The sequence below is a fragment of the Equus quagga genome, chromosome 13 (assembly GCF_021613505.1).
Source record: "Equus quagga isolate Etosha38 chromosome 13, UCLA_HA_Equagga_1.0, whole genome shotgun sequence".
Lineage (NCBI taxonomy): Eukaryota > Metazoa > Chordata > Mammalia > Perissodactyla > Equidae > Equus > Equus quagga.
In genome coordinates, this window is record NC_060279.1 from 99,859,934 (window position 1) to 100,004,112 (window position 144,179).

Below are 144,179 nucleotides of genomic sequence, written 5' to 3' on the forward strand. Positions count from 1 at the left end.
GAAAGGCTTTGTTCATGACTCCTTAATTGATGTCAGTTAATTCCTTCTTTTGAAAAACCCCAGAAGTGTAGGTAATATTAGGAAACCCTTTGACATAGCACACAACACACTGAACAGCAGAGAATTCATAATGCAATCTCTGTTAATACAGGAAGGTATTTATGGATTGGTCGTCAGTTATATATGGAATATCAGGGTAAAACCCTACAAATGAGATGATAGCGTGAATTCCTTTTGAATCTTTCTCAAAACATTTTGACATCATTGATATTATGCTGCATAGAATTTAAATCTAACTCAAATAGGAATCTTCCATCACTACTTAAACCTTGTTGCAACCATAAAATCACACCAAAGGTGAATTTGTGTTATGTAAATTAATCTGGAAAAGACTTCAGTTTTGTCATACAACTTATTTAGCGTGTCTTAGTTTCAACACATCTTATCGCTGTATTTTTTGAAAGGTAACTTAAATCTGTATGTGTTTGCTTACTAGTTAGATTATAAGGGTTAAATGAGTTTGAGGATTCAGATGACTTTATGACTGTCATTCATATTAGTATTAGACCATATCTATGAGAGGAAGACCTTAAGAGTATAATGATTATAAACAAATAGGCCATTTGTATGTGTGACTTACTGAACAGCAGAATGTTAATTCTGAAGAAAACCCAGTAAAATAGAATTAAGGGAAAGAAACTGTGAATCAGTATCGATTTCATTGGCTGCATCAAAAAATTTATACTGTAGGGGCTGGCCCCGTGGTGTAGTGGTTAAGTTCGCATGCTCCACTTCAGCAGCCTGGGGTTCACCAGTTCACATCCCAGGTGCGGACATGGCACCGCTCATCAAGCCATGCTGTGGCAGACGTCTCACATATAAAATAGAGGAAGGTGGACACAGATGTTAGCTCAGGGCCAACCTTCCTCAGAAAAAAGAGGACGATTGGCTACGGATGTTAGCTCAGGGCTAATCTTCCTCAAAAAAAAAAAAAAAACTTTATACTGTAAAAGAAAGCCTTATGGTTTTAGTAAAATTAGGGTTGAGTGTTCAGCATTTTTTTAAGAAAGGCATTTGGAAGTGATTTGTCTCTAACAGATTTCAAAAGCCAAATGTCATATCTATTTTATCAACACAATTAAAATTTAGCAATCAGAAAATAGACAAACGAATTCTAACTTCTTGGAAATTTACCACTACATATATAAACAATTCTTGGATTAATGAGCAAATCAAAAATGAAATTACAGGCTATTTAGATGTGAATGATAATGAGACTCCTGTATATCAAATCCTGTGAATGTGACCATCGCAGTTCAATGGAAATTGCTCTGTATAAAACCAAGAAGATAGAGGGCCATTTATTTCTTGTCACCACTGTATCTCCAACTCTTAGGACAGTGCCTGTCATATTGTGGGTTCCAAATATTTGTCAGATTAAATAATGATTTCTCAAACAAGCTAGAATAAGAGCAAATTGATGGAAAGATTTAATTAAAATAAAGCAAAAATCATGGAATAAAGAACAATACAGAAAGGCTTTTTTTTTTTTTAAATTGAGGTAACTGGTTTGTGTGAAGCTTTTTTATTTTAAATCAAAATGTTTCTTTGAAGAAAACTGTTATTTACTAGACTTTGGCAATGCCTCCACATTATGATAAGAAAGGAGAAATGTGATATAACTATATCTTTAGAGGATTTTTTAATGGTCATGTAAATATATGTAAACTTTATTAGACATAATTTTTAAATATAGAGAGTATGGTCTATTTTCTGGGAAAGTATTATTTTAAATGATTAAATTTGGAGAATCATTAAAAAGGGCCAAAAAATTTTAACAATTGGAAAAAAATATTTAAAAATCATGTAGGACCAGATAATTGTACAGACTACCCCATGAAGGAGCAGAAAATCCTATGGAAAAATTGCCGGCTCATGCTAAAAGACTAATTCTGATAACAAAGTCAGATATGGAGTAGCCCTGGAACAACAAATTCCAGAATAATTTCACTCATGAGTGAGCATGAAAAAAAAAACTAATACAATGGTCAAATGACATTTACCCAGAATGTTTAAGCTCTGATCTAGTTGGGTGGTAATTCTGTAGTTTAGACATAACAGCAAGATTTCAATGATGAAAATGTACCTTATCAGTTCCGTATTTAATCAGTTTATTCTACGTGCATTTTCTTAGTACCTTTTAGTATTATGTGAATTAAGGAATGGTGAGTATATGTACATATACCCAGCACATTTACAAGCCAGTTTTTTAACGGTAAACAGTAATAGGAAACAGTAGTTCCCTCCCAAATTACTGTCTTCTATGGAATTTCACAACTCTTGTGGGGAAAATGAATTTTTTTTGTTACATCTCTTTATTATAATAAATAAACCATTTTACTTCATGCTGATTAGATTTTATTTAAGGTGACAAGTACACTGAGAAAAATAACATTTAGAGCTTTCCGGACATCCATATACAGACATATATGGGACATTCATTTTTCCTTGGCCCAGACGCCTTGTTGAGTTTAGTGTTAGTAGGCATATCTGCTGTTTCTGTCTCCTTAATGGTGAATGTCTGGATCTCCTTGAATGCCTGAGGTGCATGCTCCTTGAACTCTTACTCCATTGATACATTTGTCGTTGTTGATAATGTCTTCTCTGGTCTACAGTGTAGATGACAGAATGGCCCTTAGTTTTCCCTAACCACCTTTCTTTGCAGAAGCCATTCTGCTAGAACTATTTTGGGAAAGAACTTTTTAATAATTAGTGTTAGTACAGCTGGATAAAATTTAGGGGGCAAAATTAGATTCACTCCTGGCAGTGTAAAGCAGGATAAATTCTCAACAAATGAAGAGATGTAAATATTTAAAAAGAGAGAGAGAAAAAACTTTACAGGTACTACAAGAAAACATGGGTGAATTCCTTTATAACCTTAGAATAGAGACATCAATGACTATGACTGAAAAATCCAGTAGAAATAAGGAGAAAGAAATCAGTAAGTTGTTTTAGGACTAAAGCAGTATTAACATAGATAAAGGAAAATGACAAAATTAGAGATATTTACAACTATATCACAGACTAATATCCTTAAAGAGTCTAAAAATTGAAATGAGAACACAAGTTACCCTACACTCAGATGACACTTCATACCAATGAGATGGGCAAAAATCTAAAACTGTATTAAAATACTCTATTGGCAAGACTGGACAAATAGAGACTCTCATATTGCTGATGAAAATACGAAATAGTACAACTCATATAGGAGGGGATTAAGTAGTGTCCCTGTGTAATTTCGTATGCATATACCATAAGACCCAGCACCCTTGCTTCTATCCCGAAGATGCACTGGTAAAATTACAAAATATGATATGCACAAAGGAGTTTTTTAAGACACGACTTGTAAATGCAGCAGACTGAAAACAACCCAGAAAGACAGCAATAGACCGGCTGAATTAACTATCATCTGTATGTACCGTTGAGTATTGTGCAGCTGTATACTTCTATGGAGCAACCTTCAGAGTATGTGAAATGAAAAATAGGTAAGTCCATAATAATATGTATATTATGATAATATTTGTAAAAGAAAGGGAAGACTACTATATATGCCTGTACTTTCAAAAAGAAAGATCAAAATGAAGAAACAACAATTGGGAGAGGGCAAGGATGGAAGTTGGTTGTCTTTGGTTATACCTTGTTTTATATTTTGACTTTGGATCCATGTAGATATTTTACATATTAGCTTTTATAAAGAAAATTAAAGGGAAAAATAGCAACCCTGAATATCAAAACCAGTGATTTGATTCTATATCAGCTTATAGCATAACAACATAAGTCGTAATAACTTCAAATGATGTTAAAATACTTTGACTTAGGAGACCTATATCTCAAGCCCAGAGAAATACAAAGAAATCTAAGCTGTCTTTACTACTCATTTGTTAATGGTAATATTTGTTTTATTTTAGGTGAGTCCAAAATTAAATACATAACTTCATGAGGAATTCAATTTTTGCAAGAGAAAACATACAAAAATAAGCAAAATGCCCCATAATCTTTTATTTGAATTGAAAATTTGTATTTCCTAGCTCTGTCCACAGAAGGGGTTTAAAAGCGTTAATCATGATACAGAAGCAGTGAGCACCCCATGTATCCAAAATGTGGCCCCCAAATTCCATTTTCTATTAAAAGAAGTAAGGGCTCCTTGGAGAAATGGCGTATGACAGGTCAAGGGTAGTAGATGTGTATGTGATTATCCTGAAACATCTTATTGTGCCTAAAAGCAAGAAAGCTATCAAAGACTATAAGATTATGTCAACCTGGAGGAACTGACCAAAGAGGATAATTTGAGCATCAAAAAAATATTGAAATGCACTGAAACAGTGATTGTAGGTAAAACTTACTAAATTCAAAATGAAAAAAAACAATGATAGAACACTTTATGGAGCTTGCCAGAGTACTAGCTCATTCTGAAAATTTGATAAGGGATAGAAGCAAGCATTTAACGTGATTTTTCTTTACAAGCTATAATCAAATAGTTGGTGAGAGGAAATTTGTTATAAGAGAATTAGCTAATATATTCAGAAAGAATGACAGACTTAGAAAATTACATTTGGCAACCTTTAATAAAATTATGGAATTGGCAGTAATCCCTAGTAAATGGTGATTGGGAATTTGAAAAGGGAGTGATCAGGTTGATAACACCTGAACTTGCTGGCCAATCTTAGCAAAGCTAAATTGGAGCAATCTGGTATTCACATGCCTCCTAATGTGATGCCATAGGAAGTACAAACTACTGCCTACGATATTTTTCCCAACATATTGAACCTTCATCCAATTTAGCTTCCAGATTTAACTAGCAGTTTATAGGAAATAAGGTGAATTTAAAAACCTTTAGGTGGTATGGTAAAGATAGAATTGGCCAAATCAGGATATGGAAAATCTTACAGGACAAATAACCAAGTTTCTTCAATAAATAAATGGCATGGCGGGGAGGGAGGAGAAAGGGAAACTGCTGGAGTTCAAAAGAGACTAGGAAACATATCAACCAAATTCAAAGTGTGGAATGTTTTAGGGTCCAGATTTGAACAAATAAGAAAAGTCATGAAAAATTGAACATGGTTTTGGTATTAGATATTAAATAATTTTGTTAATTTGGTTGGATGGGATAAAGAAAGTGCAGTTATTTCAAATGAAAATATTTGCCAGATATATTAGAGTGTTTGTGGTGAAATGATATGATTTGCATTTAGGCACCCCAGAAAAAATTAGGGGATGAAGGAAAGGTGAAAAATAATGGCAAAGTGTAATGAGTTGTTTATACTGTTTTCTCAGTGCATGTTTTAAGTTGTCTATAATTTAAAAAAATATTTTAAATAGCCATCGTCTCCCAAAAGCGAAATGCAAAGTCACTACTGGTAGTCATTCCTCTTCTTAGTCACATTTCCACTCTAGTTTGCTCTGACCTACAGCATACATTTTATCTTTAATCTCCATCAAGAGACCTTATATAAATCAGGATCAAGAAAGACTGAGAGGGAGGAAGATTATGTACACACACACACACACACACACGCGCGTACATACATTAGGAAAGAAAGAATGTAGAGCAACTATAGTTCTCCTTTTTGCAAGTCTTGAGACTAATTGGTATTTAATACTTCCTTCAGATACTTATTTTATGTTCCCTTTGCCAACAGCATCTCTGATTGTATTCCCTACCTCCCTTTTTTTGTCCAACATTTTTTTATGAAACTTTCAAACATACAGAAAAGCTGAAAGAATATTACAGTAAACCCCGTATGTCCACTACCTAGACTCTACCATTAACATTTGACTACACTTTCAGCTGGGAGTTCTAGTTGGGTTGACACAAAGCTTCATTCCTGAAGGGTCTGAGCTATTATTCATCCTGTCTCTTTGGAGTTGCTGTTGTAATCCATTAATTCTTACCAGTGGGGATGGAAACACTAAAGACACCTCAGAGGATTCCTCTGGGTTCCAAACATCTTCCTGCCTGCATTTTGATAATCAGGATGATTTTCTGTGGATGTCACTTTGATACTTTTCCTTTGCCTGTTTGTCAGTGGCATAAAAAGCCACAAATGGCAGATATGGTCGTTGGAGTCAGTCTGTCCCCTCATGGAAGCTTTCTTCCCTTGGAACTAAGAATTTAAAAATAGCAAAGCCTAAACTTATAGGAATGGAAAGCAAAATATTAGTGGTTGGGTGTGAAAGCTTGCTACTGGGCCCAGTGAAATGTAATAATGGGAGGACACACTCCATTCTTTGTTTTCCAGACCTATCTATTCTGAGTTTGGGTTTTTTTTATTTTTTATTTTCATGTTTTGAGAAACAGCAACGTACTAAACAGTACTCCAACCTAAACAAGGCGTTTTCTCCTCTGGCTCCATAAAGCCTACAATTGCTTATTCTACCATTCTACTGAGACAGACTACTTTTGGTCGATGGGATCCACAGTAAAACAAGTAAATCTCATTGGTGTGTGGCCATTACCTTATTTTGCTTTAAAATTACTCATTTGGAAGCACCATTATATAGGATTATAATGACGGTGACTAAGACATTCAGTAAGTCCCTCAATGGTGGTTAGTAATGGCAAATCCTTAGTTAATTGTCTGTTTCTCCTCTACCCCCATATGGCCAACATACCCCCCTCCATTAAGAGAGTTCCATTGTAGTCAATGTATTAATCAGAAGGGTGACTGGTTTTTCCAGAAAAAGATGACATCAGGTTTCTATTTAGCTTTTGCAGGTTTGGCATTCAGCAGTGGCAGTCTCCAGGTTAGCTTTGCTGAAAGAAAGATAATGTTGGTCCTCTGTATAACCTGCATCCCTGCCACTCATTAAAACTGAGTGGTAGTGGAGCTGAGAAAAAAGGTTGGCATCCTCTCTACTTGTTTATTTACAGTCTTCTCCAAAATGGATGCGTTTTGGTGAGCATTCGCATAGGACACAAATAGCTTCATACTCTGTGCTTATGAAGAGATAAAATGTTGTAGGAGTCTATTTAAGGCTAGGCTAGTATAACATGCTCAGTTTTGTTTATCGTTAGTCAACCGATCATATTGCCCATGGGGTTTGTGGGAGAGGTAGCAATGGAATAGATGCCATGAGAGTCTGAGCCTATTACTTGTGAAACTATTTGTGTCTTCAAGAATTGATGTGGGTTTCTACCACCCATCTACCAGATGTCTTGAAAGATCAAATAACACCCAGTTCATGATGAATAATTCAACATGTATGGTCATGTATTGTTCCATGGTCAGCCAGGCGGTCTCTCCTAGTGTCCAGAAGCAAGGCAGAAGCTGTTTAATAAGGTAAGAGTAAGCTTGTGGAAGAGGTCTTGTGTTTGCTTTAAAATTGTAGGGTTATTCTCTTGATTCTCCTATTAAGTAAAGAAAATTAAAGTTTAAAAATACCAATTTACAATAGCATTAAAAATAACAGATAAGAATAAATATATCAAAAGATGTCTAAGACCTCTATACAGGTCTAAACCTATAAAAGCATTTTGAGGGAAAATTAAAAACACTTGGATAAAGTGACCTGTATACCTCAGTAATATGTTGGAAGAATCAATACTGTAAAGTTACCAGTTCTCAAAATTGATCAGTGAACCAAGGAAACCTAATAAAAAACCATAACAGGAATTTTTTGAAACTTAACTGCTGATTTTTAAATTTATATGGAAATGCAAAGGGTAATGAATAATCAAGACACTACTGAAAATTAACAATGTGGTAGAACATTCTATCATATATTAAGACATAAATGTATAGATAGTAATACAATATGGATACATAAGGATTAATAGACCAATGTAACCAAACAGGGATCTCAGAAATAGATCCACTAATCAAGAGACACTTGATTAGTTATAAAGGTGGCAATGCAGAGCTCTGGAGAATGAACACCTCTTCAATAAATTTTCTAGAACAATTGAGTATCCATATAAGAATGCAATTGAGCACCCATAAATAATATATGAAAATGATTTCCAGATGGGTTGATGACTTAAAACAAAAGGGAAAATAATAAAACTTTTAGAACACAACATATGAGAATATTTCATAACTTCAGGGTACAGTATATTTCCTAAACAAAACATTTTAAATTTAACCAAAAAGGAAAAGTGTGATGTATTTGCATTAATTTTATTAATTCTGTTAATCAACAGTCACTATTAAAGAGTAGACAGTCAACTGCTTACCTGTACAATTGAAATAACCAAAACATTGAACAAAATAGGTGAAACAATGGTTTTCAAGACGTTGACTATCTTCAAGTGTTTACTTTTAGTGAAAGACAGTGATCCCTGAGATGAGAAATGAGATGAGCCCTATAATTGCCCAGCTTATGGCTGGGAGGGATACCCTAGGCAGAGCCCAGTGGTCTCCTAGTCTTGAGATGGGGTGAGGAGTCCAATGAGGCCAATGTGGTCAGAGTTTACAGGGCAGAACACCAAAGAAGAGAGAACTGCACAAAGATTTCCAGAGATCTGCAGACGATTTCTCGTAAGTTCAGCTAAACACTCATTAATACATTTATGTGAAGAAACTACCTGAAGCCAGGGAAAAATCACCACCTGAAAGAATTAGAGGGAACAATCCTCAGAGCTCAGAGAGATCCAGGAATAATTCTTGCTCCCAGCAGCCAAAGTGGAAAACCTGAGATGTCACATAGTGTCAGGTAGAGTATTCAGAGGGTTTCACCTCAGTTGTGGGGAAAATTTCCCATGAACTAAGCACAGCTCTGATCCCACCTAACAAAGCTTAAAAGCAAATCTCAAAAACATCCAACTTTTCAAATCACAGTATCCAAAACAAAGGTCAAGAATATTTATAGGAATACAAAAATATGCAGCACCTAATGGCAAAATGTATATCTGACATCCAACAAAACAGTATTAGGCATCCAACATCCATTAACAAGAAGAACTCAGCTAAGAGGAAAAGAAGGGAATTTCCTTAACCAATAAAGAGTATCTGTGAAAAAGCTAGACCTAACATCATACTTAATGATGGATGACCTAAGATCAGGAACAAGAGAAAGATGTCTTAACACTTTTACTAAGCCTTGTACTGGAGGCTCTAGCCAGAACAATAAAGAAAAAGAAAAAAGGAATCCCTGTTGGAAAGGAAGGAGGGAAACTTTATTAACAAATGTGAATGTCTAGATTTTAAAAATCTGATGGCATTGATAAAAAAAGCTACTAGGACTAATAAGTGAGTTTACTGAGGTTGCAGGGTAAAGATCAATATGCATAAATTGTTATTTTCTATGTTCTAGCAATGAACAATCTGAAACTTGAATTTAAAAAAAAAAGCCATTTACAACACCATAAGAAGCATGAAATACTTAGTGACAATCTAGAAAAAGAAGTGCAAGATAGGGGCCGGCCCAATGGCCCAGCAGTTAAGTTCGCACATTCCACTTTGGCGGCCCAGGGTTTGCCAGTTCGGATCCCAGGTGTGGACCTATGCACCACTTGTCAAGCCATGCTGTGGCTGGCCTCTGACATATAAAGGAAGATGCGCATGGATGTTAGCTCAGGGCCAGTCTTCCTCAGCAAAAAGAGGAGGATTAGCAGCAGATGTTAGCTCAGGGCTAATCTTCCTTAAAAAAAAGTGCAAGATATATACCATGAAAAGCAAAACAGCACTGCTGAGAGAACTTAAAGAAGATTTAAATAAGTGAAGATATATACTGTATTCAGAGATTGGAACACTCAATACTGTAAAAATGTCAGCTCTGTACAAATTGACCTATAGATTCAATGAATCCCAATCAGAATATCAGGAAGCTTTTTTTGTGTGTGTGTGGCAACTGATTCTGAAATACATGTGGACATGCAAAGGACCTAGAATAGGCAAAACAACTTTGAAAAAGAATAACAAAATTGAAGGACATGGACTACTTGAGTTTAAGACTAATTATAAAGCTAAAGTAATCAAGACTGTGTTGTCAAGATAGACGAATAGGTCAATGGAACAGAATAAAGTTCAGAAATAGACTCATACATATATGGACAACTGATTTGTGATAAAGGTGCAAGGGCAGTTTAATGGATTAAAGATAGTCTTTTCAACAAATAGTGCTAGAAGAAATGAATATGCATACACAAAAAAAACTTTGATTTATACTTCACACTATACAAAAAATAACTAAAAATATATCACAGACCTAAATGTAAAACATAAAGCCATAAAAATTCCAGAACTTTGGGTTAGCCAAAAATTTCTTGGCTATTATATTGAAAGTGTGATCCTTAAAGAACAAATTGATAATCATTCATGAAAATTGAAAACTTCTTGTCTTCAACAGACACTTAAGAAAATGAAAAGATTAGCCGCCAACTGGGAGAAATACTTTCCAATCGTATCTGATAAAGGATTTAAATATAAAAAGAGTTTTTGAAACTTAATGATAAAACAAATACTTCAACTTAAAAATGAGTAAAAGATTTGAAGAGTTATATAACCAAAGAACATATACAGATGTCAAATATACACACGAAAAGATATTCAACATCATTAGTCATTAGAGAAATGCAAATTAAAACACAATAATTAGTCTTCTGATATTCCCTAACATGCTTAATGGCATCAGAGAGGGTGTCAAGATGGCGGCATAGGAGGACTTGGAACTCACCTCCTCCCACAAACATAACCAAGTTACAACTATTTTTGGAACAACTACCCATGAGAGAGAACTGAAAACTGGATAAGGAGAACCCTCACAACAAGAGACAGTCCTGACTGAGGTAGAAGAGGCAGAAATTCCTGTCTGGAGACAAAGAAGCCACCTTCACAAGCCATGGAGCTTCACTGCTGGCTGGCTGGCCAGGAGCAATACTGAGGTAAACAGCCTTCCCTGGAGGAGTGGGGGACCTGAGCTACAGCTAACAGGGAAGTGTTGTTGCTATAAGCATGCTTCAGACCCAGCATAACTGACACGAGTCTTACAATAGCTGGCTTTGCTGGCCATTAACTACAATGGGGAATACCCCTAGAAAAGCTATCAGACATAAGCAGAAAAAAGCCAGCTATTAAAGGGCCAATGCACAAATTCACCTATTTCAGAAAGCAACCTAAAATCACCAGAAAAAAAGTGCAAAAGTGCACAGTCCTTTGGTAAGACTCACTTGATAGACTCTGGGTGTATCTCAGTGAGAGGTGAAACCTCTCCAGGGACTGAGACATTGGCAGCAGCCATTACTGTGACCTAGTTCAGGCATGCTGACACAAATGCTGGCAGATGCCATTGGAGTTCTTCCCCCTGCCCTGTTAGCCAGCGGTCTGCACTGCCCACTAGAGAACTGATTTAATCCAGCTCAAGCAGAGCAGGAGCCTACCCTACGGACTTGCCCCACCCAACAGCAAGCCCTTGGACAACTTTTCAGCCTTCATAGACTGGGTACCTAGGTCCTCAGCAAGCAGATGAGTGAGTCCACCTGTGTGGGGCAGGGCATGCATGAGCAGCAGGTGGAGAGTGTGTGGGCCTCTCCAGTGGGGCAACTGTATCCACTCCAGGGGGTTTGGAAGTGTGCATGGGCCAGGACTGTGTTGACAGTGGGTGTGGACCTGTGGGCCATGGGGCATATCAGTGGCAGAAGACCTATCCTTCTCAAACAGCCACAGAGGGGATCAGACTCACCTTCCAAAGCCTGAAACACTCAGCTGCAATCCTGAGACAGCTGACAACAGCCTTGCAGGCCAGAGGCCTTCAGCAATTGTAAGCCCCTGAGCCTTGCAACTAGCCATGCCGGGGGCCTACTCACTTAACAGAAAAACTGCAACAGGAATGTGCTATTAGACCTTGCAGCCAACTGTGCTGGGGCTCCCCAAACCCGAAAAACTGACTGAAGGGTCCATAGCAGCCACATGCAGCTGAGCACTACAACCAGCCAGTCAGTAGGACAGCCTAGACTCCCTGGGCACCTGCAGCAAGAGCAACCCTGCCTCAACAGAAGGGCACACATAGCCTACACAAGGGTCACTTCTGGAACATTTGGAAATGGTGATGAGAGGGAAGCACACTGCTAGGCCTTAAAAGGTGTCTCCTACATAAGACCACCTCTCCAAGATCAGGAGACATAGCTGACCCACCTAATACATACATATAAACACAGAGAAAGAGGCAAAATGAGGAAGCAAAGGAATATGTTCCTAGCAAGGGAACATGACAAAACCCCAGAAAAAGAACTAAGTGAAACAGAAATAAATAATCTACCTGACAAAGAGTTCAAGCAAAAAGTCATAAGGATGCTCACCAATCTTGGGAGAAGAACAGATGAACTCAGTGAAAACTTCAGCAAAGAACTGGAAAATATAAAAAAGAACCAATCAGAAATGAAGAATACAATACTGGAAATGAAAAATTCACTAGAGAGACTCAGTGGCAGACTAGATGATACAGAAGAATGGATCAGCGAGCTGCATGAAAGACAAAGGAAGTCACCCAAGCGAACAGATAAAAGAAAAAAGAATTAGAAAGAACGAGGATAGTCTAAGGGAACTCTGGGACAACATCAAGCGCACTAACATTCACATTGCAGGTATCCCAGAAGAGGAGAGAGACAATGGGGCAGAGAATCTATTTGAAGAAATAATAGCTGAAAACTTTCCTAACCTAAGGAAGGAAACAGACATCCAAGTACAGGAAACACAGAGAGCAGCAAATGAGATAGACCCAAAGAGGCCCACACCAAGACACATTATAATTAAAATGTCCAAAGTTAAAGATAAAGAGAGAATCCTAAAAGCTGCAGAAGAAGGGAAACAATTTCCATGTCCCTTCTCCTTTCTGCCTCTCCCTTCTCAAAATATTGCATAAAAGGCTGTATCTTTGACAAAGCCTTTAAATAAAAATATTGTGAAACAACAACAACAAAAAAAACAAAAAAACTAAAAAGTAAATTTTATTTTAAAGCTGAATAGTTTGTGTGGTTATACATGACATTTGGGTGAATTTGTATAACTATCAGCTGCCTGAAGTACACGGACTGATAGATAATACTTGTATCATATGTAAAAGAATGTATATCCTTCATGTATAAAGGAATCTTACAGGTTAGTAAGGAAAAAAAGGCAAATTTAATTGTATGGAAAAATTTAAAGCTACAGAATATGATTGGGGAGATTCTCCAAATTGATAACAGAAAAATAATCTTATAGAAAAATGGGTAAGGACATAAATAGAAAGTCACAGGAAAAGAAATGAAAATATAAGATTTTAAAATAATGTTCAATTTCACTCAAGGTTAGTAAAATGGAAGTTAAAATAACCATGATGTTTTGTATGTATCTCAAAATTTTTTTTGAGGAAGATTAGCCCTGAGCTAACATCTGCTGCCAATCCTCCTCTTTTTGCCAAGGAAGACTGGCCCTGAGCTAACATCCGTGCCCATCTTCCTCTACTTTACATGTGGGACGCCTACCACAGCATGGCTTGTCAAGTGGTGCCATGTCTGCACCCGGGATACAAACCAGCGGACTCTGGGCCTCCGAAGCAGAATGTGTGCACTTAACCACTGCGTCACTGGGCTGGCCCCTCAAATTTTTTTTTAATATGCAAGTTCTCAGGACATCTTTTTTCCATGAATTGTTAAGACAATTTTAAGTTTCTAGCCTAGAATATAGTTTATCCTGGAGAAAATTTCATATACATTTGACAAAAATGTGTATTTTGCTGTTGTTGGTTGGAGTTTTCTATATCTGCTAGGTCTGGTTGGTATTGTTTAAATCCTTTATTTCCTTGATGATCTTCTGTCTAGTGGTTCTATCCATTATTGAAAGTGGACTACTGATATCTCCAAGTATTATTGTTGAACTATTTATTTCTCTCTTCAATTCCATCAGTTTTTGCTTCATATATTTTGATATTTTATCTTCAAGGTTCATCCATGTTTAGCAGGTGTCAGAATTTCCTTCCTTTTTAAGTCTGAATAATATTCCATTGTATGTATATACCATATTTGGTTTATTCATTTATCTGGTGATGGACACTTGGGTTGCTGGTATTAGGTGCATATACACTTATAATTATGTATTCTTGATGGATTGACCCTTTTTGAATATAAAATGTACCTCTTTGTCTCTGCTAATTTTGTCTTAAGGTCCCTTTTATCTGATAACAGTATAGCCACTCCAGTTCTGTCATGGTTGCTGTTTGCATGGTATATCTTTATCTGTCCTTTTCTTTTGAAATTATATCTTTGAATCTAAAACATGTCTCGTATCCAGCATATTGTTGAATCATATTTTTTAATTCTCTGCCAATCTCTGCCTTTAATTGAAGTGTTTAATCTATTTACTTTTAATATAATTACTGCTGAGGAAGGACATCTTTCATCTTGCTATTTGGTTTCTATATGTCTTACATCTTTTTTGTTCCTCTATTCCTACACTACAGCCTTCCTTTGTGTTTGACATTTTTCTATTGTGCCATTATCATTCTCTTGTCATTTATTTTAGTGCTTTTTATTCAGCTATTTTCTTAGTGGTTGTCCTGGGGATTGCAGTAAATATCTTTATTTATAACCATCTGTTTCAAATTAATTATAATTTAATCACAGTTGTATACAAAAATATGCTTCTATACAGTTCCATTCTCTGCTCTCTTTTGTGCTTATTGTCATACATATTATATCTTTATACATTGTATGCTCATCAAAAACATATTTATAGCCCTTCTTTATGCAGTTTCTTCTATGTGAAATAGGAGACAAAAAGAGTTACAAATAAAATGTATATTATATTGTTTTTTATATTTAATTATGTAGTTACCTGCACTGGTGCTCTTTATTATTTATTGTGGATTAAAGTTACTCTTTAGTGTCCTTTCATCCTGAAAAAAAATCCCATTAGCATTTTATTCAGGGTAAGTCTACCAGTGATGAACTCTCTCAATTTTTGTTTTTCTGGGAATTTTTAATTTATCCTTAATTATTGAAAGATAATTTTACTGGATATAGAGTTCTTGGTTGGCACTTCTTTCAGCACTTTGAATATATCACCACACTTCCTTCTGGCATCCATGATGTCTGATAAGAAATTAGCTGTTAGTCTTATTGAGGATCCCTTGTACATAGTGAATTCCTTCTCCCTTGCTGCTTTCAAGATTCTCTTTTGGTCTGAATTTTGGTAGTTTGTGGTGTGTCTAGATGTGGATCATTCTTGGAGTGATGTCAGCATCATGGCGGAGTGAACTTGCCCAGGACTCTCTCCCCTCAAACATACAACAAGGGGCATCCATACTCCAACAGAGAACATCCTAACAACACAAAAACCTCGGAGAGACATGAAGACACACAACCTAGGGTGGGGAGGCTGGAGCCCCCCTCAGAGGAGCTGGAACGGGATAAGAAAGAACTTTGCTTCCTCCTGTAAAGACTGCAATCATGACCCTGGGAGGATCCATGAAGGAAGGAGTTGGGGAGGGGTCACTCGTTAGTGGGATCACCAAGGACTCCCTAGGGCCCTTGCAGCCTAGAGGGAAACCCTTTACCAGGGCAAAAGCTTTCACGGGGAGTGACCTCATCAAGCCAACACCCCAGAAGACCAGATAGTGAGAGCTGACGAAGAAAGCCTGGAGTGCACACAGGAGAAAGCACCCCTCCCCCAACCCGCTCTGCACCGCACTGCTCCAGTGCCTGGGATCTTGGCTGAAGGCAGAGGTCTCAGAATATATGGCTCTCGACCCCCACCCAGTGGTGATAGGTGGTAACTGCAACAAAATAATATCAGAATGCATAAGGCCCAACCTTCCAACATCAGACACCATATCAAATCTCCAGAGCAGAGAGAAAATGACAAGCACCCAGAAATCAGTCCTGAGGACACAGAAATGTGTAACCTAAATAACAATGAATTCAAAATAGCTATCATCAAAAAACTCAACAAGGTAAAAGAGAACATAGAGAAACAATTCAATGAGTTCAGGAGCGCCTTCACAAAAGGGATTGAAACTATAAAGAAGAATCAATCAGAAATATTAGAGATGAAAGACACAATGGAAGAGGTAAAACAACATATGGATTCCCTGAATGCTCAAGTGGACATCATAGAGGAGCATATCAGCATAATCGAAGATAAACATGTTGAAATGCTCCAGACAGAGGAAGAGAGAGAACTAAGACAAAAAAGAAGGGAAGAAAGTCTCCAAGAAATATCCAACTCAATGAGGAAATGCAACATAAGAATTATAGATATTCAAGAGGGAGAAGAGAAGGAGAATGGAGCAGAAAGCTTGTTCAAAGAAATAATAGCAGAGAACTTCCCAAACCTAGGGAAAGAGAGGTAAATCTGTGTGGAAGAGGCTTCCAGATCCTAGATTTGTCAATATAAAAAGACCTACTGCAAGGCATATAGTAGTAAAACTGGCAAAAATGAATGACAAAGAAAGAATACTAAGGGCAGCAAGAGAGAAGAGAATAACCTACAAAGGAACCCCTATCAGGCTTTCAGCAGATTTCTCTGCAGAAATCTTACAAGCTAGGAGACAATGGAATGACATATTCAAATCTTTAAAAGACAAAAATCTTCAGCCAAGAATACTCTATCCAGCAAAAATATCCTTCAGATATGAGGGAGAAATTTAGAACTTTCCCAGACAAATAAAAGCTAAGGGACTTCCTAGCCATGAGACCCTTCCTACAAGAAATCCTCAAGAAGGCCCTCACACCTGAAAAAAAAAGGGGGAGGGGAGAAAGGAGACACAAAACACAGAGTAAGGAGATAAATAGGTAGACATAACCAGAATAAGATAGCAAATATTCAACTATAACATTAAGCTAGAGGGAAAGACACCACCAAAAAGAAAGGTAATCTTGTCATTTTAACCACAAACTCACAACACAAAATGGAATAAGATATGAGAAGAACTTAGGAGGAAATGAGGAAAGGGATTGAATCGGGTTAGACTAAGGAAATAAGAGGCCATCAGAAAATGGACTATCTTATACATGAGATTCTGAATACAAACCTCAGGGTAACCACTAAACAAACAAGCAGAACAGAGACATAAGAATAAATAAGGAGAAAACAAAGAAACACATCATTGAAAACTGCATAATTCAATGGGTAGACGAAAACACACAGGACGAGAAATAAAGGAAATGCAGGAAAACTGGAAAACGAGTGATAGAATGACAGCGTTTAGCCCTCACACCTCAATAATCACCCTAAACGTAAATGGATTGAATTCTTCAATAAAAAGACACAGAGTGGCAAGATGGATTAAAGAACAAGATCCAACAATATGCTGCCTCCAGGAAACACATCGCAGCTCCAATAAAAAAACACAGGCTCAGAGTGAAGGGGTGGAAGACAATACTCCAAGCTAATGGCAAACAAAAGAAAGCAGATGTCACAATACCTATCTCAGACAAAGTAGACTTCAAGATAAGACAAGTAAAGAGAGAAAAAGAGGGTCAGTATATAATGATGAAAGGGATGCTCCATCAAGAAGAAATAATGTTTATAAATATGTACCCAACACAGGAGCACCAAAGTTCACAATAATAGCTGTGGATCATTCTTGGATGTGTGGATTTGTTTTCATTGAATTTGGGAATTTTCAAACATTATTTCTTGAAATATTCTTTATACCCTTTCTCTCTCTCTTCACCATCTGTGACTCTATTATGCATGTGTTGAGAAGCTCAATGGTGTTCCACAGGTCTCTGAGGTTGTGTTAATTTTCCTTCATTCTTTTTTCTTTCTGTTACTCAAATAGATTATCAATTGACCTATCTTCAATTCACTCATTCTTTCTTCTGGCTGCTCAAATCTGCTGTTAATTCCCTCTAGTGAAGTTTTTATTTCTGTTATTGTATTTTTTAAGTGCAGAATTTTCATTTGTTTCTATTTTATAATTTCTTTCTTTGAATTGATATTTCTCTTGGGTGAGACATTATTCTATAACTCTATTTATTTAGGCTTGATGCTCTTTAGTTGTTTGAACATATTTAAAATTGCTGATTTAAAGTCTCTCTAGAAAGCCCAAAGTCTGGGATTTCTCCAAAACAATTTCTATTTACTTCTTTTTTGTTTTTATTTTTACTTTGTATGGGCCATTCTTTCTTTGTTTCTTTGCATGTCTCAACCTTTTGTTGAAAACTGGACATTTAAAATAATAAAATATTATAAGTCTGGAAATCAGATTTTCCCCCTCCCCAGGATTGGTTGTTATTTAATTAGTGACTTTTCTGAGCTAATTCTGTAAAGTTTGTATTCTTCATATGTGGCCATGAAGTTTCTGCTCAAGTAGCTTAGTAGGCAGCTAATGACTGGACAGAGACTTCCTTAAATGTGTATCACCAATAAATCTCTCAGTCTTTGCCAAGAGTCTCTGCATCCATGTTGGGGCATATCATTCATACTAAGCCTGGTAGTTTACAGTTCTGTTTAACTTTCACTTCCTGCTTGTGTAGAAGTTCAGCCAGAATTTGAAGCTCGTGTCTCTCAGGTCTCATCATGCCCACAGCCCTCTGTTCATGCACAAGCCCCATGATACATGTGTGTGGCCTTGTAGTTTTCCAGTAATATGTCAAAATTTTTCAAAGCCCCTTTGGACATCCTAGTCCCCCAAATTTTCTTGTAAGGTTTAATTTAGCTTATTGTTTACTCCAACTGTTAACTAATTACCTCTGATTGTTTTCAACAATTGCCCTGGGAAAAGGCTGTTCTTACTGAGAAAACACCAAGTAAGGTCAAACAAAAAGTCTTGCAAGTGGGTCTTCCTTGGAACCACCAGATAAGTCAAACAATTACAATTTCTCTAGGAATGGAGCATTGATGGAGCCACAACCTTGTTCTGTTCTTGCCAGTTGCTGCCAGGAGTGATTTGCAATATGATTGCAAGCTGTTTATTTCCAAGACTAAAATTGAGCTGGGGAGAGGTGGGATGGGAATAGAGCAAGTTAAAACACCACAAATAACACTGTTCTCATTGGTGTTTAGCCTCTTTTTGGAAGTCCTTATTCCATCATTCCATCATTTTCACTGATGCCCTATTTATGCTCTTACCTGTGTTCTTTCCTTTATTCTATTGAGTTTCAGTTTGATTCTTTTTTTTTTTTTTTTCTAAGGAAGATTAGCCCTGAGCTAACTACTGACAATTCTCCTCCTTTTGCTGAGGAAGACCGGCCCTGAGCTAAAGTCCATGCCCATCTTCCTCTACTTTATACGTGGGATGCCTACCACAGCATGGCATGCCAAGTGGTGCCATGTCTGCACCCAGGATCTGAACTGGCAAACCCCGGGCCGCTGAGAAGCAGAACGTGCGAACTTAACCGCTGTGCCACTGGGCCAGCCCCCTTCAGTTTGATTCTGTTTCTACCTTCTTTAAATGGAAGCTTAATTCATTGATAAGTATTTAAAGCTATATATTTCTCTCCAAGTGCTGTTTAAATTACATCCCACAAAATTTTATATGTGTGATTTTCATTTTCATTTGATTCCAAATATATTCTAATTTCTCAGTGATTTCTTATTTGACCCATGGTTATTTAGAAGTGTCTTCCTTAATTTCCAAATATTTTGGATTTTTAAATTTATTTCCAGTTTAACTCCACTGTGGTTAAAGAACATATTCGATGTGATTTCAGTCCCTTTCAGTATTGATACTTGTTTTATGGCTCAACATGTAATCAATCTTGGTGAATGTTCCTTGAAGAATTGAAAATGATCTGTTTTCTGCTGCTCTTAAGTATACTGTTCTGTAAATATCAATTAGGATGAGTTGGATAATAGTGTTGTTCCAGTGTCATAGATCTTTAGTGATTTCCTATATACTTAAAAAAGATCAATTACTGAGAGGAGAATGTTGAAAATTCCAAATATAATAATGAGTTTGCCCATTTTCCTTTTAAGTTCTATCAGTTTTTACTTAATGTATTGTTAAGTCCTGCTATTGGGTGTAACTACTTGTATGATTGTTATGTCTTCCTAGTGAACCCATCCCTTTAGTATTGTAAAATATTCCTTTTTATTTCTGGTAGTATTTTGTGTTTCAAATCCATTTGTTTTATATTCATATAGTCATTCCAGTATGATTAGTGTTTGCATGGTATATCTTTTTTACTTTTGATCTCTTTGAGTTGGTGTATACTTTTTACTTTTAATCTGTCTTTATATTTAAATAGTCTCTTGTCTTTTATCCAGTCTTACATCCTCTTTCAATGGAGTATTTAGACCATTAATATTTTATACAGCATTTATATATTTGAGTTTATATCTACCACCTTGTTCTTTATTTTCTATTCATCCAATCTACCCTTTGTTCCTCTTTTCCTCATTTCCTGCCTTCTTTTGGATTTTTTATTTTAGTATTCCCTTTTGCTTCTACTGTTGGCTTACTGAATATATGTCTTTTAAACTTTTAGTCGTTTGATTTCCTAGGGGTTTTCAATATTCATCTTTAACTTTCATTGTCAATCTTCATGTTCTATACCATATCATGTATACTGTGGAAAACTTGCCACAGTACACTTCTATTCTCCCTCATCTTTTGTGCTACTGTTTTCATATTTTTAACTTCCACAGATATTATAATCCCCACAATACATGCTTATTAATTTTGCTCTAAATATTTTTTGAAGATAATAAAATATGATTTGATTATATTTACTCAGATATTTAACTTTTCTGCTGCTTTTCGTTTCTTTGTGTGGATACAAGTTTCTGATGATATGCTTTTCCTTCAGCCTCAAATTTTTTCTTCAATATTTTTGTAGATTTGATGGTGATGAATTCTCTTAGCTCTTGTTTACAAAAGTTTTCACCTTACTTCAAAAAAGGTATTATCACTATGTTTAGAATTATAGATTGACCGAGATTTCTTTCATCAGTATAAAATGCCTTTTTCCCCTGTTTTCTAGATTGTATAGTTTCTGACAGGTAGTCTATGGACCTTATTATCGTTGTTCCTATATACATAATGTCTTTTTTCTCAGGCAGTTTTCAAGATTTTCCTTTACCACTGTTTTTCAGGAATTTGTTTATGATATGCCTTGGTTTTCTTTGTGTTCTTGGACTCCTTGAGCTTCTTGATCTGTAGGTTTAAAGATTTCATCAATTTTGGAATATTTTCAGCCATTATTTCTTCATAGATTTTTCTTCCCTCCTTCCTCCCATATCTTCTGAGACTCACGTTTACACATTTACACATTTTTTTATATTTTATTTAATTTTCATAAGAACACAACATGAAATCTATCTTAACAAACTTTTAAGTGTACGTTATTGTTGACTATAGATACAACGTTGTAGAGTTCTTTAGAGCTTATTCATCTTCTTTCATTGAAACTTTATCCTCATTGATTGGTGATTCCCAATTTTCCCCTCTCTCAGCCCACGACAAGCATTCCACTCTTTGTTTCCATGATTTGACTATTTTAGATACCTCATATAAGTGGAATCATTCAGCTTTTGTCTTTCTGTGACTGGCTTATTTCACTTAGCATAATGTCCTCAAGAGGCATCCACGTTGTTGCATATTGTAGAATTTCCTTCTTTTTAAAGGCTGAATAGTGTTTCATTGTGTGCATATACTACATTTTCTTCGTCCATTCATCTGTTGATGGACATTTAGCTTATTTCCACATTTTGGTTATTGTGAATAGTGCTGCAATGAACATAGGGGTGCTAATATCTCTTCAATATCCTGATTTCAATTATTTTGGATAAATATCCAGAGGTGTGATTCCTGGATCATATGGTAGTTCTGTTTTTAATGTTTTGAGCAACTTCTATACTACTTTCCATAGTGGCTGCACCATTTTTGCATTCCTATCAACAGGGGGCAAGGATTCCAAATTTTCCACATCCTTGCCAACATATGTTGCCTTTTGTTTTTTGATAAAATCTATCCTGATAGGTGGTAGATGATAACCCAAACCTGGGCTGCAGTGGTGAGAACACTGAATTTTGACGACTAGACCATCAATTTCTGCTCTAAATTTTATTTCATTTCATCTTTTTCTAGCTCCTTAAGGTGTAAAGTTAGTCTATTTGAGATATTTCTTCATTTTAAATGCAGGCATTTATCACTATGAACTTCCCTCTTACTACTACATTTGCTGCATCCCATAAGTTTTAGTATGTTATGTTTTCATTTTCATTTGTCTCTATGTATTCTCTAATTTCTTTTTTCTTTCTTTCTTTCTTTTTTTTTTTTTTTGCTGAGGACAATTCACCCTGAGCTAGCATCCATGCAAGTCTTCCTCTATTTTTTAGTATGTGGGCCACCAGCACAGCATGGCCACTAATAGAGCAGTGTAGGTCCACATCCAGGAACTGAACCTGGGCCACCAAAGTGGAGCACATTGAACTTAACTGCTTGGCCAGTGAGGCTGGCCCTCTAATTTTCTTTTTGATTTTGTCTTTGATCTAATGTTTTTTAAGAGAGTTGCCAAATTTCCACACATTTGTGAATTTTCTAGTTTTCCTTGCTATTGATTTCTAGTTTCACTCTATTATGATTAGAAAAGATACTTGGTATGATTTCAGTCTTCTCAAATTTGTTAGAATTTATTTTGTAACCTAATGTGATGTATCCTGGAGAAAGATCCATGTGTGCTTGAGAAGAATGGCATTGTGTTGATGTTTGCTGGCATGCTATCTATATATCTGTTAAATCCACTGGGGCTATAGTGTTATTCAAGTCCGCTATTCAATTATTGACCTTCTGTCTGGATGTTCTATCCATTATTGAAAGTGGGGTATTGAAGACTTCTACTGTTATTGTACTGCTGTCTATTTCTCCCTTCAGTTCTGTCAATGTTTGCCTTATATATTTAGGTGCTCTGATGTTGGATGCATAAATATTTTAATTGTAATATCTTCCTGGTGGATTGACTCTTTTATCATTATATAATGTGGTGGGGTTTTTTTGGTTTCTTGTGACAGCTTTGACTTAAAAACTATTTTGTCTGAAATAAGTATAGCTACCCCTGCTCTCTTTTGGTTACCATTTACATGGATTATCTATTTCCATTCCTTCACTTTCAGCCTATGTAGCATATAGCTAGATCTTGTTTTTTTAATATCTGCTCAGCCACTCTATGTCTTTTGAATATCATCTATCTATCTATCTATCTATCTGTCTGTCTGTCTATCTATCTAGTCTAGAGAGAGAGAGTATGAGGAATTGGCTCATGTGATTATGGAGACCGAGAATTCCCATGATCTGCCATTTGCAAGCTGGAGACCTAGGAATATTAGTTCAGCCCAAGCCTGAAGGCCTTAAAACCCGGGGGGCCAGTGCTGTAAATCTCGGTATAAAGGCAGGAAAAATGAGAGGTCCCAGCTCAACAGTGAGGCAGAAAAAAAAGTGGGGGCTGAATTCCTCTTTCCTCTGTGTCATGTTCCACTTAGGCCCTCAATGGATAAGATGATGTCCATCCACATTGGGGAGAGCAATCTACTTTGTTGAGTTCACCAATTCAAATGCTAATCTCATTTGGAAACACCCTTACAGACACACCCAGAAAAATGTTTAAACTGGGAGCCCCTGGCCCAGTGAAGTTGACACATAAAATTAGCCATCACACATTTTGTTAGTTGATTTCTATTAATCTTGTGGTTCTTTTGTATGTCTTTTCTTCTCTTGTTTTCTTCCTTTGTGTTTTGTTGATTTTTGAAATTGATAATGCTTTGTTTCCTTTCTGTCTTTCTTTTGTGTAACTTCTATAGGTATTTGTGTGTGTGTGGTTACATTGGGGCTTACATAAAATATAGTTATAACATTTTATTTTTAGCTAATAACAACTTAGGTTCAGTTACTTACAAAAACTCTGCATTTTAACTTCTCTTCTACCTCCAACACTTTATGTTGTTGTTTTCACTATTTATATCTATTCATATTATCTTTAAACATATTTTTAGTTATAGTTATTTTTAATGCTACCTTTTAATTTTTATATTAGAATTAAAAGTAATTCACCAAACAGTATTTCAGTAATACAGTATTCTGTATTTGTGTGTATATTTACAGTTACCAATGTTTCATACTTTCTTATGCTGTTATATTGCTTTTTAGTGTCCTTTCATTTCAACTTGAACAACTCCTTTTAACATTTCTTGTAAGGCAGGTCTAATGGCAATGAACTCCCTCAGTTTTTGTTTATCTGGGAAAGTCTTTATCTGTCCATTTTTGTGAGTATTTTTGCTTGGCAGTTTTTTCCTTTCAGCACCTTGAATACATCATCGCACTCCCTTCTAGCCTGCAAGGTTTCTGCTGAAAATCTTCTCATAGTTTTATGGGAGTTCCCTTTAATGTGACAAGTCACTTTTCTTTTGCTCCTTTTGAAATTTTCTCTTTGATTGTTGATAATTTTATTATAAAGTGTCTCTATAGGGCCTTCTTTTGTTCTATCTTATTTGTTTTCCTTTCAGCTTCTTGGATCTGGATGTCCATCTCTCAAGATTTAGGAAGTTTTCAGTTGTTATTTCTTTGAATAAACTTTCTGGTCCTTTCTCTTCTCCTCTGGGGCTCCCATGACACATATATTGGCCCACTTGGTGGTATCCCATTAAGTCCTTTAAGCTTTCATCACTCCTTTTCATTCTTTTTTCTTTTTACTCCTCTGAATTATTTCCAATGACCTGTCCTCCAGTTCGCTGATCATTTATTCCGCTTCATCTAGTCTGATGTTGAAGCTCTCTGTTGATTTTTTTAGTACACGTATTGTATTCTTCAGATTTATGATTTCTATTTGTACATTTTTATATTTTCTATCTCTTTGTGGACATTTTCACATTGTTCACACACTGTTTTCCTAACCTTGGTAAGCATCTTCATGATGGTTATTTTTATTTCTCTGTCAGGTAAATCATATAACTCCATTTCATTAGGGTTGGTTTCTGAAGATTTATCTTGTTCCTTTTGTTTGGAACATCTTTGCCTGATTCTTCATTATCCTTGACTGTTTGTGTTGGTGTCTGCACATTAGACAAAGCAAGCATCTTTCTCAGTCTTCATGGACTGGGCTTGTACAGGAGAAGACTCCCATGAATCAGCCCACTCAGAGATTCTGGGGGTCCCTACATACTCTTTCCCTTCCCAGGAAGAAATAATCAGTGATTTTTGCCCACTCATTCTGTGCTGAGCTGGGGTTGGGGGGGTTATGCTGTCTACCAGTCCAAACCATTGTCTCTCTTCTCCCCTTGGTGTATAGACTGTGCTGGATCTGTCACTGCTCTAAAACTATTAAGTCAGCTGCCAGTTCTCTGGGCAGTTCCAGCGAGGTATGGGTATTGCACACACTGATCAACTCTTCCTTTCCCATGGGGAAGTGGAGGGCTGGGATTTTTCATCTTCTCTGTGCTGAACAGAGGCAAGGATCTATGGTGTCTACCAGCCCAAGCTACCATCTCCATTTTCCATCGGGTGGCTAGAGTCTGCTGGGCCTCTCAGAGCTCCATGACAGGCAAGATAGAAGCCAGCCTTCTGGGGAGCCCCCGCAGGAAATTTTGGGTATAGTATGTGTGAACCAACGCCTTATCTCCCCTGGGTGAAGCTGGTAGCTAAGAGGTCTCTCACTGATCAAAGGATGTTGCACCAAGAACCAGGACTCTGGTGAGAGGGTGTCCCATATCTCTTTACAGGTTTTGGTGAGTCTGGCTTTGCATTCTTCTGGGGTGCAGAAGGCTTTTAATTAGTTTCTGGATTTCTCACAAAGGGAGTTTTTCTAAGAATTGTTCAATCAGTGTATTTATGGGGAGAAAGAGGGTCTAGGACATCCTACTCCACCATCTTACTGACATTCCATTTACACCTATCTTAAACCGCTTTATATTTGTCCGTGGGTCACCGAGGATCTCTTCTTTTCTTTGAGTTTTTTTCTCTCTGTGCTTTATTTTTCTTGGTATGTTTTTAAGTTCACATAATTTTTTATTTCATTGTGTTTAATCTCCATTAAAATTTTCTTCTTGGGTATTTTTCTTTTTGAGAAGTGTCATTTTGTCCTTTTATATAGCCTCCATTTCTGTCCTCATTCTATTCATATTTTGTTTTGGTGAGGAAGATTGGCCCTGAACTAACGTCTGTGCCAATCTTCCCCTTTTTGCTTGAGAAAGATTGGCCCTGAGCTAACATCTGTGCCAATCCTCCTCTATTTTGTATGTGGATTGCCACCATAGCATGGCTTGATGAGGGGTGTAGGTTTGTACCCAAGATCTGAACCTGCAAACCCAGGCCGCCAAAGCAGAGCTTGCCAAACTTAACCACTATGCCACTGGGCTGGCCTCCTGCTTATGTTTTTTTTTTAATTCTTCAGTATATTGAGCAAAATCGATTCCTTAAAAATGTTATGCTAATACAATTTTCCCTGCAATTTCAGTCTGGATCAACAGATTGATTTTTCCTGGTTTTGTGTCACATTTTTCTGTTTCTTTATATAGATACTAGACATTGTGAAATTAACAGTATTGAATGGTGGATATTGTTACATTTCTTTCTTTTTATTGCTTTTTCTCCCCAAATCCCCCCCGTACATAGTTGTATATTTTAGTTGTGGGTCCTTCTAGTTGTGGCATGTGGGACACCACCTCAACATGGCCTGATGAGCAGTGCCATGTCCACGCCCAGGATCCGAACTGGTGAAACCCTGGGCCGCTGCAGCGGAGCACGTAAACTTAACCACTTGGCCACTGGGCAGCCCCTACATTTCTTTTAGAGTATTGAGCTTTGTTCTGAAGACAGTTATGCTACTTGTAAATTGGCTTGATTCATTTGAAGTTTAAAAAAGCAGTTTGGATAGGTCTGAAGTGTTTGCTTTAGAGATGGTTTAGCTCTTCTCCTAATGTGTGACTTTTCTGGGCTATCTACCTAATGGTACAGGTGATCATCAGGGTCAGTAGACTACCTCTTTGCCCTCTGTCAGCTCTGGGCATTTCCCAATTTGCAGCTCCCTGTTATGTTTTGCCCAGTCTTGTAGGATCACACCCTACACATGCACTACTTAATATTAGGAAAGACTAAAGATGACACTTTGCACACTCCTGAAACTCTTCTCTGCATAGCTCCCTTCTCTCTGGAACTGTCCTACAACTTCCAGGCGTGTCAGTCTCTTTGATCTCCATCTTCTCAACACAGTAAAGCCAGCATGCTCTCTTTCAGACCACCTTTCTCATTATCCAGAATGTGTCTCCAGGTAGAAAGTTGGTGTGACTGTAGTGCTCACCTCATTTTATTATCTTCTGTCAGCGATCACTGTCCTTATTTAAACTTGTTATTCCATCCTGGCTCCAAACAAAGTCCATATTTTTTGCCCCTGGTGATGTTATGGAGAATGAGCTCTCACATTTATTAAGGAGAATATAAATTGAATTTTTCAAAATTTGGCATAATGTATTAAAATAAAAAATGTACACATAATTTGACTTAGCAATCTAATCTGTAGGAATATATTCTATAGAAATAAAAAGACCAACATGCAATAATAAGCATATAAGGATATTTTTTGCAATGGTTTACAGCAACAAATAAATAACCTGAATACTCAGCTTGGGGGGAGTGAGTAGGATATTTCATGGCATTGCTGTTACTATGTTCCTATTTTATTCTGCAGTATTTTTACAATCATAAAAGCAAGGTGCACAAGAGACACACCAACCAAAGGCAATGTGCAGACCTCATTTAAATCCTGACTCAGATAAACCAAGTATAATCTTTAAAAATGGAAAAATTTGCGGATATTAAATAAGTTCTTAACTGTTCAAGATACATACTGAAATACATAGATATAATATACTGGTTTGGCTTTAAAACATCCCACCCAAAAACGATTGGAAGATGAAACAAGAAAGGTGAAAAAAAAAAGATTGATTATTAAAAATATGTGATGGGTACAGCACTGTGCATTATTCTATTTTTGTATATTTTTGAAATTTTATACAATAAAAAGTTTTAAAAAATACAGCAAGTGACAGATAAATGGATGGTTATCCCATTAAAACATACTCTTATTAGACTCAAATGTGGACCATATTTGAGAACAGAAGAAAATATCAAAAGATAATACAGAGTGATGTCAGCATCATGGTGGAACGAGCTTCCCCAGTAGTCTCTCCTCTCCAACGTACAACAAAAAGGACATTCATACTCCAACAGAGGACATCCAAACACAACACAAAAAAACATCAGAGAGACCAACGCAGCCAAATGACAGAGGGCAGAGAGGCTGGAGGCCCCCTTGGAGGAGGTGGAATGAGGTGAGAGAAAACTTTGCTCCCTCCCCTAAAGACTGTGATCCAGGACCACAGAAGGCCTCTGAGAGGGAAGGAATGGGGGAGGGGACATTTGTGGGAAGATCAAGGATCCCTGGAGGGTCCTTGTAGCATAGAGGGAAGTCCTCTACTGGGGCAAAAGCTTTCACAGGGGGTGACCATATCAAGCCAACACCCCAGAAGAGCAGATAGCAAGAGCAGAGCGAGAAAACCCTGAGAGCACACAGGAGAAAGCACCCCTCCCCAATCCGCTGAGCACATGGCTCCAGCACCTGGGATCACAGCTGAAGGCAGAGGGCTCAGAATACATGGCTCTTGACCCACACCCAGTGGTGATAGTCGGCAGCTGTGACCAAATAACACCAGAATGCAAAAAAACAGAGCCATGCCCTCTAGCAATATCAAACATTATATTAGATCTCCAGACCAGAGAGAAAATGACAAGTACCCAGAATTCAGTCCTGAGGACACAGAAATATGTAATCTAAATAACAAAGAATTCAAAACAGCTACCATCAAAAAACTCAACAAGGTAAAAGAGAATGTAGAGAAAAAATTCGACAAGTTTAGCAGCTACTTCACAAAAGAGATTGGAACTATGTAGAAGAATCAATTAGAAATATTAGAGATGAAACACACAATGGGAGAAATAAAACAAAATATGGATTGCCTGAATGGTTGAGTAGACGTCATAGAGGAATGTATCAGCATAACTGAAGATAGACATGTTGAAATGCTCCAGATAGAGGAAGAGAGAGAACTAAGACTAAAAAGAAATGAAGAATGTCTCTGAGGAATATCCGACTCAATTAGGAAATGCAACATAAGAATTATAGGTATTCCAGAAGAAGAGAAGGAGAATGGAGCAGAAAGCGTGTTCAAAGAAATAATAGCAGAGACCTTCCCAAACCTAGGGAAGATGATGGAAATCCATGTGGAAGAAGCTATCACATCTCCTAAATACGTCAAAGGAAAAAGACTTACTGCAAGACATATAGTAGTGAAACTGGAAAAAGTGAATGACAAAGAAAGAATATTAAGTGGAGCAAGGCAGAAGAAAATTGCCTACAAAGGAACCCCTCTCAGGATTTCAGCAGATTTCTATGCAGAAACCTTACAGGCTAGGAGAAAGTGGAATGACATTCAAATCTTTGAACAACAAAATTTCTGAGCCAACAATACCCTATCCAGCAAAAATATCCTTCAGATATGATGGAGAAATAAAAACTTTCCCAGACAAACATAAGCTAAAGGAGTTCGTAGCCACAAGACCCCACGCCCCACAAGAAATCCTCAAGAAGTCCCTCACATCTGAAAAAAAAGAGAGAGAGAGCGAAAGGGGCTACAAGGCACGGAGTAAGGAGTTAAATATGTAGACAGAATCAGAGCAGGATAGCAAATACTCAGGTATAGCATTAAAGACAAAGGGAAGGAAAACACCAAAAACAAAGATAATCTTGTCATTTTAACCACAAACTCATAACACAAGATGGAATAAGATGTGAGAAAAACAACTTAGGAGGGGAAGAGGAACAGGACTGAATCAGTTTAGTCTAAGGAAATTAGAGGCCATCAGAAAAGGGATTATCTTATCCACGAGACCTTGAATACAAATCTCAGGATAATCACTAAATAAAAAAGCAGAACAGACACAAATAACAAATAAGGAGAAAAAAAAGAAATACAACATAAAAAACTACATAACTCAACTGGTAGACCAAAATACACAGGATGAGAAACAAAGGAAATGCAGGAGAACTGGAAAATGAGTGATAAAATGGCAGCATTAAGCCCTCATATATTGATAATCACCCTAAACGTAAATGGATTGAATGCCCCAATAAAAAGACACAAAGTAGTGACATGGATTAAAGAACAAGGGCCAACAATATGCTGCCTCCAGGAAACACATCTCAGCTTCAATGAAAAACACAGGCTCAGAGTGAAGGGATGGAAGACGATCATTCAAGTTAATGGCAAACACAAGAAAGCAGGTGTTGCAATACTTACATCAGACAAAGCAGACTTCAAGATAAGACAGGTAAAGAGAGACAAAGAAGGGCAGTATATAATGATCAAAGGGATTCCATCAAGAATAAATAACACTTATAAATATCTATGCACCCAACACAGGAGCACCAAAGTTCATAAAGCAACTAGTAACAAAACTAAGAGAAGATATCATTAATAGCACAATAATAGTAGGGGACCTCAAAACTCCACTCACGTCAATGGAGAGCATCCAGACAGAAAATCAATAAGGAAACAGTGGAATTAAATAAAAAGCTAGACCAGTTGGACTTAAAAGACATATACAGAACACTCCATCCAAAAACAACAAAATATGCATTCTTCTCAAGCACACATGGAACATTCTCAAGGATAGACCATCAGTTGGGAAATAAGGCAAGTCTCAATAAATTTAAGAAGTTTGAAATAATAACAAGCATCTTTTCTGATCACAATGCTATAAAGCTAGAAATTAATTACAACAGAAGAGCTGAGAAAGGGACAAAGATGTGGAGACTAAACAACAGGCTATTGAACAACCAATGGATCACTGTAGAAATTAAAGGACAAATCAAGAAACATCTGGAGACAAATGAAAACGAAAACATACCATACCAACCCGTATGAGATGCAAAAAAGACATATTAAGAGGGAAATTCATCGCAATACAGGCTCACTGTAACAAAGAAGAAAAATCCCAAATAAGCAATCTCAAACTACACCTAATAGAATTAGAAAAAGAAGAACAAAGAAAGCCCAAAGTCATTAGGGAGAAATAATAAAAATCAGAGCAGAAATAAATGCTATTGAAATAAAAAAGGCAGTAGAAAGGATCAATGAAACCAAGAGCTGGTTCTTTGAGAAGATAAAAAAAATTGAAAAGCCCCTAGCCAGACTTACAAAGAAAAAAAGAGAGAAAGCTCAAATAAACAAAATCAGAAATGAAAGAGGAGAAATAACAACAGACACCACAGAAATATGACGGATTATAAGAGAACACTATGAAAAACTATATGCCAACAAAATGGACATTCTAGAGGAAATGGATAAATTCTTAGACTCTTACAAGCTCCCAAAGCTGAATCAAGAAGAAATACAGATTCTGAATAGACGATTCACAAGTAAAGAGATTGAAACAGTAATCAAAAGCATCCCAAAGAATAAAAGTCCAGGACCAGATGGCTTCGCTGGGGAATTCAACCAAAATTTCAGAGAGGATTTAATACCTATCTTTCTCAAGCTATTCCAAAAAATTGAGGAAGATGAAATGCATCATAACACATTCTATAAGGCCAAGATCACTCTGATACCAAAGCCTGACAAGGACACCACAAAAAAGGAACACTACAGGCCAATATCGCTGATGAACATGGATGCAAAAATTCTCAACAAAACATTGGCAAGCAGAATACAGCAACACATCAAAAGGATCATACATCATGATCAAGTGGGATTTATACCAGGGACACAGGGATAGTTCAACATCAGCAAATCAATCAATGTGATACACATTAACAAAATGAAGAATAAAAACCACATGATCAGCTCCATAGATGCAGAGAAAGCATTTGACAAGATCTAACAGCCATATATGAGAAAAACTCTTAACAAAATGGGGATAGAATGAAATTACCTCAACAGAATAAAGGCCATATCTGACAAACCCACAGCCAACATCATACTCACTTGGCAAAAACTGAACGCCATCTTTCTGAGAACAGGAATAAGACAAGGATGCCCACTCTCACCACTCTTCCTCAACATAGTACTGGAGATTTTGGCCACAGCAATCAGGCAAGAGAAAGGAATAAAAGGAACCCAAATAGGGAGTGAAGAAGCAAAATTCTCACTGTTTGCAGACGACATGATCTTATATATAGAAAACCCTAAAGAATCCATCGGAAAACTATTAGACATAATTAACAACTACAGTAAAGTTGCAGGGTACAAAATCGACTTACAAAAATCAGTTTCATTTCCGTACTCTTATAACGAACTTACAGAAAGAGAACTCAAGAATATAATTCCATTTGCAATTGCAACTAAAAATATGAAGTACCTAGGAATAAATTTAACCAAGGAGGTGAAGGACTTATACAATGAAAACTATAAGACATTACTGAGAGAAATTGATAATCACTTAAAGAGATGGAAAGAGATTCCTTGCTCATGGATTGGAAGAATAAACATAGTTAAAATGTTCATACTACCCAAAGAAATCTACAGATTCAATGCAATCCCAATCAGAATCCCAATGACATTCTTCACAGAAATAGAGCAAAGAATCCTAAAATTCATTTGAGGCAATCAAAGACCCTGAATTGCTAAGGCAATCCTGAGAAAAAAGAACAAAGCTGGAAGTATCACAATCCCTGACTTCAAAATGTACTACAAAGCCATAGTGACCAAAATGGCATGGTACTGGTACAAAAACAGCCACCCAGATCAATGGACAGAACTGAAAGCCCAGAAATAAAACCACACATCTACAGACAGTTAATCTTCCACAAAGGTGCCAAGAACATACAATGGAGAACAGATAGTCTCTTCAATAAATGGTGTTGGGAAAACTGGACAGCCACATGCAAAAGAATGAAGGTAGACCACTATCTCACACCACACACAAAAATAAACTCAAAATGGATCAAAGACTTGAAGAACCGTCTTGAAACTATAAAACTCCTGGAAGATAATATAGGTCGTACACTCTTTGACACTGAACTAAAAAGGATCTTTTCAAATACTATGTCCTCTCAGACAAGGGAAACAAAAGAAAAAATAAACAAGTGGGAATTCATCAGACTAAAGAGCTTCTGCAAGGCAAAAGAAACTAGGATCAAAACAAAGAGACAACCCACCGATTGGGAGAAAATATTTGCAAATCATATGTCTGACAAGGGTTTAATCTCCATAATATATAACAAACTCACACAAATGAACAGTAAGAAAGGAAACAACCCGATCAAAAAGTGGACAGAGGAGATGAACAGACATTTTTTCAAAGAAGACATACAGATGGCCAATAGACTCATGAAAAGATGTTCAACATCACTAATCATCAGGGAAATGCAAATCAAAACTACACTAAGATACCACCTTATGCCTGTTAAAATGGCTATAATCACTAAGACTAAGAATAACAAATGTTGGAGAGGGTGTGGAGAGAAGGGAATTGTCATACACTGCTGGTGGGAATGCAAACTGGTGCAACCACTATGGAAAACAGCATGGAGATTCCTCAAAAAAACTAAAAATAAGAACTACCATATGACCCAGCTATCCCACTACTGGGTATGTACCCAAGCAATTTGAAATCAACAATCCAAAGTAACATACTCACCCCTATGTTCATTACAGCATTATTCACAATAGCCAAGACATGGAAGCAACCCAAGTGCCCATCGACTGATGACTGGATAAAGATGTGGTGTATATATACAATGGAATACTACTCAGCCAGAAAAAAAGACAAATTCATCCCATTTGCAATAACATGGAAGGACCTAGAAGGAATTATGCTAAGTGAAATAAGCCAGTCTGAGAAAGACAAACACCAGATGATTTCACTTATGTGGAATATAAACAAGTATGTACAAAGAAAACAGTTCAGTGGTTACCAGGGGAAGGAGGGTGGAGTGGGCACAGGAGATGAAGGGGAGCACTTATGTGGTGACAGTCAAGAAATAATGTACAACTGAAATCTCACATTGATGTAAACTATTATGAACCCAAGAAAAAAAATTTTTTTTGCACTATTTCTTTGGTATGGGGTAAACTTTATTATGTAATTTTCTAAGAGGAATGTAGTGGTTTTTGTTTTTGTTTTTGTTTTGTTTTTGCTGAGGGAGATTCACCTTGAGTTAACATCTGTTGCCAATCTTTCCCTTTTTGTATGTCAGCCACTACCACAGCATGGCCACTGTGAAGTGGTGTAGGTGCACATCTGGGGACCAAACCCAGGCCGCTGAGGCAGAGTGCACTGAACTTAACCACTAGGTCACCAGAGGTGGCCCAGGAGGAATGTAGTGACTTTTGAAAAGAATTATATGCATGTAAGGAAAGTAAAACTTAATTTTGACCAGTTATGGTGTTATCAATATATCTTAAAGTAGCAACTAAGCAACATTTCCGGCACAACTTCTGTTTGTCCTTAGTAATCCTGTCCTTAGGGTACATTCCTATCTCCTCCCAACTACCTGAAAAAGGAAACTCTTTCAAAATTTGGTTTATGAAATAAGCATAACAATTCTGATAACTAATACTCATTCAAGTTTCTCCTGTTAAACAATCTTGTAACAGCATCAAGAATAAAAACCTTATTAAATTCAACTGGGTGATGAGGGAGCAGGGAAAAGGTTGTAAAAACTTGAGCTAGAGGGTTGTCCCTGAATTGTGTGGTGACTGACTGTAGAACGGACAGCACTACACCCCCCACCAAGTTTAATTAACTGCCATATGCCTAAATTTCCTCTTGTATTATTCCTTTTGGTCAAGGATGGATTTCTCAAAGTGTGTTTATGGAAGAGAAAGGACTCATGCTCAGGACTGGGAAACGAGTTGAATAAAGGTAATATTTTTCTTTATTGCAGGTCTTCTAACCCTTTAATTTGGCTTGTTCAACATGGAATTCGTTGTGGCAATAAGGGAATTTAGTTATGCGCTGCCTTATACGCAATGAGGCAGAACCCTCTTCTCCAATGGCATTTTGGAGATTATTATTTCTCGAATGTATTTTGGGAGTCTGTCTTAGGGTATTTTCTGCAAAAGGCTGTTAACATGCAAATATGTTACTTGGCAGAGGTATTATCGATAGAGCATATAACATTCTCCTTAACATTTTATTACTTACATTTTCTTTAAATTTAGTTTGGCAATAATGGTAATCCCTGAATTCTAAACGACTGAGCAATGATGCATAGTTTGTCCAAGCTGAGCAGAGAATGTAGGACTCCACTGGCATCACAGGAGTCACACGAATGATTCAGGGACTTCTAATGGTTTTCAATCGTCCTTATCTTTTTTTTTTTTTTTTGCAGTTTTAAAAATCGTGAATTAACATTTGGAATATATATGTAAAACCACTCTTTCAGAGTGGGGATAATGAACAGTATTAAGTCATGAAGACAACTGAGTGGGTGTAGTGTTTACTAGAATGTGATAGAAAACAGCAGAGTGTATCACATATAGAAAAGGTAAGTGTTGTCTTGGGAACTTTTGTTTCAACTCTTCTATCAATGGCTTTTATTTTACTCTCATTATTACTTACTGTCATTTTCTTTTATTTTACTGTTATTTGTGTCCATTATGTACTGATACATTTCATTATTTATCATCATAGTATTTGTTCGAGTGGAAGGAAAACATAATTCATACTTTATAATATTCAAAATCATTGCATGCACAAACATTATCTGCTTATTAATTACTTGTTAACTGAGTTTTTATTTTTCCTTTTTCTCCCCAAAGCCCCCTGATACATAGCTGTGTATTTTTAGTTGTGGGTCCTTCTAGTTGTGGCATGTGGGATGCCACCTCAGCATGGCTTGATGAGCGGTGCCATATCCTCACCCAGGATTCAAACTGGCGAAACCCTGGGCTGCCGAAGCAGAGCACGCAAACTTAACCACACGGCCACGGGGCCTGCCCCTACAGTTTTCTTCATTATCTGAATCTAATGTATTCCTGATAATATGTTGAATAGTAAATTTTCAGATGCCCAAATTTCAGAGCTTACATTCCATAATTTTATAAATAGGAAAAATGATAATGTTTCTAGCTCATTCAAATACCCTAACTTATTTTCCCAAGTACAACTTAAATTCAACTTAAACTACCTAATGATTTCTCTTGGGGATTTTTGAATAATATAAAACATTTAAAACTCCAGTTAGGTGCCGGCCCTGTGGCCAGGTGGTTAAGTTAATGGGACTTAACTCATCAAGCCATGCTGAGGCAGCATCCCACATAGCACAACTAGAAGGACCTACAACTGAAAAAAAAATACACAAGTACGTACTAGGGGGCTTTGTGGAGAAAAAGGAAAAATAAAATCTTTAGAAAAAAAAGAAAGAAAACTGTAGTGGCTAAATTTTGTTTAGATTTCTCATTTAAGACAATAATACTTTATATCTTTTTTAAAAAATGGAGCTACCTTGGCTATCATTTTGTTGATAAATTCTTTTTTCCTTAAAGTAGTAATTAGAAAATGTGGAAGAATGACTTCTGCTTTTGGAATTTGTTGTAGAAAAATCACCTCTCCTTGATATTACAAAAAAGCTCTATGACCTTAAAGAAATTTCTCCCATAAAATTACTTTCCAGTATGAATTTTCTGGTGCAGCAAAATTTATGAGCTCTGAGATGGAGGCCTTCAAACCCTTATATTCTAAAGCTTTTGTCACATTCCTGTACTCATAAAATAGTCCTACCATTTGACTTCTCGAATAGCATATAATAATGTCAACAATAGCAATGATAATCACACTGAGTATCAGATACTGTCCAAAGGGAGTTACATGTATTTAATCATTTATAATTTAATCATTATATACATTTAATACATATTATATAGTACACATATAATACAGTATTTAACACATAAAGAAACTGAGGCACAGAGAGCTTAAGTAAGTTATCTAATTTCACAGTTAAGAAATGGTGAAATAGAGATGGTGCTCAATAAAGCAAATAATTCAGCATTACATTCCAGGATTATAAAGATTTTTTAAAAAATGTTTACCAGGTTCCAGAGGTCATTTCTACCTTCATTAATACAGGCTTTCTAAAAATGAGTTGATTTTGAGCACAAGCAAGAGGATGTTCTACCTTCATTACAAACACAATATAACATGTTCTCTAATATTCCAGAGCTGTTGAAGACGGGTGAAAGTTTCCTATCTTAAATCATATTCAAGGCTTTCTCAATTATGAAGCCTCATGTGTTGAGTGAGTTGTGAATGACGTCTAAAGTCTTTACCACAGTGGACACATGCATAGGGTTTCTCACCAGTATGGATCCTTTGATGTAGAGTAAGTTCTGAGCCACGACTAAAGGCCTTCCCACACTCCTTACACTCATAGGGTTTCTCACCAGTATGAGTTCTTAGATGTTCAGTAAGGTGTGAGCCACGAATAAAGGCCTTCCCACATTGTTTACATTCATAGGGCTTTTCACCTTTATGAATTCTCTGGTGTTCACTAAGTTGTGAGCCATAAATAAAAGCCTTGTCACATTCCTTACATTTGTAGGGTTTTTCACCTGTATGAATTCTCTGATGATACGTAAGTTGTGTGGCACGAAAAAAGGTCTTCCCACATTCCTTACATTCATAATGCTTCTCACCATGAATTTTCTCGTGTTGAGTAAGATAGGCACCACGAATAAAGGTCTTTCCACATTCCTTACATTCAAAAGGTTTCTCACCTGTATGAATTCTCTGATGTTCACTAAGTTGTTTGCCACAGACAAAGGCCTTCTCACATTCTTTACATTTGTAGGGTTTCTCACCTGTATGAATTCTCTGATGTTGAGTAAGATTAGAATTAGAAATAAAGGCTTTCCCACATGCTTTGCATTTATAGGGTCTCTCACCTGTATGAACTCTCAGATGGTAAGTAAGTTGTGAGCCACGGAAAAAGGCCTTCCCACATTCTTTACATTCATAGGGTTTCTCACCTGTATGAATTCTCTGATGTTCATTAAGTTGGGAGGCACATAAAAAGGCCTTCCCACATTCTTTACATCTGTAAGGCTTTTCACCAGTGTGAACTCTTTGATGATAGGTAAGGTGTGAACCAAGAATAAAGGCCTTTCCACATTCCTTACACTCATAAGGTTTCTCGCCACTATGAATTCTCTCATGGTAAGTAAGTTGGGAGCCAAGAATAAAGGCCTTCCCACATTCCTTGCATTCATAGGGTTTTTCACCACTATGAATTCTCTGATGGAGAGTGTATTGTGAACAATAACTAAAGGCTTTTCCACATTTCTCACATTCATATGGTTTCTCTCCTGTATGAACTCTCTGATGTTCAGTGAGCTGTGAACCACGAATAAAGGCCTTCCCACAAGCTTTGCACTGATAAGGTTTTTCATCAGTGTGAATTTTCTGATGTTGAATCAGATCAGAACTCCGACCAAAGGCTTTCCCACATTCCACACACTCATAAGGTTTCTCATCATTCTGAATCCTCTCATGTTGACTATAGGTTAGTTTTTTGCTGAAGGTCTTCCTACGCTTCTTAACTTCAGAGTGTTTCTCTTTATTATGACTTTTCTCATGTTGAATAAGGCATGGCAGGTAGCTGAAAGCTTCTTTACCTTCCTTACGTTTGTACAACTTTTCCTTGGTAGGATTTATCTGATGAAGAGTAAGGGATGTGGAATGGCTTTGAGTGGGCTTTTCTTCACAGGTAATTTTCATGTGCATGTGAAGTCCTTCCTGACTTCTCTGTTGACCCTCAAACTTGTCTTTGCACTCCATATTATCCCCAAGATCATGGTGCTTAAGGTTATGGCTGACAGGTTTCCTCATATAATTCCACTGCAGTGATTCCGTTTCATAAGTTCCTTTTTCTGGAGATGACTTTTTGGTCCCACAACTGGATTCCAAGTCTGTAAGATAACAAGAAAGAAAATTCCTGCTGTTTTTGTTTACAAGGAGAAATGAAACTTCTAAGATAAAAATGGTAGCTAAAATGAAAATTCACATTAGAATAGAGTGGCTTACATAGTGCTCTAATATTTTGTGCAATTAAAAAAAGGACACAAGGAGAGAACACAGAATGAAAGGAGTTTATAGGAAGGAAAGTAACTAGGAGAACAGATTAAGTCAGTGGTTCTCCAACTTTGGAGTGGAGTAGAATCACCAAGGAAGCTTATAAAATAACAAAACATCTCTCTCCCTGCTGAAACAAATAAACAAACAAACGTCTGGGTGGATATCCAATCTATGAAGAAATCCTATTAGCTCTCCTGTCAAATTTATCAAGTATCTGATCACATCCACTGCTACCACCCTAGGCCAAGCAACCAGTCTCTCACTGGTCTCTCTGCTCTCAACCTTGCCCCTACAATTTTTCTTCACACAGCAGCCAGAGGAATCCTTTTAAAATGGACATCATATTGTATTACTCCCCTACTAAAAATCTAAGAGTTTACCATCTCAGAATAAAACCCAAAGTCCTACTTACTATGGCCCACAAGACCCTACATGAGTTTGCCTTGGCAACTTCTCTAATGTCATCTCTTACCACTCTCCTAGTTATTCATTTTGCTCTCACCACAATCGCCTTGTTGCTGTTCAAAATTGCCAAGCACATGCCTCCATGTTTACTTTTTGGAAAATTCCCCCAGATATCTGCATGGCTCGCTCTCTCATTTCAGTTTTCTGCTGAAATGTCACATTATCAAAAACATGCAATATATAATAGCACCTAGAATGCATTTATCACTAATGGATATCCTATTTTTTTTTTAAGTTTGTGCCTTGTTTGCCTCCCCCATGCTTAATCAAAGCAAGGAGTTTGTTTCATCCTCTGCTTTATTTCTAGTGCCTAAAACCATTTCTCACACATTGTTGACACTCAATATTTGTCAACAATTTAAAAAATGCAAATGCTCCTTTGTTCATCAGAACAATCTCCCCAGATGCTTCTGATATAAAAACAAGTTTGAGAATGAAACTTAAAACGTTTCAATGGTTTACTTTTGTACTTAGAATAAAATCCAAACTCCTATTTGTGGCCTACAAGCCCTGGCATGATCCATTCCTTGATTACCTTTTTGACCTCATTTTGAACCATTACTATCTTCAGGAACAATGCTCTAAACTTAGTGGCTTTATTTAAGCTCCTGGAACATATCAAATTCTTTCCCATTTAAGACTCTTTCAGGAGACGATGTCAAGATGGCAGCGTAGGAGGACTCCGAACTCACCTCCTCCCAAGGACACAACAAATTTACAACTTATTCTTGGAAGACCTACCCCTGAGAGAGAACTGAAAATGGGAAAAAAGAACCCCCATAACAAGGGACAGTGCTGACTGAGATGGAAGAGGCAGAAATTCCTTCCTGGAGAGAAAAAAGACAGCTTCTAGCCAAGGCACTTCATGGCTGGCTGGGAGCAATCTTAAGGTACAAAGCCTTCCCCGGAGGAGTGGGGGATCTGAGAGGGGGAGCATTACCACAATAAGCAGCTTTTGGACTCAGTACAACCAAGACAAATGTCATATCTGGCTTTGCTGGCTGTTAACTAAAATGGAGAATACCCCCAGAAAAGCTAACAGACATAAGGGGAAAAAAAGCCTGCTCTTAAAGGGCCCATGCACAAATTCACCCATTTTGGAAAGCAACTTAAAATAACCAGAAGGAAAGGTGCATAGTCCTTTGATGAAAAGAGACTCAATTCATAGGTTATGGGTGCATCTCAGTGAGAGGTAAGATCTCCCCAGCGACTGAGACATTGGTGGCAGCCATTATTGTGACCTAGTACAGGCGCACTGACACAAGACACTGCCAGAAGCTATTGGAGTTCTTCCCCTGGCATGTTAGTGCAGGGGTCTGCCCCACCTACTAGAGCACCAATCTAATCCAGCTCAGCCAGGGAAGGCAGCCCACTCTAGGAACTGGCCCCACTGAAGAGCAAGCCCTTGGGAAACTTGTGGGCCTGCATAGGTGGGGTGCATAGAACCTCTGCAGCTGGGTGAGTGAGTCCACCTCTGTGGGGCAGGGTGTGCATGAGGGGTGGGCCTGCATTGGTGGAGTGTGTGGGGCCTCTGCAATGGGGCAACTGTATCTGCTTCAGTGGGTTGGGGTGTGTGCACAGGGCAGGACTGTGTTGATGGGGTGTGTGGCCCTGCAGGTGGTGGAGCGTGTCAGCCACAGCAGACTTGTGCTTCTCAAACAGCCACATAGGGGATAAGCCCCACCTTCCGAAGCCTGCAACAACTGGGTATTTCCATACCTGGGGCTTGCCCCACTCAGCGGCACTCCTGAGAGAGCTGACAACAGCTTTGCAGGCTGGAGGCCTATAGCAATTATAAGCCCCTGAGCCTAGCAACCAGCCACGCTGGGGCCTACTCAACAGAAAAACTGCAACAGGAATTTGCTATTAGACCTTGCAGCCAACCGTGCTGGGGTTCCCCATGCCCCAAAGTGACTGAAGGGACCACAGAAGCCACATGCACCTGAGGATTACAACCAGCCAGCCAGGGAGACAGCCTAGCCTCCCTGGGCATCTGCAGCAAGAGCAACCCTGGCACAACAGAAGGACACATGGAGCCCACACAGGGAATACTCCTGGATCATTTGGACTGGTGACAAGAGGGAAGCACACTGCTGGGCTTCATAAGGCATCTCTGACATAAGGCCACCTCTCCAAGATTGGGAGATTAGCTGACCCACCTAATACATAGATGTAAGCACAAAGGAAGAGGCAAAATGAGGAGACAAAGTAATACGTTCCAAGTAAGGGAACAGGACAAAACCCCAGAAAAAGAACCAAATGAAACAGAGATAAACAATCTACCCGAGAAAGAGTACAAACTAATAGTCATAAGGATGCTCACTGATCTTGGGAGAAGAATGGACGAAGTCAGCGAGAACTTCAACAAAGAACTGGAAAATATAAGAAGACCCAATCAGAAATGAAGAATACAATACTGGAAATGAAAAATTCACTAGAGGGACTAAATAGCAGACTAGATGATACAGAAGAACGGATCAGTGGGCTGGACGAAAGACTAAAGGAAATCACCCAAGCTGAACAGATAAAAGAAAAAGAATTAAAAAGAATGAGAACAGTCTAAGGGAACTCTGGGACAACATCGTGCACACTAATATCCATATTATAGGTGTCTCAGAAGGAGAACAGAGAGACAAAGGGGCAGAGAATCTATCTGAAGAAACAATAGCTGAAAACTTTCCTAACCTAAGGAAGGAAACAGACATCCAGGTACAGGAAGCACAGAGAGCACCAAACAAGATAAATCCAAAGAGGCCCACCCAAAGACACATTGTAATTAAAACATTAAGAATTAAAGATAAAGAGAGAATCCTAAAAGCTGTAAGAGAAAGGCAACAAGTGACATACAAAGGAAACGCTATAAGGCTATCAGCTGACTTCTCAGCAGAAACCTTACAGGCTAGAAGGGAGTGGCATGATATATTTAAAGTGCTGAAAGGAAGAAACCTATAGCCAAGAATACTCTACTAGGCAAGGTTATCATTCAGAATGGAAGGAGAGATAAAGAATTTCCTAGACAAGGAAAACTTAAGGGAGTTTGTCACCAAGAAACCAGCCTTACCAGAAATGCTAAAGGGACTTACTTAAGTGGGAAAGAGAAGATCACAAATAGGAATAAGAAAATTATCAAAAGAAACCCCACATTAAAATCACTAGTAAAGGCAAATATACAGTAAAGGTAGCAGATCAATCACCTGTGAAGCCAATATGAAGGTCAAAAGACAAAAGTACTAAAATTATCTATTTCCATAATAATAGGGTAACAGATATACACACACACACAAAAAGAGGTTAGATATGGTATCAAAAACATATAATGTAGGAGGAGGGGAGTAAAAGAGTAGAGCTATTAGCAAGAGATCAAACAAAAGAGACCAAGAACTTAATATAGAGCTATATACATAGGTTATTATATATGAACCTCATGGTAATCACAAACCAGAAACCTATAATAAATATAAAAAATTAAGAGAAAGGAACCCAAACATAATACTAAAGAAAGCCATCAAACCACAAGGGAAGAAAGCAAGAGTAGAAGAATGGAATAAAGAACTACTAAAACACCCAGGAAAAAAGTAACAAAATGACAATAAATACATTCTTATCAATAGCTATTTTAAATGTCAATGGACTAAACGGTCCAATCAAAAGGCAGAGGATGGCAAATTGGATAAAAAAATAAGATCCATATGTATGCTGCATTCACAAGAGCCACACTTCAGACCTACAGACACTCACAAACTGAAAACAAAAGGATGGAAAAAGATACTCCATGCAAACAGCAATGAAGAGAAAGCTGGGGTAGTAATATTTCTATCAGATAAAATAGACTTTAAAACAAACACTATAACAAGAGACAAAGAAGGACACTACATAATGATAAAGGGAATAATCCAACAGGAGGATATAATACTTGTAAATATCTATGCACCGACATAGAAGCACCTAAATATATAAAGCAATTATTAATAGACATGAAAGGTGAATACATAGCAACACAATAGTAGTGGGGGACTTAGACCAATGGATGGATCACCCAAACAGAAGATCAATAAGTAAACATTGGCTTTAAATGGCACACTAGACCAGATGAACTTAGATTTTACAGAACATTCCATCCAAAAACCACAGAATACACATTCCTTTCAAATGCACATGGAACATTCTCCAGGATAGATCACATATTAGACCACAAAACAAGTCTCAATAAATTTAAGAAGACTGAAATAATACTAAGACTCTTTCACATGATCTTCTATCTGCCAGGAATGCTCTCAGCATGGCCAGGTCCTCTTTGTCCAAAATGTTCTAACTTAAATGCAGCTGCTCAGATAGGCTACGCCTGAAAACTCTAATTGGGTCCATGCCATATCTTTCTCTTTATTCTCTATATTCCTCATTCTTGTTTCAATTTTTGTAACTCTAGAATTATATTTCATTTATTTATGTTGATCTTCCTACTCCTCAAGCTTCACAAGTGTAGAAAAAATATGACTTTATGGGTATTCCTCAGAACACAAAAGCATACACAGAGTTTTCTTTTTCCCCTCATGCATTTTTTCAGGTCTTCCTTTCCAGTACCTTCTATTCAAGGCCAAATGTTCTCATATTTCCCAGAAAACTATCTCTATAATGTTCTAGAAATAGTGACAAGTTGACACCATAAAGAAAATTTTATGTTATTCTGAATAAAGTTGGGAGACAGGTATAATTTTCAAACCTAGAGGAATGCTATCTGATATGACTGGAGCACCAGGACCACCCTCCAACAACACTGCATATAGGCTGTAACAGGGGGCGTTGGTGGGAGAGAAAATAAACATAGATCAGTAAATTCAAGTTTAAACATCTTTTGGTAATAAGAGTCAGAAAACATGCTTTTGCTGAAAAGCAGAAAGAAACTGTAAACAAAAAAGCAGAAAACCCCATATACCTCAAAAGTTTAACACCAACTCATATCAGCAAAATGTACTGGGACAAGAATATCTGGCTTTTACTTTCTTTCTGTCAGAGAAGTACAATATGGTTTACAAAACACTAGGAGAGAAACCAACTGGAATATAGTGATTAAGGGACCAAATAAATCCAATTTAGACCCAAAACTATTCTCCATGTTATAGTAACATGATAATAAAAAAGGGAAGAAATATGTATCTAATGATTCTGGGGTAGGAGGCACTGTGGGACTACACAGGGTAAAGTGCTAAATGGCAACCCAGTGGGATAAGAATGCCCAAGTCTTAGAACTGTGCTGAGGGTGAGGGATATGTACAAAAATGTACTCAGTTAAATAGTAGTACTTTTTATTGTCATTACATTAATGGAAGAGTAAGTGGGAAAATTGCTAATGGGGTGATGACTGAAGACAATAAGATGAAGTCTTAAAAGCAGAAGTCATTTTGGGAGACCCCTTTTATTCTTACCCCCCTCAAGTCTGCTGAGTCTATCTCCTAAGTAGCTCTTGAATCTGCTTCCTTATCCCCAACGCCACTGCCAACACTCTGAGGAAGCCGGAAGCCCTTCTCATTTGAACCAGTGTCACCCACTCAGCAATGTCAGGAGCCCCTTTCTTCTAATCTGCCTCCGGCAGTCAGAGCAATATTTTAAATATGTACATATTATGTCGCTGTCCTACTTAAGATTCTTCATTAGCTCACAAATGCTTTGGGGATAAAATGCAAACTCGTTAGTTATATTTTTCAAATTGCATTTGACTGCAACCTCATAATAAGAGATACATGTTATATTATGACCGAGTATACACACACAGACATAAACAAAACAAATAAGTTATGAAATAATCTTTGCTACATATGATGCATTCTGACATTTTATTTCTTCTTCTGTGTTATTTTATTTAAGGAACAAAACAAAACCAAAAAATAAAAACAAATGCTATCACAACCTACCAGGTTGTTTTCATAACCCCTAGAAGATTCTGCCTGGCCTGGCCCCTGCCAGCCTCTCCAAATTCACCCGTCACATCTCCCTCTCTAGGCTCCAGCTACAAGGGCCATCTTTAAATATCTCATATACACCAATGGCCTTCACTGCACTGTTCCCTCTGCCATGAATGCTCTTCCCTGCACCCTCAGCCTCCCTACCTGCTTTCCATCCTTTTGGACTCACCTGAAACTTCACAGACCTTTGCGATTCCTGAGAAGCCTTCCCCAAGGCCAGACTCCTAGCAATGCTGCACCTGTAATTCTCTCTTCGATTAAGACAGCCCCTCTACCCACTGCAGCCTACAAGGGAGGCCCCCATAGCTTTGGGTGCTGGTGAGACCTCCACAACCTGCTATTAAGGCTGGCTTCTCCTGGCGGGTCTCAACTTCTATAAACTCTTAGTGTGACAGTCCCACTACCCTTAGGTTAATAGGACTAAGTACCCACCTTACCCAAAGAGACCACTCAGGACCGATCCTGTGATGTCTGATAGCCCTGGCTTCCTGGGTGCTTGGTCATCACTAGGAGTCTCACCTCACTCCAGATGTGGACCTCCTTTATTGTGACCCAATGTTCCACTGCACTGTAACCAGTTGGCCTTCTGGAACTCACAGTATACTTTCTGCAAATACTCCATAACCTCAGCCTCCCTTCTGATTACTCTCTTGGCCTTCTTGCTCTGATTGAAACCTTGAGCACACTGCTTCCTCTGAAGTACTGTCTTCCCTCACCTCACTCCACCTACCCTCTCCCACAGTAGACATAATAGACCTTGTTATTACCAATAATGACAACACCTCTAAAAGCTCAATTTCAAGCAACCATCCTTTCTGACCACTACCACCCACATTTCTAGCTCATTTACTCTTGTACCATTTGTCTAATATCAAAGACTCTCCTTTCAAACCAAAACAAAACAAGCTTTCCTTTGATTCGATGGTTCACCCTGTAGCTCCTACCCATCCCATTTACTGTACTCCTTCCTGGCAAAAATTCTCAAAAGAAGTATCTGTACTTTTTTCTTTCTCTCTTTCTCTCTCACCCTCATAATTAACATTTTGCTGTATTTCCTTCCAGGCTTTTTTCCTTGCACTTTCATGTAGTTGAAATAATACTGCAAATACAAACTTGAATCATACTTCTTTGTCCTAATTATTATAGTACTATTATTAAAAACTTCTAAAACACGTTCAAACTCTATTTGTACCTCTGAGGGCTCCTCAAATGGACCTTCAACACTGCCTGGTGAGTTAACTCAATGTCCCACTCTAGTTTTTATTGTTGGCTATTTCTTCCCCATTCTCTTTTTAATCCTCTACAGTCAGGTTTTTGTTCCTCTCATTTCCAAACCTACTTGTCAGGGTCACCAATAGCTTTCGTCTTGCCAAATCCAATAGCCAGTTCTCAGTCTTCATCTTACTGGACCTCTTACCAGTGTCTTTCACAGTTAACCACACCATCCTCGTGTCTGTCCCTTGGCTTCTCACACACTGCTTTCCCGATTACTTCCTAGATCTGGTGTACTCAGGCTTCTCGTCGATTTCCTTTGCTGGATCCTCTTCCTCTTCCCACCTAACTGCTGGGATGCCCCATGGTTTAGCGTGGACTTTACCTTGGCCTCCATCTAAACAATTCTCTCCATAATCTCATCTATTCCCATAATACAGAGATTAGTCCCACATTTATCTCTTTAGTCCTGACTACCCTCCTGCAGGCTTTCAAAAGCTTATTTGACTTCTCTATCAGGATATCTAATGGGCATCTCAAATGCGTAACTCTTGACTTCCTTCTGTGGGCTTCCAAACTCTGATGCCTCTTTCTATTTCCAATCTTTTGGCAGATCTTATTAATTCTACCATTAAAATATAACCCATTCTCTCCACCTCCACATATTAAACCCCATTCTGAGCCGCTGTTCTCTCCAGTGTGGACTCCTGAACTAGTCCACTAACTGGTCCTCTTGCTTCTATTCTTACCCTGACTCTACACACAGCAGCCAGAATGATCTTTAAACAAAGATCTCTTACTTATCTGCACAAAACCCTCCAAGGGCTCGCTAGCATACTTAGGATAAAATCTCACTCCTTGCGATGGCGTACAAGGTCTTACATGATCTGATCCCTGCCTGTTTCTCTGACCTCATCTCTAATTCCCACTTTCACTCACTCTGTTAGCCTCACTGACCCTGCTGCTGATCCTGAAATAAGTGAAGTGCAGCCTCCCTGCAGGGCCTTCACACTTCTGTTCCCACTGTCTGAACACATAATTCCCCTATTTGGCTCAGCTAATTTTATTCAGGTCTCAGTTCAAATGTCGCCTCCTCTGAGAAATCATCCCAGACCATCCTAATGTAAGCTCACAGAAAGCTCTCAATAAACATTTGCCAGCTAGAGATACCTATGCACATTTAAATAAAAAACAGAAATTGGGATAAAACTCAATTCAAAAAATAGATAAAAGGATTGTCTCTGGAAGAAACCAAAGGTAGCTTCCTCATTAAAACAACAGGGGAACGTAAGAGAGAGGAAGAGTAGTAAATGAGCATTGGAAGGAAAGTTCCTTTGGGAACTCATATTGATGTCACCTTCCTGCTCTCCCTGCGTCTCAGGTCTTCTTTCTGCAGGCCTTCGGAGAGAGCTTCGCACAGGCATCTCCAAGTGCTGCCATCTCACAGACCAGCTGTAGCACTATGAACACTAGCTGCTCCTCTGTGACCAGCCCTTATTCACCTGAGCTCCGTCTTCTTGCCATGGCTCTCACCACCATCCAGGGCTCCTTCCCTTGCTCCAATAAGGAAAACACATCTGGCTTAGGGACCGAACATCCAGCTTAAAAGAAAAGAAATGGGACATGGTCATGGTGTGGGAGTCCCACATCCACATCCAGTCCACATCCAGTGTCACCAAAGAGAGACACTGACAGAGGAAGATGTGAAGGTCTGAAGAATGAGAAGTCAGAAGGTACACAGTGGAGCTGTCCACTTCTACCTCTACAAAACTCCAACCTTTCCTTAGGAATAGAAATCAGAAATTCACCATGAAGGAGGCAGAAAGTATGGGAGACGAATTCCGAAAATTGGGTAAGATGACCTTACCCAGGGAGATCAGGTTGCTGTAGTTCTCCAGCATCACGTCCCTGTACAAGGCCCTCTGCGCGGGGTCCAGGCACGCCCACTCCTCCTGAGAGAAGTCGATGGCCACATCCCTGAAAGTCACCAACCACTGAAACAACAAATCCATTTATTATTTGTGAAAATACGGCAATGATTTTGAGGTGAAGTGAGAAAAGGAGGAGGGTGTTGAAGGAAGGGGGTGACACAACAAACAGCAGGCCATGGCTGAACACCTGTAACACTGAAGGAAAGTGGGTGCCCGAACTGTGGTGTCAGCGTGCCCTTGATCACTCCTACTGCCACAGACAAAACTTCCTAAGTATAATAAGACAATTCCATTATCCAGAAAGGTCCAGGAATGAAAAAGGCCAGATGAACACAGTTTCCCAATTAAATTAAATATTGTATGCAATCACACAGCACATTAAGCTTTCACATTCTCAATAAATAAATAAATTCTCAATAAATATGAGTCCTTTCCTTCTCTTCTCCCTTTAAAGAAAAAGCTAAAGAAAACTGATAAAATATTTCCAAATAATTTTTAACAAATCTCTAGGCTAGAACATAGAATTTGGGTATAACTTAAGAATTTTTTGAAGATTCAAATTCATCAAGTCACAATATTATGTCACTGAATATAATGGACATGACAGTTCCATTTTATGGATAAAATGATCTGCTTATTTGGGAGGATTTAAATTAAATTCTATAATGTCTCTGAGCTCTAAGAATCTACAATTCTCAAGAGAGCATGCATCTGGCAGGTTCTATTTGCTCCAACTTTCCGTGTTCCTAGGCTACAGCAAACTGATGGATGACAGCCTAGATGCACATGGGCATTGCTCAGGACTGACACATTCCGGCCAGCTCCAGAGTGAACTTGACTGCTGATCATCCTCTTATTGGTTCCTGGGCAGGAGGAGTGTGGTGGGTACAATAACGGCCCCCAAAGACGTCCAGATCCTGATCCCTGGAACCTGTGAACATGTTACCTTATGTGGCAAATGGGACTCTGCAGATGTGCTAAGTTAAGGATCTTGAGATGGAGAGATTATCCTGGATTATCTGGTCGGGCCCAGTGTAATTCCAGGGTGTTTTAAGTGATAGAGGGTGGCAGAAGAGTCAGCAAAGCAGCTGTGATAGTGAAAGCAGACGTCAGAGTGATGCGATTGCTGGCTCTGCAGATGGACGGAGCCATGAGCTGAGGAATGTGGGCAGCCTCTCACAGCTGGATAAGGTAAGGAAACAGATTCTCCTCTAGAACCTCCAGAAGGAACATAGACCTGTCAACACCTTGACTTCAGCCCTGTAAGACTGATTTCAGACTCTAATCTCCAGAAGTATAAAAAAATACACTTGTGTTGTTGTAAGCCATTAAGTTTGTAGCACTTTGGTACAGCAGCAAGAAGAAATGATACAACGGGCAAGATCTCTTCCCTCTCAGTTCCCCGCCCAATCTTAAAAGTTTCACAGAAAAATCTTGCCACACTGAGACTGAGAACATCCAGCAGAAATGCTGTCACTTCCAAGTGGAAAACCTAGGTTTGCAGAGGAGATCAAGGTTTGCCATGTGTCCCATTTAACCGCCTCATCAAACCATTGTACTAACATTGCTCCTAAGGGGAGCTATTCTGCTTCCTTAGGGCTCCTGGCAGAAGACTTTGCATGTAAAAAATGTAGAATGATCTAAATAAACATCTAAACACTGTTTGGTCAGGGAAAACATTTAGAGAAGAATGGAGCTCTTTGCTATGATCACTCACTGGAACGTGGGAAAATTGGGAGCAGTTCCCTTAGGGGACTATGCAAGGCAGAAACTTTGGGGATAAATAAATCTGGTGTTCACACCACACGACAAAACAACTACACTTCAGGAAGGAAAGAAGAAAGAGCAACTCACGTGGGGCATGGTTTTTAGAACTGTCAGAACTGATCAATTCTCTGGGCTCCTCTCCTGGAGATGTACAGAGTCCAGAGACGGCAGGGCTGGAGAAGGAAAAAGAAGCCATGAGATCAGGCTTGCCTCAGGGCCCACGAAATGAGCATCTTGAAACCACTTTTACTTCCCCTCTGTGAAGAGCTTTGGAAAAATTTCAGCCCTCCTACAAATCCAATGGAATTCAGCTACAGCAATGGATTCAGCCCGAAGAAATTCAGGCCAGCCTTTTCCTTAATCCCCATGCTGCTGAGCAGGATCCTAGAGGGTGCTAGTTTTCCAGGGCATATTTCATCTCTAGGATAGGGGCCTGCCCAGGGAAGCCTGGGGAGCACACAGCTCCCCCAGGCCCCACACACTAAGCGAGATGCTTTGATCCCACAGCTTAGGGTTCAGTCCCACAAGACTACGCCTGACTTCAGAAGCCAATCGCAAATTCCAGGGCATGCGTGCTCCTAACCTACCAGCTAGAAAGTGGGGGCTCCAACAATCTCCTCCTAAGGAGTTCGATAGTTTGCTAGGATGGCTCACAGAACTCAGGAAGACACTTTACTCACATTTACCAATTTATTATAAAGGATACAACTCAGGAACAGCCAAATGGAAAAGATGCATAGGGCAAGGTATGGGGGAGGGAGGGTGCCCGGAGCTTCCAATGCCTTCTCTGCATGTGCTGCCGCAAAGCACCTCAATGTGTTCACCAACCCAGAAGCTCATGGTATCTCCTAGTTCAAAAGTTTTTATAGAGCTTAACCTCCAGTCCCACCCACCCCTTTCCTGGAGGTCAGTGGGTGGGTTGGAAAGTTCCAACCTTCTAATCACTTGGTCTTTCTGGTGACCAGCCCAGAAAGTGAGGCAATCTAAGGGCCCCAACCCAAGCACCTCATTAACACAAATTCGGGCATGATCATTATGAGTGACAAAAGACACTCCTATCACTCAGAAAATTCCAAGGGTGTTAGGAGCTCTGTGCCAGGAACCAGGGACAAAAAACAAATATATTTCGTATTTTATCAGAAATATTAATGCAAAATCTGAAATAAAATACCAGCAAATATAAATCCAACAGCACATTAAAAAAATAGCTATGATTAAGTGGGATTTTCTCAGCATTAAAAAGCTGGTTTGATATGATAGAAAAAAGACAAGAATACCCACTACTTTCACTATCATTTCTCATCGTATTAGATGTATTAGCCAATGAGAAAGACAAGAGAACTCAAGAGCAACAAGAACAGGAAAAGAACAGGCAGAACGCCCTCTGTCTGAGATATGACAGCATGCCTGAAAACCCATGAGATTCAACGAAAGAAAAAAGCTACAACAAAAAATAAGAGAACTTGGTAAAGCAGCAGGATAGAAGATTAGCATTAAAAGAAATGACCTTTATATATAAAACAATAACTACATAGAAAATAAAACAAAAGAAAAGCTACAAGCCACAAAAAAGATAAAACACCTAGGCATAAGCTTAACAAGAAATGCATAAAACCTGTAAGAGGAAACATTTGAAATACTCCTGAAAGACATAAAAATAGATTTGAACAAATGGCTAGAACAATGCTTATCAACAGCTTTTTCATTATTGCCCCTCTGAGGCGCCTTTTTAAACTTGTTTTTTTCTTAATCACCCCCCCCCGAATAGGAAATTTCAATAGGACAGATATACTGTATACATTTTTTATGTACTGTATGTATATCAGAGCTTTATAAATAAAAAGAATAAGAATAGTGCTCACTCATTTTATTCAATACAGGTTAAGAATGAGTAATAAAAATTTTAAGTAAAAAGCTAAATTAAAATAAGAAAGCTATTAGGCCCACCCCATGGCCTAGTGGTTAAGATCAGTGCGGTCCACTTTGGCAGCCAGGGTTCAGTTCCCCGGCACAGACCTACACCTCTTGTCAGTGGTCATGCTCTGATGGCGACCCACATACAAAACACAGGAAGACTGGCACAGATGTTAGCTCAAGGCAAATCTTCCTCAGCAAAAAAATAATAAATTAATTAAATTGACAAGTAAAAATGGCAAGCAATAGGATATATTGGAGAATATGAGGAAGCCATGTGGTATAAACCTAATTCGGCCTGACCTTGTCTTTCCAAAAGGGCCTGACCAAGGCCATTGAGCATGCATTGTATATCTGCTTTAGAGACTCCCTCTGGCAAGAGCAAAGACCCTTGAGATAAAGGTGCAACCTCCCTCCCCCTCCCAACGTTGGCGTCTCCTTAAGGATTAATCATCTTTCCTTAGGCTAGAAACTGAGTGCTGCCCTCACCTGTGACCGCCCAGCTCGAGACAATAGACTTGCCTCCTGCTACGCCCACCAAGATAGCAGACCCACTACCTGCTGTGTCCATCAAGTGCTGTGCGGACAGGGCAATCTTGTGACTATTGTGGGAGGGACATTTCAATCATATGTAAAGCACCCTCTTTGGGGGTATATAACCACTCTGTACATCTCATTTCTTTGGTGCCCTTTCTTCCTTCGGGAAGAAAGGCCCAGGGCCATGGTCCTCAGATTTCAGCTCAGAATAAACTCAGCCAAATTTTCATTTATAGATTGGTTATGGATTATTTTCATTGACAAAATTAAAAAGCTATTAACATTTACCCTAACTTTATAACTATTTGCTAAGTAACTTTTAATGTAATTTACTTAAATAAATTGTAACATTATAATACATACGGAAATTAGCACTTTATATAAGTACATAATATACACAATGTAATCAAATTTTTTAAATATCATTCAGAACTGTTCTTTTCCAGCAAAAAGTAAAATGATTGAAAAATTAATTTCTTAAAAATTATTTTTAGTGAACTTAACTTTTGCTAGATAGAAGAAACTTTGAACTAGTTGCTTGATCTTCATTTAGATATTGTGGACATCTTTACTTTTCAGCACCTGACATAATTGATGGGTTTGACAATGGTTAACTTTACCCAAGCCCTATAATCCTAAGAACTAGCCAGGATGAGAGGGATCCCCTCGCCCTTTGTGTACTGGAGAACAGCTGAATGCAAAGAACCTCCCTTCCCCATGTAACTTATTTTCTAAGACTGGAGGACGACCCCCTTTTTTTTAACCTATGACAAGGACAGACAGACCCTCCAAGTTGCCATTCCTTGTCTCATCAATGATTAGCTGAGCTGTTTGACCCCATTGACCAATCTGGAGAAAATGTCTGATAACCTCACTTGACCATACTTTAGTCAGGCTTCCCTCCTTCTCCCAGGCCCTTGAACTTTGGCCTACCCTTGATCCTGGGCCAGCAGAGGAATGTAGAACATTCTTAACAATGACTCCAGCCCCTCCCCAGCTGACCACAGAGAACATCTACACAACAGTTCACCCACTCATGCCACTCCCACATCCACTTCTTTCTGTCCTGTTTACCTTCCCTATAAAAGAAAATTCTTTGCTATCTGACCTTTGAGATGCTTGCAGATCTCATGGTCATCAGTGTTCTCCCAACTAGTCTCTCTTCCTTCACTGCAGTGATCCTTTGAATAAAGTCTCTCCTTACATAAGTCCAAATTTGTTTTTTATCAACACGTTGAATAACTTTTGCAGAATAATAAAACAATTTTTATTTAATTCTCAAAGTCCAAGTCAGACACAAAAGCACAATCACATATAAACAGCATCCATAAGGCAGCCAATGGGCACATGGCAGGCTACCTCTTGTGATAGGACCTCAAGTTGAGCAATCGACTGAAAGTCCTCCCTTCACAGCCACCTATTTGCCATAGTTTTATGGCACTGATCTTTTCTGGTAGCACTAATCTTGCAAACATATATCTTCCACGCCCTCAGTGTCAATGCTGCTCGTGGATACCCAAGAAATGCCAATGAGAGAGTAAATAATGAAGAATAAGATTGTGTTGGGTAAAATTGAGCTTTGGAGAGCCACAAACCATTGTAGTATCTAAGATTTTGCACCCTCCCTGAGACCAATTTCACCCCCTTGGAAGCAGTATCACCCTCATTGAGAATACATGGGCTAAAATGATATATTATAAGGAGGTTAATTCTCTGCAAGTGGATAGGATATTTGATATATAAATTAAATACGATACCAATAAAAATGCTAGCAAGTATGGAAGCAGACACATTAAATTTAAATTCAACAAGCAAGAAAATAAAAAAAGAACAGCCAGAAAAATTCCTGAAAAAAAAAGAAAGCAGAGATTTAAAAGATACTATAAAGTCCCTATCATTAAAATAGTAGACACTGGTACATGAAGAGACATACAGATTAATGGAACAATAGAATTTCTGATCCCTGGGGAAAGATGGGTTGTTTAACAAAAGGTATTAGAAAAAGGTAAATTGGATTTATGTTTTATACTACATACCAGGATTAACTCCAAATGGATAAGAGATCTAAATATTATAAAATGCAATCGTAAAAATGCTTGTCTTAGTTTGTTCGGGCTCCTAGAACAAAATCTCATAGACGAGGCAGCTTGTTAACAAGAGAAATTTATTTCTCACAGCTCTGGAGGCTGGACGTCTGAGATAAGTGTGCCAGCGTGGCTGAGGGAGGAGGGACCTCTCCTGGGTCACAGACTTCTCATTGTCTCCTCACAGAGTGGAGGGGCAAGGGAACTCTCTTGGGCTTCTTTTATAATAAGTGCATTAATCTCCTTCATGAGAGATCTGCCCTCATGATCTAATTACCTCCCAAAGGCCCCCAGCTCCTAATATCATCACTTGGGGCATTAGGGTTTCAATATATGATTTTTTTGTGAGGGGACAGACATTCAGACCACAGCAATTACAGAAAAAAAGTGGCCGAGTTCCTTTTAACTTGAGAGGGGAAAGGCCTTTCTAACTATGTCTTACAGTCAAATGGATACATTTAAAAATTGCATGGAGAAAAGAATACAAACACAGACAACAAATTGGGAGAAAATATTTGCAACTTAAATAAAACAGGGTAACTCTTCCTAAGATCAAAGGGGCTTTATTTTAAAAATCAAGAGAAAGATAAAAAAAATCATTATTAAAAATGGACAAGACAAAAAAAAGATAATCCATAAAAAGAGAAAAGCCAATGGGCCATTAAACATTTGAAAGATGTTCAACCTCATTTAAATAAGAGAAATCCAAATTGAAACTAAACTGAGAAGACTTCCAATTCCAACGATGCTTAAGATCCTACTGGACTAAGCTCCCTACAGGAAGTGCTATTGAATCTGGACAGAATACAAAAAGCAGCTCACTGAAGGTAGTGGGCAAGCAACTGAAGCAATACTCCTGCCAAAGTGCAGAATTTGAATCAAATCAGGAGGCAACATCAAACACACACAGATTGAGGGACAGTCTGCAAAATAACTGGCCTGTACTCGTCAAAAATGTCGAGATCACGAAGGATCAAAGGCCCAGGAATTGTTTCAGGTTAAAGGAGACTAAAGAGATGTGATAACTAAATGAAATGTTTTATCCTACACTTGATTCTGGAATGGATCCCAGATCAGGGGAAAGAAGGCTATAAAGGACAGTACTGGGACAGCTGGTGAAATTCTTCTAAGAACTCTGAATTAGGTCATTATTATATCCATGTGACATTTCCTGATTTTAATAAATAAACTCCAGTGATAACCCTTGTACTTAGAAACTACACTCATGTGTTTATGGATAAAGGAACATGATGTCTGAAAATTACTACTAAATAGTTCAGAAAAAAGTACGTATGTAAAGAGAAAGAGCAAACAAAAAAGTAAAATGTTAATAATTGGTAAATCTATAAGAGCATATGAGAGCTCTTTCTACTATTGTGGGGGCAACTTTTCTGTAAGTGTGATATTATACCAAAACAAAATTTAAAAAAAATCAGTTGTATGAGAACATGTATTCTTGATTAAGAGACTAAAGAGACATGACCAAATGCAACATATGAACCTTCAATCTAGAAAATATGATAACCAAAGAAATGTAAAATACATTCCCTGTCCTGATAGTTAGTAGTAGTGTTGTTACTGTTGTTTTGAAACCATTGTAACTATTTTAGGGTAAAGCAAATGAATTATATGAATGTTGTTAGCAACTGAGATTGTTAGTATAAAAGGAGAGAGATGGGGCTGGCCCCGTGGCCGAGTGGTTAAGTTCGCACGCTCCGCTGCAGGCAGCCCCGTGTTTCGTTGGTTCAAATCCTGGGTGCGGACATGGCACTGCTCATCAAACCACACTGAGGCAGCGTCCCACATGCCACAACTAGAAAGACCCACAACAAAGAATGTACAACTATGTACTGGCGGGCTTTGGGGAGAAAAAGGAAAAAAATAAAATCTTTAAAAAAAAAAAAGGAGAGAGATACAAGTATAAAATCAACTAAAAACCCTGTTATCTTTGGTCTTAATGGAAATATGATTATGAATTCATGATTTATGGTTTATACTTTCAAAACAAGTTTTTATTAGCTTTGTACACTGAAAAGGCCTAAAAGAAATGAGAGCCCTATGGCAATAAATACCCCTAATATCCAGACTGTGGTCTGTATACACCGTGCCCCATAAGAGGAACCAGAACTCCTTAGAGAAATGGCTCATTTCCAGTCTTGCACAGGAAATGTACAAGGTGAAGTTGGGACAGCTTGTTGTTCTAGAAAGCAAATAACTATCAATTCTAATAAAATCATCTCAGAAAGACCTAGGAGCCAACTGGAAAGGGCTCCCAATGACTAGAGAGAGGGCAGTTTTAAATTAAAAAAGAATAATGAAGGGTCGGCCCCATGGCTGAGTGGTTGGGATTATGCGCTCCGCTTCAGCAGCCCAGGGTTTCGCTGGTTCAGATCCTGGGCACAGACATGGCACCGCTCATCAAGCCATGCTGAGGTGGCGTCCCACATAGCACAACCAGAAGGACCCACAACTAAAAACTATATACAACTATGTACTTGGGGGCTTTGAGGAGAAGAAGGAAAAATAAGATCTTAAAAAAAAAACGAATAATGATTACAATTGTTTGAAACATATCAAATGTATTTTTAAAAACCCATGAGTCACGTGTTACTCAAATAAACTCGTTCACTCACTTTCAGGACTGTTTAAGATGCTGTAGGGCACCAATTCATTTCTCTGAAAACTAATGTGTAAAGGGAAAGAATCAAATTTATTATCTTGCCCTTCCATATGAACTGAGTTTTAGGATAAGCAAACAGTTGATGAAAAAAAGTTCTTACAGAACTCTAGGTAAGAAATGTAGAAGGAATTGAGAGAATTTCTTAAAATCGTTATATGTGGGGCCAGCCCCGCGGCCGAGTGGTTGAGTTCACAGTCTCTGCTTTGGCAGCCTGGGGTTTCGCTAGTTCTGATCCTGGGCGTGCACATAGCACCACTCATCTGACCATGTTGAGGTACCGTCCCACATGCCACAACTAGAAGGATCCACAACTAAAACACACAACTATGTACTGGGGGGATTTGGGGTGAGAAAGCAGAAAAAAAAGATCGGCAGGAGTTGTTACCTCAGGTGCCAATCTTTAAAAAAAAAACATCTCTATATGTAACCCTTAATGAAATAGCATCAATGATAAATGGATGTTACACCCTTCTGGTCAGTGTTTCTTAACTTTTTTTTTTTCATTATTAGCTCCCAAAGAACATTTTTAGACACCATTTTTCATAACTGCCACCATGGACCCATGAAATTCTAATACCATGGATATACTGTATGTGTTTACATACTGTGGCCCTTGGAGGGCCATTGTAATATCTAAGAGTTTTGTCCCCCTCTCTGCCAAGAACCAAGTTTCACCCCCCTGGGGCAATATCCCTCATTCCACCATTGAGAATGTATGCTTCAGGTGAAAGAGGGAGAACTTTATAAAGGAAGGATTAAGGGGACAGCACTTGAACACTGATCAATATGGCATCACCAGAGGTAGGACACCAGACTTTAAGAGCCTCAGGATGTGATGTAATATGAAGTACACAGCACCAGCTATGAACTATTTTTGCCTGAAAATGTGATTTAGGCAAAATATAATTTGAATCTGATCAAGTCTCTAGATCTAACTACCCATTTACAGAAATATGGGGCATAGGGAAACAAATTATATGACACCACAAGGAAGCAAATAGCTAAAGAATGTACAAAAAACAAATAACCTAGTTCTTTTACAAATCAATGGCACCAATTCAAATAAAACAAAAGCAAAAAAGAGGCAGGAAACTGTTATGGGTTAAAGAAACTTAAGAGGTTTAACAACTAAATGCAATGTGTGGATTTTATCTGGATCACGATTAGAACAAACCAATTGTAAAAATCTTTCTTTGAAAGAACTGGGGAAATTAGAATATGTACTGGGTATGTCATATTATGGAATTATTGTTAGTTTTTAAAGTTGAGATAACATCGTGGTGGTTATTTAAAAATATGATGGAGAAAACCACAGTAGATCATCATGGTGGAGTGCACGTGCCCGGGACTCTCTCCCCTCCAACATACAACAGAAAGGGGCAACCATACTGTAACAGAGGACATCCTAACACAACACAAAAATGTCACAGAGACATGCAGCCATACGACAGAGGGCAGAGAGGCTGGAGCCCCCCTCAGAGGAGCCAGAACAGGGTAAGAGAGAACTTGGCTCCCTCCCCTAAAGACTGCAATGTGCGACCAGGAGAGGTTCCTTGAGGGAAGCAATGGGGGAGGAGACACTTGTTCGTGGGAACATCAAGGACTCCCTAGGGCCCTTTCAGCCCAGAGGGAAGCCCTCTCCTGGGGCAAAAGCTTTCACAGGGGGTGACCTCATCAAGCCAACACCCCAGGAGACCAGTTAGCAACAGCAGAGTGAGAAAGCCTAGACTGCATGCAGGAGAAGGTGCCCCACCCTCCACTTGGCCAACGCCCGCTCCACGGCCTGGGATCTTGGCTGAAGGCAGAGGGCTCAGAATATGTGGCTCTCGACCCCAAACCCAGTGGCAATAGGTGGTAACTGCAACCAAATAATATCAGAATGCAGAATGCATAAGATCCGACGCACCTCCTCTAGCAATATCAGACACTACATCAAATCTCCAGAACAGAGGGAAAACGACAAGTACCCAGAATTCAGTCCTGAGGACACAGAAATACGTAATCTAAATGACAATGAATTCAAAACAGCTATCATCAAAAAACTCTATGAGGTAAAAGAGCATGTAGAGAAACAATTCAACAAGTACAGAAGCTCCTTCACAAAAAAGATTGAAACTATAAAGAAGAATCAATCAGAAATATTAGAGATGAAAGACACAATGGAAGAGAGAGAACAAAATATGGATTCCCTGAATGCTCGAGTGGACATCATAGAGGAGCATATTAGCATAATCAAAGACAGACATGTTGAAATGCTCCAGACAGAGGAGGAGAGAGAAGTAAGACTAAGAAGAAATGAAGAAAGTCTCCAAGAAATATCCGACTCAAAATAAGAATTATAGGTATTCAAGAAGGAGAATGGAGCAGAAAGTGTGTTCAAAGAAATAATAGCAGAGAACTTCCCAAACCCAAGGAAAAAGAGGGAAATCTGTGTGGTGGAAGCTTTCAGATCTCCTAGATTTGTCAATGTAATAGACCTACTGCAAGGCATATAGCAGTAAAACTGGAAAAAATGGATGACAAAGAAAGAATCCTCAGGGCAGCAAGGCAGAAGAAAATAACCTACAAAGGAACCCCTATCAGGCTTTCAGCAGATTTCTCTGCAGAAACCTTACAAGCTAGGAGAGAATGGAATGACATATCCAAACCTTTAAAAGACAAAAATCTTCAACCAAGAATACTCTATCCAGCAAAAATATCTTTCAGATATGAAGGAGAAATAAAAACTTTCACAGACAAACTAAAGTTAAGGGACTTCGTAGCCACAAGACCCTGCCCCCAAGAAATCCTCAAAGTCTCTCATACCTATAAAAAAAAGACAGAGGAGAGAAAGGGGTCACAAAACACAGAGTAAGGAGATAAATTGGTAGACAGAATCAGAATAGAATAGCATGGGCCAGCCCCGTGGCTGAGTGGTTGTGTTCACAGTCTCTGCTTCAGTAGCCCAGGGCTGCACTGATTCGGATCCTGGGCATGGACGTGGAACCACTCATCTGGCCATGCTGAGGTGGCATCCCACATGCCACAACTAGAAGACCCACAACTAAAATATGCAACTATGTACTGGTGGGATTTGGGGAGAAAAAGCAGAAAAAAAAAAGAAGATGGGCAACAGTTGTTAGCTCATGTGCCAATCTTTAAAAAACAAAAAGGAATAAGATAGCAAATACTCAAGTATAGCATTAAGCTAAAGGGAAGGAAAACACCAAAAACAAAGATAATCTTGTCATTTTAACCACAAACTCACAACACAAGACGGAATAAGATATGAGAAAAACAACTTAGAGGGGAGGAAGAAAGGGACTGAATCTATTTAGACTAAGAAAATAAGAGGCCCTCAGAAAATGGACTATCTTATACATGAGATTCTGAATACAAACTTCAAGGTAGCCAATAAACTAAAAAGCAGAACAGAGATACAAAAAATAAATAAGGAAAAAACAAAGAAATACATAATTAAAAACTATACAATTCAATGGGTAGACCAAAACACACAGGACATGAAATAAAGGAAATGCAGGAAAACCAAAAAACAAGTGATATAATGAGAGAATTAAGCCCTCCTACATCAATAATCACCCTAAATGTAAATGGGTTGAATTATCCAATAAAAAGACACAGAGTGGCAAGATGGATTAAAGAACAAGATCCAACAATTTTCTGCCTCCAGGAAACACACCTCAGCTCCAACAACAAACACAGGCTCAGAGTGAAGGGGTGGAAGACAATACTCTAAGCTAATGGCAAACAAAAGAAAGCAGATGTTGCCATACTTAGATCAGACAAAGCAGACTTCCAGATAAGACAGGTAAAGAGAGACAAAGAAGAGCTGTATATAATGATCAAAGGGACACTCCATCAAGAAGAGATAACACTTATAAATATTGATGCACCCAACACAGGAGCACCAAAGTTCATAAAGCAACTAGTAACAAACATAAAAGAAGATATTAATAATAATACTATAATAACAGGGGACCTCAACACCCCACTAACATCGATGGATAGATCATCCAGACAGAAAATCAACAAGGAAAGAGTGGAATTAAATGAAAGGCTAAACCAGTTGGACTTAATAGACTGCTCCACCCAAAAACAGCCGAATACACATTCTTCTCAAGTGCACATGAAACATTCTCAAGGACAGACCAAATGTTTGGAAACAAGGCAACCTCAATAAATTTAACAAGATTGAAATAATAACATGCATCTTTTCCAATCATAATCTTATAACGCTAGAAATTAATTACAAGAAAAAAGGTGAGAAAGGGACAAAGACGTGGAGACTAAACAACAGGCTATTGAAGAAGCAATGGATCACTGAAGAAATAAAAGGAGAAATCAAAAAACTATCTGGAGACAAATGAAAATGAAAACATAGCATACCAACTCATATGGGATGCAGCAAAAGCAGTATAAGAGGGAAATTCAACACAAAACAGGCTCACCTTAACAAATAAGAAAAATCCCAAATAAGCAATTTCAAATTACACCTAACTGAATTTTAAAAAGAACAAAGCCCAAAGTCAGCAGAAGGAGAGAAATAATAAAATTCAGAGCAGATATAAATGCTATTGAACCAAAAAAGGCAGTAGAAAGGATCAATGAAACCAAGAGCTGGTTCTTTGAGAAGATAAATAAAATTGACAAACCCCTAGCCAGACTTACAAAGAAAAAAAGAGAGAAAGCTCAAATAAACAAAATCAGAAATGAAAGAGGAGAAATAACAAGACTCCACAGAAATACAATGGATCATAAGAGAATACTACGAAAAACTACATGCCAACAAAATGGATAACCTAGAGGAAATGGATAAATTCTTAGACTCTTACAACCTCCCAAAGCTGAATCAAGAAGAAATAGAGAATCTATTACAATTACAGGGAAAGAGATTGAAACAGCAATCAAAAGCATCCCAAAGAATAAAAGCCCAGGACCAGATGGCTTTCCGGGTGAATTCTACCAAACTTTCAGAGAGCACTTAATACCTATCCTTCTCAAGCTATTCCAAAAAATTAGGGAAGATGGAACACTTCCTAACACATTCTACGAGGCCAACATCACTCTGATACCAAAGCCTGACAAGGACAACACAAAAAAGGAACACTACAGGCCAATATCGCTGATGAACATAGATGCAAAAATCCTCATAAAATTTTGGCAGACCAAATTCAGCAATACATCAAAAGGATCATACATCACGATCAAGTGGGATTCATACCAGGGACACAAGGATGGTTCAACATCTGCAAGTCAATCAACGTGATACACCACATCAACAAACTGAGGAATCAAAACCACATGATCATCTCAACAGATGCAGAGAAAGCATTTGACAAGACCCAACTGCCATTTATAAGAAAAACTCTTAACAAAATGGGGATAGAATGAAACTACCTCAACAGAATAAAGGCCATATATGACAAACCCACAGCCAACATCATACTCAATGGGCAAAAAATGAGTGCCATCCCCCTGAGAACAGCAACAAGACAAGGATGCCCACTACCACCACTCTTATTCAACATAGTACTGGTGGTTTTGGCCAGAGCAATTAGCCAAGAGAAGGAATAAAAGGAATCCAAATAGGAAATGAAGAAGTGAAACTCTGACTGTTTGCAGATGGCATGATCTTATATATAGAAAACCCCAAAGGATCCATCAGGAAACTAATAGAAATAATTAACAACTACAGTAAGTTGCAGGGTACAAAATCACCTTACAAAAATCAGTTGCTTTTCTATACTCTAATAACGAACTTACAGAAAGAGAACTCAAGAATACAATTCCATTTACAATTGCAACTAAAAGAATAAAGTCCCCAGGAATAAATTTAACCAAGGATGTGAAGGACTTATACAGTGAAAACTATAAGGCATTACTGAAAGAAACTGACAATGACATAAAGAGATGGAAAGACATGGATTGGAAGAATAAATATAGTTAAAATGTCCATACTACCCAAAGCAATCTACAGATTCAATGCAATCCCAATCAGAATCCCAATCACATTCTTCACGGAAATAGAACAAAGAATCCTAAAATTCATATGGGGCAACCAAAGACCCTGAATTGCTAAGGCAATCCTGAGAAAAAAGAACAAAGCTGGAGGTATCATAATCTCTTACTTCAAAATATACTACAAAGCCATAGTGGTCAAAACGGCATGGTACTGGTACAAAAACAGACACACAGATCAATGGAACAGAACTGAAAGCCCAGAAATAAAACCACACATTTACGGACAGCTATTCTTCGAGAAAGGTGCCAAGAACATACAAGGGAGAAAAGATAGTCTCTTCAATAAATAGTGTTGTGAAAACTGGACAGCCACATGCAAAAGAATGAAGGTAGACCATTATCTCACACCATACACAAAAATAAACTCAAAACGGATCAAAGACTTGAAGATAAGTCCTGAAACCATAAAACTCCTGGAAGATAATATAGATCGTACACTCTTTGACACTGAACTAAAAGGATCTTTTCAAATACCGTGTCTTCTCAGACAACGGAAACAAAAGAAAAAATAAACAAGTGGGAGTTCATCAGACTAAAGAGCTTCTGCAATGCAAAAGAAACCAGGATCAAAACAAAGAGACAATCCACCAACTGGGAGAAAATATTTGCAAATCATATGTCTGATAAGAGGTTAATCTCCATAATATACAAGGAACTCACACAACTGAATAATCAAAAAACAAACAACCCAATCAAAAAATGGGCAGAGGAGATGAACATTTTTCCAAAGAAAACATACAGATGGCCAATAAACACATGAAAAGATGTTCAACATCACTAATCATCAGGGAAATACAAATCAAAACTACAGTAAGATACCACCTTACACCTGTTAAAATGGTTATAATCACTAAGACTGAAAATAACAAATGTTGGAGAAGGTGTGGAGAGAAGAGAATCCTCACACACAGCTGGTGGGAATGCAAACTGGTACAACCACTGTGGAAAACAGTATGGAGATTCCTCAAAAAACTAAAAATAGAACTACCATAGGACCCAGCTATCCCACTACTGGGTATCTACCCAAGCAATTTGAAATCAACAATCCAAAGTAAGATATGCACCCCTATGTTCATTGCAGCACTGTTCACAACAGCCAAGACATGGAAACAACGCAAGTGCCCAGTGACTTCTGATTAGACAAAGAGGATGTGGTGTATATAGACAATGGAATACTACTCAGCCATAAAAAAAGACAAAATCATCCCATTTGCAACAACATGGAAGGACCTGGAGGGAATTATGCTAATTGAAATAAGACAGACTGAGAAAGGCAAACACTAGATGATTTCACTCATATGTGGAATATGAACAAACACTGGCACAAAGCAAACAGTTCACTGGTTACCAGGGTAAAGGGGTGGGGGGGTAGGCACAGGGGCTGAACGGCAGCACTTATGTGGTGACAGTTAAAAAATAATGTACAAGGGCCAGTCCGGTGGCACAGCAGTTAAGTTCACATGTTTCGCTTTGGCAGCCCAGGGTTCACAAGCTTGCGTCCCCGGTGTGGACATGGCACCACTTGGCAAGCCATGCTGTGGAAGGCGTCCCACATACAAAGTAGAGGAAGATGGGCACGGATGTTAGCCCAGGGCCAATCTTCCTCAGCAAAAAGAGGAGGATTGGCAGCAGATGTTAGCTCAGGGCTAATCTTCCTCAAAAAAAAAAGAAAGAATGTACAACTGAAGTCTCACAATGATGTAAACTATTATGAACTAAAAAAATAAATAGAAATTAAAATGTCCTTTTTGGTTATATATGCATACATATGGATAAAATAATATAATCTTGAAATACTATAGGAAAAAAAGGACAGATATAAGGATATTTACAAATGTTTTAAACCATAGCTAGGTGTTGGGCTCATTGGGATTTGTATTATTTTCTACCCTGCTTGAAAATTTCCATAATAAAATCAAATTAAAAGTCTTCAAATTTTCTCCAGAAAGTATGGTTATCTTTCATCAAAAATCTTAGACCAGAGAAGACTGATGTGTCATTGGGTGGAAAGGACAGGCGTAGCGTAGTTGGGGAGTGGAGCGAGACCAGTGAGCCCAACCCTGGAGACCCAGCATTTACGGGGACAGCAGTGCCTAAGGACCAGTCATTGAACGAGGTAGCAATATCTTGAAAAGGAAGAAACTTGAGGGAAGAAAGAAAACGGCAACTTATTTTAAGCACGCCTTTTAGATGCGCAATATTCTTTTCCTTTCCTCTGTGTGCCTCTGTTGGAAAACGGAGAACGGAGAAAAAATAATCATAGGATATCAAGCCTTTCTCTGAGCCGACAAAACAATTTAGGACCATGTCCCACAACAGCTTCAGGCCAGAGAGACAGAGATTAGCGTTCCCCACACGGCTCCCATTAGAAGGGGGCATCCTAGTCTGGCGGTCTTCTCCCTCCGTGGGACACGTGCAGGCGTAAAGCCTGAGCACAGGGGCAGCTTCCAAACAGCCTCGGTCTCTGTACAGTCAAGTGAAGGAACTGCGGCAGCCCGAACCGCGCGATTCTCAACCCTGTCTCCGCTACGCGGGGGTAGAGTACACAGCGAGGAAGGGCCCAGCAGCCAAGACGGTCAGAAGGCGGCAGGGGAGCCGGCCACGCGGCCACAGCAGCGCGCGCGCACACACACAGCCAGCGCGGCGGAACGATAACGGTAATGTCTCCCCGCTCCCGTCAGCCCGGAACCAAAGTCACGGCCCCGATTTTGCCGGCGGAGAGACGCAGCAGGTGCACACTCACGCTTCCGGTGCGGAGGAACACACATAGAGCTCCACCTCCCCGCCGCTCGACACCGAAGTGACGGTGCCAATTTTGCCAGCGGCGAAGGGCATAGCCACTCCGCAGCGGCAAGGCCGACTTCCGTGAGGAATTAACCTGGAGAAATGCAGTGCAGAGCCGGGATCCTCCGGACCCCTGTCAGCACCGAGCCCCAGCCGGGACACCGCTATTCCCAGCACCATATGGGAACTTCTTGCTGGATTCTCCAACCCAAATGCAGGTGCGGCTCCCAGTGAGGCCGTCCACTCACCTGGCCGCTGCAGACTGGATGCTTGCAGCGAGCGTAACGGAGTAAGGGTACGAAATGGCGCAGGGACGCGGTGGCCTCTGGGAAATGTAGTTTAAAAGCATGAACCGGACTGATCGAACAGAATCCCTAGACAGTGGCCACGACCTGCGCTCTGGAATTGGGCGAGCCCTGGGGCTCCCTTGCTTGAACCTTGGGTCTCACGCTACTACCGTGTAAGCTGACTTATTTCGGTTTACTCAAGTGAGTCCCCAGAGGTTCCAGAAGATCCCAAAGAGGTTACCAGAGGTTGTGTCTTGCAGTGATGCCTTCCGAGAAATGTAGTCCAGGGTTGAAAAGGCTCTGAAGGCCAGGAGGTGGGGTCCAGATTTGTTAGACAGAGCTCTGGCCCGAACGCAGTGGCCGTGACAACCTGGCTGATGCTCAAGAGAGTTCAGGAGTGTGACGCTTACTTCACGGTCGTGTGTCCGTGTCCAAGTGTCCTCTGCAGGGGAAGGGAGGACTGTGGGGAGTGTGATGTGAGTCAGATTGTGCTGGAGACTGAGAGGGATGTCAGTGGATAAGCATCTGATCCATTTGGGATTGTGTGGGAGTGTCTCAGGGACAGTGTGATTATAGCTTTAAGGGTGATGTCTGGGATTAATCAGACAGTCTGCGACTAAGTATTTTATAACTCGTAAGAAAATGCTTTTTCTTTGTTTCCATGGGTATGAATTTAGAATACATTCCTGTGGAATTATAGAAGTGTTAAACGGATGCTGTGTTGAGAGTTCACCTGTAGTAGTGAATGTGGGAAAAGAAGTGTGTAGGCACAGTAACGTGAGAATGGATATGATTGTATGCAGCTCTATGTAAGAGTATCTCTAAGCTGCAGTTTCCTCATCTGTGAAACGAAGTTAACATTTGTGTAACGTTTTGAAGCACCACTGTCCAAAAAAATTTCTGCAAAATTGGAATCAGTGTTCTATATCTGTGCTGTCCAATACCAGAGCACTGGCCACATATGGCTCTTGAGCACCTGAAACATGGCTAGTTTGACTGAGGAACTGAATTTTACATTTTGTTTAATTTTAATAAATTTAAATTTAAACAGGTATAGGTGGCTAGCTAAATTGGACAGCACAGCCTGGAGCATCAATTTGCCTGCAAAATTTGGAGGAAGAGACACTTAATTTCATCTAGCAAATAATTTGAAAGATGAGTTTTAAATTGAAACAAAGAGAGGTAAAAAAATGCAAATTCAGGGCCCACCCAGCGGCGCAGTAGTTAAGTTCGCACACTCTGCTTCTCTGTGGCCTGGGGTTCACTGGTTCGGATCCCGGGTGCAGACATGGCTCTGCTGGGCAAAAGCCATCCTGTGGTAGGCGCCCCACATATAAAGTGGAGGAAGATGGGCACGGATGTCAACTCAGGGCCAGTCTTCCTCAGCAAAAAGAGGAGGATTGGCAGTAGTTAGCTCAGGCCTAATCTTCCTAAAAAAAAAAAAAAAAGGCAAATTCAGCCTTAGTCTTTTTTTTCTTTTTAGAGGAATAATTCACATAAAGTCCACAAATACCACATTTACACCTCAGTGATATTTTACATACACAGGCAACCACCAAACACAGATCAAGATGAAGAACGTTTCCAAGATATCAGAATGTTTGCTTGTGCCCCATCCTAGTCAACTCTAACTCCATCTAGAAGTGCAATTAATGTAATGATATGTGTCTGGCATGTTTTTGTCAACATTATTGTCAGTTAACGTATGTCAACTCTGAGATGAATCCGTGTTATTGAGTGTAGCAATAATTCCTTTAGCCATCTAGTAAATATTTTAGGTTTTGTGTGCCAAACGTTCTCTGTCACAGCTACTCAACTCTGCCACTGTAGCATGAAAGCAGCCATAGACAACATGTAAACAAATGAGTGTGGCTGTATTCCAATAAAACTTGATTTATGGACACTAAAATTTGAATTTCATGTAATTTTTATATGTCACAAAATACTATTCTTATTTTTATTTTTTTTCAACCATTTAACCTGTAAAACCTTTCCTAGGTCATTGGCTATACAAAAACAGGTGACAGGTTGTATTTTGTCTGCATGCTGCAGTTTTCCAACTCTTGCTACAATTTGTTCATTCTATATTGATAGACATTTGTGTGATTTCCATTTTTTTCTTATTATGCACAAATCTGCTGTGATCAATCTTAAATTATTTCTTTTGGTAGAGATAGCAATAATTTCTACTGGGAATCTAAGAGTGGAATAGCTAGATCATAAAGTAGGTTTATATTTATCTGTGGAGATACTGCCAAACCATTTTCCAAAGTTGTCGTGTCAAGGGTTCCACTTGCTCCATATCTTCTTGAACACTTGGTGTTGTCAGTCATTTTAGTTGTTACAATACTAGTAGGAGGGTAGTGGTATCTCTGTGATTTTAATTTTCATTTCCCTGATGAATACTGACTTTAGCATCCTTTCACATGATGGCCATTGGGATAACCTGTATGTTGAATTGTCTGTTCAACTCATGACCATTTTATTGAAATCGGTTTGCAGGTTTTTTCTATTTATCTATAGATATTTGTATATACTGGGATATGAGGCATCTTGTAGGATATATGTATTGTAGATAACTTTCCCAGGCTATGGTTTATCTTTGCATCTGCTAATGAAGTCTTTTGAAGAACAAATGCTCTTAATTTGAATGAAGTCCAATTTATTAATCTTTTATTTATAGTTGATGTCTCATTATATTTAAAAGCTTTGCCTAAACTGAAATCTCACAAAGTTGTAATCTATCATAACATTAAAAAAAAAAAAAAAAAAAAGCTTTGCCTACCATAAGGACATGAAGATGTTCTATTTTCTTCTAGAGGCATTATTGCTTCATCCTCCACATTTGAGCTATAATCCACCTCAAATTAATTCTTTTGTTTGTTTCTTTTGAGGTGAAGGTCAAGAGGTTTATTTTTTCCATGTGGTAACCAGTTGCTCCATCCAGCACTATTCACTGAATTGCAGTGGTGCCTTTGTAATAAGTCATGTGATCTTATCTGTGTGGGTCTACTTCTGTACTCTATTCTGGGTCATTGGTATATTTAGCTATTCTTGCGCTCATACCAAACTGTCTTTAGAGTAAGTATTGAAATATCATAGTATAAGTTTTAAACTTTATTGTTTTTGATTGTATTGGCTATTGTAGGTCCTGTGTAATTCCATATATATTTCAAGAACCAGCTGGCTGATTTACACAAAGAAATCTAGAGGGATTTAACTGGCTTTTCTTTGATTCTATAAATATAGGATGAATTGATATTCTTGTCTTCCAGTTCACAAATATGGTATATCTCTCCATTTCTTTAGGTCTTCATTAATTTCTCTCAGCAATGCTTTTAAATTTTCAGTGGAGAAGTTTTATGCCTTTTTAAAAAACAGCTTTATTGGGGCCAGCCAGGTGGCATAGTGGTTAAGTTTGTGTAAGACATGTAGCTTACAGAATGAATCCCTTCACTTCCAGAGATCCCATGAGTTTAAAATAATTTGCAGCTTGCCAAAATGTCTTCCATCTGTGTCTTCAGGGGTATATCATCTAAATTTTTCTAGAGGCCTTTATTACACCCTACTTTAAATTTATCCCTGTAAAGATTATACCTTTCTGTCTCAATTATAAAACTCCAAAGGATAGCAACTACATTTTTTTTTCCATTTTCTTTCTTTCTTTTTTTGGTGAGGAAAATTGGACCTAAGCTAACATCTGCTCCCCATCTTCCTCTTTTTGCTTGAGGAAGATGGTCCCTGAGCTAACGTCTGTGCCAGTCTTCCTCTGGCTTTCATATGTGGGACACCACCGCAGCATGACTTGATAAGCAGTGTGTAGGTCTGTGCCCAGGATCCAAATCTGTGAACCTTGAGCTGCTGAAGCAGAAAGCATGAACTTAACCACTATGCCACCAGGCTGCCCCTAACAAGCAACATTTTTAATGCTAGTATCTCTCATACAGTAGCACAGAGTCTGGCATATTGTGAGCAATTGCTAAACGCCTGATAATTATTCAGAAATCGAACTTCCAGGAGATTATCATTAGGAAAGAGCTATAAATACATGATGGTATACACATAAGGATGTAAAAAGAATAATATATCATAAGCAAAAGTTAGAAACATAATGCTTAATAAAAGATTAAATAAATTATGGTCACCAATAAGGTGATATATTATGCCATCAAAAATAATGACATGGGGGGAGCGACCAGCCCCGTGGCTAAGTGTTGGGTTCGCGTGCTCCACTTTGGCGGCCTGGGGTTTCACTGGTTCGGATCCTGGGCACCGACATGGTACCACTCATCAAGCCATGCTGAGGTGGCATCCCACAGAGCACAACCAGAAGGACCTATAACTAGAATATACAACTATGTACTGGGGGCCTTTGCGGAGAAGAAGAAAAAAAACTAGCAACAGATGTTGGCTCAGGTGCCAATCTCAAAAAAAATAATAATAATGACATGGAGGCTGGCACAGTTGCATAGTGGTTGAGTTCACATGCTCTGCTTCAGTGGCCTGGGGTTCACAGGTTCAGATCCCAGCACAGACCCACATACCATTCATCAAGCTGTGGCAGCATCCCACATAGAAAATAGAGGAAGATTGGCACAGATGTTAGCTCAGGGACAATCTTTCTCACCAAGAAATAATAATAATAATAATGATACATTCCACAGAATTGTTGAGGAACAATATTCCTGATGAATTACTGGGATAGAAGACATTTAAAAAATGCATAACATTGGGAAGTAAGAGTCAATCATAATTTTTTAAATGGGCTTTGTCAAACTTCCCAGATGTGAATCTCAGCTATCAGAATAACTAACCATGTGTTCTTGGGCAAGTTACTTTTCTGGGGCCAGTTTCCTCATCTTACTTTAAAATGGAAATAATAATTTAGGGTTAAGTATCATAAAAATACAATATACAGGTTTTAAACATATGCTATTGAAGACCCAGAGGGAGAAAAGAAAGAGAATGGGGCAGAAGAATATTTGAAAAAATATTAGCTGAAAAAATCATAAACTAAAGCCATCAGGCCATGGTTCCAAGAAGTTCTCAAAAACCCAAGAAGAATAAATATAAAGAAAACTGTGCTGAAAATCAAAGAAAAAGGAAATTATGAAAAGAAATGAGAAGCAACAATAAGACTGAGAGGTGACTTCTCCGAAACAACAAAACTAAAGCCATTACAATTAAGTGATCTCTTCAGCATGCTGAAAGAAAATAAATGTCAAACCAGAATTCTATAGTAGGTAAAAACAGCCTTCAAAGAAGTGGAGTGGGCACTAATCCTTGAAATGAGTTTGCCTTGTCTGACTATAATTCCACAATACTGAATGTCTGGTCCCTCATATTATCCCACTCAACTTTGATTTTGACCATTGAACTCATTATACAGCAAAAGAAGTGAATCAATGGGCTAATATCCATGGATTCACTAAGTTTAGGTAAACAGCTCCCAGAAACAACTGACATTGTACAATGGTGAAAAGGACTATTGAATAATCAATTATGTTGTCCGCTAAGAATACCCTGTGACGTCGTGATACTATCCTACAAAATATGTATTTATTCTGAACCAGAGATCAGTTCATGGTACTGTTTCTCCAATAACCTTATATATGTATATTCATGGGCAGGTTCAGGAACCAAGGGTAGATGGAAGCCAGGCTAGATAGTCTCAGTGTCATCATGATTTTTGGTTCCCGTCACTACAACATTGGATTACACTAGTTTAGAGATCTTAGTATTTTGATAAAATTGAAATTCTCAGTCTCCATCCCTAGCCAAAAGAATCACAATATACAAGATAAAGACCTTTGCACTTTCTATGATATAAGCAGATGCTAGCATCTGTGGAGGCTGTGCCTGAGAGCTAAAACTGTCATCATCCTGCCCCAGCAACAACGAGGCAACTCCACCCCCCAGTCAGTGGGAATCTACTAAAGCTGTGTGTTTTGAACGGAACCCTGACTACCAATCTGCTCCAGGAATAACCTGCCTATATTTTCCCCCCAGCTGGTGGGAAACGTCAGATGCTGTGTGTGCATGGAGGCTGTCTACCACCCTGATCTCACAGTAGCACAGAACTTGATTGAAATGGGAATCAGAGACTCAGAAAATAAAACCCAAAATATCTAGAATAAAAGAAAACATAACAAAACCAGGGAAAATCTCAAAGTGAATGACAAAACACAATCAACAGACCCCAACAGGAAGATGACACAGTGTAGGGGCATTAGCCAGTATGCCCCTTTAACCCTTTAATGGCCATGTGTCCTTGAAGCTTCTTATCTAGGCTACTCGCCAACACTCACAATGATAGCAGTCCTGGGCTTGGCCAACCCAGCTGCTTTCTCATGAGATAATCGGCACCAAGACCCTCAAGTTCTCGAGGGGGAGGCGGGGGGTGTGAGCTCTGGTCCTTGGAATGCAGGTCATACTGGGATGATCCCCCGTGGCAAGCATGCAGCCTTTGTTCTTCTGCCTACTTAAGCAAGCTCTCCCAGGGGGCGGTAGCAATGCGCAAATCTATGACCAGCCGGCGCCACTGGACACTCTCCCTGTAAGTCAGTCCCAATAAACCTATAAGTCTTGTTTGCAATCTCCGGGTTGTTTCTTCAGTCTCTTGGCACGATACCCTGCCGCCCTAGCTCAGCTGGGCTTGCGGCCTTACAGACAGATATTGGAATTATCTGACATGGATTTTAAACTACCAAAGCTCATCCAAGATGAATAGTCTGATAACTATTAAAGTAATTAAACCCATAACATAATCCTCAGAAGAAATCTCCATGCCTGTATTACTCAGGGTTCTCCACAGAACCAGAATCAATAGGATATAAAAGGAGATTTACTATGAGGAATTGGCTCATGTGATTGTAGAGGCTGAGAAATCCCATGATCTGCCACCTGCAAGCTGGAGACCCAGGAAAGCCAGTGATGTAATTCAGTCTGAGTCCAAAGGCCTGGGAATCAGAGAAGCCAGTTTGAGGGCAGAAGGTGAGATGTCCCATCTCAAGCAATGAGGCAGAAAACAGGGGAGGGGAGAATTCTTCCTTCCTCCACCTTATCCTTCTATTCAGGCTCTCAGTGGGCTGAAAGATGCCCACCCACACTGGAGAGGGCAAACTACTTTACTGAGTCCACTGATTCAAATGCTGAGCTCATCCCAAAATACCCTCAGAGACACACCCAGAAATAACGTTTAACCAAATATCTGGGCATCCCCTGATCCACTCAAGTTGAAACATAAATTTAACTGTCACAAATCTACCCCTTGTCAACTTGGCACTCATACCAATCTCCTTAAACCATACTTAATCTCCAAAAAAAACAATAACAAGGTCCTAATTTCACCTAACATGACGCTGGCCTGCATACAACCGAAAACTCACTAACCCTTTCCCCAGAAGAGGATGCAAAGTACTTGGGTAATCTTTACTTTTCTTCTGGATACCCTGTAACTTAAATGCTGATAGAAAAGTAACAATACTTGAATACTATGATATAAACTCAATTCCTGAATACTATGCTGTAAGTTTACATGACAAGGGAAGAAGAAAGGGAAGAATACAAGGATAAGTACACACACGTTCATAACAAAATAAGGAGGAACACTCATAACGATAACAGTCCTCATTTCTGTAACTGGTCACGTGATCACAGTTATCTCATCTCATTGGAGTGACACAACTTCATTCCTGAAGAGTCTGGGTTATTAGTAGTCCTGCCTGGATTGGGTTGTTGTTTTCCACTGACCATAATCACAGGGCCACAATAACACTAGAAGATGCCCTAAGGAATCGCCAGTATTTCAGAAATACTCTTCCTTTCCTCCATTGTGGAGTAGTAGTTCAATTTCCCCTTTAGTAGTCAGACTCAGTCACCTCTGCCAACAGTGTAACTCTTTTCTTTGCCTGCTGATTGAGAGGTTCAAGGAGGCCAAAGTGGCTGGGTGGCAGTCTTAAACTTCCAGTTCACTGGAATCAGTGTTGTGCCTCCTAGTGGAAGCAGTTCACTCTCTAGATCTAAGACCTCCAGGCCATCAGGGCACAGAGTCATGGGAACAGGGAGCAAAAATTTTGCTAGTGGGTCACTAGGGGTAATAATGGATAGTACCACTCCCATTTCCACCTGTTAAGGCAAACCTACAGTTCTTTCCTTCTGTGTGCTTGCTCCCTGTGTGTCTTCATTACTACTCACACAGAACAAAACTTCCAACACTTCTGGTCACCAAATGTGTGTGGGGGCTTACCCACAAGAAGTAACTCTCTGCGACACCAGCTGGGTGTCCAATTTAACTCAATTTTAACACTATCTGCCTGAAGATAGTGTCAGATACCCAGGCTAAGGGCTCAGTCCCACATGACTGCTCCACACTTCAGATGCCAATTCCAAGTAGGAGGTCCCCAGGTTACTCGCAACTTCTTAACAACTTAGCTACAAATCGGAGGTTCCCATAACCCCCTCCTCAGGTCTGATTCATTTGCTAGAGTGGCTCACAGAAAAACAGGGAAACACGTTTAACCAGTTTATTAGATATGATAAAGGATACAGATAAATAGCCAGATGAAAAGATATATAAGGTGAGGTGTGGGAGGGTCCAGGGTACAGGAGCTTCTGTCCCCGTGGAGTTGGGATGTGTCATCACCCTCCTGGTGTGGGTGTGTTAGCCAACCTGTAAGCTCTCCAAACCCTGTACTTTTGGGATGTTTATGGAGGCTTCATCATACAGGCATGATGGATCATTAACTCCATTTTCAGCCCCTCTCCCTTCTCAAGAGAAGCTGGGGCAGGGCTGAAAATTCCAAGCTTCTAATCACTACTTCATCTTTCCAGTCACCAGCCCTCATTCAGGAGCCATCCAGGAACCCACTCAGAGTTGCCCCATTAGAAGAAACGATACCTTTATCACCCAGGAGATTACAAGGGTTGCAAGAGCCCTGTGTCAGGAATCAGGTCAAAGACCAAATATTAGAACAAGAGATGCTCGTATTGTCTTATCACCATTATCTCACACTACCCCTTGACTACTTTATCTATGAATCCTGACTATTGGAGAAACAACCATATATTGGACTCTGATTGAGAGCATATACAGCCTTCTGGAGAACCTTACCTTAGCCTGCAAGGTAACTGCCACTGAGCTGGTGCTGAAACTGAATCTTCAAAAGGTCATTCCACCATTCTATCAAGCCAGCTGCTTCAGGATAGCGGGGAACATAGCAAGACCAGTGAATTCCACAAGCATGGACCCATTGCTGCACTTATTTTGCTGTGAAGTTCCTTGATCAGAAGCAATGCTGTGTGGAATACCATGACAGTGAGTAAGGCATTCTGTAGGTCCACTGATGGTAGTTTTGGCAGAAACATTTTGTGCAAGGAAGGAAAATCCATATCCAGAGTAAGCTTCTATTCTAGGAAGGACAAAACGCTGCTCCTTTCATGATGGAAGTGGTCCAAGGTAATCAACCTGCCACAAGACAGCTGGCTGAACACCTCAGGGAATGGTGCCATATCAGAGGTTTAGTGTTTGTCTCCGCTGCTGGCAGACTGAGCACCCAGCAACAGCAGTAGTCAGGTCAGCCCTGGTGAGTGGAAGTCCACATAGCTGAGCCCATGCATAACCTCCATCCCTGCAACCATGGCCACTTTGCTCTTGAGACCATTGAACAACAATAGGGTGGCTGGGGAAAGAAGCTGTTATCCACAGAACAGGCCATTCTATCCACTTATTAAACTCCTCCTTTTGCTGAGATCACCCTTTAGTAATTCATATGGGACACAAATATCTTCAAATTTTTTACCCATTCAGATCTATGCACATCTCTTTCCCCAGATTTTACCGTCACCAAATTTCCAATCACATTCCTTCCACCATTATCCCACACCCTTAGTATCCATTCCCACAGTCGTTCCCTGGATTTCTGTCTGTATAAAGTAGAAAATTTAAGTAGTTCTTTTGGGCTGTAGCACACCTCCTCATGGTCAAACTGCGTATTACACTTTTAAGAGGGGCTGGAACATGAGTCTAGTGACAGGTCTAGGAACAGAGAGGTGGTGGGAGTAGCTTCTGAAGAGAATCAGCACTGACTTGCATGGCCACTGCCTCACAAGTCATTTCAGTTTCTTCAGGCAATGCAGGCTTAATTCTCTCAGAGGGAGGAGAGGCTGATGCCACTGTGGGCGGGGATGCCACAGCAACCAGGGGTGTAAAGGCTACTTCTGTTGAGGGTGGGGAGGTGGCTTCCACTGGTAAAGGCTCAGAATTTAGGAGCTCCCTGTCCTCAGCTCCCCCCAGGGTTTTCCCACATGACCCCACACCAACTTATGAGATCCCTTCTTTGCCAATCGATGCCCTCACTTCAACAGTATTCTAACATTGTTTAAGTATTCAGCTGAAAAATTCCCAAATGTTTAACTTTTGCTTCAAAAATTCTCTTTTGGTCATTTCTCTCTTCTTGCACTTTACTAGAATCAGCCAGGAGGCAAGCCACACCTTCAATTTCATTGCTCACAAGTTCTACTTTCCATGAAACATTAGATCACAATTTAGCCAAGTTCTTTGCCACTTTCTAAGAACGTTTCCTCCTGTTTCCAATAACATGTTCCTCATTTTGGTATGAGAGCTCATCAGAATGGCCTTTACCATGCATAGTACTACCAACATTCTGTTTGTGATTATTATCTAAGATTCAGGTTCTCTCTTTGGTTCTCCTCTTTTCTGAGACCTCACCAGAATCACCCTTAACATCCATATTTTCTGGATGCATCTCAAGCCCGTACCCATTATTTAATTCCAAAGCTGTTTCCATATTTTTATACATTTGTTACATTAGCACCCACTTCTGGCACTAATTTTTGTCTTACTCGGTTCAGGCTGCTATAACCATAGACTGGCTGGTTTATAAACAACAGAAACGTATTTCTCACAATTCTGGAGGCTGAAGTCTGACATCAGGGTGCCAGGATGATCAGTTTCTGATCAGACTCCTCTTCTCAAGACTGTCGTCATCTCGTTTCCTCACATGGCAGAAGAGGGTGAGAGCTCTCTGGGGTCCCTTTTTATAGGGGCACTAATTCCATTCAGGAGGGCTCCATCCTCATGATCTAATTACCTCTGAGAGGCCCCACTTCCTAATACCATCACATTGGTACTTAGGATGTCAATACATGAATTTCAAAAAGCAACATGCAGTCCACTTCAAGGCCCAAATGGTTTCACTGGAGAGTTCTACCAAACACTTGAAAAATAATTAAGAGCGACTCTATACTACCTCTTCTGGAAATTAAAAGGAGACAACACTCCCAAACTCATTTTTAAAAATATTTTTTTGAAAGATTGGCACCCGTGCTAACATCTGTTGCCAATCTTTTTCTTGTTCTTCCCAAGGCCCTCTGCTACATAGCTGTATATTCTAGTTGTGAGCCTCTGGTTGTGCTATATGGGATGCCGCCTCAACATGACCTGATGAGTGGTGCCACGTCCACACCCAGGATCCGAACTGGCAAAACCCTGGGGCCCCGAAGTGGAGGGTGCAAACTTACCCACTCGGCCATGGGGACAGCCCCCCAAACTCATTTTATGAGGCCAGCATCACTGACACCAAAATAAGACAAAGGCAATAGAACAAAAGAAACTATAGACTGGTATCCCTTCTGAACAGAAACAAAAACCCTCAACAAAATATTAGCAAATCACAGCAAATATAGCAATATTTTGTTTAAAGTATACACTACAAACAAATGGGAGTTTCTTCTGGTGATGTAAGACTTGATTAATATTTGAAAATCCATGAAGGTAATCCACATTAACAGAGTAAAAAAGAAAAATCACATTTATATCAATTGGTGCATATTTTTAAGTAGCATTTCAAGGACATATAAAGGGTTCCATGACAGTGTTTCCAGATAGCAAAGGGTTCTCAAAGTTATAAGTCCTGAGAAGAAAAAAAATCAAAATGTGGTGCTGTTATGAAAATGTGGCCTTGGGGTAAAGATGAAGCCAACTTTTATCCTGTGAAACAGCATGGCTGCTAAGAATATTAAAGTCATATTTCCACAGCAGCCTCATAGGGAACTCAACATAGAGAAGAGTCTGTTGATCTTTGGTCTACTTGAGTGAACCCTAATAAAATTCACAGAAAATACAGTTTTTAAGAGAATTATACCACCTGAAGGACTGCAAGTTTGAACTTAATGAGACACAAACAGTATAAAGTGAAAAAGGGCCTTTGGATCCCAAAACATCTACAGGCTAAAAACAGTCTGAGAAAATTACTCAGCTGAAAACACAGGGTACTTTTTACGAAGGAAAAAGAAACAGCATAACTCAGGGTAGAAATAAGAAGTCTTCAATAGAAACACTCACATTGGGTTCTGCACTTTGTAATGATGTAATCCACTGAACATCACAGCTTCCCAAACAGAGCACAGAAACGCTGTGAGAAATTGAGATACACTCTTCTTTTTTTAGAACTGTCTTCGAAAACCTCACAATTTACACCATTTTAATTTTAACTAGCCATATTTCAATTCTCAATAGCTCAATACTGAGTACTCAACAGGTGATCAGCAATGATCTTAGACAATGCAGGCCTATTCTATTAACTTCCACATTTAGGTTAACAAGTGTTTTTACTCATTCTTTAAAAATATTAAGTACAATGAGCCAGATACTATAATAGATCTTGGAATCGGTGAACTAGATAAAATCTAGACCCTCAATCTTAATTTCCCAAGTACATTATAGCATATTTAATATCCCAGTGTGTAAGCTTTGGCAACATCCACAAGTTTTGATATCTAGCCATTTTTAAAAATCATTTGGTTCAAACTGGTTATAATATAACTCCAGTTAATTTTACCTTTAAAAGAATATTAGGGAAAATGTCAAACACATAAAAGTAGAGGAAAAAGCAAAAACAAAATAAACAAAAACTATCTACCCAAGACTGACCTTACTATCATTTTGACAAACTTAAGTTATTCATCTTCACTTTTCTTTTACACAAGCATTTTAAAGGAAATTCCAGATATCATATGATCTTATGTGTATAAACATAATTTATCTTTAACAGACATTTTTACATAACTACAATGCTATTATCACACCTAAGAAAAACAAGTGAAAAAAATTGTTTTTTATTGAGGTAACTTTGGTTTATAACATTATATAAATTTCAGTTGTACACATTTTCAACTTCTACATAGACTACATTGTGTTCACCACCAAGAGTCTAGTTGCCATCCGTCACCATACACATGTGCCCCTTTACCCCTTTTACCCTCCCCCCACCCTCTTCCCCTCTGGTAACCATCAACCTGTTCTCCACGTCTATGTGTTTATATTCCACGAGTGAAATCAGTGTCTTTCTCCATCTGACCTATTTTGCTTAGCATGATACCCTCAAAGTCCATCCATGTTGTTGCAAATGACAAGACATCATCTTTCTTAATGGCTGAGTAGTATTCCATTATGTGTGTGTGTGTGTGTGACACACACACACACCACATCTTCTTTATCCCTTCATCCACTGATGAGCACTTAGGTTGCTTCCAAGTCTTGGCTATTATACATAATGCTGCAACAAACATAGGGGTGCAAGTATCTTTTCAAATTAGTCAAAAACATAGCTTCTTAATATTATCTAATACTGTCAGTATTGTCATGAAAATGTCTTTTTTACATTTGTTCAACTTGTGAACCACTCATTCATTGCATTTGATTGATACGTCTCTAAGAGTTCCACCTCCCTTTTTTCAAGGCCATTTTATTGGTTGAGAAGGGTTATTCCTAGTATAATTACTCATATTTTAGATTTAATTGCTTCTTCTTGTGTCATGTAATTTGTTCTTCTGTCCCCTGAATTTTCTCTAAACTGGAAGTTAGATCTTGATGCTTGATTTGATCCAGGTTCAATATTTTTTGCAAGATGTGTATATCATTGTATTTCGTTAAGGAGGCACAAAATGTTTGTCCTATTTTTGATGAGGTTAAAATTGACCAGAGTTCAGATGCTGTTGACCTGACTATTCACTATGGTCTTATCAGCCTTTCAGTTAATGGTCTTAAAATCTACTGAGAATCATGCCTAGATCCACTATTTCATTATGCACTGCAAAATTCTCTAATAGAGAATTTTACTCCATTGACTTCTAGTTGCCCTGAAATAAGTTTATACAGGAAATGCAGGCTAAATGTCTTTTCTTTCCTTTTATGTATCAATTTTCAGAGTTAGGGCCCTGGCAACCTTCATAGGTATACCAAACAGACAGTAGAGATGGTAACAGGTAAGATCACAAGCTTTCCCACACTCACCCCTGTAAGTTTCTTCCTAGATGAATTTCCTCAAGTTTAACACAACTTGAATGGTGATGAAAGGCTTCTACGTACTCGTTAAATTAACATATTTTTTCTTTAAAATATCTTATGTTAAATTAGTTGTGAGCATGAAGCAAGAGAGATTCCTACATTCAAAAACTTTTCCACTAGAATTTATTTTCTAATGCTCATTAATACAAAATTCACAGTGGAAGGCTTTCTTATTTAGTTACATTATGAACTCGTTGATGGTAAGTAAGGTGTGAATGTTGTCTAAAGGCCTTCTGACATTCCTTACATGTGTATGGTTTTTCACCAGAATGAATTCTCTGATGCTGAATAAGTGATGAATGAAGTCTAAAGGCCTTTCCACATTCCTTACAGTCATAGGGTTTCTCACCAGTATGAATACTCTGATGTTGAGTAAGTTGTGAGAATAGCCTAAAAGTCTTCTCACATTCCTTACATTTATAAGGTTTCTCACCAAAATGAATACTCTGATGTTGAGTAAGTTGTGAGAACAATCTAAAGGCCTTCCCACATTCCTTACAATCGTAGGGTTTCTCTCCAATATGAATACCCTTATGTGAAATAAGTTCTGAGTAACGCCGAAAGAACTTCTGACATTCCTTACATTCATAAGGTTTCTCACCAGTATGAATTCTCTGATGGAGAGTTAGATGATAGCCACGACTAAAGGTCTTCCCACATTCCTTACAATCATAGGGTTTCTCACCAGTATGAATTCTCTGATGGAGAGTAAGTTGTTGCCGCACTCTAAAGGCCTTCCCACATTCCTTACATTCATAGGGTTTTTCACCAGTATGAAGTTTGTGATGTACTCTAAGGCCTGTACTACACAGAAAAGCCTGCCCACATTCCTTACATTCATAGCACTTCTCGGCAATATTAAGTCTCTGATGTCGAGTAAGGTGTGCATACTGTCTAAAGGTCTTCCCACATTCCTTACATTCGTAGGGTTTCTCACCAGTATGAATCCTTTGATGGAGATTAAGTTGTCCTCGCACTCTAAAGGCCTTCCCACATTCCTTACATCCATAGGGCTTCTCACCTACATGAATTCTCTGATGTACACGAAGATCTGCGCCACATGTAAAGATCTTTCCACATTTTTTACATTCAAGGAGTTTGTCAGAAGTATGAATTCTCTGATGTCGACTAAGGTGGGCACACTGTCTAAAGGCTTTCCCACAATCTTTACATTCATACGGTTTCTCACCAGTATGAATTCTCTGATGGAAAGTAAGTTGTTGGCGTACTCTAAAAGCCTTCCCACAGTCCCCACATTCATGGGGTTTCTCTTTATTATGAATTCTCTGATATAAAGTAAGTGATGTGAGTTTTCTGTAAGTGGGCATTTTTTCAGAGTTGGTTTTTTTCACTTGCCTGCAATATCCCTTTTGAGGACTCTCTTGTCCCTCAAACTTTCTATATTCACAATCCTTTCTGAAAAAGGAGTCTTTAAGGCCGCAACTTCGAATTCTTTCCATTATGTCCCACGGAGATAAATTCATTTCACACTTTTTAGTGTCATATCTGGAGTCCAAATCTGAAAAACAAAGTAAACACATGCTATTTTCTTATTGTTCAAAAAGTAAACAATCAAATTACTTTATAATAAGAAAAAAACACAATAGAATATAAAGCCCAGTTGAAGAAAATGGACTAAAAAACTCTAAAATAATCAAGTAATTTGAAAAAGCTAAGGGGGAAAAGAAAACGATGAGTTAAAACCAGATATTCGGCTGCAGATCAAAGTTTGAGAATCTCTACTTAAATTTTTTTAATGGTTTCTCTTTTCAATTAGAATAAAGCACAAACACCTTACCATGAATAATGAGGCCTTTATTTACCATAAGTTATCATCTCAAGCCACTATCCCCTTTGCTCCCTATATCCCTCAGTTTCCTCTTTCAGCTCCTGGCATATGTCACAATCTTTCCATTTCTTAGAGCTCTTCACTGGCTATTAAATCTCCCAGGAATGCTGACTCGGGTTTTCCACACTGTTGGATTCTTTCACCCTTTAGGTATGTTAAGTATCAGAAAAACTATCCATGCTGACTTCATCTAATTTATATCCTTTATTTTCTATCCCAGTAACTTGTTTCTTGCTTAACACTGTTTTCAATTTTGTTGTTACATATTCATTAATTTTTCCCAGGTTTTATTCTCTTTATTTTCTTACCTTAAATCGCCCCAAGAGAAGAAACAATCTTTCACTGATTATTGAATAACAAACCCATAGCATATAGTAACTGTTAGTTATTAAATTTCCATAATTAGTTAACAGGTATTGCACGTTGCCTTGCCTCCAGTCTTATACCTTACTACATTGATTTTGTGTCACTTTTTCATCGCTTCCTGTAGAGATGGGAAACAAAAGCACATCTAAGCTATCTCAGTCAAATGTGTAAATGAAAAAATGGTGATTTCTTTACATCTGATCACCTTTCCAATTGCCTATTTTCACTTGCAGATATCTCCACTACAGCTCATTTTCTACTTTGCACAGTCATGAGTAAACTTTGTTTTCACAACTAAGGTAATGAGAGATTCTACTTATTTATTTTCATTTGAGTTTATAGCACTATACACATCTACATTACAAATACTCAACCTGTTTTATTCCTTCATACTCTTTCCTATATTCTCTCTAAAGTCCTCAGAGCTGATGCCATTTGGGTACTTCCTAGAGAGTACTTATAGTAATTTTTCAGGCATAACAACAGGTTTATACCATAGTAACATTCTAATAAAATTCTGAGAAGAGATGTTTTTCTCAATGCATATTTTATCAACATTTTTGCAATAGTTCAATACTTTTCCAAAAAAAAGGTATTTTTAAAAACCTGTAATACAGCAACATTATTTTTAATATGCCCAAACTGGAAAGAATCCAAGTGTTCATCAACAGAAAAATGGCTAAGTAAATTATGATATATTGATACAACACAATACTGCACAGCAATGAAAATTAATAATCTACAAGTACATGCAACAACATGGATCAATTTTACCAACATAACAGTGGGTAAACAAAGCCAGACATAAAACAACATATACTGTATGATTCCCTCTTTATAAAGCTTGAAAACAGTAAAACCAATCTATCTAGTTGTTAAAAATCAGGACAGTGGTTAACTTTGGTGGTGAGAAATGACTGGAAGGAGTTACGAGGGAGCTTCTGATAGCTCAGTAAAGCTCTATTTCTGAATCTGTGTAATTAGATGGGTGTGATCAGTTTTTGAAAATTCTGAGAGCTGCATATTTGTGATTTCTATATCTTTTGTATACATTTATATTCCAATAAGTTTACTTTAAAAACAATACACTAAAAAGACATTAAAAGGCTACAATGAGGGCCAGCCCTGATGGCCTATTGGCAGGTTTGACGGGTTCAACCCGGACCCGTGGCCGAGTGGTTGAGTTTGCACACTCTGTTTCGGTGGCCCAGGGTTTCACCAGTTTGAATCCTGGGCATGGACATGGCACCAGTCATCAAGCCATGCTGAGGTGGCATCCCACATGCCACAACTAAAAGGACCCACAACTAAAAATACACAACTATGGACTGGGGGGCTTTGGGAGAAAAAGGAAAAATAAAATCTTTAAAAAAAAAAATGTTTGGCAGGTTCCACTTCAGCGGACAGAGTTCAGTACCTGGGCTCAGAACCACACAACTCGTCTGTCGGTAGCCATGCTGTGGTGGTAGCTCACACAGAAGAACTAGAAGGACTTACAACTAGAATGAACATACAACTATGTACTGGGACTTTCAGGAGGAGACAAAAAGGCAACAATGATTTAAACAGTGTGGGTAAAATGTAAGCACAGACAGGTAAATGAATGGCACCGAAAATACTGCTAAGAAATCTGTGTGTGTCTTCCTCCCTCCCTCTCTCCCTGTCTGTCTGTCTGTCTCTATCTCCTCACTCAAGAAAGCAATACAAAACTATGGCAATTTCATAAGAATTTTTGGGAAAAAGTCAATTTAAGACCTCATTAAGAAAAACAAAGATATCAATGATATATAAAATGACCGGTTATTAGCTAAATAGTCGTAACAGTAGTAAATAGTAGCCAGCTATAAAGGTATGACAAATGTTATAAGATGGTAATTTCAAAGGAGTTACTTGCAAATTAAAAATTAAAAACCAGTAATCTAAAAGGAAACTCAAATATCAAAATAAAAGGCCAAAACATTTGTAAGAAAAATGAGAACAAGTGTTCAAAGCATAAAACCCCACATAACTTGGCATAAGAAACATTAAACCATGGAAAAAGTAATGTAATACAGGAAATGAGCAGACAATGCACAAACGGTAAGTGTAAACAAACTTAGGACAAAATGTCCATTATTCACACACAAAAAGCTAAGTAGAACAAGTTCTGAAACTTATTCAATAAATTTTGAAGGTTTCCATTAAAAAACAAACAAAACATTCCCAGGGTAGATACAGTGAACTTGAGACTCTTATATATGGCCCCCCCCCACTTAAGTGACATGCCAGATTAAGACAGACCATGGCGTGTTGAACATTCTCATCTAGACTACTCTGTAGCATAAACAGTCGAGCTGTAACCTTACAATTTCTGTAAACAAAAAGCTAACCACATGTTCCCAAATTTGTTTATACCAGTTCTTATCCCTGCAAACAACTGAAAGACAACCATTCTATGAAAACTAAGTTGATTGTTTTGCAAGTACTGGTTATAGATGCACAGTGAACTGTTGTCGAAGTAGGTATGGGTGAGAAAATAGTAAAGACTGATGGGAAACATAAAAATTCAAGGCTTCTGTACTCAGATTGCTTTTGTATATATTTATATTTCAATCAGTTTACTTTAGGTATCTTTAGGTTCTTGTTCTATTTTAAATAAATTAAAACTGGAAATAATAGCCAATGCAATTATATGGGCAATTTAATCAAGAAAGAATTTGCTGGACCTACACTGAAACAAAAGGCCAAAACTAAACATCAAAAGACTGGCGTATGGTGGGAAATTTTAATGTTTCAACTTTTTATATATATGTAAAATATTTAACTATTTAAAATTAATAAACCAAATACTAGTTTGGATTCTACTGAATCAAAGGGCTTTACTCTAGTAAACAATGCTAATATGAAAGCAAAACATTAGCCGATTTCAGATCAATATAAAAGGAGAAACGTTATTTCTATTTACAGGGTATCAGCTTTAAAAAGGAAACGAGCAAATAACTTGTCATAAAATTAATTTATTTCCTGAGGTATGATGTCTTTCATCACCTTTTTTTTGCCAATATAAGGTGATATGGGATACAGAATATGACAGGCAGTTTTAGTCACATTAACATCAGGGTTAACGTATCAAGAGATCTACAAATGTTAAAACCCTATGACCACAGAATTGTACTTCCAAGAATCAATACTAATCAAATACGGAATAATCCATACTGAATTCCAATGAAATACTGAATAATCCTCATATTCTGCTGATAGTCTTACTGCTTATTTCCCCAAGAAATCAGAACCAGTTGAAAGAGAAATATGTATTCTCCCCTTCACCCTATTATCCCACCAACCTGTAGCCGAATCCTTATCATACGCATGACTTTCCTTCATAAATTGGCTCCTACTCCTTCCCATCTACTGAAAATCATTGTTTACAAAATTATCCTCTCTCTACTCCATCAATTTTCCTCTCGTTGAAATCATTCCCTTCAGCCTATAAACATGTTCTAATACCTCACACTTAAAGTATATTCTCTGTACCTCATGTGTGTTTTTATGAAAAAATCCCTCCAAAGAGTTGTGTATACTTATTTTCACCACTGCTTCAACCGTTATTTTCTTTTTATCTCCCAATAAATTTAAAGTGAAACAAAACTTTATTACAGAGCATTTCTAACATACACAAAAATAGAACAGTATAATAAATGTCCATATTTCTATGACCTGGCCTCAACAACCATCAACCTATGCCCAATCCTGGCCTATGCACACTCTAATTCACTCTCCTCACATTATTTGAAACAAATCCCATATATTATTTTCTGTAGTTATTTCAGGATTTATCTCTAGAAGTATTTTTAGAAAACAATCATAATACCATTAGCCAAACCTAAAAAATGAAAATTATTTAAGATCATCAAAAATCAGTGTTCACACTTGTCTCATATGTAAAATCTTACACAATTTAAAAATAGCAATTGATCCGAAGTCCATGGAGTACAACCAGTTGACATGTCTCTTACATCTCTTTTAATCTATAGGTTCTCTTGCTTTTAATTTCCCTTGCAATTTATTTATTGAAGAAACTATTTTTGACCCTGTAGCACTTCCCATATTCTGAATTTTCCTGACTAGATTCCCAAGGTGTAGAAGAACATGTTCCTCTATCTTCTTCCCATAAACTGGTAGTTGGCTTTAGAAGCTTGATTTTAGGACTCAGGACCAATTTTGTTGGCAAAGTTACTTCATAGGTGATATTGTGCCCTTTCATTAGAAGAAAGAGATTGTCTGACTGTCTCCATTTCTTTGATGCAATCAGCATTAATGTTCAATGTCTAGATCCAATAGTCCATTATGGGTTCCAAAATGGTAATATTCTAATTCTATCATTCTTCATTTATTCACTGAATAAATTTTTATTTTTTATTTTATTAAGAAAAATCACTCCTCCATCTACTACCTATTGGTACAGTTCTTATAAGGAAGGCAGGATCAACGCCTCTTTTTCTTTTAAATTTGTTTTCACAATAAGTTCTCTAGTAGTTTCCAATGGTGAACAATTTGCTAGCAGTCTCATTAAGAATTTATGAAATTAAGCATATTTTATGTGTTGCAACACATTGCAGTTATGTGTATAGATGCTCAAATGGTTCCATCTTTGACCAGTTGGAGCCTTTTCCAAATGGTTCTTCTTTCCTGACCACCCTATCTAAACTTACCCCATTCACCTATCATAATTCTCCATATTCTTACTCTACTCACTTTTCTTCATAATACTCATCTACTTCATGACATTTGGTAGTCCATTTGCTTTGTTTGTTACTGTATGACTTCTCTACTACAAAGTGAAATCCATGAAAAAATGGCAATGAAGAAATATATACATAATAGGCAAAATATGAAAGATGAACTAGAAAAGAATTAGATCCAACATACAAAGAAAATGGTTGTCATTAGGGAAGAAAGCTTTCCTTCACTGAAATGAGAGGGAAATATGAGAGTGAAGAAACAAGCGATTGGTGGAAGTATAGAGGAAATTTCTTGGGTGGCTCAGGCTGAAATCCAAGTTTTCTTCCCAGCTTTTAGGTCTTTTCTTCCAATGGGTGTGTTTCCTTCCCAACCAGCAGAGCGGCACCATGCCATAACAGCTTACCTCTGCCTGACTGGCACTTACTCACCTAGACTCCATCTTTTCTCCTCATCCCTCAGAACCATCCAGGGTTCTTTCCCTTGCTCTAAGAGGGTAATCACATCTGGCTTAGAACTGGACCATCCTGCTTGAAAAAACATAATGGAACATAATAAAGAAAGAACCTACTTGATTAAGCCTTCAGAACAAAGAAAAGTAATGGGATTGACAAACATTCATATTAGAATTACTTTAGGATCACAAGGAATAACAAGAACAGAGAGGTAGAAACATCATTTTATTTTCACTTAAACTCATACAGGCTCTGTCTCTTGAGAGGAAGAAATGATTGAGAGCACTGGTTTCAAACCCTGCCTCTGTCCCTCGGGTTACTAAGGCCTCAGTTTTCTCAGTTGTGAAAAGGGGATAATAAAAATATCTACCCACAGGATTGCAGTGAGGTTTGATGTAACAAATCTAAGTGCTCAAATGAATGCCTAGTACCTAGTAAGAACTATACATGTTAATTAGGTAGTATTTTAAAAATATTTTTCTAAGAGGAAAATAGTTTCTTGCCAGGATGTTCATCCAATGCTAAATGCAAAGTTCATGTATTTTCAACAGTCATAAATCAATTAAAAGATTAATATGTCTGTGGTAGTAAATTGAATGTGCCCTCTTGAGTTTTAATGAACTGTTGATTCACCCAGTATCACATACACTGTATAAGTTTGTATGTAGAGCTAGACACCTTGGTCTTCCTACTCACAATGCAGGTGAGTTAACAGATAGGAGACCATCTACAGCAGTATGAAACCAGATTTCTCTGACAACAGTTTTCCTATGATTGTCTAAGAATTTATATCCTGCTGTCGTTTAAGAGAAATGATTACACAAAAGGCAAAGGAAGATGTAAAAGTCACTGAATTATGGGGGAAGCTGAAGGGACAATTCAACACCTTAAAAGATGAAGGTGCCTATTCCCAAACTACAAGGCAGATAGATATTCAGCTAGTCTGTAGAAAGACAGTCCTGAAATTCAGTCCTGTGAATTTCTAAATTATTTGACACAAACAAGCTTACCCAGTGACACCAAGTTGTTATAGTTCTCTAATATCACATCTCTGTACAAATTCCTCTGATACGGTTTCAGGCATTCCCACTCTTCCTGAGAAAAGTCTACAGCTACATCTCTGAACATCACCAAACCCTGAAAGGACAAATCCATCTATTATTTGTAAAATTATTTATTTCCATACAGGGTCAATATTTTAGAGCTTTGCATGCCACATATGGTCTCTGTTGCATATCCTTCCCCTTTCCCTTCCTTTTTTAAACAATTCTTTCAAAACATAATTAGTTCATAGACTATACAAAAACAGGCAATGGGTCAAATTTGGCTCACAATCTGTAGTTTGCCCACCACTGCTACAGACAAAACTTCCTATGTACTGTGGGATACCTAATTTTATTTCCAGATACATTCAAGTAATTAATCAGAATTTCTCAATTAACTGAATAGTGTTCATAAGAACACTGCTTGCAATAAGGGTAAAAAAAACTCTTAATAAATGTGATTTACTCTACCTTCTTTTCCTTTAAGGATTTGAAAAAAAATAATTGATGGAATTTTTCCCCCAAATGAACCATAAAACTTCTATTTTTTAAAAAGCAGAGTTTGGGGCCACCCAGTGGCGCAGCGGTTAAGTGCGCATGTTCCACTTTGGCGGCCCGGGGTTTGTTGGTTCGGATCCCAGGTGTGGACATGGCACCGCTTGGCAAAAAGCCATGCTGTGGTAGGCGTCCCACATATAAAGTAGAGGAAGATGGGCATGGATGTTAGCTGAGGACCAGTCTTCCTCAGCAAAAAGAGGAGAATTGGCAGCAGTTAGCTCAGGGTTAATCTTCCTCAAAAAAAAAAAAGTAGAGTTTGCACAAAATTAGTTTCTTCCAGACCCAACTTCAACATTATGTTGTATCATTAGCATTTTTCCTTATAATAACCAAATCCTTTCAGTGACTATTTTTAATTCACTATACAATAGTCCATTTTATAGATTTGTTAGACTTAATAGTGATTATACTTAGACATTTAAAATATATTTTAATTATATTAAAATATACTTAATATACATTTTAAGTATATTAAATTTAATATTAACTTATTAATAAATTTATTTTAAATACATTTTTAAAAATATTTTTAATTATATTTAGAATTTAGGTTACACAAAATCTCTAAAGCTACAACGTCCAATATGCTAGCTTAGACACATGTAGTTCTTTGAATCGTGGCTAATCTAAATTTAGATGTGCTGTAAGTATAAAATATGCACCACATATTGAAGACTTTAGAAAGAAAAAAAGAATATAAAATATCTCAATAATTTTTTATTGATTACACGGAAATGATAATATTTTGGCTATACTGGGTTAAACAAAACATTAAAATTAATTGCATTTTTTTAATGTGACTACTAAAAAGTTTAAGATTACAATTGCCTTGCATATAATTCTATACTTTTTATGAGACTGACATGCTGCCTACTAAGAAGGCACTAATTCAATACTTTTTATGTGACTACCAGAAAACGTAGAACTACATATGGAGCTCGCATTATAATTCTTTTGGACAGTGCTGCTCAAAACGTGTTCTCCAGTCCTGAGAGTCTCAAATCTACTATCTCCCTTTAAAGACTTCATTTCTGCTTTATTTCTACTCTAGACAAAGACTGAACACAGAGGAGACACTGAATAATTTGGTCAATTCACATATGGACACAGATGGAGAAGAGAGGGGCACACAGGATGGGCCCAGGATGCCTGGCTCCATCCCTTACTAGCATGGGAGAGACTGGCAAGACGCTGTCAGATGGGGCTGTTAGGAAGTTTCAGGATAACTAATGAGAACGTTCACATCACCTGAAAAACATTACAGCATTTCAAATAGAGAGAAACACCAACTTACGTGAGCCATGATTTTAGAGTTATAAGAATTGGTCAGTTTTCCTCGAGTCATTTACTGGAGAAACAGAGTCCACAGAAGCCAGAGCTGGGGGAAGAAAGTGAAGCCATGAGAATAAAATGGCCTCAGAGCTCCCAAATTTTAAAAACTCACACTACTTCTCCATTCCTACACGCAACACCCCTCCATCCCCCAACACAAAGACTAGTTATGAGAGATAAGAGGTAGTTCAGACAAATACATGTCTTCCCCCAAACCACAGGGAAATCAGTTGTATAAGGATGGACACAGAGCAGAGACTCTCCTGCATGGAAGCACATGTCCAGACACTTTAGCAGGAGGGCTTCCAGTCAGTCCCCCAGCCCAGGGAGGCTGATCTGAATCTGAGAATGGGCTGAATGGGCTGTCCAGACCCGTCCTGAGCAGATCCATCTCCCTCCATTCCCACCTTTCACAGCTGAGAAAGTGGCTACATCATCTAAACTAGAACTTCCTTCTAAAACTCAGGAACCTGGCCGGCCTCCCTCAACCTCAAGACAGAAAACAGTATAGGCAAGAAATTCCCAAACCTTGCTGCACATTAGGATCACCTGCAGATCTTTAAAATATAACTGATGCCTGGCTCCCATGCCCCAAATATTCTGATTTAATTAGTATAGCATGTGACCTCAGAATAGGAATTTTTTAAAACCTCAGATTTTACAAAACCTACCCCAGGTGATCATAACAGGGAACCAAGTTTGGTAATCAAACTATATGCACCAGAATCACCTGGAGGGCTTATTAAAACACAGTTTGCAGGGTCCCAGTCCTAGAGTTTGGCACTTAGTAGGTTTGGGGTTGGGCTTGAGAAGTTGCATTTCTATTCCCAAGATACTCATGCCGCTGGTCCAAATGCCACAAAGTCAGAACCACTTGCATAGACCATGCCCAGTGGTCTTTATCATGGCAAAACCATTCTTGCACACTGGGATCCCTTCCTGTAGGCTGAACTACCATTCCCAGAATTGTCAGAGCTCACCATTCACCATTTTCCTGTTTAGAATCATCAATATTACCTGCATGGTCTCATTTACCAACACATCACTCTTGGTACCCAGGCAGAGGAAAAGAGAATTTGGGAAACTTGAGCATGGATAATTCTCTAGAAAGTAAAAAATAACTCCCTAGTTAAAACTATGTAGTAACCAAGGAGTTGCATATTAAAGGAACTGGATTAGCAGATTTGAAAAATTGACAAACCTCGTATTACTAAGATTGTGGGGAACTGGACACTCATGGTATGATGCAGAAAAAATGAAAAGATGTGTGAAATGTGTTTAGAATGGAACAAAAAAGCCAGAAAAACACTAAATATCTGGGGCCAGCCCTGTGGCTCAGTGGTTAAGTTTCCACACTCTACTTTGGTGGCCCAGGGTTTGCCAGGTTAGAACTGTGGCGGCATCCCACATAGAAGAACTAGAATGACTTACAACTAGGATATACAACTATGTACTGAAACTGTGGAGAGGAAAAAGAAAAATAAGAGGAAGACTGGCAACAGATGTTAGCTCAGGGCCAATCTTCAACACACACAAAAAAGGTGTGCTTTAAAAACAAAACTAAATAGCCTACAACAAAGTTAAATACATTATTGTGCATTCATACAATGGAAAACTAAAGCTCCACTAAAAAAGAAGGTGAAATTCTTATCTGATGTCATGGAGAGATGGTCACTATATATTGTTGGGAGAAGATAGGTTAGAAAATAGTATTGTAGTATGATTGTATTTTTGGCAGGAAAACTACATACATGTACATACATGTATATGTATTTGCATAAAATAGGCTGTGAATGGGCTTGGAATAAAATTTTGTTGTTATCTCTACTTGATGGTAGCCCTGGTGATCTTTATTTTGTTCTTCTCTGGAGTCTCTTACTTATTTAATTAGAAATTTAAAAGTTTGTATCAATCAATGTGATACACTACACTAACAAAATGAGCAATAAAAACCACATGATCATCTCAATAGATGCAGAGAAAGCATTTGACAAACGAACATCCATTTATGATAAAAAAAAAACTCAATAAAATGGGTATAGAGGGAAATACCTCAACAGAATAAATATGACATATATGACAAACCCACAGCCAACATCATACTCAATGGAGAAAACTGAAAGCCATCCCTCTGAGAACAGGAACAAAACTAGTGTGCCCACTATCACCACTCTTATGCAACTAGTACTGGAGGTTTTGCAATAAGGCAAGAAAAAGAAAAAAAAGAAATCCAAACATGCAATGAAGAAGTGAAACTCTCACTGTTTGCAGATGATGTGATTTTATACATAAAAAACCCTAAAGGATCCATTGGAAAACTAATAGAAATAATCAACAACTACAGTAAAATTGCAGGGTACAAAATCAACTTACAAAAATCAGTTGCATTTCTATACTCTAATAATGAACTAACAGAAAGAGAATTCAAGAATATGATCCTATTTACAACTGCAACAAAGAATAAAATATCTAGAATAAATTTCACCAAGGAGGTGAAAGACCTGTACAATGAAAACTGTAAGACATTATTGAAAGAAATAGATGATGACATAAAAACATGGAAAGATATTCCAGGCACATGGATAGGAAGAGTAAATAATAGTTAAAATTTCCATACTACCTAAAGCAATCTACAGATTCAATGCAATCCCAATCAGAATCCCAATCACATTCTTCACGGAAATAGAACCAAGAATCCTAAAATTCATATGGGGCAACAAGACACTCTGAATAGCTAAAGCAATCCTGAGAACAAAGAACAAAGCTGGAGGCATCACAATCCCTGACTTCAAAATAGACTACAAAACTATAGGAACTAAAACAGCATGGTAGGGGTACAAAAACAGCCACACAGATCAATGGAAGAGAATTGAAAGCCCAGAAATAAAACCACACATCTACGGATAGCTGATCTTCAACAAAGGAGCCAAGAATATACAATGGAGAAAGGAAAGTCTCTTCGATAAATGGTGATGGGAAAACTGAACAGCCACATGCAAAAGAATGAAAATAGACCATTATCTTTAGCCATACATAAAAATTAACTCAAAATGGATTAAAGACTTGAAGGTAAGATGTGAAACCATAAAACTCCTAGAAGAAAATATAGGCAGTACACTCTTTGACATCAGTCTTAGGAAGATCTTCAAATACCATGTCTACTCAGACAAGGGAAACAAAAGAAAAAATAAACAAGTGGGACTTCATCAGACTAAAAAGCTTCTGCAAGGCAAAGGAAACCAGGAAGAAAACAAAGACAACCCACCAAGTGGGAGAAAATATTTGCAAATCATATATCCAACAAGGGGTTGATCTCCAAAATATATAAAGAACTCACACAACTCAACACCAAAAAAACAAACAACCCAATCAAAAAATGGGCAGAGGATCTCAACAGGCATTTTTCCGAAGAGGATACACAGATGAGCAAGAGGCACATGAAAAGACGTTCAACGTCACTAATCATCAAGGAAATGCAAATCAAAACTACCCTAAGATATCACCTCACATCTGTTAGAATGGCTATAATCACCAAGACAAAAAAACAACAAATGTTGGAGAAGATGTGGAGAAAAGGGAACCCTCATCCACTGCTGGTGGGAATGCAAGCTGGTAAAGCCTCTATGGAAAACAGGATGATGATTTCTCAAAACTATTAAAAAGAGAAATACCATATGACCCAGCTATGTTATAAACTATTATCACCTCAATAAAATAAAATAAAAAATTTTAAATTTGTATCACTTATACTTGGACATAAATTAAAAACTGATCTGCAAGGATTATCACTAAAAGCCCCAACAGTTCCATCCCTGTTAACTTTTCCCCCATTTTCCAAATCTAGATGCAACAAATTTTACCTCTTTTAGCTACTTTTGGTATTTAAACTCCATACATTTAAAAAACATGCTAACATTGCTTCTTCTGAATTTTTAGTTTCATTATCTATTGACTTCCTACAACAGAAGGCATAGTTTTAGCTATCTTTTACCCACCCACCTCCCACCCCACATACGCATAGTTGCAGTCTCTCTATCCTTCCAATATGGATTTCTTCTATTTCAGGGGACATGAATATTCAGTTTCTGTTATTATGACCATGTAAATACCATTACCAACTGAGCTATGTAGTATCCTCAGATTATTTTGCCTTCCTTGCACAAGCTGTCTTCTTCTCTGAGGTTAAAATAATTTTGCTTTTTGTAAGCTTAGTTTTCTAGGAAATTATCACTAATTCATTTCTCAAACTCCCACTCAAATGAAAGATCAGGAGTATGAAGCTTCTGGCATAAAAGAGCAGAGCTATCTATTTCATTCTCTAGGCATCCTTCAGAAATTCAGCCAAATACTTCAGTGTCACCTGTACCCCAGCTGACAAAAGTCAATGCTGTATTCCTAAAAATTCCTATCTCTGAAATCCCACAAGACCCTGAAGTGAAAAGCTGGTTAAATAACAGGACCTAGAAAGCCTGTCGAAGGAATTGCTTAGGCAGTTTTGAACATCACTGCCCAGTAACTATTTCTTAAATAATTTATAAAACATCCATAAAATGGAATACTAAAGTAATCATTAAATGCTAAGTTTCAGAAAACAGTTAAAATGGAAAATATTCAAGAAATACTGAAAGAAAAAAAACAAAGTTTACAAAATATGTAATACGATTAGATTTTTAAAATCACAAAGCGAAACAGACATGAATAGATGAAAAAATCTCTTAATATTTCAATTGAGATTTTTAAAATTAATTTTAAATTATAATTAAGTCTCTCAATTTAATCGCCATCTCTGTCTTAAGAATTATAAATACTCGAAGATTTCTCAAACCAGAAGGGGATCGCTGAGACTTCATTTTTCTCCATGCATTCATGCAGATATGATAAAATCCATGATAGCACGAATTCCTCTTTTAATCTAAGAAGCAGAGGTCTTGATTTCTTTTAAATTCTCAATTAGTGTTATCCTATTATTCAGAAATAAAACCATATACAAAAACACATATCCTTGGGGCCGGCCCAGTGGCTGAGAGGTTAAGTTTGCATGCTCCACTTCAGTGGCCCAGGGTTTCCCGGGTTCGGATCCTGGGCGCGGACAGGGCACCGCTCATCAAGCCATGCTGAGCAGGCATCCCACATGCCACAACTAAAAATACACAACTATGTACTGGGGGACTTTGGGGAGAAAAAGGAAAAAATAAAATCTTTTTTTTTTTTTGAGGAAGAGCAGCCCTGAGCCAACATCCGTGCCCATCTTCCTATACTTTATATGTAGGACGCCTACCACAGCATGGCTTGCCAAACGGTGCCATGTCCGCACCCGGGATCCGAACCAGCGAACCCCGGGCCACCGAGAAGCAGAACGTGCGCACTTAACCGCTGTGCCACTGGGCCAGCCCCTAAAATCTTAAAAAAACTCAAAAAAAATTCCCACATATCCTTGTAGCAATATTTTGGGAAAATATGCTCTAAATACTAATAGTGATTATTTCTGAATGTTGGGACCATGCATAATTTTAATTTTCTTCTTTCTTGGGTTTCTAAATATTTCACAAGCCTGAATTAACTCCATCATGAAAAATATTTTTACAAAAAGCTATTGCCATTAAAAAGATTTTTTTAATGAGTTGGGAGAATGGGGTACCTTACAGTCATCAAGAAAATTATGATTAAATAGACCTGCATATGTGGTAACAACAGGGAAATCAATGTGACTGAAAACATAATTCCTATCACTTCTTGAATACCGTATCTCATCAGCCCCCAAGATCCTTCTGTGAAGGATCACAACGCTGGTTCACAGCATTTGCAAAGTGCTTAAGAGACAGCATGAACAGCAGACAGAAAAGAAATCCTTATTTCACAGCAGCTGCTCAAAACTTTGAGCTTACCCCTTCTAAGCTCCAATGAACAGCCAACTATTAAATCCTTGCAAAATATCTTATAAATCCTTATCTTAGTGTTCAAGATAAATATGTAACAATTTCTTAAAAATCTTTATTCACAACACTTCTCAATTTTACATTATATACTACTTTTTTGTTATGACTAATTCTTTATAAACGTAATTTTTATTATCGTATAACATTCCATCACATGGATGGAGTGTGAGTTACTTAACCATTTCCATATTGCTGGATACTAATTTTGTAAAAGATTGTCCCAAAAGTCATTTGCAGTTATTCCAGACTTTCATTCTAGACCAGTCAGAATCAATCTTGTTGGGTCTTACCTAACTGATAATATCATGAAATGATAGAGTTCCTCCCCCTCAAATTACCCATTGACAAATACATACAACAATTCTGTATATAATCTTAAAAGATTTGTTTTCCTGAAAATCCATAAACAGAGTCCAAAGACTTCATGTTAAGAATCCCTCTTCTGGTCCACTTGAGCGTCTGATTCATTTTCCTGCCTGCAAGCACGCATCATAATTACCTTCACATTTTCATTACCCTTGGGAATATGGAAAGCTGACAGGGAATCAGAGCCATCATTTAACAGCAATGGCTAATGTTAATTAAGCACTTCTTTAATGTGCCAGGTACTCTTCTAACAGCTTACAGATATTAATTAAAACAACCTGTGCGGAATATACTATTATAACTCTGATCTTACAGACAAAGAAACTGTGACACAGAAAGATTGCCCAAACTCACTCAGACTTAAGTGGCAGTCAGTATTCCAACCCTAATCTAGATTCAAAATTCTTAACCACTACATACACCTCTCTCGGTCTATCCAAAGACATACCTCAAACAAACTCATCCTACAAACTTGCAGTTATAAGAATGAATATAGTTCTGAAGACCTAACGTACAACATGGTTACTATAGATAATAACAATGTATTATATATTTGAAATTTGCTAAGAAAGTAGATTTAAGTATTCTCACCACAAAAACAAGGGTAACTATGGGAGGTGATGGATATGTTAATTAGTCTGATTGTGGTAATCACTCCATTCCTCACTGTATACATATATCAAAACATCATGTTGTAGACCTTAAACATAAACAACTTTTTCTTTGTCAAAAACAAAAACTCATGCTACCAAACCTCTAACCACATCTGGCTGGCACCCAAAATCTCTTCATGGGTTCCGTTGGAAAAAAACCCCCACTCCTACTCTGGAACCAGTAAAGATATCTAAAGCCTAAACTACTCCTTAACAAATCGCGGTGGAAAACAAGGCATGAACATGAACTTCCAGCAGGACTACTTCCGTCATCAGAAAACCAGCGCTCACAGAGCAACTGCACACGCAGTAGCACACGATGAACTGCAGAACTGCATTCAGTCGGCGCTAGAACGGGAATCTATTAACTAGGTCCCCCGCCATTTACTAGGTAGGGAAATCCTAAAGCCCAAGTCAGTGAGTAGACCATTCTTAAGCAGGGCATTCGAAGGGAAAAAAAGAAAAAAAGTCTGGCGTCGTGAAAATCAAACGCATTTCACAGAAACAAAGCAGCAGCACAAACTCACAGAGGACGCGGCCTTCAGAGGCGCAGCGGCGACTCGCTTCCCTTCAATGGCCTTCTCCGCAGACCGGGGGCGCTGGGGAAGGAAACAGGGGTCAGTACACCCCAGGCTTCTCTCGACTCTGTCAGAACCCATCCTCCACGCCCCGTTGCCCCTCGCTACCCACCACAGGCCTGCACAAATAAAACCGAGAGGGAGATGGGAGCGGTCACCCAAGTCCGCGTTCGCTGTTTTGGGTCCGCAACTGCCCACCCCCGGGGCGGCCCACCGCGTCGTCTTCTGTCCAGCGGGTGCCCCCGAATGGAGGCCCAGGGCTCTGCAGGGGACCTTCATTCTGGGCCTCCACCTCCGACTTCCCCCCTCGGGCCTCTCTCTACAGCCGGGCCTCGGAGGTGGAGGTGAGGGCGGAGGGCCGCCGGACCTCAGGCTCTCGCCCCGCAGAACAGGCCGCGCCCAAGCCGAAGCCCGCGCGGTCCGGGCCCACGGACTGCAAACCCTCCCTCCGGGGGCAGCGCATAGCGGCCTGAGGTCCCAAGACCCACCCCCGGGCCGGTCTGCAGAACCTGGCTCGCCCTGCGCTCGTTTCCTTCGGAAAAGCAGCAACCACAACCGAACCCGGCTCGCCGCACTCAGACCGCGCCTTGCTCCGAAGACCGCCCCCGACTCCTGAGGTCCGCGGCGCCGGGGTTCCGGAGAGCGCCCGCCGCGGTCCCGAGTGCGCAGGCGTGCAGGGGGCGGGGGCAAGTGCCTCGGCTCCTCTGGAAGGGCTCTGAGGGGCGGTGGGGCCTGATTCCGGCCGGCCCACCGAGCAGAGAGGCAGGGTTCCGGAAGGGCCGGGATGTGTCCAGTTCCTGAGGCCTGCGAAGGTGACCCCGTGAGTGACCGGTGCTATCGAGGACAATCCGGGCCTGCTCCTCTGTTGGAACTATAGTCCAAAATCACAACAGCTGTATATTGCGACTTTCTCATTGGGTTCTTGGCTCTGCGTTTAGGCAGCGAGCCCCGCCCCCAGAAGCCGAGCACTGAGGCTCCTGGGAGTTGCTCCTTCTGCCCGGAGTGCGCAGGCGCGCGGATCGGGGGCGAGCACCCGGCTCTTCAGCGGGCGGAGGGGGCGCTGGGGGCCGTGTCCGCGGAAGGCTGGGCGGTGGGGAGGGGAAAGGAGGGCCTGTAGGAAGAGGTTGGAGCCGGGAGCCCGGGTTGGCCCTGGTGTCCGGATCTTTAAGCTTGTGACCGTGGCCCCGTGATACCCCAGTGCCGCGAGCGTGGTCTGTGTGGCGTTTGCTGAGGACCTGGCGTGATGCCCCGTGTGCCAGTGTGTGATGGCGTCCGGGCTTGTGTTTCCGTGCGTGGAGCTGTTTGCTGCCTGTGTGCCATTCTCTGGGTGCGGGACTGGGGTGGCGCCAGAGAGAAGGTTGAGGGGGATTATGTCCGACTCTGACGCCAGGTTCAGGGGTCTCTGGTTTGTGGCTTCCTTTGTAAAGTGGCTGAGATTGTATCTGTGAAGGTGGCTGTGCCTTGAAGGAAACCAGATATGTCACCGCGAAATATGCCTCTGACAAAAATTCTGAGCTGAAGGCAATTTAGAAGTGTAGAGGAGAAAGACAATTCCTCTACACACTCTAAGTCCTTCTGGCTGGGCTACGGTTTAAATTGACATGAGACAAAATAACAGGAAAAAATCAAAGCTTCATAACATGTCTATGTGGGAGAAACCCAGGAAAGCTGAGTAACTTGCCAGAATGGCAGAGGCTGTTCCCTTAAATACTGTCTTCAGCTGAAGAGAGGGGAGGGTGTTGGGCTGAGTGGTTTGGAGCTTCAAAGGGGAGGAAGGCAATTCACACGGAGATGGAAATGTAAATAAGCCAACTGCAGACAATGTGACATGAGAGACACGTTGTACATGACATTACAGTTACGGTATTAACTCCTTCCTGGAGCAGGCCATTCTATTTTAAATTCTTTTAGGCAGTTGTGGGGGAGGTCAAAGTTTCTTTCAGTCTTTTGTTCTTGAAAATAATCAAGTCAAAGAGACATTTTGGGGTGGCCAAGTCTGATCCCCCACAGAAGCGTCAAAGGCAGGAAAAGCTCTCTGTACCCTCCTCCACTTTTGACTAAAGGCAGGATATAAATTCTCCTTTACTGGAGACCGATGAGGATCAAGGCTGCCCCAGGAAGAGAAGCCCAAGGTGACCTGCCCTACATACCGATCTATATCATCCTCTGGGAAGCATAAGATGTCCTGACCTGATCCTTATCTAAAGTTATAGGACCACCCAATAACAAGACCCCACCTGCACTGATACCATTTTAATGACTTTTTTACATAATCTTTCCATTGTCTTTTAAAGAGATAACTGGCATACCTATGCCTTAAATTTAGCCCTACCCTCAACCCAAGTCTGCAGCTCTTCACTGCCCCATGGGTTCTGTCCCCATGCTACTCCAGGCTATTCTCTGAATAAAAGAGCACTACTGCTAGACCTTGAGAGTCCAAGAAATCTTTCTTTCCACTCCTCAGCTCGCCGAGCCCGCATCAGAGACAACTTTAGATTCTTTAGCTTGTGGGTGGCACCTAAGGAATCTGCAAATAAATGTTAGTCCATTAGCTTCCTCCCACGGTTTGTCACCTTTGGAAACCTAAAACTGCTTTTCTTTACTGTATCATTTCTCTACAAATTTATTGTTCCTTTGTTGAAGTTGCAATATAACCTGGAGTTGTAAACCATCGTTTTGTGTTACTCTTCTTAGCGTTTCTCCCATATGACATGCAAACATAGGTTAATAAATTGTATTTCTCCTGTTAATCTGTTTTTTTACTCAGGAGCCCCAGCTGAGAACCTTTAAGATGGATACAGGTAAAGTTTTTCCTCCCCTGCAGCCTTGTTGTGTGTTATTTCTGGGATGGTTTTGATAGGCCGGCACTTCTGGTTATTGCTTTGCATGGGCACTGTGTTACTGGGTGTTGGGATTTTGATGATCCGCACCTTGGCCATTCAGTGTGCTCTTGGGAATGTGGTGCTATGGCAGGTGAGTAAAATACTTAGGGCACAAAAAACGTTAGAAAGGAGGTGGTGCTGATGATACAGGCTCAATACAAGGTTGACATAAGGGAAGCCATGTTGTAGCAAAGAAACCATATTGTAACTTTTAATGACCTCTGACTAACTAACCCAGACATGCTCTGTAGATTTTATGGCCCCTCCCAGCTGCCATAACTTGATAACTTTGTTCTCTTGAGTTCCTTAAGAATGTGATGACCCCCGGGCAAAGAGTCTGTGCTGACAGACATCATCAATGACAACTGAAAGATCAGGGTGTAGGGCGTTGCTCCTGTCTCTGATGCGTATCCAGTAAAACAAAAGACTATCAGGAACTGGGACCAGATGTCTGCCCCACCTGGAGATGAGATGGAGGCCCCACTGGGATTAGATTTATTTTTCAGGGACTTAAAATTTGGGTTGTTTATACTTCTTATCCTTCTGGTCGGATACTTGATTATGAAATGTGCCTTTCGATGTTGTTCCAAAACTGTTGAGCAAAGTACAAATATTCTAATAATACAAAATGTCAACCTGAAACCAGGAACAAAAGAATATTTCCAAATGAGAACTAAACAGGTTCATTCCTCTAACCCAGATCTATGCCCCAATTCAACAGGAAGTAGCTAGATTGGTAGTCGCCCTGAATCCCTCAAGAATGAGGAATGACCTAAGAATAGGAAAGATTGAAACCAGCGAACAGTTAGCTATTGATGATTAAGTAGCTAGTAATTAAAGTTTTTTTTCCTTTTTGCAAACACTGATTTTAGCTTTTACTTGTTAACTTTAACATTTAACATTGTTAACTGTGCTGTTTAGGCAATATGCTGTCTGACTCCCACTAGGTTCCTATAGATAACATGTCCCTGGAGCCTGCGTCACTATGGTAATGGATATTTGAACTATTTTTCAGGAATTAGAACCCTTTGTCTCCTTCAGGCTGGTTGAGACCACCAGCCCATCAACTGGGCCCAGGCAGATGTCTGACAAGTGACCTTTTGACACCAAGAGGCTAAAAACTCCACCCTCAGATCATGCTAACACTGCCATTTTGTGAACATGCATCCTGTGAAGAGGCATGAAGCCTGACTACGCTTGCACAGATCATCAATTGCCTCACCTCTCCGCACCTCCAATCACCTCTCCACATATTAGACCACCTTGCCTCCTACCCCATAAATATCCTTGAGTTCCCATTTTTTGGGGAAGCAGCTTTAAGACTCATTCTCTCACTTCCTCACATGGATGCATTGTGATTAAAACCCTCTCTTTGCTGCCATCTCGTCCTCTTGGTGTTTGGCTTTACAGGTGGCAGGCAAAAACGAACCTGGTGCACCAACAGTAAGGTTATCATTATTATTTTTTCTTTTTGGGGCCGTCCCAGTGGATAGCGGTTAAGTGCACACGTTCCACTGCAGTGGCCCGGGGTTCGCCAGTTCAGATCCCGGGTGCAGACATGGCACTGCTTGGCAAGCCATGCTGTGGCAGGCATCCCACATATAAAGGAGAGAAAGATGGGCATGGATGTTAGCTCGGGGCCAGGCTTCCTCAGCAAAAAGAGGAGGATTGGCAGCAGATATTAGCTCAGGGATAATCTTCCTCAAAAAAAAAAAAAAAAAGAAGAATGAAGTACTGATATGTGCTACAACATGGATAAGCCCTGGAAATGTCCTAAGTGAAAGAAGCCAATCATGAAAGATTTCATGATCTATGATTCCATTTATGTGAAATGTAGAGAACAGGCAAATCCATAGAGTCAGAAAGAAAATTAGTGGTTGTCTGGGGCTAGAGTTAGATAGGAGGAGCAGGAAAAGAGAATGATTATAATGTGTATGGGGTTTCTTCATTGGGTGTTGAAAAAGTTCTAAAATTAGATTGTGGTGGGCCAGCCCCGTGGTGCAGCAATTAAGTTCGCACATTCCACTTCTCGGCGGCCCAGGGTTCACTGGTTCAGATCCCGGGTGTGGACATGGCACTGCTTGGCAAAAGCCATGCTGTGGTAGGCATCCCATATATAAAGTAGAGGAAGATGAGCATGGATGTTAGCTCAGGGCCAGTCTTCCTCAGCAAAAAAGAGGAGGATTGGCAGGAGTTAGCTCAGGGCTAATATTCCTCAAAAAAAAAAAAAAGATTGTGGTGATGCTTACTCAACTTTATGGGTATACTAAAAACTGTTAAATGAAAAAAAGACAGTCAATAGATGCCCAAACTGAAATGATAAAGATGTTAGAATTATCTCACAAGGATTTTAAAGCAGCCATCATAAAAATGCTTTAGTGAGCACAGAGAAACAAACTTGAAACAAAGAAAAAAACAGAAAGTCTCAGTAAAGAAATAGAAGATATAGGGGCCAGCCTGGTGGTGCAGTGGTTAACTTCACACTTCCACTTTGGCAGCCCAGGGTTCACTGGTTTGGATCCTGGGTGCAGACATGGCACCGCTTCACAAGCCATGCTGTGGCAGGTGTCCCACATAGAAAGTAGAGAAAGGTGGGCCTGGATGTTAGCTCAGGGCCAGTCTTCCTCAGTAAAAAGAGGAGGATTGGCAGCAGATGTTACCTCAGGGCTAATCTTCCTCAAAAAAAAAAAAAAAGAAGAAGAAGAAGATAGAAAGAAGAACCCAATGGAAATTTTAGAACTGAAAAATGCAATCACCACATTTAGAAACTCAATGGATGGGCTCAACAGCAGAATGGAGGAGATAGGGAAGGGGGAAAATCAATGAACTTGAATACAGAACAATAGAGAATACTCAATCTGGACAACAGAGAGAAAACAAACTGAAGAAAAATAACAGAAATTCTGGAACTGAGAGACTATAATAAAAGATCTAACATTCTTATCTGCAGTGTCTTGGAAGGGAAGAGAAAAGGGAGGGGCTGAAAATGTACTCACAGTAATAATAGCTGAAAATGTCCTAAACTTGATAAAAAGGACATAAACCTGCAAACTCAAGAAGGTGAGAAAACCCCAAATAGGATAAGTAAATCCACACCAAGACACACCATAATCAAACTTCTGAAAATAAAAAACACACAAAAAATCTTGAAAGTAGCAATAAAAACAACACCTTACCTATGGTGGAAAAACAACTTGAATGACAGTAGATTTCTTATCAGAACCATAGAGACCAGTAAAAACATGTCACAACACTTTTTAGTGCTGAAATAACTGTCAACCAGAATCCTATATCCAAAGAAAATATCCTTAAGGAATGAAGGAGAAATCAAGACACTTTAAGGACAACTAAGACAATTTTTCACCAGCACATCTGCCCTAAAAAGACAGCAAAACAAAATTCTCTACACAAAAGGAAAATGACAAAAGAAGGAATCCTGGAATATGAGGAAGGAAGAAAGAACATGATAAACAAAAATATGGGTAAATACAATAGACTTTCCTTTTGCTCTTGAATTTTCTAAATTCTGTTTTATGGTTGAAGCAAAACTTAACAACACTGATATGGTTCCACATGTGTATAGAGGAAATATTCAATATAGTTATATTGTTCATGGAGAGGGTAAAGGAGTGTAAAAGGAGGTAAGGTTTCTACATTTCACTTCACTTGAAAGGTAACATGATGACACCAATAGGCTGTGATAAGTGATGTTTACATAAGGTCATGCCTAGGTCATCCACTAAAAAAGAAGCTACACAAGGAGATACACTCAAAAACACTATAAATAAATCAAAATGGAATTCTCAAATCTGTTCAAGTAACCCACCAGAAATCTGGGGGGAAATAACAGAGAAATTAAAAACAGAACAAGCAGAAAACACAAAGATAAAATGGAAAACTTAAGCTCTAACATAACTAATTACATTAAATGTAATAGGTCTAAATACCCATTGAAAGAGCTTGGAATAGTGCATTAGAAAACATACTACTATATACTGTCTATAGGAAACTTAAAATATAACAATATAGGTAGGTTGAAAGTTAAAAGGATGAAAAAAGATATATCACAGAAGCATTTTTTTTTAAAAAAAAGGAGAGGCTATGTTAATATCAGATAAAGTACACTTAAGAGCTCAGAAAATTATCAGAGAGTGCTATTATATAATGATAAAAAAAAAGTCAATCCACCAGGAAGACATAGCAATCCTAAATGAGTATGCACCAAACAAAAAAGCTGCAAAATATGTGAAACAAAAACTGATAGAAGTTAAAGAAGAAACAGAAGAATTCACAATTATAGAGTAACTAGACAGAAAGTCAGCAAGAATATAGAACTCATCGGTACCATCAATCAAGAGGATCTAATTGACATTTATAGAACATTTGACCCAACAGCAGCAGAAAACACATTCATTTCAAATGTTCATGGAGCATATAGCAAGATAGACCATGTTCATGGTCATAAAATGAACTTCAACACATTTAAAAGACTTGGAATCATACAGAGTATGTTTCCTGGCCACAATGGAATCAAACTAAAAATCAATAACAGAAAGATAACAGGAAAATCTCCAAACACTTAGGGGCTGGCCCCGTGGCCGAGTGGTTAGGTTCACGCGCTCCGCTGCAGGCGGCCCAGTGTTTCATTAGTTCGAATCCTGGGCGCGGACATGGCACTGCTCATCAGACCACGCTGAGGCAGCGTCCCACATGCCACAACTAGAAGAACCCACAACGAAGAGTACACAACTATGTACCGGGGGGCTTTGGGGAGAAAAAGAAAAAAATAAAATCTTTAAAAAAAAAAAATCTCCAAACACTTAGAAACCAAACAATACTCTTCTAAATAAGTCATGGGTCAAAGAGGAAGGCCCAAGGGAAATAAAAAACTACATTAAACTGAATGAAAACACAACATACCAAATTTTGTGGGACACAGCTAAAGGCGTGCTGAGGGGGAACTTTATAACACTAAATGAATACATTAGAAAAGAAGAAAAGTCTCAAATCAATAATCTAGTAAACTCTCACTTCAGGAACCTAGGAAAAGAAGAGCAATATAAACACAAGCAATCAGAAGGAATGAAATATTAAGGAGCAAAGATTAAAAAAAATGAACCTTGACCAAAGTTTCACACCTTATGTAAAGATTAACTCAAAATAGATCATGGAGTTAAACTATAAAACTTTTAGGAAGAACCATAGGAGAAAGTCTTTAGACTCTGGGGCTGGCAGAATTCTTAGACCTGATATCAAAAGCATGATCAATAAAAGGAAAAACAGAAATATTGGAATCCATTAAAAGTAAAGACCTTTGCTCTGTGAAAGTCCCCATTAAGAGGATGAAAAGATGAGGTAAATACTAGGAGAAACTATTTGTAAACCACATGTTCAACAGAGGGCTAGTATATAGAATGGACACATTAATTAGCTTGATTCTGGTAACTATTTCACTATGTACGTGTACATCAAACCACCAAGTTGTATACCTTAAATATATACAATTTTAATTGTCAATTATACCTCAATAAAACTGGGGGGGACCAGCAAAAAAAAAAAAAAGAGAGAATAGAATGAAAAGGTCTAACATGGCTCTCACTGGAGGGTCAAAAGGAAAAAATACAAAGAATGGCGAAAAGGTAGTATCTAAAGAGATAATGGATGCAAAATTTCCAGAATTGAAGAAAAATATGAACCCACAAATCCAGGAAGCACAATATATCCTGGGTGGAATAAATTAAATAAACAAAAAAAGTCCACGCTTAAACGCATTATTTTTAAAAAGCCACAACAACCTAAGAATGCAAAAGACAAAATAAAAAGCACCTACAGAGACAAGAGAACACCTACAAAATTATGGCAATTTGAAAAACAGCAGACTTCTCAACAGCAACAATGGAAGCCAGAGGCAGCAGAATAATACTTATAAAGGATTGAGGTTAAAAATCCAGAATTTGGCATGCAGGAAATGTATCTTTTAAGAATCATGATAAAATGAAAATATTTATAAATAAAAACAAGAGTTCACACTAAGAGACCTCATTAAGTAAATCTCAAAAGAATGCATTTCAGGGAGAATGAAAATCATCCCAGAAGGACCACCTAATGTGCAACAAAGAATGGTGAGCAAACAGTGGGAAAAATGTATGTGAAGGCAAACAAACACTTCTTAAAAATATTAATTATCATAATACTACTTAATTGGGGCGCTGGCCTGGTGGTGCAGCGGTTAAGTTTGCACATTCTGCTTCGGCAGCCCAGGGTTCGCTGGTTCAGATCCTGGGTGCGGACATGGCACCTCTTGGCAAAGCCATGCTGTGGTAGGCATCCCACATATAAAGTAGAGGATGATGGGCGTGGATGTTAGCTCAGGGCCAGTCTTCCTCAGCAAAAAAGAGGAGGATTGGCAGCAGATGTTAGCTCAGGGCTAATCTTCCTCAAGAAAAAAAGCAAAAACAAAAACAAACAAAAAAACTACAAAAAAAAATACTACCTAACTGGTAGTTTTTAAAAAAATAGAAATGGACTTCCCCTCCAACCATGATGGAATAACATCTTTGCTGCCTTCCTAGAATTAAAAACTGGAAAAAGTAAATAAAACAACATTCAACAACAGGCAAAGCAGCAGGAGAAGCCCTGAGAGGAGAAAAGAGGTGAGTCCTGTGATTGCCCTAGTGTCCTGCCTGTAGAGACTTTTCAGCCCACAGCACAGGAAAGGGAAAACCAGTCTCCTTGTATTGAAAAAGATAGAGTTGAGAACTCAGGAAAGCCAAAGTGGCTAGAATTCCAAGAAATTATACAGTTGTTAGAATTCATATAGAGAAATCCCATGTACCATTTATCTGATTTCCCCCAATGGTAACATCTTGCAAACCCCATAATAAAATATCACAACCCAGGTATTGACAGTGATCCAGTCAAGATCCTGAACACTTCCATCATACAAGGATCACACATTTTGCCCTTTTATAGCCACACCCACTTCCCTTCTGCCCCCACTTCCTCTTTAATATTGGCAACAACTAATCTGTTCACCATTTCTATACTTTTGTCATTTCAAGAACGTTACATAAATGGAATTCTACAGAATGCAATCTTTCGGGATTGCCTCTTTTTTTTCACTCAGCATGATTCTCAGGATACTCATCAGGTGGTTGTGTGTATCAAATAGTTTTTTTGAATATATAGCTGAGTAGCATTCCATGATATGGATGGGCCACAGTTAGTTTACTCTTTGAAGGAATCTGAGTTGTTTCTGGAATTTGGCTATTACAAATAAAGCTGTTGTAAATATTCATGGACAGATTTTTATGTGAACATAAGTTTGCATTTCTCTGGAGGAAACACCCAAAGAGTTTAATTACTGGGTCACACAGTAGTTGCATGGTTAATTTTTCAGAAACTGCCAAACTTATGGTAATACTAATGGCTGTACTATTTGACATTGCCACTAGCAACCTGTGAGTGATCCAGTTTCTCGTCATTCTTGCCAGCATTTGGTGTTGTCGCTGTTTTTTATTTTAGCCATTCTAATAAGCATGTAGTGATATTGTGGTTTTACTTTGCATTTTTCTCATGGCTGATGATACTGAACTTCTTTTTGTGTGTTTATTTACCATGTGTATATCCTTGGTTAAATGTCTCTTTGTGTCTTATGCATGTTTTCTAATTGGATTGTTTGTTTTTGAACTTTGAGAGTTCTTTTCTTGCATAATTTAAAATTTTACTTTTATAAAATTCTTCCAAAATCACAAAGGTAACACTTATTTATTCTAATCTTGAAAACTGTACCAAGATGTAAAAAGAAAACAATGACCTACATTTCTTGCTTTTGCCATCAGGCTTGAATTTCACCCTCTTTTCCTGAACTCTCTCTTGTATTGGATGCTAATTATTTTTGTCAACTTGATGGGTGAAAATGCTTTCTTAATTGTTGCTTCAATTTGTATTTCTTCGGTAACTGATAAAGTTAAGTATGTGTATACATACTTATAAATAAGCAATTCTGTGCATATAATGAAAGAATGCCTGGGTAGTTTGGACTAGACAATATATATTTTACTAAAATTTCACAGTTATGGTATTTATAAGTCTAGAAATTAAGTTTGGAAAAACAGAAGAATGGAAATGTGACATTTTACTGGTAAAATCTGAAGGGGGTTGGGCTCTTATTGGTCAGCTATATTTGCATTGTCCTTTTATTGATGCTAATAGAGATCTCTGTTTTCATTGGTGAACTCTCAAGTTGAATTTCCCTGTCAGAGGTGGAAATCATAAGATTTAGATGTTTTGGACACTCCTTGTACCAGTTATCAATTTATTTGCCCACAACTCCAAATCCTTTGACCTGCTTTGTGATATTGGAGCTGAGCCCTGTAAACATTTCTCTGTTGACTGCTGGGTCAATGTTAAGCTTTTCAGTAGGTGGGATCAGAGAGAGGCTGCAGGAAGAAGGGGCTTTTCTTCCTGGTTCTGAAACACTTTTCCATTCTTTTTTTTTTTATTTTAAGCAAAACTAGTTTATTTCATGAACATAAACAAAACTTAGGTTCTTTCTTTTTTTTTTTTAAGATTTTATTTTTTTCCTTTTTCTCCCCAAAGCCCCCCGGTACATAGTTGTATATTATTTCTTGTGGGTCCTAGTTGTGGCATGTGGGATGCTGCCTCAGTGTGGTTGGATGAGCAGTGCCATGTCCGCACCCAGGATTCGAACCAACGAAACACTGGGCTGCCTGCAGCGGAGCGTGCGAACTTAACCACTCGGCCACGGGGCCAGCCCCCTTAGGTTATTTCTTGTAAATGCCTCTGATAATCGTAAAAGAAACTTAAGTCATCTTCCTAAAAGTGGTATAAGATAATCACTTTTTAAAATTGTGGTAACATTGGTTTATAAGCTTATATAAATTTCAGGTGTACGTTGTTATATATTTTGATTTCTGTGTAGATTACATCATGTTCACCACTCAAAGATTAATTACCATACATCACTATACACATGTGCCTAATCACCCCTTTCGTCTCCCCTACCCCTCTGGTAACCACCAATCCAAACGCTGTTTCTATGTGTTTGTTGTTATTTTTATCTTCTACTTATGAGTGAGATCATACGGTATTTGTCTTTCTCCCTCTGACTTATTTCACTTAGCGTAATACCCTCAAGGTCCATCCATGTTTTCACAAATGGCTGGATTTCATCATTTCATATGGCTGAGTAGTATTCCATTGTGTCTCTCACTTTTCCATTGTTACTCTGATGGTGAGCTACAGCCAGTGGCTTGCAGGGTACCAGGTGCAAAGTGTTCATTGACCTCCGCACCTTCCAAGGACACTGGGCCTGAAGGAATGTTTCTGGGCTTGGGGCCAAAGATGGCCACTTTGGCCCTGACTCTAAGGCACAAGTTACAAAGAATATGTCCTGTGTCATATTCCTTGTCTGGGCTGGCCACCCCAACAGGCACCTGACTGGACTCTAGAAATATCCCATCTGTGGGAACAAAAAAGATAGAAGCACCCCGTCCATGGGAACAAGAAGAAATAACTCAAAGTATCCAAATGTCTAATCTCCTGAGTCAGAGGCTAGAGAAACCTTAGGATAAAAGGGAGTCGCAGGCATAGAACAATTGGGAGTCTCACTGAGGAAAGGATGCTTTGCCTCAGACCCAGACAATCAGCACTCCCACCCGCCATACAGACTATTGGGACTTCCCCGGCTGATTGTGGTGTGGATGTTGTAAGTACCGGTTTGTTGTTTGCTTCCCCGCTCCTTGTTCTGTTCGCCTTTATCAATAATCTCTGATTGCTTAAACAACCAAGTAGCCTTGGTGGTACCTGTCATTCCTTGCCCTTTGTGGCTGCGGACAACACCAAGTGTCACATAATTTCCTGTGACAGCAGTAGATTTTACAGCACTCACAGGCAGCTGGGGCAGCCAATGGACTAACCTTCCAGAGAGTTTCACTAGCACCCTCCCACCACTCCTCTCCTTTCAGGAGGCTTCCTTGCACGTTTTGCAGCATCTTCTATTTGCTTGAAAATAGAAGTCCTGTTTGTAATAGCTTATTTAACAACCTTTTCTATGAATTCTATCAGCTGAATAATTTCTTGGAATTTTAGCCACTTTGGCTTTCCTCAGTTCTCAACTCTGTCTTTTTAATTCAAGAGGCTGTATGGTTTCCCTTTCCTGTGCTGTGGCCTGAAAAGTCTCTGCAGGCAGGACACTAGGGCAATCACAGGACTCACCTCTGTCTTCTCTCAGGGCTTCTTCTGCTGCTTTGCCTGTTTTCAAAGGTGATTTTATTTATTTTTCCAGTTTTTTATTCTTTGAAGGCAGCAAAGGTAAACCTGGTCCCTGTCACTCCATGGTTGGAGTGCAAGTCCACTCCCATTTTTTCTTAATATTACAAATTAGATAGTATTGTGATAAATATTTGTAGGTGTTCATTTGCATTCACATACATGTGTCCCATTGTTTGCTCACCATTCTTTGTTGCACATTAAGTTGTCTTCTGGGATCATTTTCATTCTTGCTGAAGTGCATCCTTTTGAGGTTCATTTAGTGAGGTCTAGTGGTGGTTAACTCTGTATTATTTGTAATATTTTAATTTTATCATCATTCTTGAAAGATATATTTCCTAGAGGCCAAATTCTGGGTTGTTACTTCAACCCTTTAAAGATATTCTGCTGTTGGGGCCAGCCCAGTGGCACAGCAGTTAAGTTACCAGGTTCCGCTTCAGTGGCCCGGGGTTCACTGATTAGGATCCCGGGTGCGGACATGGCACCGCTTGGCACACCATGCTGTGGTAGGCGTCCCACGTATAAAGTAGAGAAAGATGGGCACCGATGTTAGCTCAGGGCCAGTCTTCTTCAGCAAAAAGAGGAGGATTGGCAGCAGATGTTAGCTCAGAGCTAATCTTCCTCAAAAAAAAAAAGATATACTGCTGCCTCTGGCTTCCACTGTTGCTGTTGAGAAGTCGGCATCCCCAAATCTAGGTTATTTTGGAGCTGAAAGGGACTCTGACTATTGATAGGCCAAGTTCCAGATGCTAAAGCTCATGCTAAAGATTAGGAAATTTGGGCACAGAATTGCTCAGTCACACCATCTGACTGGAACCGGAACCCACACCTGGGTGCCCTGACTTTCAGGCCTGGTCAGCCCAGTTTCTTAACCAAAGATGAGCCTTTTAGGCTAGGAAAGGAAGGGAGGGGTCCTGGAACTTCTGTATCCTCATCTGTGAAAGGGGGTCAAACACAGACCCTCCTTGTGTAGCTGCGGAGGTTAGATGCACGTGGCCCAGCATGGGAATTGGAGGGAGGGCTAGACCATTGCAAGTCCCCAGAGGCAGGGGTGAGAGGTGAAGGGTGCAGGGGTGGAGCTTCAGAAACTAGAGGAGGGGGATTTGAGAATTCGGGGCGGGGCTTGAAGTTTGAAGCATTTAGATGGGCAGTTGATGGGGCTCTGAGAAGCCGCGGACAGGATTACGTGGGAAGCAGCCCCAGCTTGGCGGCCCTGATTGGATGCAGCGAGGCACAGAGGCGGGGCCGGGGCTCAGGGGCGGGGCCAGCGACTGCCAAGGCCCCTCCCCCCGCGGTGCTCAGTCTCTGGCGGGAGGTGGTGGCGGTTGGCGCTGTCCTGGGGCGGAGGAGACTTGGAGGAGGTGGTAGTAAATCAGGTACCGCCGCTCTGCTGTCTGTTAGTCACTCTATACAATATTGCATCTTGTTCTTATCTGGCAGAACTCTTGACACCAGGGCCTGCTAGAAGAGCAGAGACATGATTAAATATAAACAGTTGTTTTGTACCGTCTGTTCGATTTTGAAGGCTAATAGATATCTGTTTAATATTAATCACTTTCTACATTTCCTGTGAAACCAAAGAAATGGGAAAACTCTATTTTGAACTTGATTTTGTATATTTAAGAGGCATTTAAAGAAACTGAGTATTTTTTGTTTTGTCTTGTCATGGTCATAACATTTGGATATGAAACCTTATAGTAACGTTAGATCTGAGAGACTGCATAAATAAATAGAAAGAAATGAATTAAAAAGGAGAGTTATGTTGTATGTTGGGCCCCAAAGTGCAGCATTTTGTAGTGGGTGAGGCATTTATACTGAGGATTGACCAAGAGTGGTATAAAGGTCACCTTTTTGACAAATCCAGAATGTATTTTGTGCTTGTTTTTAATTACTTGTGGAAGGAACAATAGAGCCTGATGAATTTAGATAAAATTTTCTTCACTGATAGGTGCTGCTCACATATCACTGCAGACCCAGTATTTCTTTTGTTACTTTGTCTGCAGATTACTGTAATCAGCATTTATGTCAATTACTTTATATGGAATTTAGAAGGTTCAGGGTAGGCAAATAGCCTTTTTTTAAAACATTGTTGGATTTTGAAAATTTAAATGTTATGCTTCGTGCATCCTTCACGTGATCCACGCTAACCATCAGAAGAGTTACTCTAACGCCTATGGAATAGAATGTTCAGAAAGATAAATGATCAGTTCTTAGTTATATAACTGGGAATGTAGAAACTTCAATTCATAATGATTGCAAATATTTCTTTTTTTTTTTTAAGATTTTCTTTTTCTCCCCAAAGCCCCCCAGTACGTAGTTGTGTGGGGTTTTTTTAGTTGTGGGTCCTTCTAGTTGTGGCGTGTGAGATTCTGCCTCAGCATGGCCTGATGAGCAGTGCTATGTCTGCGCCCAGGATCTGAACTGGCGAGACCCTGGGCTGCCGAACTGGAGCGAGCGAACTTAGCCACTCGGCCATAGGGCTGGCCCCTGCAAATATTTCTTAATGTTTTCATTTGTCACAACTGGTGCTTTAGAAATAGATATTGTTAATTGGGCTGCTGAACCTTTGACTCCTTTTTTGGGGGAGTGGGGCAATAATAAATTTGGGTTCCATTTTAATGTTCAGGATATAAAACAATGTGATCAAAACTTTTACACTTGAATTTTTCATTTGGTGACCATCATGTGTTACTCTCTCCCTGACTTATGAAAATTCCTTCTGACACTTGTGAACATATATTTTTTAAACTGAAGAGAGACCTTTTCTGTATTAAAATATGAAAATCCTTAAGAAACTTTCAGTATAACCTAGTGCCTACAGTGTTACATAATAACATCTCTTTTGGTTTTCATGTCCCTGTTCAGAACCTTAAAGTCAGTGAATAATATTCTGTCCTTTCTGAGAGCTTAGTTTGGATTTCTGTGATGCATAATACAGGATTTTTAAAATTAATATAACAGCTCTTTGAGATGTAATTCACATGTTGTAAAATTCACTCAAAGTGTACAGGTTAGTGGTTTTATATTCACAGAGTTGTACGCCCATTACCACAATCAGTTTTAGAATACTTTAATCATCTCCCCAAAAGAAACCTCAAGCCCATGAATACTCACCTTTTCCCTCCAAATTCTTCTTCCCTAGGCAACCACCAGTTTACTTTCTACTTCTATGGAGTTACCAGTTTTGGCAATTTCACATAAGCTGAATCATGCAATAGGTGGTCTTTTGTGACTGGCTTTTTGACTTAGTGTAATGTTTTCAGGGTTCATCCATGCGGTAGCATGTATTTCTACTTCATTCCTTTTTTTTTTTCTTAAAGATTGGCACCTGGGCTAACAATTGTTGCCAATCTTCCTTTTTTTTAAGGATTGGCACCTGGGCTAACAACTGTGGCCAATCTTTTTTTTTTTTTCCTGCTTTACTTCCCAACCCCCCGCCCCCGGGTGCATAGTTGTATATCTTAGTTGCAGGTTGTATATCTTAGTTGTATATCTTAGTTGCACAACTAGAAGTTGTGGGATGTGGGACACCGCCTCAATGTGGCCTGACGAGTGGTGCCATGTCCGCGCCCAAGATCGGAACCCTGGGCCGCCACAGCAGAGCGCGCGAACTTAACCACTCGGCCACGGAGCCAGCCCCCAACTTCATTCCTTTTTATTACCAAATAACATTCCATTGTATGGATATACCACATTTTATCCATTCATCCAGTTGACTAGCGTTCGAGCTGTTTCTACTTTTAGCTATTATGAGTAATGCTGCTATGAACATTCATGTACAAGTTTTTGCATGGACTTATGTTTTTATTTCATTTGAGTATCTACCTAGAATAGAATTGCTGGGTCATATGGTAACTCTGTCTGACCTTTTGGGGAACTGCCAAATTGTTTTTCAAAGCAGCTACACCTCATTCCACCATACTGTATGAGGGTTCCAATTTCTCCATATTGTTACTAATACTTGTCTTTTTGAGTGTAGCTTTCCTATTGTGTGTGAAGTGATATCTCATTGTGGTTTTGGTTGCATTTTCTTTTTTTTTTTTAAGATTTTATTTTTCCTTTTTCTCCCCAAAGCCCCTCGGTACATAGTTGTATATTTTTAGTTGTGGGTCCTTCTAGTTGTGGCATGTGGGGTGCCACCTCAGCGTGGCTGTAGCTGCCCCTGACATAGGAAGGGTTAATAATCACTGGAAAAAGCTTGCCAACAAACTGTGACCCGGAAGTGAGAAGGCCGGTTAGCCAATGACGGGTAAGACCCCCTGGGGGGGCAACCTAAGCCAGGTGGCGGCTGCCCGGGGGCACAGATGGAGAAACGATATCGATATCGGGAGCAAGAGGGACCGTTGCCTAAGAGACCTTGCCTGCTCCGAGATAAAAATATAGGAGCACAGCAACAACATGATAATATCAAAACAGAGGCCAAGGGAGGGCTCCTTGAGAAATCACTAAGAATTCTTAGCATTCGCTAATTACTTCATCCAGAACACCTGTGTATGTTTAACAGATGTAAGCTATGTATATATTGGAGCACTGGTTATAATAAACTCAGAGTGGCCATCAGCCCTCTCCGCATCTGTCCTGATGTGTACATTGGATTGCGACACCGACAGTGGCTTGATGAGTGGTGCCATGTCCTCAAAACCCTGGGCCACCAAAGCGGAACGCGCAAACTCAACCATGGGGCTGGCCCCTGGTTGCATTTTCCTGATGGCTGACATTCATATGCTGGTTGGCCAGTTACATCATTTTGAGGAAATATCTAGTCAGCTCCTTTACCCATTTTTTAAATGGATTATTTGTCTTTTTATTATTAGCATTGTGATCGGAAAAGATACTTGTTATTATTTCAATTTTCTTAAATTTATTGAGGCTTGCCTTGTTTCCCAACATATGGTCTATCTGGAGAATGTTCCATGCATGCTTGAGAAGAACGTATATTCTCCTGTTTGTGGATGGAGTGTTCTATATATGTCTATTAAGTCCAACTGGTCTAGCTTTTCATTTAATTCCACTGTTTCCTTGATGATTTTCTGTCTGGATGATCTGTTCATTGGTGTGAATGGAGTGTTGAGGTCCCCTACTATTATTGTGTTATTACTGATATCTTATGTTAGGTTTGTTAATAGTTGCTTTATGAACTTTGGTGCTCCTGTTGGGTGCATAGACATTTATAAGTGTTATTTCTTCTGGGGGGAGTGTCCCTTTGATCATTATATACTGCCCTTCTTTCTCTGTCTTTGTCTTATGTTGAAGTCTACTTTGTCTGATATAAGTATTGTGACACCTGCTTTCTTTTCTTTGCCATTAACTTGGAGTATCCTCTTCCACCCGTTCACTCTGAGCCTGTATTTGTCATTGGAGCTGAGATGTGTTTCCTGGAGGCAGCATATTGTTGGGTCTTGTTCTTTAATCCATCTTGCCACTCTGTGTCTTTTTATTGGAGAATTCAATCCATTTAGGTTTAGGGTGATTATCGAAATATGAGGGCTTAAAGCTGCCATTTTTCACTTGTTTTCTGGTTCTCCTACATTTCCTTTGTCTCTTGTCCTGAGTGTTTTGGTCTACCCATGAATTATGTAGTTTTTTATGATGCATTTCTTTGTTTTCTCCTTGTTTATTGTGTCTCTGTTCCACTTTTTTGTTTACTGGTTACCATGAGGTTTGTATTGAGAATCTCATGTATAAGATAGTCCATTTTCTGATGGCCTCTGGTTTCCTTAGTCTAAACTGATTCAGTCCTTTCCTCCTCCCCTCCTAAGTTGTTTTTCTCACATATTATTCCATCTTGTGTTGTGAGTTTATGATTAAAATGACAAGATTATCTTTGTTTTTCGTGTTTTCTTTATCTTTACCTTTATCTTTAATGCCATGCTTGAATTATGTGCTATCTTATTCTGATTCTGTCTACCTATTTATCTCCTTACTCTGTGCTTTGTAACCCTTTTCTCCCTGTTTTTTTTTTTCCCCCAAATATGAGGGCCGTGAGGGGGAGCGTCTCATGGCTACAAACTCCCTGAGCTTTTGTTTGTCTGGGAGTTTTTATGTCTCCATCATATCTGAAGGATATTTTTGCTAGATAGAGTATTCTTGGCTGAAAGTTTTTCAAAGATTTGAATATGCCATTCCATTCTCTCCTAGCCTTTAATGTTTCTGCAGAGAAATCGGCTGAAAGCCAGATAGGGATTCCTTTGTAAGTTATTTTCTTCTGCCTTGCTGCCCTGAGTATTCTTTCTTTGTCATTAATTTCTGCCAGTTTTACTACTATATGCCTTGCAGTAGGTCTTTTTACATTGACAAATCTAGGAAATCTGGAGCCTCTTCCTCATGGATTTCCATCTCTTTCCCTAGGTTTGGGAAGTTCTCTTCTATTATTTCTTCTTCACTTTTTTTTCTTTTTTAAAGATTGGCAAGAGATGTTAGTTCAACATCTGTTGCCAATCTTTTATTTTTTATTTATTTTTCTTTTCTTTTCTTCTTCTTCTTTTCTCTAAGCTCCTCAATACATAGTTGTATACTGTAGTTGTGGTCCTTCTGGTTTTGCTATGTGGGCGCTGCCTCAGCACGGCCTGACGAACGGCACCATGTCTGCACCCAGGATCTGAACCTGCAAAACCCTGGGCTGGTGAAGCAGAGCGTGCACCTACCACTCGGGCATGGTGCCGGCCCCTCTCCTATTATTTCTTTGAGCAAGCATTCTGCTACATTCTCCTTCTCTTCTCCTTTTGGAATACCTATAATCCTTATGTTGCATTTCCTAATTGAATTGGATATTTCTCGGAGACTTTCTTCATTTCTTTTTAGTCTTAGTTCTCTCTCCTCCTCTGTCTGGCATTTCAACGTGTCTATCTTCGGTTATGCTGATATCTCCTCTATGCTGTCCGCTTGAGCATTCAAGGAATGTGTGTTTTGTTTTATTTCTTCCATTGTATCTTTCATCTCTAATATTTCTGATTGATTCTTCTTTATAGTTTCAATCTCTTTTGTGAAGTAGCTCCTGAACTTGTTGAATTGTTTCTTTACATGCTCTTTTACCTCTTTGAGTTTGATGATAGCTATTTTGAATTCATTGTCATTTAGATTACATATTTCTGTGTCCTCAGGACTGAATTCTGAATACTTGTCATTTTCTCTTTGGTCTGGAGATTTGATATAATGTTGATATTGCTAGAGGGGATGGCTCTGTTTTTATGCATCCTGTTATTATTTGGTTGCATTTACTTCCTATCACCAGTGGGTGGGGATCAGAAATCATATTTTCTGAACCCTCTGCCTTCAGCCAAGATCCTAGGTGGTGGAGCTGCACTCAGTGGGTTGGGGGAAGAGTGCTTTCTCCTGCGTGCTCTCAGGGTTTTCTCACTCTGCTCTCACTATCTACTCTCCTGGCATGTTGGTTTAATGAGGTCACCCCTTGTGAAAGCTCTCCCCCCAGTAAAGGTCTTCCCTCTAGGCTTCATGGGCCCTCCGGGATCCTTGCTGTTCCCATGTGTGAATGTCCCGTCCCCCACCCCTTCCCTCTCGGAGGCCTCCTGCTGTCCTGATTGCAGTCTTTAGGGGAGGGAGTGAAGTTTTCTCTTACTCTATTCCTCTTCCTCTGAGGGGGGCTCTAGCTTCTCTGACCTCCATCATATGGCTGCATGTGTCTGTCCATCATTATTTGTGTTGTGCTTGGATGTCCTCTGTTGGAGTATGTTTCTTTTATCATTGTATGTTAGAGGGGTGAGATCATCGAGAAAGTTCATTCCACCATGATGCTGATGTCACTTCAGCTGGATTCTAGAAAACTTTATCAGAATGGGGACTAGTGATCCTAAAACACAAGGCTTTCACTGCACCTATCTATTGGACAACCTACTAGAATTTGAAGTTTGAAAAGATCCAGGAGGAAACCCAGGAACACCATCTCCGTGTCACTCCCCCTCGCCCAGATCCCATGTTTACTAGGGAAGTGGTTCTAGTGAATGTTGAGCTCTAACATCAAAAGTCATCCTGGTTTTATTTTTTCCCCTTCAGAATAGCCCCTGAATTTGTCCTTTCCTCTGTCCAACTGCTACCTCCATAACAAGTCCAGACCTTTCTCAGGCCTGGTTTACTGTCACAGTTTCTTAGCCCAGCACCTGGATTTAGTTTCTTCCTTTCTAATCCATCCAATTTGCCACTGCCAGACTTATTATCATCCTAAACACCACTGTCATCACATTGCTTCCTGCTTAAATACTTGCTGCTGTTTTCTACCATCTGGCTGTTGACTCATATTAGCTGAGACAGATTTTTCCTGTTTCTGACCTTGTAGCACTCAGTACCTGACAGTTTGGTACTGAGTTGCTCCAATTATTACGTGTGTCTTAGAAGGAAAGTTGTGGTTCTTGAAAACAAAGGTGGTTACTTGTGTTTCTTTTGAATTCACCACTACTTGTAGTTCATCTTGTGAAAACTCTCTGGTGAGCAGGCACTTCCAAGACAACAAAGTGCTGATGTGTAAAAAATGTTTAAAAAGTGAAAAATTACCTTGGTGGGCTGATAAAAAAGCCACAAAACTATAAGTTGTGTTCAGGCTTTCTTCAGCTTCAAACCTACTAGATCATTTAACTTTGGGTTTTCTTAGCTATAAAAGGAGAGGGTTGCTGTAGATTATCTTTAAGTTCTTAGCCCTAAAAGACTAATTTTTCTTAATTCTTTCCCTTGATCTTTGTCTTGAAATTAAAACTGATAAATTGTTTCCAGAACTGGAATTAGGAAATTTTTCTTTCTTTGTTTTTCTTATGAGGATTAGCCCTGAGCTAACACCCACCACCAATCCTTTTCTTTGCTGAGGAAGACTGACCCTGAGCTAACATCCATGCCCATCTTCTTCTACTTTGTATGTGAGACGCCTGCCACAGCATGGCCTGACAAGCAGTGCATAGGTCCACACCTGGGATCTGAACTGGAAAACCCTGGGCCACTTAAGTGGAATGTGTGAACTTAACCACTGCACTACTTGGCCAACCTGGAAATTTTCATTTCTTTGAATTCTCTCCCTGTCACTTTTTTCAGTTTTTCTCTGCATACATGCTGCTAAAGTAAATTTGGATTTGCAGTTTGGCTGCTTTTTAGGACAGTAGACAGAAATCCATGCCATCTGTTATTCCTGATTTCAGCTTTTCATTTGTGAAAGTAAAGCTTTCACTTCAGTATTGTTCTAGCATAACTCTTTTTTCTTTAAAGATTGGCACCTGAGCTAACATCTCTTGCCAATCTTCTTTTTCTCCTCCTCCTCCTCCACCCTCCTCCTTCTCTCCCTCCACCCTCAAACCCAAATATACAATAGTTGTATATTCTAGTTGTAGATCCTTCTGGTTGTTCTACTGTAACTCTTGCTCTTCTTCTGCAGACATGATGAAGTGGATGGCACTCCAGAGCAAGTTTTAGCAAGGATTTGGGCAAGCAGTGAATAATGACCTGTGTTATGATGAGATCTATATTTCTCTTGTGACCTGAGAATGTTCCTCTTCCTCTGTCAATCCCAAATTTGATGCCATAATCACTGAAAACAGTAGGAGAGAAGCACTCCTTGTGCTCCTTTTGAACAAGGTAAGTAATTAACCTTCCATTCTGTTAAACATCCTGCAGGAATCTCCGTATTTTTGCATAATATATTGACTTTGTAGATGGATCTGTCACTAGGAATTGTATGATTGCTGAGAGCATTGGACTCTGATGGAACTGAGGTTGCGTTCCATGTGTCTTGCTAACCACGTCAGTTTTCCTCCAATATAGAATCATTGAACAGAATGATGAACTCTGTTCTGGGTATGCCCTGCATGGATTTAAAAGATTATTATACTGATGCTGGGAGTGTTGGACATTACATGAATTTTATGATTTGGTTAATAATCATCTACTTTTCATAAAACTCTTTCTTCTGGAGTGCATTTTTTAAAACAATCATGTTTTAAAATCAACAGAAATTTGTAAGGTAATGTTCTTTTTTTACAAAGTTGTAAGGACTGGTCTTTATTTGTTTTTTGAAAGGTAAATGGTAGAAGAGCTCAAGAAATTTTCTAAAGCAATATAAATTTCAACTCTGGACAATAATAAGTTTCAGCAGAGCATTTAAACAGTCAACAAGTAGTAGAAATAAAAGATCTTTACAGAGACCAACAGAGATGAGTGGCCTTCTAGCCCTTCTAGACAGTTCTGTGCTTGGGGAGTTATCAGGAGGACCAGCTCTGTCAGCAGGATCCAGCAGGTAAGCCCTGGAGCATCAGGTGATTCTCTCCTTTCTTTCCTTCCTAACGTACTGTTTCTTATCTAGTTACTACATAGGCTGGGCATCAATAGCTGCTAGAAAATAGGATACCTTCCATGTTGTCAGAAAACTTACATGTCTGTTTCATGGGGCTGACTGCCTCTTTGATATATAACTTATAATTTTGGTATAATCACTAATATTTCAATAAACAGAAACCTAGAAAACAGGCTTCAACAGCCTGTTTAAAGAATTGCACACCATGACCAAGTAAGATTTATTCTTGGAATTCAAGGATGGTTCGACCATCCATGTAATACATCACTGTTAGGATTTTTTTAAATTACTCTTTGTTAAGTGAAGCACAGCATGCCAGATTGTGAGCCGTAGTTGAACAAAAGACCATAAGAGAAAATGAAAGAGAGAGTTTATTAATCACAGGTCCTGGAGGAAGTACACAGTAAGTCTGAAGGGACCATATGGGGAAGTCAAGGCAGGATGAAGGCAGAGAAAGAGATAGGACCTAAGGGACATGCCTTTATTAGGGTCCATGTGTGGAATGCTTTGGTGTTCCCAGGCTAAGGCTGAGTCGGTCAATTCAAATGAAAAAGAGTGGGATTTTGGTAAGCTCTACAGGGGTCTTATTTGAGAAAAAGAACAAACTAAACCAAAAGTTAGCAGACAGAAGGAAATAAGAAAGTTTAGAGTGGAAAAATAGAGACTAGAAAAACAATAGAAAAGATGAAAAAAACTAAAATTTGATTTAAAGAAAAATAAAATTGACAAACCTTTAGCTAGACTAAGAAAAAAAGAGAGAAGTCTCAAAATTATAAAAGAAAGAGGAGACATTACAACTGATACCACAGAAATATAAAGGACCATAAGGGGCTACTATGAACAATTATATGTCAATAAATTGAATAACCTACAAAATGGACAAATTCCTAGAAACATACAACCTACCAATACTGAATCGTAAAGAAATGGAATATCTGAACAGATAAATAATGAGTAAACAGATTGAATTAGTGAACAAAACCCTCCCAGCAAAGACAAGCTCAGGACCAGATGGCTTCACTGGTGAATTCTATCAAACATTGAAAGAATTAATGCCAGTCCCTCTCAAATTATTCCAAAAAATTAAAGAGGAGTGAAAATTTCCAAACTCATTGTATGAGGCCAGCATTACCATAATACCAAAGCCTGACAAAGACACTACAAGAAAGAAAACAACAAACTAATATCCCTGGTGAACATAGATACAAAAATCCACAACAAAATACTAGCAAACCAATGTGGGATGTCAGTATCATGGCAGACTGAGCTTTCCTGGTGAAAGCTCCCCTCCATTATACAATGAAAAGGACATTCATATTCCAACAGAGGACATCCACACAACACAAAATATGTTTGAGAGACCTATGCAGCCATACATCAGAAGGTGGAGGTGCTGGAGTCCCCTTCAGAGGAGGTGGAATGGGGTAAGAGAAAGATTTACTCCCTCCTCAAAAGACTGAAATCTGGGGATTGTGCGCGGCCATTGAGAGGGAAAGAAAAGAGGAGGGGTTGAAACTATAAGGAACCAATCAGAAATATTGGAGATGAAAGACACAATGGATGAGATAAAACAAAATATGGATTCCCTGAACGTTAGCACTGGTATCATCAAGGAACAAATCAGCATATTGAGGACAGACATACTGAAATGCTGCAGATAGGAGGAGAGATAACTAAGACTAAAAAGAAATGAAGAAAGTCTCCAAGAAATACCCAACTCAACTAGGAAATGCAACACAAGGATTATAGGTATTCCAGAGGAAGAAGAGAAGGAAGATGGAGCAGAAAACTTGTTCAGAGAAATAATAGTGAAGAACTTCCCAAACCTGGGGAAGGAGATGGAAATCCAAGTAAAAGAGCCTATCACACCTCATAAATATGTCAATGTAAAAAGATCTGCTGCAAGGCATATAGGAGTGAAACTGGCAAAAGTAAATGTCAAAGAAAAAATACTAAGGGCAGCAAGGCAGAAAAAAATGACTTACAAAGGAACCCCTGTCAGGCTGTCAGCAGATTTCTCAGCAGAAACCTTACAGGCTAGGAGAGACTGGAATGGTATATTCAAATCTTTGAAAGACAAAACCTTTCAGCCAAGAATACTCTATCCAGTGAAAATATAATTCAGATAAGATGGAGAAATACAACCTTTCCCGGATAAACAAAAGCTAAGAGAGTTTGTAGCCACAAGACCCATACAATAAGAATTCCTCAAGAAGGCTGTCACATCTTACCAAAAAAAAAGGTAAAAAGGGGATACAAAGCCTAGAGTAAGGAGATAAATAGGCAGACAAAATGAGAAAATTGTAGCCATACATCAGAACAAGCTAGCAAATACTCAAGTATAACATTAAAGATAAAGGGAAGGATGGGCCAGCCCCATGGCTGAGTGTTTAAGTTTGCATGCTCCACTTTGGCAGCCCAGGGTTTCACCAGTTTGGATCCTGGGCACAGACATGGCACCACTCATCAAGCCATGCTGAGGCAGTGTCCCACATGCTACAACTAGAAGGACCCACAACTAGAATATACAACTATGTACTGGGTGGCTTTGGGAGGAGGAAGAAGAAAAAAATCAGACTGGCAACAGATGTTAGCTCAGGTACCAATCTTTAAAAAAAAAAAGTTAATCTACTGAAAAAAATTAAAAAGATAAAGGGAAGGAAAATACCAAAACCAAAGATAATCTTGTCATTTCAACCACAAACACACAACGCAAGATGGCATAAGATGTGACAAAAACAACATAGGAGGGAAGAAGGAAAGGGAATGAATCAGTTTAGTCTAAGGAAATAAGAGGCTATCAGAAAATGGCCTCGATTTTCTATGAGATTTTGCATACAAACCTCATGGTAACCACTCAACAAAAAAGCAGAACAAAGACACAAATAATAAATGAGGAGAAACCTAAGAAACCCAGCATAAAAAGCTACATAACCAATTGGTAGGCCAAAATACACGGGGCATGAAGCAAAGGAAATGCAGGATAACCAGAAAAAGAGTGATAAAATGTCAGCATTAAGCCCTCATATGTAAATAATCACCCTAAATGTAAATGGATCGAATTCTCCAATCAAAAGACACAGAGTAGCAAGATGGATTAAAGAACAAGAGCCAACAATATTCTGCCTCCAGGAAACACATCTCAACTCCAACAACAGACGCAGGGTCGGAGTGAAGGGATGGAAGACGATACTCCAAGCTAATGGCAAACACAAGACAGCAGGTGTCACAATACTTATATCAGACAAAGCAGACTTCAAGATAAGATATGTAAAGAGAGACAAAGAGGGGCAGTATATAATGATCACAGGGACACTCCACCAAGATGACATAACACTTAAAAATATCTATGTACCCGGGGCCGGCCCGGTGGCACAGCAGTTAAGTGCGCATATTCCACTTCGGTGGTCTGGGATTCACTGGTTCGGATCCTGGGTGTGGACATGCACTGCTTAGCAAACCATGTTGTGGTAGGCGTCCCACATATAAAGTAGAAGAAGATGGGCATGGATGTGAGCTCAGGGCCAGTCTTCCTCAAAAAAAACCTGAAAAATCTATGTACCCAACACAGGAGAACCAAATTTCATAAAGCAACTATTAACAAACCTAAAAGGAGATATTAATAATAACACAATAACATCAATAATAACACTCACATCAGTGGATAGATCATCCAGACAGAAAGCCAACAAGGAAACAATAGAATTAAATGAAAAGCTAGACCAGTTGGATGTAATAGGCATATGTAGAACACTCATCCAAAAACAGAATATGCATTCTTCTCAAGTACACATGGAGCATTCTCCAGGATAGACCATATGTCGGGAAACAAGGCAAGCCTCTATAAATTTAAGAAGGTTGAAATAATAAGCATCTTTTCCAATCACAATGCTATGAAGGTAGAAATTAATTTCAAGAAAAATGCTGAGAAAGGGACAAAGATGTGGAGACTAAACAACAGGCTATTGAACAACCAATGGATCACTGACGAAATTAAAGGAGAAATCAAAAAATATCTAAAGACAAGTGAAAATGAAAACATACATATCAACTCATATGGGACGCAGCAAAAGTGGTTCTAAGAGGGAAATTCATCGCAACACAGTCTCACCTTAACAAACAAGAAAAATCCCAAATAAGCAATCTCAAATTACACCTAACTGAATTAGAAAAAGAAGAACAAACAAAGCCCAAAGTCAGCAGAAGAGAAATAATAAAAATCAGAGCAGAAATAAATGCTATTGAAACAAAAATGGGAGTAGAAAGGATCAATGAAACCACGAGCTGGTTCTTTGAGAAGAGAAATAAAATTGACAAACCCCTAGCCAGACTTACGAAGAAAAAAAGAGAGAAAGCTCAGATAAATAAAATTAGAAATGGAAGAGGAGAAATTACAACAGACACCACAGAAATACAACGGATTATAAGAAAATATTACGAAAAGCTATATGCCAACAAAATGGACAATTAGAAGAAATGGATAAATTCTTAGACTCTTACAACCTTCCAAAACTGAATAAAGAAGGAATAGATAATCTGAATAGACCAATCACAAGTAAAGAGATTGAAACAGTAATCAAAAACCTCCCAAAAAATAAAAGTCCAGGACCAGACAGCTTCCCTGGGGAATTCTGCCAAACTTTCAGGGAGGACTTAATACCTATCCTCAAGCTATTCCAAAAAATTAGGGAAGACAGAACACTTTGTAACACATTGTACAATGTCAGCATCACTCTGATACCAAAGCCTGACAAGGACAACGTGAAAAAGGAAAACTACAGGCCAATATCCCTGATGAACATAGATGCAAAAATCCTCAACAAGATTTTGGCAACCTAAATACAACAATACATCAAAAAGATCATACATCATGATCAAGTGGGATTTATACAAGGGACACAGGGATGGTTCAAGATCCACAAATCAAGCAGTGTGATGCACCACATTAACAAAATGAGGAATAAGAAACACATGATCATCTCAATAGATGCAGAGAAAGCATTTGACAAGATCCAACAGACATTTACGAGAAAAACTCTTAATGAAACGGGGGTAGAAGGAAATTACCTCAACAGAATAAAGGCCATATATGACAAACCCACAGCCAACATCATACTCAATGGGAAAAAACCGGTCGCCATCCCTCTGAGAACAGGGACAAGTATGCCCACTATCACCTCTCTTATTCAACATAGTACTGGAGGTTTTGGCCAGAGCAATTAGCCAAGAGAAGGAATAAAAGGAATCAAAATAGGACATGAAGAAGTGAAATTCTTGCTATTTGCAGATGACATGATCTTATATATAGAAAACCCTAAAGAATCCATCAGAAAACTATTAGAAATAATCAACAACTACAGTAAAGTTGCAGGGCACAAAATCAACTTACAAAATCAGTTTATCTTTCTATACTCCAATAATGAACTTACAGAAAGAGAACTCAAGAATACCATCCCATTTACAATCGCAACAAAAAGAATAAAATATCTAGGAATAAATTTAACCAAGAAGGTGAAGGGCTTATACAATGAAAACTATAAGACACCATTGAAAGAAATAGATGATGACCTAAAGAAATGGAAGGATATTGCATGCACAGGGATCAGAAGAATAAACATAGTGAAAATGTCCATATTACCCAATGCAATCTACAGACTCAATGCAGTCCCAATCAGAATCCCAATGACATTCTTCACAGAAATAGAACAAAGAATCCTAAAATTCATATGCAGCAACCAAAGACCCTGAATAGCTAAAGCAAACCTAATTAAAAAAAAAAAAAAAAAAAGCTGGAGGCATCACAATCCCTGACTTCAAAATGTACTACAAAGCCATAGTGATCAAACAGCATGGTACTGGTACAAAAACAGGCACACAGATCAATGGAACAGAACTGAAAGCCCAGAAATAAAACTGCACATCTCTGGACAGCTAATCTTCGAGTAAGGGGCCAAGAACATACAATGGAGGAAAGATAGTCTCTTTAATAAATGGTGCTGGGAAATCTGGACAAACACTTGCAAAAGAATCAAAGTAGACAATTATCTCATGCCATACACAAAAATAACTAAAATGGATCAAAGACTTGAAGGTAAGACCTGAAACCATAAAATTTCTGGAAGAATATATAGGCAGTTGTTCCCCCACATGCCTATCTGGGTGAGCAGTGTGGGATAGGTTGCCGAGAGACCAAAGAAAAGTCCCAGAAACAGCAAACGAGACATATGGGTTTACTGGGAGTTACTTACAGGGAAGGTCCAGTGGCAGCCAACTGGACAGCAACATCCACCCACTACAACCCTCTAAGAGAAGCTTGCTTAAGTAGGCAGAGGAGCAAAGGCTGTGAGCTTGCCAAGAAGTATCATCCCTGTATGACCTGCATTGCAAGGACCAAAGCCCCCCAGAGGGCCTCCATGTTCCCTCAGACTGCGAGGGTCTTGGTGCTAACTCTCCCATGAGAAAGCACCTGAGTTGTTGGCCAAGCCCAGGACTGTTATCATCGTGAGTGCTGGTGCACAGCCCAGACGGGAGACTCAAGGACACATGGTTTTTAAAGGGGCACTCTGGGGGACTGGCCCAGTGGCACAGCAGTTAAGTGTGCACGTTCTGCTTCAGCGGCCTGGGGTTCACCAGTTCAGATCACGGGTGCAGACATGGCACCGCTTGGCAAGCCATGCTGTGGTAGGCTTCCCACATAGAAAGCAGAGGAAGATAGGCATGGCTATTAGCTCAGGGCCAGTCTTCCTCAGCAAAAAGAGGAGGATTGGCGGCAGATGTTAGCTCAGGGCTAATCTTCCTCAAAAAAAAAAGGGGGGGGGCATGCTGGATAATGCCCCTACAGTAGTAACTGTCTTTGACATTGAACTTAAAAGGATCTTTTCGAATACCATGTCTTCTCAGACAAGGGAAACAAAGGAAAAAATAAACAAGTGGGACTTCATCAGACTAAAGGCCGTCTGCAAGGCAAAGGAAGCTAGGATCAAAACAAAAAGACAACCCACCAATTGGGAGAAAATATTTGCAAGTCATATATCCGACAAGGGGTTAATCTCCGTAATATATAAAGAACTCACACAACTGAACAACAAAAAGGCAAACAGCCCGATCGAAAAATGGGCAGAGGATGTGAACAGACATTTTTCCAAAGAAGATATACAAATGGCCAGTAAGCATATGAAAAGATGTTCAACATCACTAATCATCAGGGAAATACAAATCAAAACTACACTAAGATACCACCTTACACCTTTTTAAATGGCTATAATCACTAAGACTAAAAATAACAAATGTTGGAGAGGGTGTGGAAAGAAGGGAACCCTCATACGCTGCTGGTGGGAATGCAAACTGGTGCAGCCACTATGGAAAACAGTATGGAGATTCCTCAAAAAACTAAAAATAGAACTACCATATGACCCAGCTATCCCACTACTGGGTATCTACCCAAACAATTTGAAACCTGCAATCTAAAGTGACCTATGTACCCCTATGTCATTGCATCACTATTCACAATAGCCAAGACATGGAAGCAATCCAAGTGCCCATCGACTGATGATTGCATAAAGAAGATGTGGTATATATATATACAATGGAATACTACTCAGCCATAAAAAAGACAAAATCATCTCATTTGCAACAACGTGGATGGACCTGGAGGGTATAGTAAAATAAGCCAGACCGAGAAAGACAAACACCATATGATTTCACTCATATGTGGAAGATAAACAAACATACGGACAAAGAGAACAGTTCAGTGGTTACCAGGGGAAGGGAGCTGGGGGGTGGGCACAGGGGGTAAAGGGGGTCACTTATATGGTGACGGACAAGAAATAATGTACAACTGAAATTTCACAATGATGTAAACTATTATGAACTCAATTTAAAAAAATACTAGCAAACCAAATTCAGCAGCACATAAAAACAATCATACACTATGATCAAGTAAGAATTGTCCCTGGGATGCAAAGATGGTTCAACATATGCAAAACAATAAGTGTGATACACACATTAACAAAATGAGGGGTAAAAATCATATGTCGTCTCACTAGATGTAGAAAAGGCATTTGACAAAATTAAACACCCTTTCATCATAAAAACTCTCAACAAATTGGGTTTAAAGGTATGTACCTCAACATAATAAAGGCCATATATGACAGGCCCACAGCTAATATCATATGCAGTGGTGAAAAGCTGAAAGCTTTTCTTTTAAGATGAGGAACAAGGCAAGGATGCCCACTCTTGCTACTTCTGTTCAACATAGTACTGAAAGTCCTAGCCAGAAGAATTAGACAAAAAGGGAAATAAAAGGCACCCAAACCTGAAAGGAAGAAGTAAAATTATCTTTCTTTGCAGAGCACACAATATTATATATTGAAAACCCTAAAGACTCCACCAAAAAACTGTTAGAACTAATGAACAAATTCAGTAGAGTTGCAGGACACAAAATCAACGTATAAAAATCAGTTGTATTTCTGTACACTAACGATGAACTATCCACAAAAGAAATTAAGAAAACAATCCCATTTACAACAGCATTGAAAAGAGGGAAATACATAGGAAGAAATTTAACCAATGAAGTGAAAGATCTATACACTGAAAACTGTAAGATATTGATGAACAAAATTGAAGAAGACATAAATGGAAAGATATTCGTGTTCATGGATTAGAAGAATTAATATTGTTAAAATGTCAATACTACCCAAAGCTATCTACAGTTTCAATACAATCCTTATAAAAATTCCAATGGCATTTTTCACAAGCGTAGAAAAAACAATCCTAAAATTCATATGGAACCACAAAAGACCCTGAATACCCAAAACAATCCTGAGAAAGAACAAAGCTAGAGGCATCATACTTCCTGATTTCAAACTATATTACAAAGCTATAGCAAACAAAACAGTATCGTGCTGGCATAAAAACAGACACATAGACCGGTAGAAGAGAATAGAGAGCCCAGAAATAAATCCACGGACTTACGGTCAACTCCTCTTTGACAAAGATGCTAATAACAAACAGTGGAGAAAGGATAGTCTCTTCGATAAATGATTTTAGGAAAACTGCATATCCACATGTAGAAGGATGAAATTGGACTCTTATCTTACACCATATACAAGAATTAACTCAAATGGATTAAACACAAACATAAGACCTGAAACTGTAAAACTATTAGAAGAAAACAAAGAAAAAGGTCCTTGACATTGGTCTAGGCAATGAATTTTTGGTTATGACCCCAAAACACAGGCAACAAAAGCAAAAATAGACAAATGAGATTGCATCAAACTAAAAAGCTTCTGCATAGCAAAGGAAACAATATATAGAAGGAAGAGAAAACCTGTAGAATGCGAGAAAATATTTGCAAACCATACATCTGATGAGATCAATATCCAAAATATATCAGGAACTGAAACAATTCAAATTTACAAGGAGCTCACTGTTGTAGTTTGCCCTCCCCGAGACTCAAATCCGATTGTCTAAGTCCTGCCAAAAAATGGATTCTATCCTGGGTTGGGTGATCACTTTTGTTCCAATAAGCTGAGGTCAAAGTATAAGCATGGCCAACTAGGCCTTCCACTTCATATGGCAGGTTAGTGTGGGTAATTAAAAGAATGATACATAGGCTGAGGGAGGGGAGCACCCCAAACAATGTCTACTCAAATCAGCATTGGGCTGAGACTCTTAAGAAGATAATAATTAAAGATTCAAAACCATTCTTTGGTTTGTTTATTTATTCCACATCCATGTGCCAAGCATTTGCTCTGGGCAGTCATGATGCCAGGCTATGGGGACACAATAAATAAGCCACCATTCCTGCCAAGTCTAATTAAACCAGGAAAACATGATCCAATGAAGGAACATAAGGAGAGTCCCGGGTGCCCTCATAGAAGTCTGAACTGGTTCTGGGATCTGGGCACAGAGAATTACTTAGTCAGCCCTATAAGGCTTATGGGAGTCAGGTCCAAAAGATTTCCTGCAGCAGTGGTTGTCAGCCTTGAGCATGCATCAGAACCATTTGGAAAGTTTGTTAAACATTAGATTTCCAGGCCCTGCCAACAATCTGATTCGGTAGGTCTACTTTAGGAGCTAGCAATTTTTCATTTCTTTTCTTTTCTTTTCTTTTCTTTTTTTTGAGGAAGATTAGCCCTGAGCTAACATCTGCTGCCAATCCTCCTCTTTTTGCTGAGGAAGACTGGCCCTGAGCTAACATCCGTGCCCATCTTCCTCTACTTTCTATGTGGGACACCTACCACAGCGTAGCTTGCCAAGCAGTGACCTGTCCGCACCCCGGATCCGAACTGGTGAACCCCAGGCCACCAAAACGAACATGCGCACTTAACCGCTGCACCACCAGGCCAGCTCTAAATGTTTCCAGGTGATGCTGATTCTCCTGATCTGGGGTTCATACTTGGGAACCAATGACTTAAGAGTTTTGGGTGTTGAAAGATAAAAACATAGGGGGACATAGTTGTTGACTCAATGTCACGGAGCTGTGACCTAGCATTCAGCATTTGGGGAACTGAAAGTGTTTGGGTATGACTAAAGTGTAGGATGTGTTTTGAGAGTGGTGAAGGGAACTAGAGGTGTAAGCAAGGGCTAGATTGTCAAGGACCTTGAATGCCAAGCACAGGAACTTGAACTTCATTCTGTAGGTAGTGAGGAGCCATTACAGGAATTTAAGCAGGGCGAGGGTATTTTCATATGTAAGTTTCAGAAAGATCACAATAGTCTGGATAGACAGGGGTGGGAGGGAGAAGCAGGACCATCAGGAGTCTAGATCATGGTTAGCCCGGGCCTGGCTACCCCTGAGGACTTACAGGCCCTTGTCAGTCCCTTTTAATGAGCATGATGGTATCACAGTCCTTGCTCTGCAGGTCTCTGAGTCTGCATCAATTCCACCAGTTCTGACGCTGGAACTTTAGTGAATGACCCACCACTCAAGGCCCTCCAGCTGCATCAGTCTTCTCTTACAAGGTCCAGATGGAGCCATCAGGTTTGATGATATCAAGATTGGTCTTGTTGCTCCATTCCTTCAGGGAAGTAAGATTCCACGCGCTCAGATGCCGCCATAGAGAAGATCCAATAATCCACCCGTGTGTGCTGGCTGCTGACCATTCGCTGTTCCACCTGGCTCTTGAAGGGAGAAACACTGCTGTCCACTGAGGCCTCCTGTCCCCTTGATCTCCATTTCATCTTCCAGATGGGACTGCAGGCATTCGCTGATTGTCTAGGCTTCTTCCCTGGTCTGTCTCACCCCCACCTGGATGTTCTTTGCTCACGGGAAGGGAGGGAGGGGCTGCTGAGGGCTCTGGGTGGCCCCCCATGGCTGTGTGTTGTCTCCAAAGCCTCCCTCTTCTGGCAGCTGACCACTTCATGTATCGCCCTCCGGGGTACTTTGAAAAGTGAACATGAGTTCATTCTGATCCCACATCTAACACATTATCACATAGATCCTTCTATCTTCCTCCCTGGCTTATCTGTAAACTCCTACCCCAACAGTGAGAAATCTCGTTCATCTCATTTGCCATTCATTCAGTTAATTGCCTAATTCCAGTGTACATTTCTAGTAGTATCAGTATTGTCACCCTGTCCCCACTGTGAAGCAGCTTTATCAACTAGAGTACAGTGCTTATGGACAGTTTCTGTTGCCTTTAGTTTTACAGACTCAACTCATTTCTGAAGTTACGTTGATCAACAACTTTCCCCCCAACTGTTTCATTGAGATGTTTCATACATTTGTAATACAATTACTATATATTATCTCTTTGTCACATTCTGCATTCCATCCTGGGATTCCACTGATCTCCTAAGTGATTTTTTGTTAATTAGCATGCATTAAGGTTTACAGTTTGTGCTGTAAAGTTCCCTGGGTTTGACAAACGCACAGTGTCATGTATCCATAATTGCAGCATCATACAGAATGATTTCACCGCTCTAAAGTATCGGCTGTGCTTCCTCTATTCGACCCTTTCTCCCTCCCCAAACCAACCACTAGTGTTTTTACTTTTTTTTTCAATTTTGCCTTTTCCAAAATGTCATATGATTGGAGTTATACAGTATGTAGCCTTTTCAGACTGGTTTCTTTTACTTAGTAATATGCATTTAAGGTTCATCCATGTCTTTTCGTGGCTTAATAGCTCATTTCTTTTAATTGGTGAGTAATATTCCATTATAGGACACACTATGGTTTGTTTATCCATTTACCTATTGAAGGGCATGATTGCTTCTAGTTTTTAGCAATTATAAACAAAGCTGATATAAACATTTGTGTTAAGTTTGTGGACATAAATTTTCAAATCTTTTGAATATAAACTTAGGAGTGTGTTTGCTAGATCATGTAGTAAGACTATGCTAAGATTTGTAAGAAACTGCCAAACTGTCTTCCAAAATGTCTGTACCATTTTATATCCTCACCAGCAATGAATGACAATTCCTGTTGCCCTTTATCCCCACCAGTAATTGGAATTTTCAGTTTGGGGATGTTTTACCATATTAATAGGTGTGTAGTAGCAGCTCACTGTTGTTTTCATTTGCAGTTTCCTGATGGTAAATGATGGCGAGCGTGTCTGCAGATGTTTATTGGCCGTCTGTGTATCTTCTTTGCTGAGCTGTCTGTTCACAGCTTCTTCCTCTTTTTAAATTGGATAGTCTTCCTACTGTTGAGTTTTAAGTATCCTTTTTATATTTTGCACAGGAGTTCATTAACAGATGGGTGTTTTGCAAGTATTTTCTCCCATTCTGTGGCTTTTTAGTCTCTTAACTGTGTCTTCTTTCGAGCAGAAGTTTTACATTTTAATGTAAAATATGACTCGTTAATTTTTTCTTTCATGGTCATACTTTTGGTGGTGTATCTAAAAAAACATCACCAAACCTAAGACCGCCTAGATTTTCTCCTGCGTTTTCTTCTAGAAGTTTTATAGTTTTGTGTTTTGCCTTTAGGTCTATGATTCATTTTGAATTAATTTTTGTGAAAAGTATAAAGTCTGTGTCTGGATTCATTGTTTTGCATATGGATGTCAGATTCTTCCACCACCATTTGTTGAAATGCTTATTCTTTCTATATTTAATTGTTTTTGCTCCTTTGTCAAAGCTCAGTTGACTCTATTTGTGTGGATCTGTTTCTGGGCTCTCTATTGAGTTCCATTGATCTATGTGCCTGTATTTTCACCAATACCTAGCTGTCTTGGTCACTTTACAGCTTTGTAATACAAAGCTTTGTCGTAAGTCTTGAAATTGGGAAGTGTGAGTCCTCCAACTTTGTTCTTCAGTTTTGTGTTGGCTGGTCTAGGTCCTTTGCCTTTCCATATAAACTTTAGAATCAGTATGTCAATGTCTACAAAATAGCTTACTGAGATTTTGGGATTGGGCAGAATCTATAGATCAAGTTGGGAAGAATTAACATTTTAACAGTCTTGTGGCTTTCAATCTATTAACATAAAATATTTATTTAAATATTCTTTGATTTCTTCAGAGGTTTGTAGTTTTCTTCATATATGTTGTGTACATATTTTGTTAGATTTATCTCTAAGTATTTCCTTTTTTTGGATGCTATTATAAATGATATTGTATTTTTAATTCCAAATTCCAATAGTTCTTTGCTGGTGTAGAGGAAAACAATTGACTTTTGTATATTAATCTTGTATTTGTTATTGACATTATCTTTTAGTTCTAATAGGTTTGTAGTAGTATCTTATTGTATTAATTTACATTTCTCTGATGGCTAATTATGTGGAACATCTCATGTTTATTTTCTATCCATATTATTTTCAGTGAAATATCTGTTTATATCATTAGCCTCTTTTCTAATTAGATTGTTTGTTTTATTACTGTTGTGTTTTGGTTTTTTTTTAAAGATTGGTACCTGAGCTAATATCTGTTGCCAGTCTTCTTTTTTTCCTCTTTTTTTCCTTCTTCCTCTTCTCCCCAAAGTCCCCCCGGTACATAGTTGTATATTTTTAGTTGCAAATCCTTCTGGTTGTGCTATGTGGGACGCCGCCTCAGCATGGCTTGATGAGTGGTGCCATGTCCACGCCCATGATCCAAACCAGTGAAACCCTGGGCCACCAAAGCGGAGTGCGTGAACTTAACCACTTGGCCACAGGGCCAGCCCCTTATTACTGTTGAGTTTTGAGATGTCTTTATGTATATAGTAGATAAGAGTTATTTGTTATATCTGTGGTTTGCAAATATGTTCTCCAAGTCTTTCACTTTTCTTCCCATGCTTTTAATGGTCTTTCAAAGAGAAAAAGTTTTTAATTTTGATGGAGTCCAATTTATTGATGTTTTTCTGTTAGGAATCTCATTCTATGCACTATCATTGATATGTTTCCATGGTTTCAAAAATCAAATATATTTAGATGATAACAAAATCCCTGTAGCCCTGTCTGACAACTCCGTTGACTCCTCTTCCTCTCTCACACCCGACGTTCAATCCAGCATAAACTGTCAAAGACACACCCACACACACATATGTACACGTACACAAATATATACAAAACCAAACCATCTTTCACGCCCACCACCCTGTCCAAGCCGCTGTGGACTCCCACCTGGACCTGATGCCCTGCTCACTCTTGCGTTCTCTTCCCGTCCCGCAGCCAGGATGGTCCTGTTAAAACCCAAGTCAGATTAGGTCTCACTTTACTCTTTGCTCAGACTCCCCCAATCCATGTTTAGCTCACTCACAGCAAAATTCGAAGCTCTTACCACGGCCTACGAGACCTTCCACAACCTGTGCCCTCCTCTCTACTCTCTCCTCGTCTCCGGTGCTCCCCTTGCTGACTCCATTCCAGGGGCATTAGCTTAAGAGCTGTTCTCTGAAGACTCTGGACATCCTGCATCGCATGCAGCCGTTCCTTCTGTCCAGAGGCTCTTCCCTCGGCTATCTGCATCGCTCTCTCCGTCACCTCTTTCAGGCTTTTGCTCATACGCCACCTTCAGATGAGGCCCACCCTTCCCACCCAGGTAAATCGAACTCATGCTGCTTTCAAGCCCCATATCCTGCTTTTGTCTCCATAGCATTGTTACCTTCTAACATACTAGAAAATTTACTTATTATGTTTGTTGCTTATTTTCTTCCCCCACAAAAGAACATAGGTTCTGTATGGGTTTGAATTTTGCCTGATGTTTTCTCTTGGTTCTGGCACATAGAACAGTGCCTTAACAAGGCCTCAGTAAATACGGTCAGTGAAAAACTGACTGAATCAACTGCCTGTGACACAGGCGTCTCATAGTATTCGGAGTTGAACTTAATGTTTTCCCAAGATTTTTAAGAATTCATACATCTAAGTCAGAAAGTTAGGATGGGCCTCATCGTGCTGCAGTTACGTCCTCGCCACCCCACGTTTAACTCCACTAGAGCAGAGCTCAATGGGCAGTGTTTGCATGATCCTGCCAAGGCTCCTCTGTCTCTGGCTGGACCCCATTCAATTCTTTCTTTACACAACAGCCACAGAGATTAGAAATATCTCTATAGCTACATATCACTGTCACTTTTTTGCTTCGAATCTTCTCATGGCTCTCCGTTATTTTCAAGCTAATGTCTAAATGCCACATGGTGTGTAGGTTGACATTCCTTGTTTACACTCCATCCACACCTTGGATGTCACTGTTCCACTGACTCACACCCTCTCCCTTGCCTGCCTGTCACGTGCTATTTCTTTGGCCTAAAATAGTCCTTTGCCACCTGGTGCTTCTCCTCCTTCTTCAGGTCTCAGCTGCAGTCTCGTGTCCCCAGCTGTAGCTAGATGCCCCTCTTACCTTCTCTGCAACCTTAACACTTACTCCTTAGGATGTAATTGTTCCGTCTTCATCTGTCTTTCCTACTTTATTGTAAACTCCTCCAGAAAGAATGTCTTTCACCTCCACATGCCCACGGCCTAGTGCGGGGTCCAGCGTGGAGTCGTCATTCACTAAATGTTTTAGTAAAATATTATGTGAAGAGCAGAGGTCAGTGCCTACTGCCGGCCTCTTTCCTCCATCTGTAAGATGACTCTCCTGGCTGCTGAAATGCTTTAAGAGGATTACATTTTCAGCGACTTGGAGGTGGCAGAGACACAGCATGGACTTTGGGGTCAGCTCAGCTTGGGGAGAATTGGAACTCTTGTGGTTTGGTATTTGCAGTGGTTGAGACTAGAAGCAGACTTACGCATATCTAGGATCTGGCATTGGTCACTAATTTGGTGACTTCAGGCAAATTAGTTGAGAACGTTGTGCCTATTGTTCATCTGTCAAAGTGAGGATAATAAATATACATACATCATTGGGCAGTTGTCAAATTTTTTGTTTTCTTTATTATTTATTTATTTTGAGGTAGATTAGCCCTGAGCTAACATCTGCCAATCTTCCTCTTTTTGCTGAGGAAGACTGGCCCTGAGCTAAATCCGTGCCCGTCTTCCTCTGTGTTTTTATATGTGGGACGCCTACCACAGCATGGCTTGCCAAGCAGTGCCCTGTCTGCACCCAGGATCCAACCCGGCAAACCTCAGGCCGCCAAAGCGGAACGTGCGCATTTAACCACTGTGCCACCAGGCCGGCCCATCAAATTTTTAGTTTTCTTTATAGTTAACTAATGTTAGCACTTTTTCCCCAAATAGTAACTCTCCATCCCTATTCCTGTAAAAGGAAGACATGTACTCAGGGGTCCTTGTGCTTTTTTAAAACAGAATGACAAGAATTGCTCAGTCGTATGTCACATCCTAGGTCTATAATTGTCATTGGTATATGTGCAGATGTGTGCCCTCTTCCCTCACTTGCCCCGGCTCAGGAACCTGGATGCTGCTGGCTCCATACTCTCCAGTGAGTGAGTGTGAGTAAGTAATTTGCCTAGGTCTAAATTAAAAGAGAAAAGTCAAAAAAGAACTTGCCACATTAAAAAAGACTCAGCGTGTAGAGTCTGGATTCCTAGTGTGCACCAGGGATGACCCAGCAACTCCGAGGTCAGAGAGGCGGGTGAGAAGTGGCAGCTCCACCAGGCAGGGCCGCGTCACCTGCCCTCCCTCCCCGCACCGGCCAACTGCATCCTGGCCCACCGTTCCCTACACTCAGGACGCAGTTTGAATGGTCACTTGTGGCCATCAAGTTGAGCTACTTTCCAGACCCCATTAGCTGACACACAGGACCTTTAAACGGTTAAATCTCTCTTCGCATGTTACCGTTCATACAAGTCACTGTTTTTTCCACATGTGATTTACAGAACAAAGACACATGAGACTTATGTAAAGAAACAATGACAAGGCTTTACTTATGAGACACATAGAAGACAGACAAGGGTTTCAGGAGGAAAATGGGGAAGGGGAGGAGGCAAATGTAGGCAGCAGTGGGCATCGCAGCTGCTGTGACTGGTGGGAAATGGGCCGAGGGCCTCCTCCTCCTGGGGTGAGGCCTCTCTGCGAGTCTGCCGGGCTAACAGCCTCCAGCCACCCAAGCGTGGGGGCAGGTCTTCTGGGAAGGGGATGGGAATAGAATGCTGTCCCTCTGGAGAGAGAGCTGACTGACTTGGTGGGGGGAGTGGGTCCCTGAGTGTATCCTCCCTCAGGGGCAGTTCCCCAGGGAAGCCTGGTTGCGCGATCTCCCACAGTCCTCCTCAAAGGTACCAGTGAGGAACACGCGCCAAAACCTGAGGGCCCCAGGAATGCAACCTCCTCTTACAACCAGACTGGGCAAGACAAAGGATTAGGGAGGCTGATCCCCCAGCCCCTTGCAAAGATGCCAGGAGGAGAATGATGTCTTACCTGCCCTCCAGCAGGTCACCTCCAGGGAAAGGCACGAGGCAAGCTCTACCTGGGCTTGCACTGGAAACAGATCAGTGCAGGGTAGGCAGGTTGGTGGTGTGTGCACGCCTCTCTCCAGGCCCCACAGTGGAACTCTTTCACGGCCGCTAGCGGACTTTCGTCTGGTCTCATTCTGCCTTTTTGCCCCAATGCTTAGAGGTCTTGGAGCTCCAGCTTGCTAGGGGAATGCAGAGATCCGGGGCAGATTCGCATGACCAATCAGGTGGGCCTGGTGGACAAGTGGACGTGGCTGTTTCTAGAGGCAGCTGTTCTCTCAGACCAGCGTTCATTTCCTAGAGCCTGGGAACTTGGATCCTGATCCAGAGGAGAGTGAACTGGTTGATGGCCCAACAGTTCTGCCCCAACAAAGCCCTGATGAGGTGATGAGGGAACCCCAGAGGCAAGGCAGCTGCTTGCTTTGCCTGCGCCAGAGCCAGGGTTCTGGGCGTAAAGGCTGCCATGGATGCGCATCTAAGCACAGCCTTGCTCTCCGTGGTGCAGGACCTTCCACTGGCAGCAAGAGCCTCCGCTGGATGGGCCCTGGGCTCTGACTGAAGGTAGGGACGTTAGTGCTTTCAGACACAGGATTATCCTTAGGGGGGCTGGGCTTCCTGATCAACATAGAGGGACTCTGGCTTGGGCGCCCCAGGTGTTCAGGCCCAGACTTCCCCCATGACTGTGGCACTGGAGACCTCTATCGTTTCTGCTCCAAAGCTGAGTGCTCCAGTGGTGGAGCTCAGATGTGGGGCAGCCTCTCTGCTCCCCAAGCCCATCGGTGCTGCTGAATCTCCCAGCCTGAGGGGTGGAGCTGTGCTGCCAGATGCTGAGCAGTGCTGCCAAATGTTGGGCCTAACATTGCTCACACCACCAGGTGTGTAGGTGGCAGCTGTAAAGCCAGCGGCACTGTCCATCATGTCAGAGGGGAAAACAGTTTGGGGGCCACTAAAGGCTAGCTGTCTACTGGCATGGGTGCCCTAGGTGGAAGTTGCGGGTGATGAACCCTCAAAAGCTGACTGTGTGGTGCTGGCCAAACTGGCTGGCCTGGAGTAGAGGTGGAGGCTGGGACTAGAGCTGGAGCTGCGAGGTCTCCAAACTGGAAGGAGCTGTCCAAGGTGGTAGCTTGGTGCAACTGCCCATCAGGGGCCCCAACTGTGGGCTGAGTAGGGTACGGCTCCAGAGCCCAGGGAAAGCTGAGGATGGGGCCTCAGACGCTCCATGCAGGCTGGTGGTTTCTGTGGCTGAGGCAGCATGGCCACTAGAGGGTGTCTGTCAGGCCTGGTCAGATGGAAAGAAGCTCGCACTGGAGCCAGCGGGAAGCCCCAAGAGGAGAGTGTGGGAAGGTGGAGGGATGGCCCTAGGTGTGGCCTGAAGGTCACAAGCAGGCTGGGAGCCGAGCCTGCAGATTTGCTAGCTGAGGGGCCGGAACTGACTTCAGAAACAGCAGTTAGCAGGCCGGTGGGGAAAGGAGCACTAGGATGAGTAGCTGGAGAGGGAGGGGTCTGTGAGAAGGAGACAGGAGAATCCACACACGTGCTTATAGAGGACTCTGCTCTGTGTAACAAGATTCACAGGAGGATTGAGGTGCCGGGGACAGGGGGAAGGTGGAACTGGAATCGGCTGCAGCTGTGTCCGAGGTGTTGGGGTGCAAAAGAGGGGAAGCTGACGGAGGAGCGGTCCTCCATCAGACAACAGACGGGGAAAGGGAAGGCTGCAAGGCACTGCAGTGCAGACGGCCTCAGTCTCCTCCCCAGGCCATTGCTGATGCGCTGGCAGGCTGCTTCCTTCTCTAAGTCCTGGTCCACCTAGCTGGGGCAAGTGGGGGGAGGGGGTGTCACCTGAGTGGCAGCAGAGGAATTTTGCATTTATTGGATATAGAACTGTCTGGTCTACAGTTCCTGGTGTTCGTTTCTGCCCTGAGGTGGCATCTGAAACCTTTACACTCTGGATCTCCTCTGTGATCCCACTGAATCTGAGGAGCTGGACTCATGGCCCTCCTTCCTGTGTGGACCTCTCAGACAGCAGGGGGTGCGAGGTGGCTGGACCCTTCTCCTCTGCAGTGGCGGGAAACCTCGAGTGGAGCTGTATGAGTTCGTAGTAGCCTTTCATTTGGTGCATGAGGTCCTAAGAAAAATATGGGATTTCTTAATGGAAGTGTCTGCTGAGCTCCTGGAATAGAGGTTTCTCTTCAATGGCCTAGGCCTGGGCTCAAAGCCAGAGAGGCCTGCACTGACCACGGGGGGCCTAAATACGGACTGTAGACTCCCAGCACTGTGGGGGGGCCCCTTCTCAGATTGTCCCGCTTCTCCCTGTCTGTGGGGTATTCCTCCTGTTTCACTATTCCTTTCCCACTCTCTCTGAGGTCCCTCAATATCGTCTCCTCTGCGCAAGGGTCTAGGGCATGACGGGATGTTCCAGGGGTCATCGAGGGGACTACCTCCTCCTATTCCAAACAGAGAGTCAGTTTGCCCCCTAGGTAACTGAGCTGCAGGACGTCGTGGAGTTTTGAGCAGACAGCACCCACTTCCTCTGATTTCTGTGTCAGGACACTGAAGCAAAGACCCCAGAAAGGAACACGGGGTCTGCAGCATCTAACGGGATGTAGTTACTGGATGCTGGCAGCACCATCTGACAGTGTTCTGTGGCAGAGGCAGACAGATGAACTCAGTGGACCAGGGCAGAGCTGAGGCCCCTGTGTGGGACCCTGTCCCGGGGGGTGGAGCGGTGGCAAGGACGGAAGCTTGCCCAGGTAAGGTCTCATGACGAGCAGTTCTGTAATATCACAGGGCAGGAGAGTTCTTCCTGAGCTTCCCACTGGGCCAGAGGCAAAGCTTGCTCTGCTTGGCGTGATGCTGAAGGTGCATATTTGGAACGTGTGAGCAAAGACAAGAAGGGTGATCGAAGTGCACGGGGGAAGGGTGCACATGCGCAGAATGCTCAGGGAAATACCCCACAAGGCGAGACTCAGCTTCCCTGTGCCTTCTGACTCTTCTGTGCCTCCTGCTGCTGAAGGGAGACGGGCTTATTGGGAGGGCCAGTGGCTCCTCCTCCACTCGGTCCCAGTGCCCCAGGGGGATTGTGCAGGACAGGGGTTCTTGAGGCTGCAGAGCGGGGACCACTGGGGAGTCAGGCTCAGGATCTTTGGTGCTGGCCAGAGGTGGCAGCTTTGAGATCAGCAATTGTGTGTCCATCTGTCCTTTCCCCTGGGGATACTGGAGGAGGGAGCTGCTCAGAACAGGAGTAGAGGTGCCGTCCCGATCCTGTTTGTGAGTGGGGTTCGTGGTGCTAGGCTGTAAGAGATGTACTCACACTGTGACCCAGCAGTCCTACTGGGTATTTACTCAGGAGAAATGAAAATTTGTGGTCATGCAGAATCTCCGTGTGAAAGATTTTAGCTGCTTTATTCATATTTCTTAGATAAAAGGCTATGCAGGGTATACGTATTTTCTTGAGTGAGTATATATGCGTGTGAGTGTGTTTATTTGTGGTACTCCAAGGATAACAATTTGTATATCAAACTTTTCAAAGTCTAATTAGAGTTAGTATTTTACCATTTCAGGTGAAATGTAGAATCTGTAAAACCATATAGATTCTTTACCCTTCAATTTTTATATGATAGTTGTCTTATGTATTACATCTATATGCATTGAACCCTCCCCCACACACAGTGGTATAATTTTTGCTTTCACAGTCATAGTAACATTTAAAGAATTTAAGAGGAGAGAAGTAGGCTATTGTATTTATGCAAATATTTACTGTTACTATTACTCTTCCTTTATTCCTGAAGTTTCAAGCTTTCCTTCTTGCATCATTTGCCTTCAGCCGGAAAAAGCTCCTTTCTCATCTTTTTAGAGGATGGCTGGTAGTGAATTCTCTTAGTGTTCCTTTATCTGCATCTCCCTTTATTTTTCTTTCATTCATTAAGGATATTTTTGCTGGATATAGAACTCTAAGGTTGATAATTCTTTTGTTTCAGGATTTTAATGATGTTGCTCCACTCCTGGCCTCTGTGGGTTCTGACGAGTAATCCTAAATTCTTCAAATTGTTCT

The 144,179-nt window shown here is 39.6% G+C and overlaps 2 protein-coding genes across 10 annotated transcripts in view; one reads left to right on the plus strand and one right to left on the minus strand.

Moving 5' to 3' along the window:
* The window catches only part of ZNF790 (zinc finger protein 790), a 28,588-nt gene extending 27,752 nt beyond the window's left edge, over nucleotides 1-836 (plus strand). For all 9 annotated transcript variants that reach the window (XM_046681164.1, XM_046681160.1, XM_046681165.1 and 6 more), the window contains exon 5: nucleotides 1-836. This exon is cut by the window's left edge and continues 1,702 nt beyond it. The gene's annotated coding sequence lies outside the window, so the exon portion shown is untranslated.
* Nucleotides 837-37,158: 36,322 nt separating this feature from the next.
* Nucleotides 37,159-101,671, minus strand: LOC124250392 (uncharacterized). Its single transcript, XM_046682189.1, is given in 12 exon segments — nucleotides 37,159-38,879; nucleotides 48,185-48,283; nucleotides 48,550-48,676; nucleotides 66,360-66,494; nucleotides 66,649-66,725; nucleotides 66,929-67,129; nucleotides 81,231-82,574; nucleotides 88,421-88,519; nucleotides 89,455-89,581; nucleotides 91,340-91,423; nucleotides 98,860-98,931; nucleotides 99,420-101,671. Coding segments are annotated over 10 exon segments (3,981 nt in total). The 5' UTR covers nucleotides 91,391-91,423; nucleotides 98,860-98,931; nucleotides 99,420-101,671.
* Between the last annotated feature and the right edge of the window lie 42,508 nt (nucleotides 101,672-144,179).